Here is a 141,994-nt window from a genome sequence, read left to right on the forward strand (position 1 = left end):
GGTGGCCAGCACTGCAGCCAGAGGGGTCACTCACTATGGGCACCTGTCCAGAGGTCACCTGGAGAGAATCTTCCCGCTTGGCCCTGTCCCCAAGGCAGCCGGAGTCAAACGGAAGAAGAGGGGGTGTGCCTTAATATGAGAAGGGAGGGAAGGGGGAGGAGGGAAGGGAAGGGAAAGGGGAGGAGGGAAGGGAAGGGGAGGAGGGAAGGGAAGGGGAGGAGGGAAGGGAAGGGGAGGAGGGAAGGGAAGGGGAGGAGGGAAGGGAAGGGGAGGAGGGATGGGGAGGAAGGGGGAGAAGGAGGAGAAGGAGGAGGAGGGCAGGAGGGGGCGGGAGGGAAATGAGGGAAGGAGGAGGGGGGAGGCAGGCAGAGGGAGGAGGAGGGAGGCCGGGCCGGAGGCGGAGCAGAGCCTAGACGCGGCCCGAGGCGGCAGCCGACCCGCACCGGTGGCGGTGGCGGCGCCCTGGTTGGCTGGTCCCCGCCGTCCTCCCACCGCCGCCCCCTCCTCCCTCCCACTCCCGCCCTCCCCGCGGCGGCTGGCGTCGAGAAAGTACAGTCAAAAGTCCCAGTGCCGCCGCTGGGCGCAAGATGGGATCCGGCTCCTCCAGCTACCGGCCCAAGGCCATCTACTTGGACATTGATGGGCGCATTCAGAAGGTAGCCCCCTCCCCGTGCTCACCCCTCCCCTGCGGGGACCCCCTCCCTGGGGCAGCGCTGGGGTCCCAGGGTCGGAGTCCAGGCTGCAGCCTCCGAGAACTTGGGCTGGGGGCGGGCGCTGCGGGGCTGCTGTGCACCCCCTTCCGGGTCTCATCGCACTGAGTTTGTAGGTTCAGGGGCTGGTGCAGGAAGCGCGCCCTGTCCCTCCCAAAGACCCCAGAGCGGCCGAGCCCCTGGGCTGCCCTACGGGACACAGTCCGGGTGCAGGGGTGGCGACTGGGGCAGGGAGGGTGACCCAGGACCCGCGACCCCCCCAACCCCACCCCAGGCAGTGGCGGGGAGCAGGTGCGGGGGGGCGGGGCTTGCAGGGACCAGGGGCCGCTCCTGGCCCCCATCCGGACCCGCAGATGGACAGCTCTGACAGCAGAGGGGCTCCTTGAGGCTGGCCCTGCCCCTGGGCCCAGGGAGAGGCCGGGTGCCAGGCTGGACCAACCCTGTGGTCCCTCTGCCCTTCCCCAGAGCCCCGAAGCCCTCCCAGTGTCCAGCGGCCCTAACCGGCTCCACTGTCCAGAGCAGACCCCCTTTGTTCCCGGCGCCTCCCTTTCTAAGCCCCTGGCCTGAGTCCAGAGCCCTGGGCCCCTGCTTCTGATTGGCAGAGAGGAACAATAAGAGAGCTGGCTTGGAGGGGGGATCTTTAGCTCCTCCTGAAGCCCCCCCAACCCCGGGGGTGGGGGGAAGCCAAGTGAGGAATCACTCCCAAACTTCAGCTGGACGTTTCAGGGAAGCCCTGCAGCTGCCACCTCTCACCTTGCTCTTCTCAAGGACCACCCCCCACCCACAACCCCCCCCCCGGGGCAGGGCCCCCCAGCCAGTCGGCCAGGAGGCGTGGGCAGAAGGGGGGGTCTCTCCGGAGGTCTCCGGAGTGCCTCTGCCAGCTGACAGGACTGGCCGGCAAGCCACCCGCACCCTCGCCATCCCCATCTCCATCCCAGGGAAGTGGAACTCCCCTTCCCCCACCACCACCCGCTTTAATAGAATCAGAGAGCCGGGAACAGGAAGCCTCCGCAAGGCCAGGTTGTCAACACTCTCACTTCATCGGTGCTGGGCAGTCGGGCAGTGGCGGGGGCAGGACCGCACCCCGGCCCCCCGGCTTCCAGGACTAGGCCCCTGTGACTGAGCCGGGATTTAACAGCCCCCTCAAAGGAAGATAGGCCCCTCGGCTGAATACTTCTCTGCTTCAGTGTACACACGCACGCACAAGCATGCCCACGCGTGCACATACACATGTGCACATGCGTGTCCACGCACAACACGCACACAGGCATACACGGATATGCACGCCCGAGCACAAACCGCACACATGCCCCTACCCCACCAGATGAGAATTCTCAAAGACTGGCCCTTTTTATCTTTTGTAAGAGGGGAGATGAGATGTTGCCACCAGGTCAGAAGTGGCAGCTTGCTCCCCAGAACTTCCCAAAGGCCTCCCCGAGAAGCTCGATTGGAAGTGGCTAAAAAGTGGGAGCGAGGTGCCGGAGGGTGGGAGGTGAGCGTGGTCTGGCGAGCTCTGCCGGCATCGCGGCCTGGCTGGTTTTCGGAAGTTGACACACCTGAGGTTGGGGTGACCTGCGGGAAGAACAGCCGTGTGGGCGCACCTGCATTCGGGAGGGAGGCCGTGCCTTGGGAGGGGCCGCACCTGCTGCTCAGTGCTCGCCCCACCTCGCCCCGTGGCCCGGAGCAAGTCCCTGGGCAGCTGTGAGCCACCCGCTCCCGTGTCCGCTTGATGGACGGTCGTGAGAAGCACCCCCGAGGGTGCGAGCGGAGAGGCTGGGGCCCTGTGGGAACAGGCGGCCCCGCGCACGAGTCCCTCTCTGTCCACAAGTGGCCTTCACTGATCCAACAGGGGAGGGGGCGGCCCAGGTGGGCTGTGCCCCTTGCACCTCTCCCGTGTCCCCAACGTCCCTTACTGGCTCTTGACCTTGCTCTGCGCCCTCTGCCTTTGCTGTTGACGCCATTGGAGGCTCATCCCTGGGCTTCTGGGCCTGGCTGAGAGCTGAGACCCAAAGCATTTGGGGTTTTCACGTTTGTGCTACAAAATGACACTGGGCCCCTCACCTCACACCCAGCAGCATCGTGGGGACCTCAGACGTCTCCACTAAGAGTGTTTGCAGCAAATGCTCTTTCCTTAAGGCCCCAAGCATTGGATTCGGGGGTGCTCTGTCTCCCTTTTATCCTTCAGAGCTCTTCCCCCGGCCCGCAGAAGGTCATGGACACAGACACTTACCCCCACCGGTGAGTCCTCTGGGAGGGCGTGCTGGGGGGGGGTTGCTCGCTGGGTCTGCACTGCTGTGCGCCCCCCAGTCCTGTGGCCCCGCCTCATTTCTGCCCTCTGCTGCTCCAGTCACCCAGCTCTTGGGCACCTCACGCTCCCCGCCGAGAGGGCACAAACATGGGGGGAGAGCCGTCACAGCAGTGACTCCTGCCGGTGCAACCTGCCCCAGCAAAGCTGAGGGGGATCGGTCCCCAGTTGTCTGAGGGGAGGCCACCTGCCTTGTCTGAGGACGCACCTGGGGTGATGACACTGCAGGCGTCTCGGGTGCTTGAAGAAACCCTGCAGCCCTCGCTCAGACAGCTGGTTCAGAGCTTTCTGACATGTAGAGAATTCTAGATGCACAGCTCCCCCACCAGCCCGGGGTGATACAGCATGAGACCAGCAGTGGGAATCTGGGGGTCCCGGGTGGCGTTGGGGGGACCGATCTTCCATCTGCGGCCCTTCCTCAGCGGCTGTGCGGAGGGGGCTCGGAGGGCAGGGGTGGCTGGTGAGGGTGGCAGGGAGCTGTGCAGGCTGCTCCCAGGGCCTCGCCTCCCTCCCCGCGGCCGGGCGAGATCAACCTCTGCGTCAGGTGGGGATACCCGTCGTGGAATTGGCCTGACGAGGCCAGTCCCTTAGCCCGCTCTGCAGACGAGCTATCAATCAGCCACCCTGAGCCGAGGCCTGGGTCCTGTGTGAACGTGACGCCCGCGACTCGGTTCCACCAGGCCATGGCCTCACAGAGAGTAAACCACAGCTGTTGCAGGGCGCCCAGGGACGGACGGGAGGACACAGCGGGCCCTCCCAGTGGGGCAGGGCTGTGGTGCCAGCAGTGGGGGGGCCTGATGAACAGGCTCCCTCCCTTGGTGAAGACTGGCTTGGGGGGGCCCTGCAGGTGGGGTGGTTTGCAGACTGGGAAGACTTAGGGGGACCCAGGTTAGGAACAGCTAGATGGCCGAGGGAACAGCCTCACTCCGTGCACCTGTCCCCTACATCCCTCCTCCTCTGCTCCTGTTGGAGGCGAGAGCTGGGAGCCAGGGTCCCCAGACCTGCATAGCTGGGGACCCCATCTCCAGAGGACTCTTCTCTAGAAGCTGCTGCTTCTCTGCTTTGCTCAGAGGGTTTGCTTTTTTCTTTCGTCTGCTGCCCCTGGCCGCAGTACCTGTTCCTTTCTTGCCCACGGTACATCCAGAGAGAGGGCGTGCTCAGCTGGGACGTCCTGGGGGTGCCAGGATGATGCCCTTGGCATTGTGGAGGGGGAGGGGCCCCCGCCTGGTAGCAGGTCCAGGCATGAGTTCCATGATCTTATGCATGAAGAGGAGTGAGGCGTCCGTGCGACCCTAGGGCCTGGCTTTGGGCTGCGGCTGCTGAGAACCCTCATCTGGGCCTGAATGGCCATTCCGGAGCTCCTACCGCCTCTGGAAGGGACACCTCCGTTGGTGCATTGCCCTGGCCTGGTGGCTCCCTCGGGGACAGTGCCCCGGTCATGGCACTCTGCCCGGACCACCCTCGGCCACTCGGAGCCCTTGCGTCCTCGTCCCGGCCCCACTGCAGCGGGGACCCCAGCCTCACTCTGCAGCTGGAACCCATGTCGGAAAAAAAAACAAACAGCCACTTGACTTTGGTAAGTGGTTTCTGCTCTGAAACAAGGAAACAAATGAGAAAAAAACCAAAAGGAAGAGCAGCCTTGGAAGGTTGTTAAAATATCTACAGAAGAGGGTTCCCGGCTCACCGTTTGCGGGTGGGCCCCGCGGCGGACTGCTGTCCCCTCCCCGGGCCCAGTGCGCTCGGCCGTCCCGCCTCCTCCCAGGGAGCCAGCGTCCACTCAGCCCAGGGCCTGCTGTGCGGGGGTTCCGGGATCCCAGGCGGTGCACGGTTCCTCCCCGGGCGCCTGCAGGGCCCTGACCCGGTTTTCCTCGTGGCCAGGCCCTCCTCCCTGCCCTTGGAGTTGAGGCCTCCGCAGCCCGGCCAGCCACCCCCCTCCCTGCGCCCCCCAAGGGGCTTCAGGCTCCTCCACTCTTGTTTCTGGCCTTGGTGCAAACGCAGGCTGGCCTCGCTCCTTCAGAGCAGTCCCGTCTTCTCTTCTTTGAAGGGTGCAGCTGAGCCGCCCCCGCCTAGTCCCGTGTGGTCAGCACGGCAGGGCCCTCCGGGCCCCGGGCTCCTGGGCACCTTTCCCCCTCCTGGAAAACACGTCTGTCCTGCCACCTGGCAAAGCCCAGCGAACACTTCCTTTCGCTTTAAGACGTGCGCACCGGCTCTGCCCTCGCTCAGGGCCAGCGGAGCCCCGGCCGCGGAGGGGCCCGCTCGCTCTCGGTTCGCGCGGGGCTGGGTGCACCGGCCGGGCAGGCGGGCGACGAGTCCTCCGGGCGCGGGCGCTGCTCTTAGTTCGCCCCGCACCCCCGCCGGGTGTCGGGGACTCCCCTCGGCCACCCTCGGTGGCTCGAGCACCGTCTGTGTACCTTCCGTCGAGTGTTTATGGCTCAGGATATTTCCGCGGACACTGAAATGGTGGCAGAAGCGAATTGCAACGCTGGGATGTGTGGAGACTCCAAGCTGGGAGATGGGAGTCGTCCCACACCGTCTTGGTTTGCAGCGTAGAACTGGAGATGGTCGGGCAGCGATGGGGGCCGCGTTTTGCCTCCAGGCCCGCCCCCCAGCTGGCGATGACCCCTCTGTCTCCAGCTGCGTCACAACTGGGAGGCGAGACTGAACAAGAACACCGTGTGGGTGTCGAGCCTCTTCCTCAACGAGTAGATGGGCCTGCCGGCCCGCGGTGCCCCCACGGGCACTGTGCAAACGGAAACTCTTAGAAACGCAGCCTCTCTGAATTCTATCCAGCCAGGGGATGGGGGGACCGAGGGCAGTCACCTTCTTGGAAAATTGGGCACAGCAGTGGTGGCCCCGTTGGGTGGCCACAGATGGCGCTAAGCAGTAAGCCAAGGGCCTAGGGTGAGCCGGCCACGCGGGGAGGCTCAGTGAGCACGTCCTGCATGAAGACCCAGGCTCCCGCCTCCCCCAGGACGCTCCTGTCACTGGTTTGTATCCCCACGAGCCCTCTGTGAGCCTGAGCCAAGGCCCCGGGCCCTCTGCGTCCCCCTGTCCAGGACACCTTCATCTCCAACTTGCTGGAAACAGAGCCGGGAGGGCCGGCAGCCTGGGCTCAGGGCCGCCTGGCCTCAGAAACGTGCAGAGCACAGCTCCGGCCGTCAGGGAGGAGAAGCAAGAGCAGACGAAGGACATGGTGTCCCCGTCAGCAGCTCACGTGAACTGACGTGCAGATGAAAGATGAAACAGGGACTGGGCCGAGCAGCTGATGGCAGAGCCAGCCACGGGGAGCCCAGGACACGGCCCCGCGGTCAGACGGCGGGACCGGGTGCACAGGTAGCCTTGGTCACGGGAGCCCCTGTCCTGGCTCTGCAGGCTGGGGGGGATGGGCATGCCCCCGACGCCCTTCCCACGGCGGAGGGCACAGGCTGAGCCATCCACACCCAGTCACCTGCCCCCAGGCCTCTGATGACCGAGCAGACCTCGCTTACTGGGAGCTGACGGAGGTCTTTGGCTGGAAGGATTAAGAGGGGACCCGGCAGACACAAGGGACCCCCAGGTATCCTCCTCGACAAGACAGCAGCAGCCCACCAGCTGGCCCCACCCCAGGGAAGGAGACCCCCGCGTCTGAACTTCCCCGTCGGCCACTAGGACGCTGAGGTGAGAGGTGACCACCGGGCTGGCACGTGCCGGCCCAGCATTACCTGCCATCCTCCCCGGAAGCACGAGCCCCAGCCTGGGGACCCGGCTCCAAGCCCGGTGCAGTTTGCAAGCTCGTGGCCCCGCTTCGAATGGCTCGAGAGGGAACCACAGCCTCTTGCTCAGCTCGTGGGGCTGTTTCCTCCCCATTTTGAGTTGAGCATGTGCATTTCCAGCGTTCTGAATCCTTATTAGAAAAAAATCTTCTGGGACGCCCGGGTGGCTCGGCGGTTGGGCGCCTGCCTTCGGCCCAGGACGTGATCCTGGAGACCCGGGATCGAGTCCCGCATCAGGCTCTGTGCAGGGAGCCTGCTTCTCCCTCTGCCTGTGTCTCTGCCTCTCTCTGTGTGTCTCTCATGAATAAATAAATAAAATCTTCAAAAAAAAAATCTTCTAAGAATGCACGCGTAAAAATGCAGCTGCAGGAATAAAAGAGGCTCATGCGCTACCCCGCAAGCGCCCTGTCCCCGGCACATTCGCTGTGTGGTCACCTGGGGGGCCCACTGCACAAACGGCGCTCAGCTCTTTGGAGATGGCCCCAGACATTTGCAACCTCAAAAAAAATCTCTATAGTTGACAGTGGTTTATTTGCCTTGACTGCACCCACCCCGTCCACCCGTCCCCCCTCAGCTCCAGCACGGCGCCACATCTGCTCCCCAGGTCCCCGAGCTGATACCCTGGTGGGACCTTTTGCCGGAAGAGAAGCTCACGGCACCCCTGAAAGCCCGGTCTAGAAGGTTAACCGAGAGCCGGGTCGTCTCAGCGAGCGCGTTTGCTTTACATGCCCTGCAGGACGTCTTTTCTTTTTTTTAAGTGATAGCAAACTACGGATCTAAAATTTGCCATCCTAACCGTTGCCGGGTGCACAGCTCTGTGGCGTGGTGCACACTCACGTCCTTGTGCGGCTGTGCCCGCCACCCGTCGTGAACTTTTCCATCTTCCCGGACTGGAGCTCCGTCCCCCACTAACTCTCCGGCTTCCCCCCTTCCCCCGATCCACTGGCGCCCACCTTCTGCCCCTGGATCCCACTGCTCCGGGTCCCCCGGGACCATCCCTCCATGCCTGGCTCATTTCCCTGAGCGCGGCGTCCTCCAGGCCCGTCCACGTCGTGGCACTGGTCAGCTCTCCTCCCTTCCTAAGACTGTGTGTCCCGTCCGCGTTCCGCTTATCGGTTCCACCCCCAGTGAACCCGCCTGGTGACCGTCAACAGTCTCATTTCCTCAGTGTGCAAAGCCTAGGTCTATTGCAATGGGCGTATTATTGCGTTTTCTGGAAAATGCCATTTTCCCGAAAGCCCCCCCCAACCCAGTCGTGTTCATCGGTGTTGCGTGTGGCGTGGTCCGTGAGGGGTGACATGTAAGAGGCGGGGAAGGAAACCACTCGGGGAAGGTGGGTGCCTCCCAGATGCAGGGACACCCCGTCCGTCTACTGGCCGCGTGGTGTCGGGGTCGAGAGCGCGGGTTCCGGGGCGAGTGCGCCTGCCTTGGACCCGGCTCCTGCCAGGAGCCCTGGGCACGCGAGTGACTTCCATGCCTCGGTGACTCCACCCGTGAAGTGGGGTGAAGGGAGCATCTGCCGCACGCGGTCACTCTGATGAAAGGCGTAAATGCGTGTCCGGCGCTAAAGCATGGCCGGTATGTGGCAAGCGCCACAGAAAAGGCCTTGTCCTTTGTATCTATTTGTTCTATTTATTCGCGTTGTGGATGGAAGGCAGTCAGATCTCCGTGTCTAGTTGGGAGAGTCTAACCGAGACCCCCGGCTTCGGGCTCCAGGGTTGGCAGATGGCCCCCGTCCCTGCGCACATGGGGCCCGTGTCCAGGTGCCCTCGGTGACATGCGGGCCCGTCCAGCCCCGAGGTCCTTCCAGCTCGGTGGTACCATGCTTCCTGACCACAGATGCCTTTGGTTTGCCCTCCCACCATGTCGGAGGTGGAGCTGGGGGCCTGCAGTGAGGGGGCCGGGCGGGCGGGGTGAGCTCTCAGGCAGGCGGGCCCAGATGAACTAGGACAACCAGCCCCGAGTGCACGCCAGCTCTCCGGTTGCATTAGGGTTCCAGGCTTCAGCTGCATTTATTTTGCTGGAGGGGGTGGTTGTGATGCCCACAGCACTTAACAGTAAGTAATTCTGCTGCTGAAAGGAGCTGTGCTGGCGGAGTGTGTGGCTGGACGCTGGCTGTGGTGGCCCCGGGGGTGGGGTGGGGAGGCCTCCGCCAGCTTTACCACCACTGGGCTGCTGGCCTCGCCTCCCCCACAGGCCCTCGGCCCCCCACCCCGCACCGTGTGCAGCCTGGGGCAGCTGCTCAGCCCTGGGGGAGACGAGGCGCAGGTGCTTTGGGGAAACAAAGTCAGAGCCCCCCGTGGAATGGCAGGAGTTGGCAGGATTTGGCACGACGTCTCTCCGTTTAGCCCAGAACACGACCATAAGGAAAAGCCGCCACCCTGTCCCGCAATCAGCCCCACCAAAGAGCGGCGGAGGGTGGCCGGGAGGGCGTCCAGATGGCGTCCGGGCATTCTGGGGGTCAGCTGCACACCGGGTTGATTTATTTTGTAAACAGAACAGTTAACGGAGCCCAGTGATTCAGGCTCTTTATCCTCACAGCTTCTGCCTTTAGAGAATTGTTGTGGTTTTGGTTTTGGTTTTTGTTTTTTTTTTAACTTTTATAGCCTTACAAATAACAGAAAAAGAGGCAGTGCGGTTGACATTATCATCTAGAGATCTTTAATAATGTTGAATTTGCATCTGCCAGAGCAGATGGGAGAGCTGGCGGTGGATGGAAGCCGCAGGGCGAGGCGGGCAAGCCAGGCTGTCACCGGGCCATCCCCAGAGCGCGTGGGGAGCGGCCCCCAAAGTGATTCTGCTCAGAGTGGAGCTCTGTAAACTTCACGCAGGGCAAAGTTGAGATGTGAGCAGTGGTTCGAGGCTCATGCACACCCTGAAATCTCTCGGTGAAGCCCCTCAAGCCCCCCGTCCTCATCTTGCCGGCGCCGCGGATCACAGAGCATCCGGGGCTCGGAACAGACCCCAGAAGGGCTGGAAAATGTGACCCCAGGGATGGCCAATGAGGCCTGGCCATTTGGAGTCCCTAGGGCTGAAGACTCCCCCCCCCCCAAACCTCCTGGAGCCGCCCAGATGCATGGCTGTGGTCCCAGCACACATTTGAACTCATTTTGCATGTGTTGTTTGGAAAGCTGTGCCCCAAATAGCAGAGGTGGGAGATGGCATCCGTGCCCCCCTGGCAAAGCCAGCCCCAGGTATTCCAAGGAGCCCGGGGTCCAGAGAGGAGCTCGCCGTAGCAAAGGAGTGCATGGGGGAAGTGTAGGAGCGATGGATTTCCCCCCACAGATGTTTCTGGAAGCTGTGCTGGTGGCACCGTGCAAAACAGGTGAAGAAAAAGGGTGCCAGGCTCAGGGAGCTGCGTGGATGCAGGTGCATGTAGTGTCTGGAGACCGGCGGGACGGGTGGCCCTTGCAAGGGAGGCGCTGAGAAGTGACGGGTCTCCAGGGATGGGGGACCCTGGGTCCCCCCGGGTATTAGTGCAGGAGCAGCTGAGGTCACAGGCTGGATGCCAGGCCTCCTGGGACACTCGGCCCCTCCCGGCCCCCCCGCCCCGCCCCACAGGTCTGGATTTCTGATTCGGCCTCAGTCCCTGCAGCGAGCCCTCTGCATGTCCTCCAGAGGGAGAGAGCAGACAGCCTGAGAGGCCACCCCGGAGCCGATGGGGGTCCGGCCACCAACGGGGCCCCTCGAGGCGCCTCCACCCCCCACCTGCCCCTCCTAAGGGCCGAGGCTTGGCTTCCAGAAGAAAGAGCCGGGGGGCTGGTGGCTCGCAGCCACTGGGAGCTCCAGGCATCAAACGGAAGAGGGATCCCGCACGCAGGTCTTTGGCTCACATGGCTGGGGAGACACAGGCCCCAGCTGAGGTCACATCACGGTGACATGCCACCCCCAGAAGTCCAGCGGCACTGAGCAGAACCCCTGACCTTGGAGCGACGTGTGGCAGCTCCGCAGGAGGCCAGCAGCCTCTGAAGGACGAGGGGGGCAGGGAAGCCCGAGACCCCTTCGCCCACACACTCAGACACGCTTCCCTTCGGGCAGCAAAGCCGTGTGCAGTTTTTCTAATGAAATTTCAAGGCCATATAAAGAAAAGGGGACCGAGGAGGCCCAGAGGCAGGCAGGAAAGACTTCTCTTCCACGTCCCGAGGCCGCTGAGCTGCCCACTTTGCCCCACGTCTCGGATTTCCATGCCCCTGGCCTCGGCTCGCGCCCGTCCCCAGCTCACGCGACGACTGTTGCAGGATGAGGTGTCCCCGCCCTCACCGCCCTCACCGCCCCGCCGTCCTTCTGGGGGGTTTATAATTATTTCAAAGGCAATGTAAAATTATGTTTTATTTGAGGAGCGTCACGAAAAGGAACTTTGAATAAAAACAGACGCCTCCTTCCGTGCGCCTGCCTCGTGCACTTGAAACAACGTGGCCTTGTAACGGGAGGAGGGTCCCCGTGGTTCCCGTGGTTCCCGTGGGGTCTCTAACTGGAGGGACTGGGCTTTGCTTCCCAGGCCAGCCAAGCGGGGGTGAACGGAAGGACGTGAGAACTTGACCCGCTTCTGCCTCTCGTCCTGGGCTGTCTCTGCTCTGGATTCCGGGTTTCAAGCAAGTGCAGAGCCCAGCATGGGTCTCGGGAAGGTCGGGGGTGGTGAATGATTACTGGAGAATACTTGGGTGAGGTCGTGGTTCCCCGTGTACCTCCCGGGAAAGAGGCTGGAGCAGGAAGATGCGTCAGCTCTCCTCCCAAAGCCTTCACAGGTTCCCCTGAAAGGGCCACAAGGCCTGGGCCGCCTGGAGTTCTTGGGGTTTGCGCCCCGCTCCTAACAGTGGCCAAGGCTCTGCGGCCACCTGTCACCCGCCCCAAGGATACCCAGGCAGGACCAGCTCCCACGCCAGCAGCCCCTCCACCACACACTCCTGGCGCCCCTATGTCCTCTCTGCTGGGAAAGAGGGTGGGAGCCGGGGTGCTCACCCTCCCAAGTGCCCGAGCTCAGGGTCCCAGGTGGGGAGGGTTTTCCTGCCTCCCAGGCTAGGTCTGCCCCGCCGTCACTGCCACCCCCTTAGCCCCGACCGACGCAGCTGAGGGCTGCATGCTGGGGGTGTCCCGTGGGTGATCCTCCCCAGCGCCCCGGAGCATGAAGGAGCCCGGACCCTGGAGTGGGTCGCACCGCCCCACACTCGGCACCCTGAGACAGCAGGGCTGGACAGAGACCCTGGAAGGAGGGGTGCAGATTAGACGGGCGAGCGGGTGGGGGCCCAGTGCAGGGGGGTGTGGGGAATGCAAGGGTCAGGCCCCAAGAGCCACCTCCTATTCGAACGGGAACTCAGGAAGTAAAGCAAACTGAATGCAGAGAGAACCTTCCGAAACGTCCTGGCGGAAAGCAGTCCTTGGGAGGGCGCGCCATCTCCGCACAGCTCTTGGCCTTTGGGCTCTCTGCTTTTTGCACCTCCAGTCCCCTGTGATCCATTATTTATAACCGGGGAGACTGACCTCAGATGCCAGAAGTAGAAAAGCAGGAGAGCGACCCAGAAGAGTGACAGAAGCCATGAACGGATGGGCCGTGACACACGAGTTCAGTGCAGAGGGGGCCTCGGCCCCTGGTGGACGCAGGCGCGGGGACACGGGCCCTGAGACGCCCCGGGAGCCCGAGCTGGAGGGGTGTTCAGACGGCCTGCCAGCTGCGTCCTGCTCATGGACATCACCAGCCTGGGCAGACCGTTCCTCTCCCTCCCGCCCCTGCTCCAGCCCGAGCCCACAGCAGCTCTTCTGGGCGGCAAGGGGACGGGCCTCCCCCTGGAACCCGCACCCCACCCCCGGGCTCTCCAGGGGTTTGCTCCCACTCGTCATAGGCAGGCTCCGCGCCTCCCACAGCTGCAGGGGCTCCTGTCCCGAGTGCAGCCCGAGAGCAGAGGCCGGGGGCCGGGGGCACCAGCTCCTGGGGCTGCTGCGGCCCCCTCCCACTCATCGGCACAACCGAGACAGCACAGATTTATGGTCTCGCGGTTCTGGAGGCCAGAGTCCCGACTCCGCATCCCCGGCCCCGAAATCAGGGCCCTGCGGGGCTCTCGTTGCCCTGCGGGCTCCAGCGGGAAGCCGGTCCTTGCTTCCCCCACCTCCGGGGGCTGTCAGCACACCCCCGGCCCCAGCGTCCTCGGGACTCTTATCCCGTCTTCACACCACCCATCCTCTTGTGTGTCACCTCCCCCTCTGCTGCCTGCCAGTTTGTGACTTCATTTAAGCCCCCGCTCCCCCCTCCATAATCTGGGCTAATCTCCTCCCGGGATCCTTCATCTGATCCTGTCTGCAAAGACTTTGCCACGTAAGGTGGGGAAGGGGGCTACAGGGCCTGAGGCACGCAGATCTGTGGGTTTCTGGCCTCTGGGCCTCACTCCCTGTCCCCAAGTCTCCTCACGTAGTGGCTGTCCCCTCGCGGTGTCATGGGTCTGGAGGCGGCGAGGGGTGCAGAGAGCCCATCGCGCCGTCCCTTCACCTGCAGCCCCGTGCACCTTGCTGCTGGCCTCCGGTGGCCCAGTGCGTGTTGACGTCACGGCGTCCCCTGCCTGCCGGCTGGCTGCACACAAACCAGGGCTTCCATGTCTCTCGACTCCCACACCAAGTTTTGCTTCATCTTGTTGCCGTGCTGAGCAACGGTGCCCCCCAAGGCCTTTCCCCTCATAGACGTTTCCTGAGGGCCTCCCACGTGCCCGAGCGGAGAGAGGATGCTTGATAAAGGGACGGGTCTTGGGAGGCCGTGGCGTGCCGCAGGTCACTAGCCGAACCCCCCGCCCCACTCCCTCCTCTGCCATCACCCTGTTTGCTTACCCAGCAGCCCTGGGCCGGGCAGACCAGGGTTTGCATCTGCACTGCTGTAGGGCCAGCTGCATGATCCTGACGCCCAGATTCCACATCTGTAAAATGGGGACGCCACCTGCTAGCAGACACCTGTACAGCGCCCACGACATAGCACACACCTTTGTAAGGACTGTAGAGCCACCTGGCGTCTGCCGCACGTTGCAGATGCGGGGAGTGTGCAATACAGAATTGCCCGCGGCCCCAGGGTGCGCGAGTACCAGAGCTGGGGGTGGGGCCAGGAAGGCTGGCTTTGGGTTCCGTGCCCCACAGCGCAGACTTCAGGGGAAGGGGGGTGTGATGGTCACTCCAGCGGCTCGGGCTCAGTGCAGACACCGCCCCGTGCAGGCTCACAGTGCCTCCAAGCAGGTGGGGCTGATATTACCCCCAGCTTGAGGAGGGATGGGCTCTGCAAGGGCCTCCCCCCGCCTTGTGTTTGCCCCCAAACTAACTCTCCTACAATTCCAGGAGGCTTTGTACACGTGCTGCATCCGAGCTCCGCCCGGTGGCCTCCACGTCCCACGGCAGTCACCCCCCCGCCGTCAGTTCCTCCCTGCTCCCTCGCTGACCATCAATCACCTCCCTGCTGGATACTCACGCGCACGCTCCCTGCTCATCGCCGCTCACTTGCTGTGTGACTTTGGAAACCCTCTGAGCCTTAACATCTGCAGAATGGGAAGAATGATACCCACCTTCACGGCATGCTTTGACGTTCAAAGATCATGTGCGTCCTTCACCAAATGATGGCCAAGAAAGGAAAGGGGAACATATCACACACACACACACACACACACACACACACGTGCGTGCGTTTTCAAGTCAGGATCCAAAGCAGGCCCAGGCACCGTGTGTGAGACACCGTGAGTTGTCTCCTAAAGTCTCTTTCTACCCACGTGTTTCGTCCCCTTTCCATTCCTTCCATTTATTTGGTGAAGCATACATACTATTTCTGATCCTCAAAGCATGCCACGAAGACCCCGATGCAGACATACAGAGATAGAGAGATGATCCAGGGATAGAGAGGTGTGGGTGTACACGTAGAAGGGTGGGGGAGCTGGGATGCAGACCCGCTTCTGGCTGGGCAGGTGGGAGGTGTGGCTCTGCTGTTGCTGACGCTCGAGCATTTCCAACATATGGGACTTCTCTTCTTGAAGATTCTGTTTATTTATCTATTTGAGAGAGAGTGAGAACGAGAGAGATTGCATGCACCTGCTGTGGGGAGGGGCAGAGTGAGAGAGAGAGAGAGAGACTCCTCAAGCAGGCTCCACGCCCAGTGTGGAGCCCAACGTGGGGCTCGGTGTTACAACCCTGACATCATGACCTGAGCCAGAGTCATGAGTCAGGCGCTTAACAGCCTGAGCCACCCAGGCGCCCCTGGCACCTCTCTTCTTTAGAAGAATGTATGCAGTGAGTCTGGCCCATGGTAAGAAAGGGTACTTTCTGCTATTATTTCATATTCTTTGCAAACGCAGTGACCAGAAAAATACCTCCTGACTCGGAAAGGGAAATGAGGCCTAACGCAGAGTTTATTTTAGCCATTGCCTGCCTGGCGATTAACTGTGATCCATTCTGACTGTGATGTTTTCCTTAAGTGTTCCTAAAACAAGGAGCAAAACAGGGTGATTAATGTGCTCAAGTTTGTGTGTCTCTGAAATTTATAATTAGAGGTGAATTGCGGATGGATTGCAGTTGCACGTAGACGGAGAGGTAGATAGCCTACAATCTTTTCCTCAGTGTCACGCATTTATTTCTTGAGTATTTAAAAACATAAAATGTGGGATGTTGGTCTTGGTCTCTTTTTAGCCTGTCTTCTATATTAAACACTTGTGATTCTTGGGCACTAATAAGCCAATGGAAATTTCCCTTTTAACTTCCCCTAAGATAGAAAAGTTGCAATTCCACAGATGGGTTGTAATTTGACTGTTCTCTGGGCTGGTCGGGTGGAGTTCTAACTCCTGGAGCTGGGGCGTGAGATCCAGACTGAAATGCTCTGGTTTGCTTCGAGGGCAGACAAAGCCTTATAAGAGTTTATAGAAGCGTATGTAAAACCCTGGTAGATTATAAAAGCCAGAGAAAATGAATCACGGCTTGATAGACGAAAGATAAGGAATTTGAATTGGCTTATTTTCCTCTGGGAGGGGAGCCTAAGTCAATATTTGTTCCAAGCATGCCATCGGAAATACCAGCGATTGGAAAACAAGGCAAACAGAGAATGCACATGCCATTACGGGCCAGTGACGGCAGCAGAGAGGCCTAGAGACCACCCCTGCTGCCCTTGCACACCTCCACCAGGGCTCTCCCGCCAGCCCGTCTCTGGGCTTAGACCGGGGGGCGAGGGTCTGAGTTTGCATATGCGGGACCACACTGGCCAGGCCAGCTTCTTCTCTCTATGGCTTAGAGTCCTCATCCATGACAGGGTGATGATGACACCAAGCTTATGCGGTTCTTATGAGGAACCGGGCTCACAGGGCTTATAAGGCACTTGGCTTAGGTTCTGGCCCAGGCATAGGCCCAATCCTATTAGGTGGTGGTGACGGCGGAAGTGGTGGTGCTGTGGTGATGTTGGTGATGGTGGAGATGGTGGTGGAGGTGGTGGTGGTGTATTGGTGTTGATGATGGTAGAGGTGATGCTGGTGGTGGAGGAGGTCATGGTGGAGGTGGTGGTGGAGGTGGTGGTGGTATATTGGTGTTGATGATGGTAGAGGTGATGGTGGTGGTGGAGGAGGTCATGGTGGAGGTTGTGGTGGAGGTGGTGGCAGTGTATTGTGTTGATGATGGCAGAGGTGATGCTGGTGGTGGAGGAGGTTGTGGTGGAGGTGGTGGTGGAGATGGTGGTGATGTGTTGATGCTGGTGATGGTAGAGGCCATGGTGGGTGTGGTAGTAGATGTGATGACAGAGGTGACAGTGGTGTGGTGATGCTGTAGTGGAGGACATCATGGTGGAGGCGGTGGTGGTGGCCCTGGCATCAGTAGTGGTGTAATATAAACCAGCAGATGCAAATTTCAGCCTCAGCTCCTCTGGACAGGAGGATGGTTGGGCACTGGTGCTCCCCTGATGGACACATCCTGTGCCCAGTGGGATGAGAAGGTTCTGCCCATGGGGACTTCATCTTCCAGAGACCACCTTCCATGTTCACTGGAAGAGAAAATGAACACTAAACAAGAGCGAGGTCCAGTTGATCATTGAACCTAACAAAGTTTTGGGGTTTTTTGTTTTTTTTTTAATTTTTATTTATTTATGATAGTCACACAGAGAGAGAGAGAGAGAGGCAGAGACACAGGCAGAGGGAGAAGCAGGCTCCATGCACCGGGAGCCCGACGTGGGATTCGATCCCGGGTCTCCAGGATCGCACCCTGGGCCAAAGGCAGGCGCTAAACCGCTGCGCCACCCAGGGATCCCCCAAAGTTTTGTTTTGTTTTGAACTCCTACCTGGTGATTCTATTAACGAATCAACACATACTTGAGTTGATGTGGCCCCAGTTTGTGTCGCAGCTTGGATAGAGTTGAATGTGATTGACAATGGATACGGGGCTAGCGGAGCAATAGAGTGTGCTTTGTGACAGATTCCCAAGATAACTCGTCCTTCTGGCTCACGCTCTACTGAAACGGGAATGCGGACACGTGGACGTCAAAGCTGGTGCCCTCGATGCACCACTCTGGTTAGTGAAAACGGCCTTAGAGGGGGTCGAGAGAAGCCTCCCCATCCCCAGCCCAGGAAGGGGCGTCAGGGGGCCCCTCCTGTAATCACAGGAGCCACAGGACTTAGCACTTAGCGTGTGTCCTGATGACCCCTCCTAACATTCCGTAGGCAAAGGAGAGTTGTCCTCATCCTGCAGGAGAGTCAGAGCCTCGGAGCGGCTAAGAAATGGGCTCTGAGTTGAGCTGGTAAGGGGAGAGGCTGGAACTGAACTCACATCTCTGACTCCCCCCGTCCTGCATGCGCCTAGAGCAGTGCACAACACCAGCGGCCGCCCAGGGGTGATCCAGGGGGTGTGAGACAGCTGGAGCGGCACAGGCTCCGGACAGACTGGGACCTGCTGGTTCAGACAGAGCCAGCCCAGAGCAGCGGCTCACTCAGCTGACGGTCCTCGTTGCCAGCCCTCCTCTGCCCTCATGGCCGAAGAGGCAGTGCTGCGATTTGCACAATGTTGGCAGCCAAACGCCTCCCCGCCTCACCCAAATCTCACACGCAGCCCTAACTGTGAAGGTTATATGAAGAGTTCAGCGACGTGTGTCAGTACCCGTTTGTTCTACAGGTTCAAATCCATAGCGCCCACTGCAGAATTAATGGGAACAGAATAGGGTCCTTGCGTGGACACCACAGTTGGAACCTGGGAGCTCGGGGTGGCTCCTGCGGGCTCCCAGCCTGAGCCTCAGTTAGGTGCACTGCGTTTTGTTGGTCCCCAAAAACGCTGCCTGAGGGCGCGGCCTGCGTGGACAGGCCCGAATGCCTGGGCTGTGGGGCCCTACAAATCGGGGGCCAGGACTGGGTCTTAGGACAGTGGTCCTGGGCAGCCTCTCTGGTACCAACCGAGTGGGCCTGACCCCAAAGATAACGTGTCCCCCCTCAAATCATTGATATTTAGGTCATTAGAGCCGAGGGTTTGCTCTGTAATTATGTCTAAAGGAATTTAAGCCGATCTACTCACAGAAAGGAAATCTGAGCTCAGGGGCTGCACCCCCAGGTCCCAGCGCAGCTCTGGTCGACCAGGACGCCCCCCTTCGGAAGTCGGCTGTGGCTCCCCCACCTGAGCAGCGCTCAGCCGGCCTGCTGGCCCCGACCCCCCGGGGCCCCTGCCCAGCCTCCTGACAAACAGGCCCGGGCCCCCACACCCTTCCTGGTCCTCAGAAACCCCACATCAGCAGGGTACTGAGGGGTGCTCAGATAAGCTCTGGAGCTGAGAAACTCTTCACCTAGAAAGACTGGCCTGTGGGAGCAAGGCCTGGCTTGGTCTCAGGCTGCTCAGAACACCTGCTGAGGGCAGGAGCACCTCCCGGCCAGTCCCCCCCAGCCCCGGGGATGGGGAGCCGCATGGGGTTGCTCCAGGCCCTGAGTTTCTTTCATTTGCTGGGCCCGTGTACCCGTGGCCAGCTCAGAGGCACGGACCCCCTCCTTGCTCCATCCCCGGAGGCACCTGGCCTCGTTCTCTGCTCTGGATTCCTTGTCTGCCACCCCCTGGCTGTCTCTGCGACCCCCCACTTCTCCTATGCTCTACTGAGGCCACCCCCCCCACCACCCTGTCCCCCCTCCCCTTGCTGGAAGCTATTTAAATCCTGGGTTTTGTCCTCTGGTTAATTTCCTCATCTGCTTGGCTTGATGCCAAAGAATACTCTTTCCAAATAAAAAAACGGCGAAGACTGTTTTCTCCCTCATAAGAATTCCATGGACATGCCGTGCAGCGTGCTACCGGGAGGGGAGGTTCGGAAGCGAGTTCTGTTATCAATTATGAACCTCGGCTTCTAGATCTGGATCACTCTCTTCTTGCTTATAAAAGTCCTGCATATTCATCATCGAATATTTGAGAAATGCGGAACGTATAAAAAGAAAAGAATCCATCATCACGCCCGCAGACGTTTCGGGACCTCTCCTGGTTTCTCGTGTGTGTGTGTGTGTGTGTGTGTGTGTGTGTGTGTGTGTGTGTTTTACATAATTTATTTTATCCTGATCACTTCACTCAGCATCACATCAGCAGTACTTTCCCATGTAGCATTAGGGAGTCTTCAAAAAACACGATTTTAGTGCCAGGATAATGTTCCGTCATGGAGACGTCCTAAAATGTAACCGTTCTATCGGCGATGGGATGTTTAGCTTAATTTTATTTCTGGGCGAGCAGTCGTGCAAGGGGACCCGTCCCCCCCGGCCATGCATCTTTGCTTACGGAGCGGCGACGCGGCCCAGGGGTTTGGCTCGCTGCAGACACGAGCTCACTGGAGGAAAGTGCCCGAATGGAGCCTGGCACTTCGTAAATGCTCTTATTATTATGTTTGCTGTTATTATTTCCTGAAGAGCGATTCCTGGAAAAGGCATTCTGGTTCAGAGGCCTTGCACCGGGGCCGTGCGGACAAGCATTCTGGGCAGAGCACCCCTCGCCTCCCCCACCCCGCCACCCAGAGCTATACCACGTAAACGCTTGGAGATAATTATAGATTCCCGTGGGGTTGTAAGAAATAACGGAGACAGAACAACGTACCCTTTGCTCAGTGTCCCCTATGGTAACGTCTTGCAAAATTATGGTATCTTGACAGCGAGACAAGCCACCAGCTTACTCAGACCTCACCCGTTGGACTGTGCGTGTCCGAGCGTGGATATCATCACACGTACGGGTCCCCGCAGCCCCCACCACAGTCACAGGATGGAACAGTCCAGTCCTTCCCCATCTAGAACCCTTCCACCTGCTTCCCCCACCCTCCTGCCCTCACTCACCCCGTCCCTGACCCCCGGCTAGCGCTAATCTCCATTTCTCCAGTTTTGTCATTTCAGGAATGTCATTATAAACGGCATTGCCCGGTATGGAACGTTTTGGGGTCGGTCAGCGTTTATTCACTCGGCGTCGATCCCTTGAGAGCCATCCGGTTGTCGTGCGGCTCGATCATTTCTTTCCCCTTCCCTTGCTGAGTGGTGTTCTGGGACGTGCACAGACCCCCGCGTGTTTGACACTCGGGGTTGCTTCCAGATTTGGGCCGCCCATCACTTTTCCTCTACTGTCCGTTTGCTTTCCTCCTCCCGTCTTCTGAGAGGTCCGAATGGCTGTTTGCAGAAGTCGTACCCTGGTTTTGGTTGGGCGGAGATTTCCGACGTCAGCGTGACATTCGTAACTAATAGCATCATCATCCATGACAAGAGCAAACACACGCATGGTGAAGCGTTCACGCCGAGGTGGGAGACGTTGGGGGAGGGGGGCTGAGATCAGGAGCCGGGGAGGACAGAGCAAGGAAGGGGTCGGCAGGGAACGTCCCGGAAGCGTCCGGTTCTGATGGGCCAGAGGAAGGAGCACGGGGCGGGGTCCCCGCGTGGCGGAGCAGAGCTCGCCGGTCGCCCTGCGGGAAGGGCAGCTTGATGCCCGGGGCAGCACCCTCTTCCCTTCTTCCCTTCCGTCCCCAGCAGTGTGGTGTCTACAGACCTGGCTCCGCTTCTTCAGCGGGAGCCACGTAAAATCACTCGGTGGGGGCCACGCTACGGAAGAATTATAACGAGGACAATTTTGCTTGAGATTCGTCACTCCGAGTTCCAAGCAGCCCTGTGAAAATTGTTGCTAAGGCAATTGAGTGAGGAGCTCGCAGGCGGCGAGCGCAGTAACAGCGAGACAATGAACGTGAGTGCTTGTTTTACAACAGCCGGCCCCAAACGCGCCACACGTCTGACACAGCTAGTTTCCTGATGATTTTGAGAGCTGCGGCAGACGAGCTCTGTGATTTCCGAAGATAACCGGTGCCATCCCGGGCCGCCGGCTTCGTGAGATGGTCCCCGTGGTGGTGAAGGTGGTGGCCGGCCTCGCGGAGGAGGTGCCCGGGACGCCTGCACGGAGCCCCCCACCCCCTGCCCGGTCCCTAGTCCCCTCCCGGCATTTTCGTCTTCCTCAGCTTGCACAACTCGACCCGAACCTCAATTGCCACTTGGTTATTCGTCCAGGGGGCAGCGGGTGTCTTTCCCCCTGGGGCTGCAAGGTGGCCCTTCCCAGCAGAGTCGCGGGCTGGCCCATAGCTGGTGTCAGAGGCTTCGGGCAGGTGTCCGGGGGCGAACAGAGCCCTCTGTCCCCGTTCCTGCCTGTTCCACAGAAGAGCAGCTTGAAACAGAAAGAAGCTTGCCTGGGGTCGTGGAGGCGAGAGGCAGAGCATCAGGGGCCCCCAGGCCCCGGGTCCCACACTGTCACCCCAACTGCTACAGCTGAGAGCCCGTGCCCTGGAGCGGGCCTCCTGCCATCAGGCCTCCCAGAGCCGCGGGGAAGCCGTGGTGCCCGAAGACGCTGGAGAGAAGTAACCTCAGAGGTGACCGCCCCCCACGGCCACCGCAAGCTGGAACAGGACCCCAACTAGCCGTGGGGAGCCGCTGGGCACTGCGAGACCCTCAGGAGCAGCGACCTCTATAAGCCGGGGCGCTCCCTCTCCTGGTGCAAGGGGGCCCACCCGGGGGCAGGACCGAGAGGGACCTTCTGCAGCCAGGCAGGGAGGAGCTCGGTGCTCACCACAGCCACCCCGCTCTGCCGGGGGGACCCCACACCTCTCAGTGCCGGCTGCTAACCAGGGAGCCTGGGAAACACCAGATGCAGGTTCCCAGGCCCCAGCCCAGGCTCTCGGCATCCCCGAGCCGGGTCCGGAAGTCGGCCTTCTTGCACCCAGACCCACACTCCAGCCTTCTTGCACCCAGACCCACACTCCGAGGAGCGTCCTCTAAGCAGGGCTCCGGGAGACTCCACTCCCCCCTGCAAACCCTCTGCCTCCGCCCGCTGCCGCCCTTCCCTGGGGTCGGCAAGGAGCCCAGTCAACCTGCACCACGAGGAAATGAGCTTCCCAGAGGCTCACGAGGAGAAAGTCCGAAGCAGAGCCGTGCGGGGGGGTGAACGGCCAGGACCCCAGACCCAGCCCGCCCGCCCCTCCCTCCCCTCCCCCGGCGCAGCCAGAGAAGCCAAGGCACCAACTACGGCGCTCAGGCCTGCGCCGGGCCCCTGGGGAGGCGCCGTCCTCGGTACGCGGGCCAGGCACATGGTTAGGTGGGAAAGCAGGGCTCTGGGCGCCCACCCTCCCCAGGCCTGCTGCTCGCCCACGCAGGGACGAGGTGGGGCAGTCAGCCAGGGAAACGTGAAAGGCAGCCGTCTCCCAGGGTGGAAACAGGGGGTCCTTGGTGTAGGACTGCCCAGGCCCCGTCAAAGGGGAGATCAGATCTCTCACTGTACGTGAGGCCCCTCCCAGGGAGGGATCCCGAGCAGAGACGCACGGTCAGGACCCCTGGACGGAAGACGCTGATGTAGTCGCATTTCTCTTGCGTCCCCAGCGCGGGATCCCCAGGCGCCGTGCACCTGCCCGCTCAAGGTTGCTTTACTGTGGACACCGCGGGCCGCTTCGGGCTTTCCCATTGTGATGCGTCCCGGATTTAGTCCTACAGCCTCAGCCCCGGCCCCGAAGCTTTCCTCTTAAACCAATGATCTTTGAAGAGATTTGGGTGGGGGGAGGGGCCTGGGCGGCTCAATCAGTCCAACTCTGGATTTCGGCTCAGGTCATGATCTCGGGGTCGTGGGGCTCTGCGCTCATGGGGAGTCTGCTTGGGATTCTTCTCTCTCTCCCTCTGCCCCTCGCCCCACTTGCACACTCCCTCTCTGGCTCTCTCTCTAAAGTAAATAAAGGTACACCTTTAAAATAAATAAACAAAAAGATTTTGTTTGTTTTTTCACATAACGGCCCCCAAGAGTCATTAGAGACTCTCCGTGATGGGGGGTCATGAAACCAAGGGTGTCGATCTATGCGTCAGACGCCTCCGATGGTGGCTCTGCGGCAGCACCGTCACGGGCAGGTGTGTTTCCTGGAGTCTTCACGGATGGACTAAATGAAAAGATGGACATAAAATTAAAAAAAAAAAAGATGGACATGTGGCATTCCTGTGCCCACAGCTACGTCGTCTCCTTTTTATGATAAACCTACAGGTTGGGCTGGAGAGAAAGCTCGCAGACCCTGACATCCCCCCTATGTGGGGGAAACCACATACCCCCTCTTGCCGGCCCCTCACCGCCCTGTCGCTCATGTCTTGCAGGTGGTCTTCAGCAAGTACTGCAACTCCAGTGACATCATGGACCTATTCTGCATCGCCACCGGCCTGCCTCGGTGAGTGGGCCAGCAGGGGCGCCTTGTCCCCACCCCCACCGCCACCGAGCCTCCAGGCCCGGTTCCCCTGGAGAGGAAGGTGCCAGGGAAGGTAGGGGAAGCCCAGGGTCGGAGGGATGACAGGTGTGCCAGGGCGCGGTGGGCTCCCCACGCACGTGGGAGCCCTTTCCCATCAGTGAACGAGAGCCCTGCAGGTTTGTGCCCCAGCCGTCCCCCTACCTGCCGACAGGTACCGCTCTGTGTGCGCAGGAATCCCAGGGGCGGAATTAGGCAGAAACCACCGTCTTAAAAGCATTTTCCCCCCCTTGTATTTATTTTTTTTGCTTTTGAAGAAAAGGCCAAAGGAGGGTGGTTGTGTTTTGGCTTTGGCCCCCCCAGGCCCAAACGATCCAGCAGGTGAGATTTTCTATCTCAGGGGCGTGGTGGGGGAGGGGGTCCCGCAGAGCAACGTCTGGGAAGACGGACATTCAGAAAGTAGTCGAAAAGGCCCGTAACCCCCTCATAGAATCGTCACGATTCCAGAAGAGTTATTTCCCCAGATCAGTAGCCCGTTCGAGTGCGGGATTCGGGGGTCACCCCCAGTGCACGCCGCCTGAGACCAGACAGGCTTCAGTGATGTGGCCAAGGCCACCCTGCTCAGCGGAGGCCCTGGGGACGAGAGGCCGGGGGGAGACTCAGTTTCCCTGCTGGAAACTGCTTCCTAGGAGACGTCCCCTGCTTCCCAGGCTCCCATGGGCAGCAAGCCCAGGGCAAGCCCAGCTCACCGTTGGCCGTTGGCCGACATCAGCCCTCCTCCGTCCATCCCAACTCCGCAGCTTGACTTCCTCCAATTCCCATTTTAAATTACTTAAAAATGGACAAAGCAAAAAAAAAAAAATGGACAAAGCCTTGGCATGACGCACGGCCACCTGTGTGCGTGCGCATGCAGTGCCGGGTCCTGGGGCGGGCGGGCCCGGTACCCGTGCTGTGGTCCCCTCGGGCGCAGGGACGCTGACGCCGTGTGTCTTCCAGGAACACAACCATCTCCCTGCTGACCGCGGACGACGCCATGGTGTCCATCGACCCCACCATGCCCGCCAATTCCGAGCGGTAAGCAGGGGCCTCGCCGACACCTTTCTGCACACGCGGGATGGGCTCCCCTTGGTTTACTGCTGTAGGGAAATCTGAATTTAAACCAAAGGTGGGGTGAGGGTGGGAGAGGCCGTGAGGGAGGCTTGTTCCTTCGTGACCAGTCACTTCCCAAGAGAATCACAAGTGCAGGCGTGCTCGGGGGCCCTTCTGAGGGCTCACTCTCAACAAGAGTCTCTGGGGAGGGACGGAGGGGAAACTGAGGCCCAGGAGGCCAGTGAGGAGCAGTGGAGCAAGGCCCCAGGGCCGCACACTGACTGCCCTGCTGCCCTCGCCGGGAGGCCCCCTGACCACAGCCCAGGGGTGGTGTGCTGAGCACTGGGCCAGGGCCCCCTCCCCAGCTCACGTCCTAGCGGCCCCCAGCAAGGCCTCATCTGCTCTGTCCTCTCCAATCCTACTGCCTGAGGTTGTCCGTTCCAGTACAATCAGTCCCTCTAACCCAGCGACTTCCAGCGCCACCTCGGATTAAAACCACCAGTTCAAGGAGTTTCCGGGAGCGTTTAGAGCTCACCAGGTGATGATTCCAGTGTGTAGCCCGGGCGAGGGCCACTGATGGGAGGTGTAGAAACTATAAGGAAATGCTCTTGCCCCCGGGCTGGTGCTCACCAGAAGGTCGTGTCCACCAAACATGGGGTATTTCCCTCTTGGGAGGTGCCGGATAAATCTTGTTTCTTCCCAGCAAACAGTAGCCAAGTCACCACCCGTGCGTGTGGTCAGCCTCCACTTCTGGAGGAGACGATCGTGGCCTCAGCGGGGCCTCGTCCCCTGCTCGTCTCCCTGGCCACAGACTCGGAAGCCAGCCCACGGGAAGGGGGTGGTGCTGGTATCCCCCGCCACACGCTCACAGGAGAGGCTCTCGGGGTCCCTGCTCCAAATTCCAAGGGCTCATGCCTGAGCCCCTGGGTGCTGATCGGAGGCGGGGTCCCAGGGGCCCATCTCTGAGGCCTGTACTTCTGGGCTCATTTCAAACCAAGTGTCATGACCTCCTGATTCTCCCTTCAAAACACTTCTCCCCTACCCCCGTTTTTTTTTTTTTTTTAAGATTTCATTTATCTACTCATGAGAGACACAGAGAGAGGCAGAGACACAGGCAGAGGGAGAAGCAGGCTCCCTGCAGGGATCTGGATGCGGGACTCGATCCCGGGGATCACGACCTGAGCTGAAGACAGATGCTCAACCCCTGAGTCACCCAGGTGTCCCAAAACACTTCTCCCCTTCACGCCTTCTCAGATGGTCCGAGCCAGCGTCTAGTTCAGACCGTATCTTCTTGTCCGGGCTTCTCGGTGCCCTCCTGGTTTGACTCTGGGTGCCCCCTGGCCTCCAGCACAGCTTCAGCCCAGGCCTCCCCGACAGGGTGTTCTTCGGGGAGACCACTGCCACGAGATGTTGTCCAGACCCCCACCCCCGGAACACCTGGCCCCAATCCACCTTAACACACGTCTCCAAGTCCCCACACCAGTCCGAGCACTCCCCACTGCCACGCACCATCTGAATTTCTATCCTTTTCCATCAGAGAGGCTCTCGTCAGGCCACCTGCCAGATGGCTTCTGCTCTTTCGGAGCTGGTAGGAAAGATCACTGTGATTGCTGTCCAACCCTAAGCCCTCATGACTGACAGATCACGGCCCACCCGTGTTCAGGGAATGCCAGCTGGAACCCTGAGCTGCTGGTCCCAGTGCCTCTTTCTGGGCAGGGGAACATTCCGGATCCCACGGTGTCCATCCTGTGACAGTCCTATCCCTTCCATTTCCACCACCACTGCATCAAAACCCTCCTCTAAGGAGACAAACAGACGCTTCAAGGAGACAAACAGATGCTTCAACAGCGTGAGGAAGTGTCAGGGGAGCTCAGCAAGTCGATGAGGCTGACGTGCTGGGAGGACTTCCCTGCTCGGCGCTCAGCACTGCGCTTGGGGCTGTGAGAACTGCTGCTCGCTGACTGCCTTCCCTCAACCCCCTCAGGCCCTCTGCTCCAGCCCAGGCCGGTGACGCCACCGTGCATCCCCAGCTCTCCACGTAGGGCCACACTTCAAACCCATACAGATTCGAAATAAGGTGTCGCTGGATCTGCCAGTGTGACAAAGTCTCCAGAGGAAGGAACCCCTACTTCCAAATAACCAACTTCCAGGAGATCTTTGGAAGCAGGGCCTTTTTCCTGAGGGGCAGCAGGGTCCTCACAGGTGTGGACTCACTGCTGGGCACTATGCCAGGGGGAAATCCCTGGGGAGACTTGTGTACCCATCACCCAGGATCACCAGGTCATCACCCGGGATCACCAGGCCATCACCCAGGATCACTAGGCCATCACACAGAATCACCAAGCCATCACCCAGGATCACCAGGCCATCACCCAAGATCACCAGGCCATCATACAGATCACCAAGCCATCACCCAGGATCACCAAGCTATCACCCGGGATCACCAAGCCATCACTCAGGATCACCAAGCCATCACCCAGGATCACCAGGCCATCACCCAGGATCACCAGGCCATCACCCGGGATCACCAAGCCATCACTCGGGATCACCAGGCCATCACCCGGGATCACCAGGCCATCACCCAGATCACCAAGCCATCACCCAGGATCACCAGGCCATCACCCAGGATCACCAGGCCATCACCTGGATCACCAAGCCATCACCCGGATCACCAAGCCATCACCCAGGATCACCAAGCTATCACCCGGGATCACCAAGCCATCACCTGGATCACCAAGCCTTCACCCAGGATCACCAGACCATCACCCAGGATCACCAGACCATCACCCAGGATCACCGAGCCATCACCCAGGATCACCAGGCCATCACCCAGGATCACCGGGCTGTGTGTTTCTTACTCTACACTTTCCTAGTGTTTGCAGCTGTCAGAGTTTTCCCCGTGCCCAAGCCTGTTACAGCACAGGTATCCCATGGATCCCTGTGAACAGTCTGGTACGTACCAGCCTCTCCGGACTTTCTGTGCTCGTCCTCTCGGTGTCACTTAGACTGTAACTTGCGCTGTCTGCCTCCCGGGGGGGGTCGTGGGCATCGCCTCAGGCCAATTACTTCACGTCGATCTCGTCTTTGACAACCGAGTGACCATCCGTGGCACAACTGATTGATCCACCCAGTTGAGGGGGCCAGGGAAATTCTAGAGCTCAGCTGCTCAACCAGTGCACCTGTACCCGCCCTTTCATTGCGTATTTGAACGTGGAATGTCAGTTCCGTGAGGACAGGAGCACTTTTGTCTTGTTTGATCACCTGAACCTAGTTCCGCTCAGTGACCAATTTATTGAATGAAGGAACAAATGGATGACGAGGACACATGACAGCGTGAGGGCATCTCCGTGTGCAAGCGTTTCATCCGATACCTTGGTTCGTAAATTCACGTGCTGAATCAAAGGACTATGTGTCTTCATTTTTTTCAACTACTTTTTTTAAAGATTTTATTTATTTATTTGAGAGAGAGAGATGGTGAGAGAGAAGACATGAGTGGGGGCAGAAGGAGAAGCAGGCTCCCCGCTGAGCAGGGAGCCCCACGTGGGGCTGGGTCCCAGGACCCTGAGCCGAAGGCAGACGCTTCACCTACGGAGTCCCCCCTCCCCAGGCGCCCCGGATTATGCATCTTCACGTTAAGTAGTCCTGCCAAGATGACTTTCCCCAAGACCGATGCCGTAGCATCGCAGTCTCCCTGTGAGCAGTCTTCGAAATTTGGCTGAACTGCTTGGGGGAATAAAAGGGATTTCTCTTGAGGCACCTTTCTTTGAACCTGTCACCAACAATTGCGTATTCTGTTCTTTGCCCACTTGCCGTGGGCCCCGCTGTCTCTCCCCCACCTCTGGTCCCCAGTGTGCCGGGGGCGGGGGGGGGGGCAGACATTCCCTCCCCATCCCCTCCAGGCCTCGGGATTCCTGTGATGACATCACCAAGATGCCAGTGCGTCCTCAGCTGAGCAGCCCCCTCTTCTCTCGTGCGCTCGGGAGATGCGGTTGCCGTGAGCTCGAACCAGGCCGGGGCAGGAGCCTCGCTCCATCAGTCGGGTGTTGGGTCGGACGTGGGCGGCTCTGGCGCTCTTTGCCATTCCACACCTGAGGGGCCCCAGTACTGATCACAAAATTTGTCCAATTCACCCACTATGAAACATGATAAAGGAAGTTCATCCTTTAAATGATATATTTAAAGTATTTGGAATGCTTCTGAGTGAGGAAGCTCCGAACAGCCAAAGAAACTAATTTCAGGGGGAAAAAAAAAAAACCCTAATCCACTGAATTCTAATTTATCCCGAGCAGCTTATCTCTCGCAGCAGACGCGCCAAGAACACCTTTGACGGCATCTCACGGTGGGACCCTCTTCTCTCTTGCAGCACTCCCTACAAAGTGAGACCCGTGGCCGTCAAGCAACTGTCTGGTAAGGCCCTGCTATCATTTTTAAAATTAAAAGAAAAAAAGAAGGCTCCAGGCTGCCCCTGTGATTGAATATATATTAGGTAAGCATTTGAACCTAAAACCCTGTGCTATTACAGAATCCATGGCCCCGTCTGACACTCTACCCTTGACGATCCCTCGGGGGGCCTCCCCCCGTGCTGTCCCTACCGACGTAGACACTGGGTGACATTGTCCTTATCTTCCCGGACGCGGTGCCTGCACCGCTCACCCAGACCATGAGCCGCAAAGGTGGGCCGTCTGCAGTCCCCCAGCCTCCCTGGATGCTTCATGCAGTCACTGGTGTTGTTTGGGTAAAATCCCATTTCCTTTTGGATCTTCCCTCCCTCTCATTTATGTACAATTCATGCTTCATAAAATATACTCCCATTTTAGTGTATATTCTGATGAGCTTTGAAAAAAATGTATGCCCCCTTGTAGCCGTTAACCAAAATCAAGGCCCAGAACATTTATACTCCCTGAAAAAGTCCTCCCGTGCCCCTTGCCAGTTAACGCCCGCCCTCGACCCCTACTGTCTTATCAGCCACTGACCTGCTTCCTGACACTGTAGATTTGTCTTTTCTAGAGCTTTGTATAAAAGAAAGCACACGGTGTGCACGCTCCTTTCGGACTCAGCCTCACGCATTTGAGGCTCGTCTGTGGGTTGGGTGTCCCCGTGGCTCACTCCTTCTTGTTGCTGGAAGCGTTCACTCCATGGTGTGGCGGGACCTCAGCGTGACTACCCCGTCCACCTGTTGAAGGACACCCGGGTCATTTCCAGTCTGGGGGCTTTTACGAACACAGCTGCTAGGAGCATTCAAGTGCATGGTTTTGTGGGGACACGTGTTCTCATTTCTCATGGACCAAACCAGATTATATTGGTTTCACCGTTTTTTTGTTTTTTTGTTTTTTTTTTGAGAAACCATCAATCCGCTTTTCCAAAGGGGCAGCACCTTTTTGCAGTCCCACCCACAGTGCGCGAACTTCCCCGCCTGCACTTGGAATTGTCGGCACTTTCCATGCTAACCATTCTCCTGGGTGTGCGGCGATACTGCATTAGTTTGAGTTCATGCTTCCCTAGTGGCCCATGACGGGGAAAATATTTACTAACCGGTCATAAATCTTCTTCCGGAATCTGCTGCAGTAGTCGAGACTTGCTTCCCGTAACCGTGGGGTAGTGAGCCCTCCTGATCCGTCAGACGCACCCCGTTAGTCAGATATGTCTTGTGAACAATTTCTCCCCGCCCGCGACTCGCTGTTTCATTTTCTTGTTATGCCTTTCAGTGAGTAGAAGTATTAAATTCTGATGAGGCCTGGATTACCAATTTTGATCTTTTATGGTTTGTGCTTTGGATGCCCTATCTGAGAGACCTTAGCTCATCCCCTATCTGCGGGGTCTTCTGCTGGGCTTCCTTCTCAAATTTTATTTTATTTTATTTTTTGAGCTTCTACGTTGAGGTCTGTGATCCGTGTCTCAGGGTGACTTTCGTGTATGGCCTGAGACAGAAGCTGAGGCTGATTTCCCTTTTTAAACTCTGCAGTTCATTTAATTTTTGATTTTTTTGGTAAGATTGAAGGCTACAGAACAGAATTCTGAAGCCACCTGTCAGGTGCTGGGCGGTGTGTGATGAGACATTGGTGTGTCTGGGCCTTTCCTCCTCTTGGAAGTGACAGCGTTTACACATAGATACTGATTGCTTTAAATCTTCTTTAATGCTTTTGTAGCTCTTCAAAAACCCTTAACTCAATCCTCTTGATGGGAGATGTTAGAATAAAGTAGGAGTTCTAACTTTTTCTAGGATAAAATTCCTTTTTAACATAGAAGATAATTGAGCCCTTGACTTGGTAATAAATGTGTTTTTTTTTTTACACCATTTATTAACTAAACCCCATATTTTATTCCGATTTCACCTGTTTTTCTCCTGATGTCATTTTTCTGCTCCAGCATCCGAGCCGTGGTGCAGTCCATGGTCCATTCATCACGGGGGCTCCTCCTCTGTTGGCCCTGGGGTCTCACAGGTGCTCACACTCTCCGTGCTTGTGACAACCCACCATGGGGGCCTCGGAGCATCTATAGAATGTCCCCCAGGCTGGGTTTGTCTGATGTTTTCCTCAGGGTCAGCCCAGGGGTATGGATTTGGGGAAAGAATGGGGGGGTCCATGATATCCTTTTGACTCACTGGCTTCTCCGCTGGGAAATTACTGTTTTAACCCTTCCTTACTCTGTTCTTTGGAAGGAATAGCTCAGTCTAGCCCATCTTCAAGAGGGAGAGAAAAGGGCTGACATTCATTCTCTCTGTATGGATCTCCACTTGCTCTAGAACGTTTGCTAAAAACGTTTCCCCCAGTAAATTATCATGACATCCCTGTCAAAAATCAGTTGACCAAGTTTGCAATTCGCCGTCCTGTTGCATCAACATACATGCCTGTCCTTCAATCACTGCCGCGCTGTCTTGATTACCGCGCATTTACAGTAATCATGAAGCCGAGAACTACAAGTCCTCTGATTTCTTTTTTTTCAAAAATGTTTTACTTATCCCAGGTCCCTTTTATTTGCAGATAAATTTTAGAATCAGTCTGTCAGTTGCTACCAAAAAAAAAGTCTGCGGAGACACTGAACTTATACTAAGTACATAGAACAACTTGAAAAGAATTACTATCTATAATGTTGACTATAATGTTGAGTCTTCTGATTCGTGAATGTGGTATCTCTCGATTTATTTGGGTTTCTCTTAATATCTTTCAATATATCGTAATTGTCAAGGTAGAGTTGTTGAATAGTTGTTGATAAATTTATCACTAAGTATTTAATATTTGTGATGCTATTGTCAATGGATTTTTTAGGTCAATTTCCAATTATAAAAATATAATCGGTTTTGTGTACTGACTTAGCTAAATTCATTTAGTAGATCTAGTGCCTTTTTGTGGATTTCCTGTGCTTTTCTACATCTACGAATAGAGACTTGCTACTTCCTTTTAGGTCTGGATGTCTTTGGGTTCTTTTATTTCTTTTTCTTGACTGGTCGCACTACCTAGAGTATCTAATACAAGAGAAGTGCAAGATTTTTGTGAGAGTGTGAGAATCCAGATTTTTGCTCTGTTCTCATCTTAGAAAGAACGTGAAGTTCTGCACCATCAGTTATGATGTTACCTGTAGGGTTTTTTTAAATAAATACCCTTTATCCGGTTGAAGGTCTTCTTTTCTTAATTGGTAACTGGTTGAGAGTTTTAATTAAAAATTCGTGTTGGACTTTGTCAAATATGTATCCTGCCTCTATTGAGATGATCATGTTTTTTACTCCTCTGTTCTACTAATGGTGGATTTATTAGTTGGTTTTAAAACTTTAACCTTGAATTCCTAGTGCGTTTAGGGCACTGCTGGCCTCATGGGATGAGTGGGGAGGTACTCTACCCTCCTGCTTTCTGGAAGAGTTTGTATACAGGTGGCACTATTTCTACCTTAAATGTTTCATAGAATTCACCAGTGAATGCTCTGTGTTTGGAGTTTCTTTATGGGAAGTTTTTAAACTATGAGTTCAGTGTCTTTAAGAGATAAGCATGTCAAGGTTTTCTGTGTACTTGCGATTGACCTTGGGAAGGTGCCCATTCCAATGAAGATTCATCTGAGAATTTGCTGGCATGATGGAGTTTGGAAAGTCCTTGCCATCCCTTTTATTTATGTCTCTGGGATTGGAGTGAGACCCCACTCTTTCATTCAAGATACTAGTAATGTGTATCTTCTCCCTTTCTAAGCTAATTAGCCTGATTTATATTTTTTATTGATTTCTTTTTTCTAAGAGCCAGGTTTGAGCTTCATTGGTTTTCTCCATTGTGTGTCTGGTTTCCATTTCGATAATTTCTCCTCTTATCCTTTTATTTCCTTCCTTCTACCCACCCCACCTCTAGTTTGCTCCTCTTTTTCTGGCTCCCGAAGGTGGAAAATTCGATCATTAATTTTAGATCTTTCTCTTTCTTATATAACAATTTAAAGCTAAAGATATCCCTCTAAGTATAATTGAGTTGCATCTGGAAGGTTTTGATGTGTCGTGTTTTCATTTTCATCCAGCTCAAAATATTTTCTGATTTACCTTGTGGTTCCTGCTTGGACCCACTTGTTATTTAGAAGTGTACTGTTTAATTTTCAAATGGTTGCATATTTTCCAGCTATCTTTCAGTTATGGATTTCTAAGTTAGTTCCACTGTGCTTTGAAGTGGACCTCATATGACCTCTGTCTTTTTTAATTTATTAAAAGGCATAGTATATCTTAGAGACTGTTCCAGATACATTTGGAAACAATGTGTATCCTGCTGTTATTGGGTGGACTATTCCACCCATATCAATTAGGTCAAGTTAGTTGATAGTGTAGTATGAGTTTCCTATATCTTTATTTTTCTGTCTACTTGTTCTATCAATTACTAGATGATGCATGTTGAAATTCCCAAGTCCCTTGTGACGTGTTCCTTGCTTCTCAGTTTGTCAGGTTATGCTTTGTGCATTTTCAATTCCTGTTATTGGGTGCATACTTATTTAGGATTGTTGTACCTTCTGATGGATCAATCCCTTTAGCCTTAAGAAAATGTGGCCTTTATCCTTGGTTCCATTCTTTGTTTGAATGTCTTCCTTATCTCTCTCCCATTAATACAGCTACCCAGGCTTTCTTAGGCTTAGTGCTCACATGTTATACTCTTCCCATCCTTTAACTTTTAATGTATCTGTGTCTCTATATTTGAAGCAGGTTTGTCATTGGCAACGTTTATCAATTTTGGCAATTTCAGCCTTTCAACTAGTGCTGTTAAGCCATTTACAATAAACATCATCATAGATACAGTTGGGTTAAATCTACTACTCATTTTGTTTATTTCATTCATTTTTATTTTATTTTTTTTCTCTCCTTTCCTATGTCTTTTGGATACTGAGCATTATTTCTCCACTCTCAGTCTCAGAGCTGTCCTTCTCTGTTTTATTTCTTCTGGGTTGCTCTGGGTTTCACACTCTGTATCATTGACATATCACAAATTATATTATGCTACCTCTTGATGATGTGGGTCTGAGAGCATTTCCCCCATCCTGTGTTCTATGTCATACTTTGTACTTCTATGCTGCATATGTTTTAAGTCCCATAATCCACTGTTAGTCATTTTTTGCTTTCAACAATTGTATTTCCTCTACATTTCGTTGTAAAGATCCATGTGTGCATTTTTTACTATACTGTTGATCATCTGGATTTTGTTTTCTCCCATTAAAGAGTGTGGGCTCTGTGCTGGCAGGTGGTTAAGTTAACTTACAAATCGCTCGACATCTTTGAGACCCTTTTTTAGGCTTTGCTATGACCGTTGTAGAGGACACTAACTCCAGGGATATAGTTCGGTCCTGTTGCTAAGGCGTGATGTGATGCCTCTGGAGTCCCCCTTGACTGGAGATGAGGTTGGGAGCTCTCAGGGGTTCATCACGTGGGAACTTGAAGGCCCACCAGGGAGCTGCTGCTCTAATTCAGGAGGCAAAGGGGAGTGTGGGGGCTGTGGGGGTGGTAAGGAGTGGTCAGATTCTGGCATGTTCTGAGGGAAGAGCCCAGCTTATTTCCTCACTGAGCGGATGTGGCTTATGAAAGAAAGAGGAGTCAGAGCAGAAGCCTCCAGGGTCACTGAGAGGGTGGAACAGCACCTCCCACAAGGGAACAAGCCGAGGGTATCTCAGCTTCTGGAAGGACACAGGAGCTTGCTTTGGGACGTATCAGTGCGAATGGCCGTGGGCACCAATGCTGAGTAGATGTGCTGGAGGAGGCTGAGGCTCCCTCTGAGCTGCAGACGTGCCCTGGAACTGGTGGCGGTGATGGATGACGGGAGTGTTCGCAGCCAGGGCTTGGTGAGCTCCCAGGGGAAGGGCGAAGCCCTGCGACCCAGCGCTCGGGCACAGGATTCCATCAGAAGAAGGCCTCTCATCAGCCTCTGGAACAGAAGGGCCAGAATAACGAAGCCTTTGAGGAGCAGAGAAGCAAAAGCAGGCTGAGTGTGGGACAAACCGGGCAGGACGGAGCTCCAGGAAGGGAGACTGGGCACAGCTGTGTACCAGACCGTCTCTGGGGAAGAACGGGGGGGATTTTGGTGTGACTTTGGGGCCCAACTTGGACCAGCAGAAGTGGGTTTGTGCTGCTCAAGGGAAAGAACGTAGCAAAAGCTAGAGCCGCAGGGAGCGCACCTGGCTGCCTGCAGCACTCGGCCTCCTGCTCCAGAGACTCACGTTCCCTGCAGTGTAAGAAGTGGATCTCCTCCCAAGTGTGCATCCCCCCGCACCTGAACACCGCCACCTGGGGCAGCCCCACTCCGGTCAGCCCAGCCCTGCCTCTCCCTGGCTCTGGTGCACACGGACCCCTGGCATTCTAGGTTTTTCCTTCAAGGACAGACCCCCACGGCCTGAGCCTTCCTGAGACAAGTTAAGAAAATGGAGCTCCGTCTTTCCCCTGGAACTTTTTCTCCACACGTGAACCCCGGGCTCTCTGCGGGGAAAAGCCCCTCCTTCGCCCGTGCATCAGCGCCCAGCCCCACCCAGCCTAGCCCGGGAGCCTCGGAGCCTTTCCCTAGGTGGGTAACCAGCCCGGGCCCTGCAGCCCTGAGTGTGGCAGAAAGAGGCACCCCCGCGGCCCGTGAGTCAACAGGCCACACGTGCCATGGCAGGAAAAAGCAGCTCAGCAGAAGGAAAAGGGAGCAGGTGCCAGGGGTCCAGACTTGCACGCAGCTGCCGAGGTCCCTGGCCCTGGCCTTTCCTGGGGCCCCCGTCCTTCCCGCTGACCCCACATTTCAATAAATGCTCCAGACTCGTCCTGGCAGAGGCCTTCAAGGCAGAGATGCCCAGGGTCTGACTGTCCCGTGACTTAACTATTTGGAAACAGGAAAGTGAAGAGTAGTGTGGAAAACATGACTTTTCATAGAAAATAATGGTCAAGATGTCCTGGCCTGGGCCCCACACCTGTGACAGCTGTGGGGACATGCTTCAGAGGAAGGAACAGCCGCGGCGGACAAGAGCCTCGGAACAGGAATCCTAACGTCCCCGTGAATGGGGAGGTTCTGTGTTTACCAAGCACCTTGTTAGAAAAATACCCTTTGCTGGGACACCTGGGCGGCTCATCGCTTTAGCGCCTGCCTTAGGCTCAGGGCGTGACCCCGGGGTCCCAGGATCGAGTCCCGCCTTGGGCTCCCTGCATGGAGCCTGCTTCTCCCTCTGCCTGTGTCTCTGCCTCTCTCTCTGGGGCTCTCAGGAATAGATAAATTTTTAAAATCTTTAAAAAAGAAAGAAAGAAAAATACTCTTTGCCTCAGCAAGGGAGACAACCACATGGATAGCCTGGTTTCCTCTTTTACGGATGAAAGGAAGTTAACAGCAACTGCGAAGACCACGGGATGGATTTTACGCATCCTCTGAGAAGAGTGGTGCGGAGTGTTGAACACCCAGTTATCGTGTGCCCGCCCGCGTGCCCTCTGCCCGCAGGAGCCCATGGAGGAGAACATGGGAGGAACAGCCTCACCCTCGGTTAACCACCATGACCAGAGCTGGAGGGGAAGGGGGTCCTTGGAGCCGAAGGCGGGCCCCCACCTGGGCTGAGCCTCCCCGAGCCCAGCAGGTGGTGCGAGGCTCCATCTGGGGCACTTTGGTGTCAAGGATCACTTGTGCCGCCTCACCTCGCCGTACTTCGGGGGGTTGTGCAGAAGCGCCCAGGGCCAGCGGGCACCGGCCCCCTCCACGGTTAGGCCCCGCGTCACCCTTCTCCAACGGAGCGAATTCAGCTTTAGGACGGCACAGGCCCTGCTGTAGGGACACAGGTGCTGCCGATTTCCCTCCGTTCCTGCCCGTCCCTGGGACCACGACACGGCACGCTGCCCAGACGCCTCTGCTGGCCGCTCGTCCGGCAGGCCGGTGGGGAGGCCCCGTGGAGGCTGCGGCCCAGCCTGGCTCTGGCTTCCGTCACCCTGGGCAGAGATCATGGGTGACTCGAGGACTTCCTGCCGCCAACAGCATCCTTGTCCTCGTTCCCAAGGACAGAAAATGAAAGTGAGTCATAAACACACCAGGAGCCACTGTGGAGCAGAGACGGGTGGCTGGACGGGAGTGACGGGTGCGCCCCAGGACGGCAGCAGGCCTCAAGCAGCCCCGTCCGTGGGGCACACACCTGCCTCGTTCCCCACGGGGAGGCTCGCAGCTTTAGTGCTGGTGCTTCCATCTCGAGACACGGAGAGGCCAGGCCAGAAGGGCCCGCCTGGAGGGGCCACGCGCGCTTGTCTGCTTGGGTGTCTTAGAGAAACCGAGCCCCCCAAACTGGGTCTCCGGAGCTTACAAAACAGGAGTCACAGTTAATGACCAGGACTCGCCAAGTCTCAATGCTACAGAGCCGGGTGGCCGACGAGGCTCCTTCTGAGCCGTCGCACCAGGAGGGGACCCAGCGTATAGAAGGGTCACCACGTGTGGTGCGTGTGGAATACACACCAGACTGCGAAGACTCTGCACGTATAAAAGGATGCAAAATACCTCGCTAATCGCTTTCAGATTGATTTCGTGTTTTCTTAGTGACATAACTCAAACATAAAATGCACCGTCTTAACGTGACAGTTCCGTGGCTTTCAATATATTCACTATGTTATGCAACCACCACCACCACCGTCTAAATCCAGAGCATTTCCATCACACACACACACACCCCCCAGAAAAAAAATCCCACACCTATTGGCATTTACTCCCCTTGCCTTCCTGCCCTGGTCCTTGGCAACCACTGTCGCTATGGAGATGCCTGCTCTGGATGTCTCCCGTGATGGAGTATGTGGCCTTGTGAGTCTGGCCTCGTTCACGGAGCACAGCGTTTACAGGGCTCCTCTGTGAGGCAGCGCGTTCAGCGCTTCATCTCTGTTTGTGACCGAACTGTGTCCCATCAAGAGGACAAGCCACATTTTGTCTAAGTACACATCAGCTGATGACATTTGGGTGGCTTCCCCTCTGGCCTCTACGAGGGATGCGGTGGTGACCGAGGGTCTGCACATTTTCATGTGATACATATTGAAACGAAGTGTTTGGAGATATATATTTTAAATAAAATTATTTATTTTATTAAAATTAAAATTAAAATTAAAATTATTTATTTTATTAAAATTATTTATTTTAAATAAAATATTAAAATGTTTTCAAAGTCTGGCACGTGCTCGGCAGCGCAGACCAGAGGTTACAGGTGCCACCAGCCGGACAGTCTCCTCTGACCCGAGTCCCGGGCCCTCCCACCCCACAGCCTGCAGACCTCCCGAGTGCAAAGTCACCCAAGATGTTGAGGGTTCACCGCCCTGGGAATAGTCCCAGAGAGAGAGAGAGAGAGAGAAGGAGCACCAAGGGACAAATGCACAGCATCCTTGCCGGGGTTGGGCAGGTGTCTGAGGTCGCCAGCACCCAGCACCGTTGCTCAGGGGACCCCCCACCCCGTGATGGGCTGTCCGCCCCCATGCACTGACCTGCGCTCCATGGGTCCATCTCTTCCCTCGCTCGCTCAGGCCCACAGCACGCACCCCAGAGTCTCCAGGGTCACGGCTGCACGCAGCTCCCCATCCATGGGTCTGCTTTCAAGCACCAGCCTGAGAGCTGCCCCCAGTCACTTGTCAGCTGGCAAAGCAGCTCAGGACAGCTTCCCACCACACTGCCCTTCAACTTCCCTGCAGAACAGGAAGCAGAAAACACACCCACCCGGCAGGGTCCTCACCGAGACAAATGATGCAATTCGTGCAAAATGCTTAGGCCAGAGCCTGCCAAGTGGTAAGAGCTCAGTAAACCGTAGCTGTCATGGGTAACGACCCAGAGCGTGGCTGAGTGGCTGAAGTCATGGCTCTGTGGCACTGCTGGCTTTAACAGGACGGGGACGGCCCTGAGCTGACCATGCGGGGTGCTGCCTGCAGTCACTCGCCGGTCAGGGGTGCACTTGCAATGTGAGCACGAATGCTTCGCTTACAAGAGATAATAATGCTCCTTAATAGTGTTTTCTAGTCTCAGGACAGCTTCCTGGGGAAGAGCTTCATGATCAGCCTCAGTCGTCCCGACTCGCGTGATTTTTGAAACAGAAGGGAGGCGGCGGGGCCGTGAAAATGAACCCTGGCGCTGGGTTGCCTCGAGGGGCTTACCCCTTCCCGCTGTCTTGTCTCTGGGTGGTCCCGCCAACGATGGCTGCGGCGGCACCTCGCTGTGCTGGCGGACACCCTGGTGGTGCACAGTCGTTCGAGGCCTTGGGAATCTGCGTCCTGACCACAGATTTGGGTGACACGGAAATGGTGGTGTCCAAACATGACTGGGGGGACCTCAGCTGGAGCCGCCGTCTGCCTCTGGGCACTTGGAGGGCTGGGCAGAGCCACACGTGCCCGCGACCCCTCCAGCCTCCTGGGACCTGCGCACATTTTGATGAAAGCTCCCGTGCGTGTAACCACCTCCCCATCAAGGTGAAGAGCCGTTGTGTCACCCTGAAACATCCCCCCGGCCCTCCTTCCCCGTGCGTCCCCACATACCCTATGAAGCCACTGCTCCGACTTGACTGTCCTGGAACCTCCCGCAAGAGCAGGGTCTGGATTCCATCAGCATCGTGACTTTAAGATGCACGCATGTAACTTATTCACTTCCGCATGCAGAGTAGAGTTCCATCGCACAAGTACTCGGTGCTGGTTCACCGCTGCGCCTGTCGGGCCTCCGTGGGTGGTCTCAGCGTAAGGCACTGTGAACAGCGCACAGACTGTCTTCCCGTGACAGTATCCGTCGGTTATCTTGGGTCACGACCCTGGGGTGATGTCACTGGTTCATATGATAAATGTAAGCTTAATTCTCTAAGAAACTGCCCGCTGTTTTCCCAAGTGGTTGTGTGGTTTTACAGTCCCACCAGCCGTGTGGGAGTGACCAGGTGCTCCACAAACAACCCAGTGTGACCTTCTCAGTGTTTTAAATTTTTAGAACTCCAGAAGGTGTAAAACTGTATTTCCTTATCACCTTAATTTCTATTTCTTAGATCACATAATGATTGTTGAGCATGTTTTTATGTGCTTGTTGACTATTTGAATGTCTTATTTTGTGAAGTGTCTGTTCTATGTGTTTCGCTCATTTTGTAAGTGGGCGTGGTTTTTTTTTTAAATCACTAGTTTGTAGGAAATTCCATATTATCTGGATATAATTCATCTGCCAGATATATGTATAACAAGTATTTTTTCCTATTTCGTGGCTTATCTTTTTCATTTTCTTTTTTTCTTTTTTCTTTTTTAAAGATTTATTTATTTATTTGTGAGAGACACAGAGAGAGAGGCAGAGACACAGGCAGAGGGGGAAGTAGGCTCCCTGTTGGGGAGCCTGATGTGGGACTCGATCCTGGGACCCCGGGGTCACACCCTAAGCCAAAGGCAGACGCTCAACCACTGAGCCACCCAGGCAACCCCTTTTTTTATTTTCTTAATGAGGGCATTTAATGAACAAAAGTTTCTAACTTGATAAAGTCTAAATTAACAAGTTACTCTTTTATGAATTGTATTTTCTGTGTCTTCTCTAAGAATCCTTTTTCTGCCCCCCAGGTAGAAAGATAACATACATTTTTAGAAGATTTGGAGTTACAGCTGTTATATTTTAGTCTAGGATGCAATTATCCAATTTAAATTGATTTTTGTCTGTGGTGTGAGGTAGGGGTTGACCGTCTTTTTTCTTTTTGATACATATTTTTTCTTATTCGATTGTTATAACACAATGTGTTAAAAAGACTTCCCTTGTTCCATTGAATCACTTAGATGCCTTTCTTGAAAATTACTTGTCTTTCTAAGTGTGGGCCTCTTTGTAGTGTTTCTGTTCTGTTTCTCTGATCTGTGTGTCTGTCTTGACACCAATAATACACTGGCTTAATTGCTAGAACATATTTGTGCTTTTTTTTGCAGTTACATGGATCTTTTCTTTTCCCTATAAATTTCAGAATTAAGAATCAGCACATCAATTTCTTTTTAAAAAGCCACCTATGACTTCAATTGGGAATGCATCCTATTAGAGATTGATTTGGGAACGTTAACATCTTAACTACATTGAGTGTCCCAGCCCATGAACGCGATACATCGCTTCACTTACTCAGATCTTCCTTAACTTCTCTCAACAAAGTTTTATAGCATTCAAGATAAAGGTCCTGCATATCTTTTTTTTTTTTTTTTTAGGTCCTGCATATCTTTTGTTAAATTTATTCCTTGGCATTTTCCATTTTCTGGTGTTATTGTCAAGGGGATCTGAATTTAATTTTCCATTTGTCTGCTGCTAGTTTATAAAAATACAGCAGATTTATGTATATTGACATAGTCTCTTCTGACATTGCTTATTAATTCATTTATTATTTTGGGTAGTTATTTTCTAGATTCCTAGGATTTCCCATAGAGGCAGTCATATCTTCTGATAATAAAGAGACTTTTGCTTCTAGCATTCCAGTCTTTTTGGTTTTTATCTCTTTCACTTGTCTGTTGCCCTGGTTGAAACTCCAATACTGCTAAGTAAAAGTGAGAGCTTATCCCAGGCTCAGGGAGATGCATTCTCTCACTGCTAAGCGTGACATGAGCCACAGGTGTGTTGTACGTGCCCCTTATTGGGTTGAGGGAGTCTTCTCCTAGTTTGCTAAACATTTTTTTTGTCAAATGTTCTTTGACACAATTCTCTGTTGAATTGCATCAGGTGTTTTTCTGCATCTGTTGAGATGGGTTGATGCAATCTCCTTTTATTCCTGGGTTTCTAGTGGCTTTTATCATAAACAGGTGTTGGATGCTGTCACACACTCCACTTCATTTAGAGATGATCATATGATTTTTCTCCTTTTGTCTGCTCAGATAGTGAGTTATGTTGACTGATTTCCAGATGTTAAAAGCACTCTGCTTTTCCAGAATAACCCCACTTGTATTAATAGAAAAATACTTAGGAATGAGTTTTTAAAAGGGGGCACAGGCCCTCTACCCTGATGTAGGATGTATTCTCCTTTATTTTTTTTTGTATTCTCCTTTATAAACTGCTGAATTTTATTTCCTAATAATATTAGGAATTTTTAAGGATTTTTGTATCAGTGTTCAAGTGGGATATTGGTTCATAACCTATTTCTCATAACGTCTTTGTTATATTTGTATGGTGAGATGTTGGTGGCCTTATGGAACATGTTGCGAGGTTTGCTTCCTTCTCTCTATTTTCTGAAAGATTGTATGTGATTTTGCTATTATTTCTTCCTCTGTCCATTTATATGTAATGTATTTATTGATATGGTTGAGGTTAGGTTTGCCATGTTGCTATTTGCCTTTTATTGATCTTGGGCTTCATCTCCTGTTCCTCTTCTTCTGCCTTTTCTTGGCTTAACTGGATTAATTTTTGCATTCCATTTTATTCCTTCTATTGGCTTGTTAGCCAATACTATGCTTTTTAGCATTATTTTCAGTTGATTGTTCTAGGTATTACACTATGCATCCTTAGCTTTTTATTTTTTTTTTTTTTAATTTTTTTTTTTATAATAGTCACAGAGAGAGAGAGAGAGAGAGAGGCAGAGACACAGGCAGAGGGAGAAGCAGGCTCCATGCACCAGGAGCCCGATGTGGGATTCGATCCCGGGTCTCCAGGATTGCGCCCTGAGCCAAAGGCAGGCGCCAAACTGCTGCGCCACCCAGGGATTCCCAGCTTTTTAAATTGTAGACTCTATTTTTTATTTTTTCAAAGGTTTTATTTATTTATTTAAGAGAGAGAAAGAGCTCTCAAGCAGGGGGACTGGCAGAAGAAGAAGGAGAAGTAGACTTCCCTGCCGAGCAGGGAGACTGACACAGGCCTCAATACCACCCCAAGATCATTACCTAAGTGGAAGGCAGATGCTTAACCAACCAAGCCACCTAGGCACCCCTAGACTTTATTTTTTAGAGAAGTTTTAGATTCACAGCAAAATGGAATAAAAGGCATGGAGAGTTCCCGTGTAGTCCTTCTCCACCCACACACTCAGCCTCTCCCGCCACTGACACCCCTGCATTAGAGCTCTAAAGGAGCCAACAATGACATGTCATTACCAGTCAAAGTCCATAGTGTACTTTAGGGTTCACTCTTGGTGTCATACGTAGTGTGGTTTTGACGGAGGCATAATGACATGTACCCCTGTTACAGTATCATGACATTTCTCTGCTTAAAAATCCTCTGTGCTCCACTTGTTCATCCATCCCTCCCCCCAAACTCTTGGCAACCACTGATCTTCTTACTATCTCCACAGATCCACCTTTTCTAGAATGTCCATAGTTGGCACATACACTATGCAACCTTTCCAGGTTGGTTTCTTTCACTTAGTGGTATGCAGGTAAGATACCTCTATGTCTTTAATGGCTTGATAGCTCATTTCTTTTTAATGCTGAATAATATTTCATCGTATGGATGCTCTGGAGTGTATCCATTCATCATCATGGTTGCCTCAAAGTTTTGGTGATTATGAACAGAGTGGCCATAAATATCTGTGTGAAGGTATTGTGTGGAAGTAAGTTTGCAATGCCTTTGGGTAGACTCCCAGGAGCGCAACTGCTGGATCATTTGGTAAGAGTACCTTTACCTTCGTGACCATCAAACTGTCTTCCAAAGTACCTGCACCATCCTTCCTTCCTGCCAGCAGTGAATGGGAGCTCCTGCTGCTCCACATCCTTGCCTAGCATTTGGTGTTGTCTCGGATTTTCACCACTCTAATAGGTGTATGGTGGTATATCTCATTGTTATTTTAGTTTGCAATTCCCTAACATATGATGTTGGGTATCTTTTCATATATTTATTTGCCATCTGTATATCCTCATTTCTTGAAGTGTCTTTTCAGATCTTTTGCCTATTTTTAAATCATCCTTAACTTTTTAGTCTATTTAAAATTAATGTCATACTATTTCACATAAAAAGTAAGAACTCTGTAGCAGTTTAATTCCTCCCCTGCAGTGTTTGCCATATATTTTACATCTATGCTATAGACATTCCTCCAAAATTCATATGTTGAAATTCATCCCAATGTGATGGTGTTAGGAGGTGCAGCTTTTTTTTTTTTAAGATTTTATTTATTTATTCATGAGAGACATGGAGAGAGAGGCAGAGACACAGGCAAAGGGAGAAGCAGGCTCCCTGTGGGGACTCCAATTCAGGACTCGATCCCAGGACCCCAGGATCATGACCTGAGCCAAAGGCAGATGCTCAATCACTGAGCCACCCAGGCATCCCAGAGAAGGTGGGGCCTTTGGGATGTGATTAGGTCATGAGTACAAAACCCTCATGAAGGGGATTAGTGTCCTTATATAAGGGACCCCAGAGAACTCCCTTGCCCCTTCTACCACCTGAGGACACGACAAGGAGACAGCCATCCATGAACAAAGAAGCAGGCCCTCACCAAACACCAAATCTGCTAGCACCTTGATCTTGGAATTCCAGCTTCCAGAGCTATGAGAAATAAATTAAAACCAGTCTGTAGCATTCTGTTCAAGCAGACCAAACAGACTAAGACAATCTATGGAATACAATATTACCATTTTTGTTTTCAAGAGCCAGTTGTCTTTTCAGGAAATTATGAAAAGAAACTTAAAGATCATTTTTTAGAAGTCTTTATTTAGCCACCTGGGTGGCTCAGTCATTTTTGGGTGTCTGCCCTCAGCTCAGGTCATGATCCCAGGGTCCTTGTATCAAGCCCCACTTTGGGCTCCTGCTCAGCAAGGAGCCTGCTTCTCCCTCTCCCTCTGTCTGCCACTCCTCCTGCTTGTGCTCTCTCTCTCTAGTGCTCTATCTCTCTTTCTCAAATAAATAAATAAAATCTTTTTTTAAGTTTTTATTTAAGTAATCTCTACACTCAACATAGGGTTCAAACTCATAACCCTGAGATCAAGAGTCACGTATTCCTCCAACTGAGCCAGCCAGTTGCCCCTAAAGATAATTTTTTATAGTTAAATACATATGTGTCATCCCTGGTGCTTTTACTTACTCCTGTAGATTCCAACTTCTAACTGGTGTTATAGCCCTTCAGCCTGATGAATTTCTTTTTTCTTTTAACATTTCTTGCTATGCAGAACCGCTAATGACTAATTCCCCCAGCTTTTGCTTACCCGAACATGTTTTTTTATTTTGCCTTCATGTTGAAAGATGGTTTCTCAGGGTATAGAATTCTGCATTTGTGGTTTGGTTTGTTTTTATAATTTGAAAGAAGCTTAAAGATGTTGAATCATTTTTTTCTGCCTTCATCATTTCTGATGAGAAATCAGCTTTCACTCTATCATTATTCCCTGTAAAAATTGTGCCTTCCCTCCCCCCTCCCCGCCTCCTCTGGCTGCTTTCAAGGTGCTTGTCTTTTATCTTTGGGTTGCAGCGGTTTGATTATGATGTACCTGGCTCTGGTGTTCTTTTTGTTTGTCCTACCTGGTATTTATTGAGTTTCTGTGATCTATAAACTCTGGTTTTCACCAAATTTGTGAATTTTTCAGCTTTATTTCTTTAAATGTATTTTATGCATCATTCTATCCCAACTTTTCTTCTGAGATCCAATTACATGTATGTTAGAAATTTGCTATTGTCCCTCAAGTGGTTGGCTCTGTTATTTTTTAATCTCTTTTCTTTCTGGTCTACAGATTGCATAATTTCTGTTGATCTGTCCTCAATTTTTCCTGACTCTTCTGTTTACTCAAAACTGCTATAAGCCCATCCATGAATGTTTTGAAGTACAGTTTTAAATTCTACCATTTTTGTTTGATTCTTACTCATAGATTCCCATCTTGTGATCCTCCATCTGCTTACTATTTACTGACATCCTTTCCTTTAGGTCCTTAGACATAACTATAATTGCTTCATTAAGGTTTGGTCTGCTAATTTCACCATCTGAGTCATCTAGGGTTTCTGTTGGGTGACTTTTTTCTTGCTGCATGTCACATTTTCCTGATTCTTTGCATCTCACTTTTTTAGTGTAGACTTATGAATATTACATTGCAGAGATCCTGGATTTTGTTATCTTCCTCTGAAGAGTGTTGATTTTTTGTCGTTCTTATTCTAGCTGCCAATTAAATTACTAAGTGATCACTTTGAACTGTGGAGGCCTGGTTTTATGCTTTGTTACGATACATCTCTAGAAAAAAAAAAAGATACATCTCTAAATGTGGCCCCTCTGGCACTTCAACAGGAAGCCTGAGGTGTTTGTCAAGAGCCCTCTAAGTTAACTGGACTCAGACTCCAAGCTTTGTCTTGCATGTGGTGGGCAACACTGAAATCTGTGCTAAGCTTTCTCGTCCTCCCAGGAGCACATGCATGTGCAATTCAGGGAAGGATTAGGGGAGGAATAGGAAAGTTCTTACAGAACTTCCTCCTTTGGGAATTTCCCCTTTCATTTCTACCCTCTCTGACAACCCTGGACCCTGCCCTCTGAACCCTTGAAACCCAGTGACCTTGTAGCTTTCTGCCTAAGTTCTAGCCAGCTCCCATTGTAAGCTCACGCCACACGAGAACATAGAAATATTCTTCCTTTCTTCTCTAGCAGTACAGCTAGAGAACTATGTACCATAGCTTATCCAATTAGTCCCCCATCAGTGGATATCTATGTTGTTTCTCATCTTTGGTTATTACAAATGATCAGTTAGCCAATTTTTATTCTTCTTACCATAGCCTCTACAGGTGTGTGCAACATGCTAAAAAGTCTGTAGATGGAGTAAAACCTTTAATTTGCAAAAGACTCAATCTTCATTTTCTTTTTAATTTTATTTATTTATTCATGAGAGACACAGAGAGAGAGAGAGAAGCAGAGACACCGGTAGAAGGAAAAGCAGGCTCCATGCAGGGAGCCTAATGTGGGACTTGATCCCATGACCCCAGGATCACACCCTGGGCTGAAGTTGTCGCTAAACCTCTGGGCCCCTGGGGCTGCCCAAAGACTCAGTCTTTAATAGATTTTTGCAAAAGTCCTGTCCCTTGTACCATAACCCATTCATTGATTAGATCAGAGTTTCTCCTCACAGAATTCTTCCAGAAACTAGTCTTATGGCATCATCCTGACATACGCATATAGTGGACAGAGTCCCACCAACAGGTACAATCCACTGCTCATGGTCAAATTCAAATGCGTCCAGGGCATTCTCACTAGAATATCATACCCGCACCCTTTTCCCTCAAAAGTACACCACACCTCATCAACCGTAGGGGGGTTATTTCGGAGAGAGGAGGAGCATGTGCAGAACATTCTTCCTCCGTGGCTAAGTGCCACAGTGCCTGATTTTTGCAGCCCTGAATGGGAACATGACTGGGGTAGAGGGCAGGATGAGTTTGGCCTTGTCATGACTAAACCTCTCTTATATCACACAGCCACATCAGGTCACTAAGAGGGTTAAATGACCAATATGTACAAACCACTTAGAACAGTGCCTAGAACATAGTAAGCGCTCAATAAAGATGGCTATGGTTGCTGCGATCTATAAAACAATAAAGGAAATGTGCATTGCTAGCTGTCCCAGAGGCAACTCCCCTTATAGGCATTTGTCTTGCAAAGCGAACCTAAGGAGAAGGGCCGAGGGAGAAATCGTACCCAGACACCCAGGATCGAATTAAACTCTGCAGAATATGAAATCGCCCTCTCCAAAACCGGAAGAGGTAAACCTCCACCCTATTCCTGCCTCTGAGGTGCCACAAGTCCATAATGATCCTGCTCATCGCCTGGCCAAGACGGTCGCAAGACACACACACCAGAATTTCCGATGTGGTTATCGGGGCCCTGATAACCTTGGTCCACCTTGCTTTCTCTGTTCCATCTGAAGGTTAACAGGAGGCGAAAGCGTTCGCCGAGGTCACCACCAGCCATAGGGAAGCATCCCTTTGGCCGCTGATAAATGTGAGTGATTTCCCGGTAAGCCAGGCCCCAGAAAGGGCACCTGTGCCTTTAAACAACAAGGTGAAGTCACTGTTAATCATATAACTTTATTGTGCTCCTGGGTTATCAGGGAAACATCCTCGTTCTGCACGTCTGTTTTATGACATCCATAAACACTGAATTGCCGATGACTGTGCCCTGGGCCAGAATGTCCTCTGTCAGGCTAGAGGGGCCGGGAGAGCAAAAGTGGGACAGAGGTGAGTTCACCCCTCCTGCTTCCCTGGAGAAGGGTGGCGACACCCTGCGAAGGAGGGTAGACAGGAGGCCCCCTCCCCATCCCCCTAGGCAGAGCCCTGGACAAGAGTGGTAACAAATAAATGCGCCACCCCCCACCCCGCCCAGTCTTCAGGGTCTTGGGGGTGTCCCTTGGGTGCTCGATAATGTGGATTATTTTCCCAAATGCAATGTAAGATGCCCTTCTCTGGAGCCATAGCCGTGTTTGTTCTGTAAATACTTTGGGAGAATGTCTGTCACATAAACGTCTCTGGAAGGATGCTCAGCATCTCACCCCAGGCTTCCGGGTGAGACTGGTAAGGGGAAACCCCACTGGCTCCCCGCCTCAGGTAACAGCCGGAGCTCCACAGTGGGGTTGCGCAACCCTGCCCCCCCAACCCGAGAGGCGGACCAGTCGTGGCTCCCGCAGGGGGTCAAGTGCCCAGCCTGAGTCCCCATGCCCCCTGCCCTCGGAGTGCAGGTTCGGGGCCCAGCGTGTTACAAGGGCCCGGCTTGCGTTCACTGGCTCCGGGGGAGAAGGGTGCATGCCCAGCCCAGCTCAGGTGAGCGGAGAGACGTAAGCGTGGCCGTCACTGTGATCCTCCTGCTCAGCACCCGATGAAGAGATATGCCCGCCAGCTGGCTGGCCAATCGAGTTAGTGCATCATGTCAACTGCTGTTTAGAGTAGCAATTATACGTTAGGCTGTCCTATTGATCAGTTAAACCAGATTTCCATGCCACTCGGTGTGGGGGAGACTTGGGACTTGTCTGAAACGAGTAAACAATTCCTGGAAGGGCCGGGAGAGGCGGAGGCAGGTTCCTTGAAGCGTCTGCGGCGGCCGAGGAGCCCCCAGCAGCGGTGAGTGCGCGGCTCCCCCGTCACTGCGAGAGCAGCTGGGGGAGCACGGAGGGGAGGGCGCCCCACTCCCCCATCCTGCCCCTGAGCCCCGAACTCCCGTGGCTCTGTGCCAGGGGCCGGGGCCGGGGCCTTGCGCGTGCAGCTCTGCAGCCCGCAGCCGGTAGGTTGGTGCAGTGGCGTCCTACCAGCTGGCCAGACTCCGCCAAACTCCGGGATGGCCCTGGAACTAAAGGAACCTCTGTCCTGTGAGTGTCTGCCCCCAGCGGCATACGCACAGGGGCCCATCACCTGAGAAGCCAGCGGACTGGCACCCCTGACACCGGCGTGCAGGCCAGGGCAGGGGTGAGAGGCGGATGACGGGCCTGCTGACGCCTCCGTCCTCAGGCCTGGTCGTGTGGGCGCCCCGATCTTTCACCGGTATTGGAGCCCTGGGTGCTGAGGACTGAGTCCCGGGGAGCTCAGAGCTGCACCCGTGAAGCCCCCCGCCATGCCCAGGTGGGGACCCTCCCAGACAGTCTGGCAGCTGCTCCACTGGAACAGGTGTCTCTGCAGAGCATGTGGGTTGCCCGTGGACACCTGCTGGCTGTCCCCCGCCTCCATCACGTGGGGCAGCGGTGGTCCTTCCCGACTCCCCGTGCCCGCCGGGCCTGCTTCCCACCCTCCCCGTCTCCCGACCCCAAGGACCCAGCATTTCCAGCGCCGAGCCGCTGGCATGCCTTGTCACCGCTGGCTGGTCTCAAAGTGATGAGGAAATTCTCAAAGCAAGATGCAGGAATGTGCATTACTTTTTATTTATTTTTTTTTTGCATTAGTTTTTAAAATGCAATATATGCCACGCTGCATTGAGGGGGAAGAGATGGATTTCCTACTAATGTCACATCTTTCTGGTAGGGTGTACCTGGAAGGCTGGGGAATGACTAACATTGCAATTGGACACTGCTCGTTGCCCCACATCCAGGGCTTCAGGGCCCTCTGAGGGTTCCAGAGGCAGGAGCAGAGTGCAGAGCACACGCTCAGTGGGGCACAAGCAGGACGTAACTCTCAGAGCCCAGCCTGTGCCCCCCGTGGGCCGGGACTCACCGGGACAGGCCCTGCAAGGAGGGAAGGGTGTCCCGAAGGACATGTGGCCGTCCAGGCCAGCCGCAGCAATGGCCAACCGGGGCTGCACTCGTGCACACGGAATCACAATTCATCTCAAGTTCTGAAATCCGCTGGGAGGAAGCGGTGGCGGCCGCAGGAATTCCAGGGAGCCGGGCTGGGGAGGGGGAGGCACCATTTCCTGATCAGGGCTCTGTTTATGGATGTGTGGGTGTGGTTAGCCTTTGTGCACACAGGCATTTTTGCCTCCGTCCCCTTGCAAAAGAATGCAGATTGCGCTGTATCGAAAGCACTCAGGGGCTGCGGCGTTGCTCCGGGTAGGGCATCGGGGACAGCACGGTGACCCAGGTGACAGCGCCCAGGGGCTGATCTCACGGGGAGCCCAGCCTCCCGCCCGGGCCCTTTCTGGGAACCGGGCCCTTTCTGAGAACCTGGAACGTGCTGGCTGGAGTTGGGCTGAGGCGTAGCTGTCCCGTGGACCAGAGCACGAACGGCCACCCGTGGACTGAGCCGGGGGCAGAGGAAGTACAGGGTGAAGGAGGAAAAGCAGTAGGGGTGCACGCGCTGGAAATTAAAAGTGGGCATTAAAATGCTGAGATGCGCAAAGGAACCCACCTCAGGAGTCCAATGGGAAATTGCTCCTTAACTTTTTGAATCCATCCTGTGTATAAAAAGGTTTATTAAGCTCTTCATTTTAAGATAATTGTAGAAGAGCACACGGTTGTAAAGAAAACTACATCGAGAGTCTGCGTGCCCCTTCCCCCCTCCGCCCCCGTGGTAGCATCTTTCCACACATGGTAGGATGTCCTCAACCAGGCTGTGGACGTGAATACAGTCCTGGTACAGAGCGCTCCAGCCCCACGGAGATACTTCCTCCGTGACCCCTGACAATCACTCTGTTCTCTGTTTCTGTCACTTGGCCGTTTCAAGAGCCTTCTATGAATGTGTCTCAGTAGGGAACTGTGGGGACTGGCTTCTTTTACTCACCGTGTGTCCTGGAAATCCTTCCAGGCTGCCGTGTGGCCTAACTAGCTCGGTTCTTTCTGGAAGTGAGTAGCGTTCCCTGCGGTGGATGGACCACAGCCCGTCTAGCCCGTCGCCCATCCAAGGGCGTCTGAGTTGTTTCAGTTTGGGGCTGTCACAAATAAAGGTGCTCTGAGCATCCTGTGCAGGTTTTCGTGTAACCCTAAATTTTCATCTCTCTGCCCTGGGGTGCACTTGCTAAGCCATGCACGTTCCCACCAGCAACGTGTGAGTAGTCAGTCCAGTTTATCCACACCATTACCAGCCTTTAGGGTTGTCATTGTTTTGGGGGGGAGGGGGTTGTCGTTTAATTTTAGCCTTTCTGACAAGTCCGCCGTGATCATTCACTGTGGTTTTAATTTGCGTCTCCTGATGGCCCTCAATGCTCAGCATCTTTTCACGCACTTGCTCTCCCTCTGCGTGTTTTCTTCAAAAAAAATGTCTGCTAGTGTCTCTTGCCCGTTTTCAAATTGGGCTGTTTTGTTTTTTACCACTGAGGGACTTTTTTTGATGTTTGTTTTTTTTCAATCTGCAGAATTTATTTCATGGAGCTTACTGTTGAGTTTTGACAGCTCTTTTCATGCCCTATATTCAAGTCGTCGGATGCAGTTTACGAGTATCTGCTTGCAAAGACCGTAGCTCATCCTCCTATCCTCTCGGCTGGCCTTTCTCAGAGCAAGAGCTTTGCTTCTCATGGAATTCGGTTTATCCATTTTCCCTCTTATGACTTGTATTCATGATGTCAAGCCTAGGAATTCTGCTTAGCCCAAGAACCTGGAGATTTTCTCCTATTTTTTTTTCTAAAAGCTTTATAGTTTTGTATTTTACATCCATGGTCCATTTGGCATTAATTTTCATATGAGTTGTGAGGTTTAGGTCAAGTTTCATTGTCCTGCCAGGAGTATTTGATCCATATTTACTGAAAAGACTCCTGCGTTGAGTTACCTTAACGCGCTGGCCGAAATCAGTCGGGCATATATGTATGGATACAATTCCGGTTCTCTGTTCTGTTCCTTGAGATCCATGTCTACCCCTCCAGTCACATCACACAGGCCTCAATACTGTAGCTGTGTACAAGCCTACCGTGGTGTATTGGGCTTTGCAGGTATTGGGTTTTTTTCACCAATTGAAGATTTGTGCTAAACCCGCACCAAGCAAATCTGTAGGCACTATTTTCCCAACAGCCTTTGCTTACTGCCCGTCTCTGTGTCACACTTTGGTAATTCTTGGAATAGCCCAAACTTTTTCATTATTATTATATTTGAATGGCTGCAATCTCATAACATTTTAACAGATGAGGAGTTGCTTCTTACGAATGAGCAAAGAAAGTGGTTTCTTGAGATGACATCTACTCTCGGTAAAGATGCTGTGAAGATCGTTGCAACGGCAACAAGGGATTTAGAATATGACGTAAACTTCATTGAGAAAGCAGAGGCAGGGTTTGAGAGGATTGACTCCAGTTTTGAAAGTTCTACTTGTGGGCAAAATGGTGCCGAAGTGCATTGTATGCTACAGAGAAATCCTTCATGAAAGGAGGAGCCCGTGGATGTTGCTGACTTCACTGTGGATTTTATTTTAAGAAATTGTCAACCACCCCAGTCTTCAACATCCACAGCCTGACTTGTCCATAGCTATCAGTATGGAGGCAGGACTCTCCACCAGCAAAAAGATCAGGACTCATTGAGAGCTCAGATGACAGTTAGCATTTCTTAGCAATAAAGTATCTTTTTAGAGTATGTAAATTTTTTAGACATTATGTTACTGTACACTTAATGCCCTGCAGTATAGTATAAACATAATTTTTATATACACTGGGAGACCAAACAATTCATTTTGACTCAGTTTTTTGTGATATTCGAATTCATTAAAGTGGTCTGAACTCAAATCTGTGGTATCTCCAAGGCCTGCCTATAAAAGGTCTTAAAATCAGATAGACTGATTCAACCCCCTTTATCTTCTTTTTTAAAATTGTTTTAACTATTCTAATTCCTTTGCATTTCCATATAAACGTTAGAATAATTGTATCTGTTTCCATGAGAATCTTGCTGGAGTTTTACTAGGAATTATGTTAAAACCATATATCACTTTGGGGAGAATTGACATCTTTACTATGTGAAGTCTCCCAAACCATGAACATGGTATGTCTTTTTATTTCTATCTTTTTTTTTCTTCCATCAGTGTTTTGTAGTTCTGTTATGTTCTATTTATATCTTAGTTTTGAGGGTTTTTTTTTTTTTTTTTTTTTTAGTGTTTGTACAGTGGTGTTGTAATTTTAATTTCAGTGTCTGGTCATTGCTAGTATATGTAAATACAATCAATTTTGTATATGTGCCCTGTATCCTGTGGCCTGCTAAACTCGTTTATTAGTTGTAGGAGAGTTTTTTGTAAGTGCCTTGGAATGTTTTGTGTAGAAAATAATGTCATTGACACACAGGGACCATTTTATTTCTTCCTTTATGATCTGCTTTCCTTCTTTCTTTTTTTTTTTTTTTTTTTTTTTTTTTTTGCTTGCTGGCTTTTTCTTGCCTTGTTCCACTGGCTAGAACTTCTAGCACAATGTTTAATGAGAATAGTGAGAGCAGACGTCCCTGCCTCATCACAGTTTAGGCAAGAAGCATTTAGTCTTTCACTATGAAGTATAATGAAGTATACTTCATTATAGTATAATGTGAGCTGCAGGTTTTTGGTAGATGTTCTTTATCTACTTGAAGAAGTTCTCCTCTATTCTTGCTTTTCTGAGAGTTTACCAAATATTTAATAAAAAATATTAAATATTTTTTCAAATGTTTTAATGAATTGATATGATTGTGTGTTTTTTTCTTTAGCTGTTAAAATAGTAGATTACATTCATTGATTTTCAAATATCGAGCCAGCCTCAAATCCTTCAAATTAACCCCACTTAATCTTGATGTATAATCATTTTTATATTTTGCTGAATTCTAATATTGTGTTAAGGATTTTTGCATCTACATTCATGAGGAATAAAGATCTGTCCTTTTTTTATCATCTTTGTCTGGATTTGGTATTAAGTTAATGCTGGCTTCACAAAATGAATTGGAAAGTGTTCCCTCCTCTTCTATTTTCTGGAAGGAATTGTTTAGAAATGTGTTAATTCTTCTTTAAATGTTTGGTGGAGGGATCCCTGGGTGGCGCAGCGGTTTGGCGCCTGCCAATGGCCCAGGGCGCGATCCTGGAGACCCGGGATCGAATCCCACATCGGGCTTCCGGTGCATGGAGCCTGCTTCTCCCTCTGCCTGTGTCTCTGCCTCTCTCTCTCTCTGTGACTATCATTAAAAAAATAAATAAATAAAATAAAATAATAAATAAATAAATAAATAAATAAATAAATAAATAAATGTTTGGTGGAATTCTCCAAATGGTACAGTGAAACCATCTGTACCTGGAAATTTCTTTGGGGAGAGCTTTAAAATGACAAATTCGATTTCCCTAATAGTTTTAGGCTGTTCAAATTACCTATTTCAGGGACTCCTGGGTGGCTTAGTGATTGATCTGCCTTTGGCTCAGGTCATGATCCTGGGGTCCAGAGATCGAGTCCCACAACGGGCTCCCCACAGGGAGCCTGCTTCTCCCTCTGCCTGTGTCTCTGCCTCTCTCTCTCTATGTCTCTAACAAATAAATAAATAAAATATTTTTTAAAAATTACCTATTTCTTATTGGGTGAATGTGGTAGTTCATGCTTTTCCAGAAATTGCTCTATTTTTCCCCAAGATTTCAAATTTATGTGTGTAAAGTTGTGTGCAGTGACCCTTATTATCCTTCAGTGTTTGTAGTCCTATTCCCCCCTTCATTCCAAATATTGCAAAGCTGTGTCTTCTCCCTGTGGTATTTTTGCCAATCTTGCTAGAGATTTATCAATTTATAAATATTTTTAAATAACCAGCTCTTGACTTCATTGATTTTCTGCATTGTTTTACTGTTTTCTTTCTCACTTATTTCTGGTTTTATTACTTCCTCCCCTTCTTTTGCTCTTGTTGTGGATTTACTTTGCTCTTCTTTTTCTAGTCTCTTAGATTATGGAGTTGAATTTCTCCTCCCTTCTAATGTAGGCATTTACTGCTATAAATGTCCCTCTCAGCACTGCATTAGCTATGTCTCACAGCTAAGTTTGGGTGTATTCTATTTTCATTTTCATTCAGTTCAATGTCCATTTTTATTTATTTTGAAACTTCCTCTTTGACCCATGAATTACTCAGAGGTGTATTGTTTAATTTCCAAGATTCTCCTATGATCTGTTACTGATTTCCAATTGGATTCTCTTATGGTCCCAGACCATATTCTGCATGGTTTTCTTTTAAATTTGTTGAGGTTTTCTGTGTGGTCCAGGATATCTCTGTCTTGGTCTATGCTTCCTAGGCATCTGAAAAGAATATGTGTTCTGCTGTTGTTAGGGGGAGTGGTCTGTTGATTGTTTGATGGACTTCTCAATGTATGTCAAGTCTTTAAGATCATTAGCTCTCAACGGTTATGTGATACATTATTTCTCCTAAGATTCAGAATAAGTGATCTAAAATTCTGCTGAATTCACCAAGGAGGACGGTGAAACTTTCTCACTGGTGGCTTTTGTCAGTGGAGTCACTGTTTCTCTTCTCTGGTATGGGTGCAGGTCCCCTTGAACGACAGGGCCTTGGATTGGATCAGCCAGCAGCTCCACAAAGGGCTCTGTGATAGATTTACTCTTATAGTTTCAGGAGATACAAGCCATCATTTTCCTTCTTCTCACCCAGTCCTCAGATGCTAAAGCCAGAGATAACGTTGAGTCATCACTGGTCCATTTGGCAAATGAAAGGATGAGAGGTCTCAAGAAGCTAATTTAGATGGATTGGTTTTTAAATATGTTTCACGAAATTAACATATGTTCATTATGAAAATGTGTTAGATGTAGAGAAACTAAAAAATGTGTATATGATCTTACAACCAAAAAATAATTACTGTCATTATTTTGGAGTGCATCTTCCCAATGTCTTCATAAATAAGATCACGCTGTTATTACGGTTTTACAATCTCTGTCTTTTTTTTTTACTTTAACAAAAGACATGAATATTTTCCAAAATATTATTTCTGATTGCAGAATATATTTCCACAGGCCAAATACACAATCATTTACTTAAGGTCACTTAGGCTGTTGCAGCTTTCACCAGGTTAAATAACACCCTGACCAACATCTTCTATGTGTATGCACAAGTTCCTTCCTAGAAATTGAGGCACTAGATCAGAACGTGAGAACATTTTTTTTTTTTTTTTTTTGCCCTTGAGCCCTATCGCCAAACTGGATAACTGAGATTTCTTGTTTGTTTGGGCAGGTTTGGTTTGGTTTGGATTTCATTTGTTTGAGTTTTCACAGAGGGCTAGGCACACAGCCAGCAGAGATTACGTGACTCAGGAGTAGGTCCTGTGTAGGTTCTCCAGGTTTTGGGGTGTGAACTAACAGCCACCTGGAGCCAGAGCAAGCTCTCTCCCTTCCCAGGAGCAGGGAGTGCTGGAAAGAATAGTGCCGTGAGCGTCTGTACCTTCCTATGAGGCCTCTGGCACCGGGCCCAGTCAGAAAACAGGAAAACTGGCAGGTTATATTCAGCCTGGGACCTGAACCTTGTGAAGCCACCACCCAGCCCAGGTTGACGTGCCAGGCCACAAAGAGACAAATGGGCTTACCCCAGCCTGCTTCCTCTCTCCGGGACCTGCCATGAGAACATTGTGTTTTACATGTGAAATATGCCTTGAACTCGCCTTGTCCTAGTAATTACCCCCATAAAATAGAGCAGGGCACTAAGTGAAAACTTCCCGTATTTAGAGACCCAGTCCTGCCTGCTTTTTATGGCTGGTGCAGACTACGGGAGGACCAGAGTCGGGTCACTCTGCCGAGAGACCACTGAGAGACGGGTTGGTGGGAGCAGGCCAGGAGGGAAAGAGCCTCTGAAGGCGGACAGGAAGCTCCGGGCCCTGGCGAGGCCTTGGCGTGCTGACGGTGGGCCAGAGCATCCCTCCAGGTAACCCGGGCCGCTCCCTGCTGCCCCGTGGGTGCCACCTGCCCACAACATTCCGATTCGGGCCACGGTGATCCACAGACTTTTCCCCTACTGCATCTGTCTTTCTTTTTTTGGTTTATAGAGAAAGAAGAATTAATCCAGAGCGTGCTGACCCAGGTGGCAGAGCAGTTCTCAAGGTACAGAATCTTCTAGACACATAGTCCCAGGAGGGGTGCGTCTCTGTGCGCGGCCATGGTGGGCCCTTGCTGGGAGGCCGTGTTGGCTGGCAGGCTTTGGCGCATCACTCACCTGGAGGAGCGGCCTTCCAGGTGGAGTCTTTTCATGGCTTCAGTAACTAAGCCAGTTCGGACAGGGTCCGGGAAGCAGTTACCTTCTACACTGCGAGTGGGCACTTTTAGGGGGGGAGCTTGTATCGCCCAGATTTTTTTCTCCACTCACTCTTCTGGGATTCAGATTCAATCTGTGAGAATTGACACCATTTTTTCAATGGGCTTTAGAAGAAGTATTGCCGTGGAGATCCTGTGTAGACGTGGGGCTTCTTGCTGTTATGAGTTATCCTGCCAGTTCCAAAATAATGAATTGTACTGTGGCATCTCACTGCCCCGGGGCAGACGGGTGACCCACCCTTAAAGCCCAGGAGTGGCCGCAGTGAAGGAACTAGAGCCCGGAGAGGGCACGCTGGGGCCCCTGTAGGGTCTGTGCCCAGCAGGGCAGGGTGCCGGGACTGGGCCGTCCCTGTGGTGAGCAGAGGCCCCGGGGCGGCCGCCCAGAGCAGGTGCTCAGCGCCCAGGGGTGGAGAGGTAAACACACCCGCCTGCATGGTGCTGCTGTCCCTTCTATGGAAAATAGACCCTGGAGATCATTGGAGGCCGTGAGCTCCTTAAAAGCAACCCCTGGCGTCTGTGCCCCCCACAGGGGTGAGCCCACGGAGGGTGGGGTGCAGGGGGTGAGCCCACTGGGACGCCTCGCCCAGGGCAGGGGTGCCGTAGAGGTTTGCCAAGCCCACTGCACCTTGAGAATTTTAAATCACGACTTGACTTTTTTCCCCACGCCTAGAGCATTTAAAATCAACGAACTGAAAGCTGAAGTCGCAAATCACCTGGCCGTGCTAGAGAAGCGAGTCGAATGTGAGTGAGTTTTCCATTTCCTTCTTGCTTGTCTTTTAACTCCTGTTTAAATGAACCGCTTCGCCTGGTGGTGGGTGGCGAGGGGAGCGAGGGGAGGCTGGGGGGAAGAATGAATGTCTTCTCTTTGTGAAATGCTTGGAAATGACCTTGGATGCTGACGGAGGCGCCAACGGCGAGCATCTGTTTTACTGTGAGAGTCGCTTGGTGACAGGTGACAGGTCAGGAGACCACCACGGCTCGGGCCACCGCACCTGCTCGGTAGGAGCACGTGGAAGCCTTGGGTGCAGGAGCCCCCACCCCCAGACCAGCCCCCTTGGGAGAGGAACTTGTGCTGAACGTCTTCGTGTTTCTTTTCCCATAAGCGAGGCAATCCCAGGCACTCGGTGTCTTCACGATTGGTTTCGGAATACGCCTGCCAAAGCATCGGCTCGTGACCAGTCTCCGCCAAGGCAACTGGAAAAACTTCCAGCAAGGCCGGGAGAGTCAGTTCGGGTCTTGACTCAGGGGCCAAACAGCTAAAACTGGGAGGGGGACAGCCTTAGTGTCTCACCCTCTGTGTCCTCGTCTGTAAAATAAGGAGCAACGCTCGATTCTCACGCCTCGTGATTCCCCATCCGGCTCACACATCTTTGTCAATGCCAAGGCAAAGGGCAGCGAATTTATTAAGCTCAGGGATGACGAGACGAAATCCAAACCCGAGGCCGGCAGAGCCGTGGCATCCCCAGACGCCTCCTGGCTGATTCGTATTCACAGGACGTACCGAATGTCACCTCCCATATCTTGTACGAATTGCCTGGATTTTTTTTTTCAAGAAGAATATTCAGGATCATGCAAAAACCCCATTCACCTTAATAACTGGAAGCATGACTTACATAGTCCTACTTCTCAGTAGGCTGACATTTAGAAAACCCATTTGGTATTCCGTCTTCAAAACCGATTTATTTTCCCCAGTGATGATGAAGAAGCCAGAAAGAGATTAAGTGACCTGCTCAAGCTCATCCAGCAAATTGGAAAAGTAAAGACTGGGACCAGCACTCGAGGTCTGGGTGGCGCCGCTCCAGCTGTGCAGGACCCCGGGCGCCTGGGAGGGCAGGGTAGAGGCCCACACGTGGCGGCTGTGGCTGCATTCAGCAGACAAGGGGCTTCTTCCTAAGGGATTTTGGGGAGCCCCCAGGGGGCTGGGAGGTCTCAGGAGCAGGGCTTGCTCACTGGCTATGCAGCAGGGGCAAGGTCCCAAATCCCATGGAAAGCCGATGCCTTGAAGATACTGTACCTGAGCCCCAGGTGCCTGCTGTCTCCCCAGTACCCAGAGCTCTGTGCTCGGGCCCCCCAGCCCTCATGCTGTGGACATCGGGCTGCTCCCCTTAAACTGGCCACAGACCCAAAGTCTGGATGGAGCTTGGCCATGTGCCCACACCCTGGCTGCAGGGGAGGGCGGTAGTTGCCCGTGGCCGTCGTGACGGAGTACCACAATCTGGAGGGGTGTAAAGTAACAGAAGAGGATTGTCTCGCAGCACTAGAGGCCAGAAGTCCCAGACCAGGAGGTTGGGGGACAGGGGGGTGGGGGGGCGGGTCCTTCTGGAGGCTCTGAGGGAGCATCTGCTCCTGCGTCTTCCAGCTGCCGGCGGCTCAGCATCCTTGGCTTGTGGCCACATGCCCCGGACCACCCCATCCTCACACGGCCCCTCCTCACGTCTCCATGTCTCCAGACCCCTCTGCCTGTCTCCTGGAAGGACCGTCTCATCCGGAGAGCCATAATCTGTTGTATCCACAGGAACCTTGCTCTAAGTAAGGTCACACTCACGGGTTCTGGGGGTCGGGATGTGAGCATATCCTTTTGGGGGACACAAGTCAACCCACCATAGAGCATGTTTGCAGTGGAAGCAAGCTCAGCTTCCCACCGAGCCCCAGAAAGTCAGGGATTGTCCAGACGCCGTGGGAAGGGGTCGGCGAAAGGACACAAAGGGCATTTGCTGCTGATTCCCCATCTCCGTTACAGAAGCGCAGAGGCGCCCAGACGCACCCGGAGGCGGCAGGTGGCCGCCAGTCCAGCGCGCCAGCCTCTCCCCACCCCGCTTCTCCCCCAGAAGCCAGCCCCGGCTCCTGCGGCCACTTGCAAACAGGAGAGTCCAAGAGGCCATTAATGAATTTTCGAAACTCCTCCCGAATGTTGTGTGGACCTCAGCTGGCGAGGTTCCCAGCATCCGGCCACCAAGACGCTGCTCAGCGCAGGAGGGTTTTGACTTTGCCTTCGGGCGGTGTGTGCACTGAGGACTGCAGGGCCAGGCGCCCGTGACCTTCTCCCCTGCCAGGGCCCGCCCCGAATCCTCCTGAGCTCGCTCGCTCCTCGGAGGGACAGCATCTCCCTGCACGCCCACGTGCACATCACAGGTCACGCGAACACACACGGGTCACCTGGAGAGTGCATTAGGCCCCTCCCCCGGGGCGCAGGTTCGGCCGCCTCTGCTGGGATCAGCTTGTTACTAACTGTGCTGGCCTCTGGCACCAGACACCCAGGCACAGCAGGAACGGGATCGGTGGGGCGTCCCACAGCCGGCATCCCCACCTCCTGGCTGCCCCGTCCTCGCGGGAGCACACCCACCAGGACTTGCGCATGATTCCGACAGGCTCTCGGCCATCCACCAGGCTTCCGGCCACCCCTCCCCAGTCTCCAAGGCCCCTGCGCCCCAGCACAGAGGGGCAGGCAGCCTCACCTGAGCCGAGCCCCAGCGGCGCGAGCTCCAAAAAGCCGCCCCAACACAGCGGTTCCTTAACCCCAAACGTGTGAGTGTCCAGGACACGGCAGGGACCTCGGATGGGGAAGCGAAGTCCAGAGGCCTGGACTCTCACACGCACACTCACATGCATGCACACACATTACACTGGCATGCTCGCACACGTAAGCGCGTGTGTGAACATGCAGAGACATGGGCATGCAGCTGCTTGCACATGTGTAAACACACACATGAAGATGTAGAGGCAGGCACACACATACGTGCACACCTCCCAGGCATGTGTGTGTAAGCACAGTGACTCATGCACATACGTGCGCACCCTTGCTTTAGCTGGTATACGTGAGCTGTTGTACGTGTCCTTGAGTTCCAGGAGGCGCGGCTAACCTGGTCGTCTGTACCCCACATTACGCTGGCTTGACTTGTTTTGAGTGGAATCTCCTGGGTTGTTTGTTTTGTTTTGTTTTTTTAACCTTCTCAAGCCTAATTCCTCTGAATCAGATATAAGCATCTGAATTTCTCTTAATTCACTTTAGAAGCTTTCCTTCCTTCTTACGTAAGCCGTTTTCCTTCATTAAAGGGAGTCTGAGGTCCTGCTTAGGTTAGAAATGATGTCATGGGCACGGGACACCCAGGTCCTCAGCCGCCTCCCAGCTGGAGATGAAACCCCAGGTTGGGGGGAGGGACTCCCTCCCTTGTTTGTGGGACGCGCCCAGGCCTGGACCAGAACCGAAAGGCCGGGACAGCTGGCCGGCGGGGCAGGGTTCAATGCCAGGACACACAAACAATCCGGGAGACTCGAGGCCAAAACCCAAGCTTTCCTCTGTGCCGCTCGGGACGTGTGGTTTATGCACATGCTTTGCCGGAGCCCTTGGAGGAAGTGTTGAGGTTGCGCGCTAGCCATGCGGGACTTGAACCGACTTCCTTAGCTCCGCCGCTGAAGGGGGGTCTTGGCAGCTGAGGCGGCCTCTCGGGAGAGCCCTGCGAGCCGGTGGGCAGGACGAGGGCAGAGCGGCCTCCCTGGCTGCGCTGTGGCCTCTGCCCCCTGAGGCCCCTTCCCCAGAGCCGGCACCCCTCCTCGAGAATCATCCCCAGAGGTTCTCCTTCAGGGTGACTTGCAGAGCCCTCCTGCGCCCCCATGACTCCTGAAGTCCTGGAGGGGACCCCCCAGGCTCACGGGGGGTGCTCCTCGTGGGTGGTCTCCAGCAGCCCTCCAGCGCTCTAGTTCGGGGTTCTGCGCTGCACCCACCTGTTTAAAGCTTGCGGGTGGACGGTAGGGACCTGACACTCAGCCTCACTCGGGGCCGTTGCTGGGGTCTATGCAGGACTTCCCCGGGGTGGGCCCCGCTCCTGGGCCGGACCCTCTCCCTCCTGGGGGACGGGGGGCAGAGCGGGGCTGGCGCAGGCCAAAGGCGAGCCGTGGAACCTTCCGGAGGCGGCCTGGACAGGACGGGAGCGGCGGCCACCGGTGTGGGGTGCTCTGGCTCCTGCCCCCGGGCTCCCCCGCCTCAGGCCCGCCTCTAATCCTGTGACCGGCTTTTTCTCTCCACTGATTAATGCGCAACTTTGCGTCTCGTTACTCGCTATCAATTTCCTTGGCAACCAGGCTCTTCAGAAGCGTAGTCGTCATAGACCCTGAATCCCTGGGATCCGAACTAGCGATATTGTACTGTGTCGCCCAAAAGGTTTACTTTGAACGTCAACCCCAGTAGACAGCCTGGAAATCTGACCTACGTGAACCAATATCGAATAATCGAACATGACGCCCCCACCGCAAGCCGTGAGCCAGGGGGCGGCTGCTAACCGGGGCGTGTCCCTAATGTCATGATAACGGTAAAAAAGCCACTAAGGAAACCCAGCAAGCAGCAGGATCCCCATTTTGTCTTTTAAAACCCCGGATGGACAGACGGCTGTTTGGCGTGCATGGAGGGCGGGGCGGCGGGAGAGAAACACCTGGAAAGATCCACACCGGTACATACGGAATAAATGGGTTGTTCTCTGGGCCGCTGGGACCACAGATAAATGTTAAAACATTCTTCTTTGAGGCGTTCTGTGTCTCCTCCATTGTCTACAACGATCAGATGTATTCGGGAGAAACGATGTTTAAAACGCAGTAAAGGCAACCGTGGACTTTGGCCGCCAGGACGCGGCCACCCTGTTTGGACTCTACGCTGCGTGTCTCTTGGCTTTGGGGATCAAAGTCTATCCCACGTATCCGGACTCCTCCAGAGCCGCCCGCTTTCCGGACGTTTCTGCCGTTCGCGTGTCAACAAAGCTGAGCTCCTTCCCAGGGACGCGGCCCCTGCCCCGCGCTGAGGACAGAGGACAGTGTCCCCGCGGCCGACAGCCGCCTGCGGAGTGGCCCGGGCTCGGCGCCCCGGGAGGTCCAGATGCAAACCAGACGGGGTGCGAGCCGCTGCGCTCTTCTCGGAGGAGGACCCGTGCCTTCCAGCCGCCTCCTAATGGGGTCTGCGAGGCAAGGAAGTGCAGAGAGCGTGTCGCCCCCAAAGGAGGCTGTGGGCTCTTGGTGAGGGAGCAGGCGTCCCCAACATCAGATTCCCTGCGCTGCTGCACCTGGCTGGTCCCAGCCCCTTGCACCGACGGCCCCACGCTCCGGTCCCGTGTCCTGGTGGAGGGGCCCCACACAACATCCCCCAGGGGGTCCAGAACCGAGTTGCCAGGACCACATCAGAGCTATCAGACCCTCCAGATTCCCATCACTTTGGGCAGAAAGAAGCAGTCTCTTCACGGAGCCCTGTCCCTGCCTGGGCCCTGGCCCTGGAGACGCTTACAGAACTGCCCTGGGGGCTCAGGGTTCAGGCAAGCACCTGCGGGGTGTTTCTCTCTCCCGACACTTGCCGTGGGAGGGGACTGTTTTTCCTTGAGAAAGCAAGCGTTCACGTTGTATTTTTAGGTATTCAGGCCATACTTGAGGGAAAGGGGAAGAGAGGAGCATCGTGGGTAGCATCTTTTTGCATAAAAATTGAGGTGTGGTTCCAGAGCATCAACAACAACAAAAAAAAAAAAAAAACAAAAAAAAAAACAAAAAACCGACTCTAACCTAAAAGCTTTTCCAAAGCCACTTGCTTCGTGGCCCTATTTCTCAGGCTCCGTGTGCACCTGCCAGAGTGAACGCCTTGAAGGTGAACACTCGCTGGGAGGCATGAGCTCCGGTGCGTTTTTTGGTCAACAGTAGCGTCTGGGGCTGCAGGAAGGTGAGCAAGCCCGGGCTCTGCTCCCCGTTGACCTGGCCAGTTTGCATTTCCCCGAAGTCCACAGCTTCCCCTGGTTAGGTGCTCCAGCGGGACCTTAACATTTTGAAGGGTTTATATTAACGTGAGTTCGTCGTTGCCAGGAAGGCTGGGGTTTTGCCCACTGAGCTTCTCATCGTGTTTTAACACACGGCGGCCACATTTCCTCCTTTTCTTCCTGGGATAAGAGATTTCTTTGTCCTCTGTCCTCCGCCGGTGCTTAGGGGCCTGGAGAGAGAGAGCGGGAAGTGGGTACAGGAAGCCTCAGCAGTGTGGGGAGGGAAGCAGGGGCTCGGCCCTGCAGAAACCGCACGGAGGGGTGCGGTGCTGCGTCTGGGCCCAGGACATGCCGGGGCCCTCGTCCCTGAGCCGCGAGCAGCCCTCGGCAGCGGGCACCGTGGCTGGAGCCAGAGCCAGGGTTTCTCGCAGGGCCGCCCCCGGTGACCAGCCTGGAGAGGGCTTCTGTGTGTTTCCATGGTAACCCCCTTGTTTCTCTTTGTCCCAGTGGAAGGCCTGAAAGTGGTGGAAATTGAGAAATGCAAGAGTGACATCAAGAAGATGCGAGAGGAGCTGGCAGCCAGAAGCAGCAGGTAAGGCCGGGCCTGGGAAGAGCTCCCCCGGACACAGGGCCCCGGGAGGGGGCTCTGGGCTCTGTTTTGGGACCCAGCCCTGGCTGGGGGGAGCATGGCACGGAGGCAGCCTGGCCCCGGGCTAGGATGTGCTTGTCAACGACACGGCCTTCCTAGCATAAGAGGGAGTGTCCGGCAGGTAGAGGCGAGGAGGATGGCTTCATGTCACGGGGGAACAATCCTCCCGCAGATCGAAGTGTTAGGATCAACTTATCCAGCTTGAGAGAAGTTGGCATCGATGCGTAAAGAAGGGGCCCCATAAGAGGGAAAGGGCTTTGGCTTGCGGTGTCCGGAGGCCGAGCTCCTGCGTGGACGTCCCCACAGCACGGAGCAGCAGGTCACGGGAGAGATGCCACAGGGCTCTGGCCATCTCGATGCCGAGATCACTTACTGTGCAGAACGAGGGGTGCTCCCCAGGGGAGCCGAAATCAGGGAAAAAGACTGGGGGCTTCGTTATGTGTCCCCTTCCCCACCAAAAGCAAGTGCTTGTACGAGCAGGCCCCTCCACCGGAACGGTGGTCACGGCACGCATTCGGGTTGACGGCGGAGAGGATGAGGGAGGAGCACGTGCATCGAGCGCTTGCAGGGGGAGGGGCTGACACCTGCTGCTGGCCGGATTCCCACCCCACCCCCAACCACCGCTACCCACCCAGGAGGACCCACGGGACAACGTGGCTCCTCCCTCCCAGGACGGGGCACCGCCAGGCACCACTGAAGGCCCAGCCGGGTCTCAGCGGGGTTTGCTGGGGACCAACCTAGGAAGAGCCCTGCACATGCCCAGCAGGTGGTCTCTGAAAGCTCACCTGCCAGTGAGATCATCCCCTGACTTAAAGCGTTGAGGGCAAGCAGCTCGGGGGGTGGGGGGAGGCTGGCTGCACCTGCAGGAGGTGAGGGGGGAGCTGTGGAGCTGCCCCTGCTGGGCTCAGAGGGCAGCCTGATTAGTAGGGCCTTACAGGGACCGCGCCACGTTTATGTCACACCCACTTGGCACCTGACGAGGATCTGGGAATGTCTCATCCCATTTGACTTGAGGACATCGGGGTGAAGGGGTCTGTGGAAACTCGCAGAAAACTGGGAGTGAGTGGTTCACCCCGGACATCCCCTGAGTGAGAGGCTTTTTAGGGGCTGGAGGCAGAGTCACTCGCAGGACCAGGGAAGAGCCCTGGGGTTGGCTGGAGCAGGCGGCTGGCAAGGAGGTCAGGCTGTGGTCACGGAGGCACCCCCGGGCGCCTCCCTCCTGTGGCCAGTCCCCACGCCCGAGTACGAGGAGCCAGCGAGCCAGGCCCGGCGCTTAGCCCGAGCCCATGGCCAGGGACCGCCCGTGGCCGCTGCTCTGAGGGCCTGGTGGCCCTGTGCCCGGGAGCCACCCTCTCCCCAGGGCCTGGCATGGGCAGACCGCTGGGTGGAGGATGGGCCTCCAGCCTCGCCAGCGTGACCGGCCTCCTCGGGCAGCTTCGGGGCAGGGGCTCCAACTGGAGCTTGTCTTCAGCCTGAGACAAAAGGCTCCGTGCACAGGCCTCAGTTCCCCCGTCTGCACAACGGGCCGAGGGGGTGTCTCTGGAGCGGGATGGTGCCCCCGAGGTCCCCTCCCGCCTCTGTGGGCATCACCTCCATCAGAAACGTGCTGCGCCCACAGAGCCCACGGAGCACCTGCAGGAGGCATTTCTAGAAAGCGGCCTTTGGTCCCTCCTCAGATGGCCAAGTCCTGCCGCCCACCCAGAGCAGCGGGGGGCGGGGGTGAGTCGCAGGCCCTGCCCTGGCCGGTCCCCACCTGGCGGCGTCCCAGGCTCCCTGTGGCTCCCCCGTGGAAGGGGGCGTGTGCCGTCCCTGCTGCCACCTCTCGGGCCACAGGCGGAGAGAACTCGCTTGGTCCAGGTCGTACTGGTTTCCTGCCGCCGCCCCAACAGCACCACGTTCCGGGCGCCTGAACCACCACCAACGTGCTCCGTCTCGGTTCTGATGGCCAGAGGTCAGAGGCCACGCTGTCCACAAGGCCACGCTCCCCCCGACGGCTCCAGGGAGGGTCTATCATCCCAGCCTCACTCCGAAGCTTCTGGAGGTTGTCGGCAGGCCCTGGGGCTCCCGGCCGGCCCCGGCACGACTACAGCCCCCGGCTTCACGCGGCCCGCTCCCCGTGAAGCCTCACCCCGTTGAAGGAGCCCAACGTCCGCCTGTAAAAGGACACCAGTCCTCTTGGATGCGGGCCCACGCCCCCGCAGGATGGCCACATCTGAAGTAACGACGCCCGTGATGACCCTGTTTCCAAAGGTCCCAGGGGCTAGGACTCCCCTTCTCACCTTTGGGGGGCGTAAGTCGAACAGCCCACGTGGACGCACCCGATTTTAGAGCGCACGGGGAGAGGCCCACCCGGCGAGCCGAGCGGCGACGCGTGACCCGCGGGCGCCCACCTGGCCGCGTGGGCTGAGCCGAGGCGCCCGGGCTCCGCCGAGGACTGGGGAGCCCTTCCTCGCCGCCCAGAAAGTACATTTTTAGAGCTCACAATGCCATGATCCAAAGCGAAGACTTCCCGGTGCCCTAACTGCTTGCAGAGGCGATATTCTCAGCAGACGGTTTTCACAGCATCCCACGTAGGTGAGAGACGGGTAAATGTGACTCTTCAGTCAAAACCAGAGTGGGGTAAAAATTTCGAACGTTGCTGATACATTTAGGAGAAAGAAACCCGGCGGCCTGGGCTCGGGTCTAACCCACAGCCACGCCGGCCACCCCGGAGCCTGGTGCAGGAGCCCGGCGGCCCTTCCGTGACCCCCACAAACAGCCCTTCGCTTCGCTTTACGCAGAAATGTACTCCGATGGCCAAGGATACGCCGCGTGCGCGCCCCAACACAGACGTGTTGTCCGGAGGGGTCCACCAGAGTCCTTTCGGCGTCCCTGGCCCACGGGGACACACGGGCACCCCTGGCAGCCCCATCGAGCCGCTGGGTGGTGCTGAGCCTCTCCGGGAGGACGCACGGAACCAGGGCGGCAGCCCCGTACCCACCCGGAAGGCCGACGAGCCTGAAGTCCTGCCCCACGTGGGCCCCCACGCGAGACCACCCCACAGGGCCTCCTGGCAGTGGGAGCAGCAGCCGAGGGGGGGTCGCAGGCAGCCTCCCAGCGCCCCCCGAACAGGCTGCGCTCCTCTGAGACACACGCCCAGGGGTTCTCCGCCGCCCTCCTGCTCCCCCCAGGGCCGGGCCTCGCTGGGCGCACCGGGAGCTGGCCACCGTCCCCGGCGGGGAGGGCTCGGGGTCTGTGGTCTCCACGTTCATCCCAAATGGCCTTGTCCACCGGATGAGCCACAGGGAAGGGGGGGGCTGGGAGCCCAGGAAATGAAAGCAAACATAAGCCCCAAATAGAATGAAAAGAAAAGGCGCCGTGCCAGCTGCTCTGTCGCTGGAAGATGCCGTTCCCGTGGCAACGGGGCACGGAGGGAGCTGTCAGGGCCGCCCGGCCCAGGTAGGGGGGTGGGGGTGCTGACGAGGGTCACAGGGCACCCGGCGGACGCCCCGGACCCTGCGATTCCAGCAGGTGAACCGTCTAGCTTTGTGCCCGCGTCCCCGGGCAATGCGCACGGCTCTGCACGCAGCTCTGCACGCGACGCGGCGGGTGTGCGTGTCTGCAGGGGAGGGGCTGAGCGCAGGGAGGGGGCGAGGGCGACCGTGGGGTCTCCTCTCTCAAGCGCGCGACACTGCTCACGAACGTGCGGGGCACGACTCCTCCTTTACAGGGCGGCAGTGGGGGTCACCCGGCTGGTCCCCGTCCACGGCACGTTGGTCGCCGTTTTGCTGGACCCGCATTAAAAATCCCCCCACCCCCGCCCACGGAGCCCGATGCGGCACCTCGTTGAGGGGAGGGAGAGCGGGACCCCGAAGGCTAAGCGGGAGGCTCCTTTTCTCAGGAAGGAAACAGACTTGGTATTACTCCGAGTTTGCCAGCGGCCTGGCGCCTGCCCGGGGAAAACCTCCAGACGGGCCGGACGCCGGGGCGCCCCCCACCTGAGATCTGGACACCAAGGTGCCGGTGTGCTGCTGGGCGTGGAGCCCTCCTTTTGGAAAGAAGCACTGTGCTGCGACCTTTCTTCGCTTGCAACACTGTGAGCAACAAACGAATCAAGATCTGGACCAACATCCAGCTGCTGTGCTTTCCCGGGAGGCCACGGTCCACGCTCACCTCAACCCACCCGATGCCTTCCTTTCTCCTCGAACCTTGGTAGATTTTTCTTGGTCCATGCAGCGTGCAGCGCATCTTTCCCCCCTTTCCCCTGAAACTCCTTACTCTGCGTGACACCCATCATCATCTTACAACGATCGGCCGTCCCCTTGATACCACAATGGTTTAGAGGATGTCCCGTCCTGCAACATTTAGGCGGCTTCGGTTCGACGTGTTCTGATAACAGCAGATGACGTTGCAGCAAATGGACCGATTTGCTCGCATCTGATTCTTTTCTTGAAATAAATTCCCCGGCGTAGACGCCACAGGCTTAGAGGATATGGATTTCTCCTTGGCTCCCGAGAGGTGGGACTTGACCCGCAAAGTTGGTAACGTGTGAGGATAGGGAGCTCGTCCACTTCCGGGGAGGTAGGGTCCCATGCGCATCAGCCCCCCGCATGCCGCCAGGTCAGCAGCCCCCCCACCCCCGGATGCTGGAAGGCGCGTTCCCTCCAAAGCACCCCTGGCGCCGTTGGTTCTGTCCTTATGGGGCAATTCCTCGAGACTAACAAGGGAAGGAAAACAGAGTCAGGAGTCAGGTAGCAACGTTCATCCCTCAAAGGTAGGTACCGGGGGAAACTGGAAAGGTCCTAGGAGTCCGCGGTGGGAGCCTGGATCAGCCACCCCGGGAGCACCGCCGAGGGACGTGCCTTGTACCGAAGCTGCAGGCAGGAGTGTTCGCCGTATGCTAGGTTGGGGGGGGGAGGGTAGCAAAAGAGTAAGTTTGGTACAATTCCATTTTTGTCCAAAAAAAAAAGCACAAGGCACTGTCCCTGGGTGTCCGCGCCTAGGAACGTTCTGGAAGGATACCCCACACTTAACAGAAGGTATTTCCAGGGTGTGAGATTGAAAGAAGTAGGTAACGTGGGGGCTTGCTTTCTTCTTTTTTAACTTTGCCCACTTCCTTCTTGTTTGAATTTTTTTTTTAGCAGTGTTTTACTTGCATCCTGGAAAGGTTTTTAGGAATGAGAGCCCCACCGTCACCGTCACAGGCGCAGGCAGGGTCCCTGGGGGGTGAGCAATGAGAGGTCACCGGCTTGACGACTTATTCTCCCGTAACAAATAAGAGAGGTGGCCCGTGGGGCGGGGGTTTGGTTTGGGCGTCTGGGGTGCTGCTCGGAGGAGGGGCCCCCGCGGGCACCACGTCCGACGCGGCCGAACCAGAACTAATCCCGACTGTTCCCCTTCAGGACCAGCTGTCCCTGCAAGTACAGTTTAGTGGATAACAACAGGAGGTTGACGCCTCGGCGTGATGTCCCCACGTATCCCAAGGTAAGAGCGAGTTCTGGCCAGCGGGGCGGCGGGGAGGGGGGTGCGGAGAGAGCAGGGCTGTGCGCCCCCAGCCCAGCCGACGTCCAGAATGAAAGGTGTCCATCGTCCACTGCAGTTGCTTATAGGAAACCAAACAGGGGCGCCTGGGTGAGCGTCCGACTCTCGATCTCAGCTCAGGTCTCGATCTCAGGGATTGAGCCCCGCGTGGGGCTCTGCGCTCAGCTCGGAATCTGCTTGAGACTCTCTCCCTCCGCTCCTCCTCCTGCTCTCTCGCTCGCTCTAAAATAATAATAATAATAATAAGTAAATGTAAAACCAAACAAACCAAAAGACCCCAGGGAAGATGACCTCTCATCCCGGAGCACCGTGCGGGTCTTACATGTGGGACCACAGCCCATGTCCTATGACACTTTGACCATCCCCCCATCCACACATACCCCCATCCACACCCCGACTTTGACCGTCCCCCCATCCACACCCCGACTTTGACCATCCCCCCATCCACACCCCGACTTTGACCATCCCCCCATCCACACCCCGACTTTGACCATCCCCCCATCCACACCCTCACTTTGACCATCCCCCCATCCACACACCTGCTTTGACCATCCCCCCATCCACACCCCAACTTTGACCGTCCCCCCCATCCACACCCCCACTTTGACCGTCCCCCCATTCACACCCCAACTTTGACCGTCCCCCCATCCACACCCTGACTTTGACCGTCCCCCCATCCACACACCCGCTTTGACCATCCCCCCATCCACACCCCGACTTTGACCGTCCCCCCATCCACACACCTGCTTTGACCATCCCCCCATCCACACCCCGACTTTGACCGTCCCCCCATCCACACCCCCACTTTGACCGTCCCCCCATCCACACCCCAACTTTGACCGTCCCCCCATCCACACCCCCACTTTGACCGTCCCCCATCCACACCCCCACTTAGACCGTCCCCCCATCCACACCCTGACTTTGACCATCCCCCATCCACACCCCGACTTTGACCATCCCCCCATCCACACCCCCACTTTGACCATCCCCCATCCACACACCCGCTTTGACCGTCCCCCATCCACACCCCGACTTTGACCATCCCCCCATCCACACCCCCACTTTGACCATCCCCCCATCCACACACCCGCTTTGACCATCGCCCCATCCACACCCCGACTTTGACCGTCCCCCCATCCACACACCCGCTTTGACCATCCCCCCATCCACACCCCCATTTTGACCGTCCCCCCATCTACACACCCACTTTGACCGTCCCCCCTGTCCACACCCCAGCAAGCTGCACCGCGTTAGCCTGGGCCCAAGACAGAAGCGCCGAGAGCTCTGGGCCGGTGTGGGCCTTCAGGCCAGGTTACTTCTCTTCCCTTGACTTCGCTGACACTAGTGCTCCCCCCCCCCCCCCCCCCCCGTCGGGGCGGGAGGTGGCTCGCAGGCCGGTGGAGCCCCGCGGAGCACAGCGCTGTGGGCGGGAGCGAGTCAGGCTCCACGAGCCCCGGGACCCCACCGGCCACTGTGGGCTGTCAGCGCCCGAGGTCAGCCCGGCGCAGAACCCGTGGCGTGGTGGCCCTGGAGTGTGAGCGCGGGTGTCCTTGACACGGGGGCCCGAGGACGTGCGGCAGCCTTGCCCCGGCGCCCCTGACCAGCCTCTGTGCTTTCAGTACCTGCTCTCTCCAGAGACCATAGACGCCCTCCGGAAGCCCACCTTTGACGTCTGGCTCTGGGAGCCCAACGAGGTGAGTGAGGAGACCCGGAGCCAGCGTACACGGGGACCTGCCGGGGCCTTGCCTCCGCTCTGGCCCGGAGACAGGGCCCGGGAAGGGGGAGTCGGGGCGGAGGCACGGGCGGTCAAGGGCAGGGAGGCCGGCCCCCCACACCCCTCCACACACCCTCTGGGGCCAGCGAAAGGAGAGAGCCCGGGGGGTGCTGTCCGCAGCCAGGGGACTGGGGGCGCAGGACCCCCACCACAAGACCGTCCTTCCAGTTTCCCCTTTGGCTGAGAAAACACTAAAATGGACATTTTTGGGTTCGTTCAGTATAATCTAGTAATACCAGTTGTACCTCTCCCTTCCTGAACCCCAAGAAAGCAAAAGTCCCTCATCACGGCCCTGAGACCCACCAAATCCACGACTTCTCCAGCTTTCCAGTAGCACAGACGTGCAGCAAGGGCACCTGGCCCCCAGGAAGCTCCCCGCAGGTTGCAGCCACTGGCTGGCACGCTGGGGCCTGGGGTCTCTGAAGTCCCCGACTCTCCTGCTTCCGCTCCGGCACAGGAGAAGCCCCAGCCCCACCTCCGCCCCCCTGTGTGCTCTGTGTGACCATCCCAGGGGCGGTCCCATAGCAAACGCCAGGCCAGACGACACGTGTGCCCCAAATCCTCCAGCGCCCCAGGAGCGTGCAGGACGGGAGCGTGGGTTCGGCCGGGCAGGAGGCCAGTGCGCAGCGGCCGTGACCCGGGGGGTGGGAGGCCGCGTGGCCAGGAGAAACACCGGTTAGGTCCTTGAAGACAACTATTAGGACCAGGTGTGAACGGGGGGCCCAGGCTGGGCAAGGCCCGTCCACCGGCGAGTGGACGCAGCGGCCCGGCTCAGCACGCAGGCTCCTGCTTCTGGAAGGTGGACGGACGCCTCTCGGAGAGCCGCCCTCCTGGAAATCGTTCTGGCTTCAGCGCGGCGGGAATAGGAGCAAAGCCGGAGCCCCGACAGCAAAGCACCTTCGTGGAGATGGACACCCGCTGCCAGCGATCCCGCCGGGCCTGGGCTCCTGGTGGCCCGGGAGGGCGCCGGGGACAGGTCGGGGGGGTCCCGCAGCCCCGAGGGGAGGGCCGGCTGCCCGCTGCGTCAGGGCCGGGGCAAAAGAGCCAGCAGCTCCCGGCGGTGGGCTCGGCCTCTGGGTGGGCTCCCAGCACATCTCAGGGCAGCGCATTCTGCTCGGCGGTTCCGGGGTTTCCAGAAACATCCCACCTGCAGGCGGCCAGAAACCAGAGATGCCCAAAGACGGGAGCCCTCACCTCTGGCAAATCTGGAGACGCCATGGATCTTGACTGTGGGCCATGAAGGCCCCGCAAAACTGCGTCTGGCCGCCTGGAATGTCAGGCCCCGGCAGGGGGTTCTCGTCTCGTCCTGCAAAGGGGGGCTCTCACTGCGCCCGGCACCCCCCAGCCCGACCAGCGTCCTCCAGGTCACAGCGTGGACGAGGAAACGCCTTCCCAGCCCTTGTCCCCTCCGGCCGACGTGTGGCAGCAGCAGGGCCAGCACAGCCCCCCTGAGCGCAAGGCTGCGAGCCATGGGGCCCCTGCTGTCCCGTGAGCACCCACAGCGCCCCACGCAGCCGCCCAGCCGCACCCCCCAGCGTCCGGGGCTGCCAGCGCGGGAACAGAGGCACAGACACCGCCCTCCCGCCGCGCACCTGCCGTTAGCGGCACCAGATCGTCTCGCCTGCCCATCACCCCCAACTAGGACTCCCGATTTCACCAGCAGCCTCCCGGCTCACTGGGATCCCCGGAGCTGTGCGCGCGGGTGGGGGGGCAAGGGGCGTCGGGGCTGCAGGCCTCGGGGCACTCGCACCCCAGCCCCACGCCAGCGCCCGGGACTCCGACCACTCCCTGACCTCCAGAGCCTGGCGCCCGCCCGTTATCCAGTCCGCAGAGCCCGCGTTGTCAGACTCTCAGCGTTGAACGATCCCTCACTCTCTTCCCTGGCTCACTCAGCTCCGCGGCTCCGAGCTGTAAATAGACCGCGCCAGTGACAATCAATCCTCTTTGGGACTGAAAACAAAATCTATTTTAACCGGAGCAATATTTCCGTAGAAGACAGCTCGGTGACGGGAAGCTCACCCGGCACGCGGCCTACCTTCCAGACCCCACGATGAACGATGAACGATGAACGCATTACAGTGGGTGTCTGGTCCCAGCGGGCCCCACGGGGTGAACGACGACGCGTGCTGGGGACACGGGCCATCGGGTCTCAGCGAGCACAGGGCGCTCACCTGTGTCGGCGACAGCACCTGCTCTCGGGCGCGTCCCGTGGCGCCGTGTCCCAGCACCTCAGCCTGGCTTCTCGTGTGTCCGTGTTCGCCGAGGCTGACGTGGTCTTTGCGGGCGCTGCCTCTCACCAATCGCTGTCCCTTCTCCATGGAACTCTCTTGACTTCTGACCTCAACTGCTCTTTCAAGCACCCCATCCCTTCTAGGGGTCCCAAGGCCCCCGGGGGGGGGGCTAGGCTCACCCGCCAGGGAGCGGCCTGGTGAAGCTGCCGGCTGGCTCTGCAGGCATCTCCCGGATGCCCCTGCCACCGACCACCCTCTGCTCCTCTGCCCGCAGATGCTGAGCTGCTTGGAGCACATGTACCACGACCTGGGCCTGGTCAGAGATTTCTCCATCAACCCCATCACGCTCAGGAGATGGCTGGTAAGTGCAGGCCCCTCAGGTCCCTCTGCAGCGTTCCTGGGGAACGGACCAGCCGGGCCCTTCCTGGTGGCCCGGGCCTTCCTGCAGCCAGGGGTGACGTTCCCTCGAGCGTTCTGGGAGGACATGAGGCCTGCTTCTGTCCGTCTCCCACGGAAACACTCGGTGCCCCGAAGCACCTGTGCGAGAAAATAGGAAGAACCGGGTCGGGGCCAGGGTTGCAGTCTGGGAGTGTGTGTGCGGGTGTGTGCACGCTTATGGGTGTGTGTGGATTTGTGTGCACGTGTGCAGGCGTGTGCGTGAGTTTGTGTGGGTGTGAGCGTGGGGGGGAGGGGACACGTGTAGGGGTATGTGCGTGTGAGGGTGTGTTTAGCGACAAATTATTTTAAGTAAAATAATGCTCAGAACCAAGGAGTAAAAGCCTACATGTTAAATATTAAAGTATGGAAAGGTGTGGTGATGACCGGGAGCCTCTCCGACGGCCCCCCGCCCACCTCAGTCCATGAGCCCAGGTGGAGGCCTGTCCCCCACCTGCCCTCGGGGCTCAGGGTAGCCAGTGGGACGTCCTCGGGCCGCCTGGGCCACCTGGCCCGCCCCTCCAGCAAGCACAGGCCCGCAGTTGGCCTCTGGCTCAGCGGAGGGTCATGCACAGCACCCGCAGCGCTGGCGGCCCGGCTGGCACGGTGGGGAGGGAGGAGGGCCCGGGCGGCCTGGCAGGGAGGGCGGGCGGCGGACGTGGCAGCTGGGACCCTCTGCCCCTCGCAGCTCTGCGTCCACGACAACTACAGAAACAACCCTTTTCACAACTTCCGGCACTGCTTCTGCGTGACCCAGATGATGTACAGCATGATCTGGCTCTGCAGGCTCCAGGTGGGTCTCTGGGGGGCTCCGCCGGGGGGGGGGGCGGCGGGCAGTGCCTCACCCAGAGACGCAGCCCCCAGTACAGGCTCCCCCACCCTCCTGGGAAGACAGCCCACCCCGCCCTGCGGGGGGCACCCACCCTGCTGACGCTGCCCCAGAGAGTGGGCAGGTCCCCCCCACCCCCCGTACCCGCCCCAGGCCTGCTGCTGGGGGGCTTCCTCCTGCCGGCATCACTTCTCTCCCGCCGCGCTCCGACCCCTCCTCACCCCCTCCTCACCCCCTCCTCACCCCCTCCCACCCTCTGTCTCATCCAGGAGAAATTTTCCCAAATGGACATCCTGATTCTAATGACGGCGGCCATCTGCCATGACCTGGACCATCCAGGCTACAACAACACGTACGTTCATGATTTGTCTCTCTCATTTCCCCTTCCTTTTTTTTTTTTTTTTAAGATTTTATTTATTCATGAAAGACACACAGAGAGAGGCAGAGACACAGGCAGAGGGAGAAGCAGGCTCCACGCGGGGAGCCCGATGCGGGACTCGATCCCAGGACCCCGGGGTCACGCCCTGGGCCAGGGGCAGGTGCTCAACCGCTGAGCCCCCCGGGCGCCCCTCGCTTCCCCTTCCAAGGGCTCGCTGGTTACCAGAGGTGACCTTCAGCCTAACACGGAGACCAGTTCTGAGTTGGGGCTGTCAGCCAGGGCCTCGCCAGCCCCCAGCTTGCCCCCGTGGGACACAGCTCCCACTCTGGGCCTTGGGCCTCCCGGGGCAGAGCCTTCTGGGTTACCTTTGGGGTCCTGGCTCCAGACCCGCATCTGCGATCTGCACAGACAGAGCAGAGCCCGGTGGTGGCCAGAACCTCCCCTCGGCCTGAAGCAGGAGCGATGCCGCACAAGATGCCCCGTCCTCTGGATCCCACTCCCAGCCTGGGCCCGACAGGAGCAAGGCAGGGGGCCGGGACCAAGGGAGAGAAGGAGCGCAGACGGGCAGGGAGGGAGGGGTGCACAGCCCGCGGGGGGACAGGCCAGGCTTCCCCGGAACAGCAACAATCTCCCGCATCTGCGGGGGCAAGGCCCAGATCCACCCCGCATAACCAGGTCCAGGCCGTGCAGCCCTGGTTTGCGTCCCCAGTGATGCGCCTGTTCTAGCAGATGTCTTTGTGCGGCAACATCCGACGTGGCCGAGAGCTCACCGTCGTGTTTGGTGGCGGGCCTCCATCCGGACGGGAGTGGATCCCAAGGTGTGGCCGCCCACGCTCCTCTGAGGAGGCGGGTGCCACAGGCCTCTCTCCCCCCGTTTCACGCCGAGGGGTGGCAGCCACAGCTCTCACGGGAAACACACCTGGTGCTCCTCCCACGTGCCTGCCTTGTGCACATGCTGATGTTTGCAAGGGGACACAACGGGAGGCCTGGTCACCTTCGGGGCGCCGTCCCCGGGAGAAGCTGAGGTGTACTGGTGGTGTCTAGCCGGTGGGATTAAAGAACCTCGAGGGCATCTAGTTAAAGGGGCAGCAGAGAGTCAGGAGACTGCAGGGGGGTCAGGCTGGCCTCCCCGGCAGGCACCCGAGGCTCCGTGTGCTCTCTCCGTCCATGCCAGGTACCAGATCAACGCGCGCACAGAGCTGGCCGTCCGGTACAACGACATCTCGCCCCTGGAGAACCACCACTGTGCCGTGGCCTTCCAGATTCTCGCCCAGCCCGAGTGCAACATCTTCGCCAACGTGCAGCCGGACGGGTTCAAGCAGATCAGACAGGTGTGCAGGGGCAAGGGCCCTCTGACGGCGCAGAGGGGGGCGATGAGCACGCCGCGGGGTAGAGCCCTGCTCTCCAGGGACTGAGGCCCCCGGTCACCCCTCCGTCACCAAGGCCAGTGGCGCCCCAAGGGGAGGCGTGCCCTCGGCACAGGTCCAGGGGACCCCACGGGTCTGCACTTCTCGTCCAGCATCTCACCGGATCCCTTGAGACCCGTCCCTCCTCCAGCGCGTGTTCTGGGGGTGGGTCGTTCACCAGAGGCGCGCGGTGAGCGTATGCAGGCCCCGGGCAGATGCACCTGCCGCATCCACCCTAGCAGACCCCGGCTGTTCCCCGGCCCCACCGCCCACCTCACGTAAGGGCCGCTGGGGAGGTGGGGACAGAGCCCTCATGTCCTGAGACACACACCGCCAACTCACCGGCAGCAGGGCCGCTTCCAGGCAGGACGGCTGAGCTCTGGGTGCCACCCTCCGGGGTTTTCAGGGGAGGGGAGAGACCAGGGTGACCTCTCGGAGGAGTCGCTGGGTTGAATGGTAGCCCCCTCTGCCAAAGAAATTGTGTGTTTCCTTTCTCCTGACCCCAGAAGCTGTGGGTGTGACTTCACCCGCCGGTACTTGGGGTCTCTGGGTGAGATCAGCTTGGATTGTCCAGGTGGGCCCTAAACCCAACGACAAGTGTCCTTAGAAGACACAGAAGGGGAGACAGATACACGGAGGAGAAAGCCGTGTAAAGGGGAGGCAGAGGCGGGAGCGACGGGGACAGGAGTCCAGGAGCGCCTGGGGTGGCCGGGAGCCCGAGCAGCCGGGAAGGACGCGTCCCCGGAGCCTTGGGAGGGAGCGCGGCCCTGCCCACACCTTCCCTCCAGGCCCCTAGAGGCGTCCTGACCGTGAGAGGGTGGCTTTCTGGGCTTCCCCGTCACCCCGCGTGTGGCACTTGTCCGGCAGCCTGGGGACCCGTGTGCGTGCGTGCAGGGGAGCCACACTCCACCGCGCCACGGACAACCCCGTGTCCTCGCTGCCTGCCTCGGGCGCACCTGGTAAGCACGCGGGATTCCGGGGCCTCCGTCCTGGAGGTCTGATAAGCTTCACTTTATCAGAGGACAACAGCCTCATAAACCGTGTCACCCATCACCTGCCGTGCTTCCAGGAAGCTCAGAGCCCAGGGCAGGCTGAAGGTCGGTCGCCACCGAGTCATGAATCCTGGCACAACCACGTCCTCCCGTCTGTGGGCTTTCCCGCCGCTCTTCCACGCTGCGGAGCCGCCCTGGCCGGGGCGCCCCGTGCTGTCAGGGAGGAGGTGGGACAGGGCGCGAGTCACGAAGAGCCCCCGGCGGCCGCCCTGGGAGAGGTTCCTGGGGGGGGGGGTCCACCTAGAGGAGCAGAGCAGCAGGGTCCCCTTGGTGCGTGACCCGTCCCCGCCTGCCACGGAGACACACGAGGCTTGTCCTGCCTCGAACACTTGCTGAGGCTAAAATGAGACTTTCTGAGCATAAAACCAGTTGTCCCAATTTTTTTTTAAGATTTTATTTATTTATTTTAGCGATAGAGAGGAACCATGAGCAGGGGGAGGAGCAGAGGGAGAGGGAGAAGCAGACTCTGCACCAAGCACGGAGCCTGACGCGGGACTCGATCCCAGGACCCCGAGACCGTGGCCTGAGCCCAAGGCGGACGCTTCACCGACGGGGGCCCCCAGGCGTCCTTGCTGCCCCACTTTTTAATGATATTTCGTCACCAAGGATCACTCCTCACACGGGAGGATCCTTCACCAATAACACAATTAAACCTTTACGGAGAAACCGCATAATTCGAAATGCCAGTGACGCTCCCCTCCCCCGAAACACGTGGGACGTGGAACGTGCTGTGAATCGACTGACTTCAGTCCTGTACCCGAGGCTGTCGTGCTGTTTTCTTGGAAAGGACCACACTCTGCAGCAGAGCTGTGTTCTCATAAATGCGTTCGGGGTGGACGGACGGATGCTCACGGTTTCGAATTATGTTGCTTCTCCTGACCCGATGTTTGGTGAACGAGGTAATAATGTGTATTTTAAAAACCACTGCATCCTCAGGGCGCCTGGGGGGCTCCATCAGTTGAGTGTCCGACTCTCGATCTCAGCTCAGGCCATGATCCCAGAGTCGTGAGTTCAGGGTCCTGAGTCCAAGCCCCGCGTTGGGCTCCACACTGAGTCTACTTGAAAAAAAAAAAAGAAATTTTTTTTTTAAATCACGGCCTTCTCATTTACAAACGTGTTAGTAGGACAGTGCTGTCCAGTGTAACCTGACTTTGGTTGCTCCCAAGCATTATACGCACAGAGTCACGTACAGATGAGATAATGGGGGGGGTAGGGGACAGTCTCCTGGAAAATCGGTGATTGACCTCCAACAACGTGACGTGAAAGATCAGCCATATCCCTGGATTGCTGGATTCGGGGGAAGCATCTGTCCGTGGCCGAAGCCAGCCGTCACCAGGAAGCGCGGTGCTGCGCCTGTCGTCAGCACGCGAGTGGGCCTGGCGGGCCTGGCAGGGCGGCCTCCTGCTGGACTCGGCATTCGAGGCTTGCTCCCAGCGCATGCGTGGGCTTGAAAGTCCAGCCTCCACTCGCCAGCGGGGGCCTGGGAGGCTCCCGGCCTCCTCCTTGGTCCTGAAGATGAGGCCAGGGATCCTCAGACACACGCAGAGCTGGCGCCAGGAGCGAGCGGAGTCCGCCGTGCGCGGTGGGGGTGCTGGGCACACAGCTGGCGCTCGCTGCGTAATGCGGGGGCTGTGCCCGGGGTCAACGCTTTGCTTTCACCTTTCAGGGGATGATCACATTGATCTTAGCCACCGACATGGCAAGACACGCAGAAATTATGGATTCTTTCAAAGAAACGATGGAGAATTTTGACTACAGCAATGAGGAGCACGTGACCCTTGTAAGTAGCTTGTTCCTCGTCGTTTGGGGGCTGGTGCTTGGGCCCCCACCCCCAGCCCCACACTCAGCCCAGACTGGAAGCCGCTGGATCGGCCCAAACCCTCAGCCTGGCCTGGGAGCGAGGCCTGGTTCAGGCGGGTGCAGTCACAGCACCTACCTGGAGAGCCCCCAGCGGGCGCATCTCCCATCCCCCCGTTGGAGACGGCCCCTCTCACTCCTCGCTTGACCTGGAGGTGGGGAGTGGGTGAGGCAGCCCATCTTGCTCTGGTTTCCTGAGAACAAAGCTGGCCCTCCCGGGGAGGCACTGCCCCAGAAAACACTCTGAACACCAGCTCCGGGGCGGGCACGTCAGGGGGCCGCAGGGCCGCTCCCGGGCTCGCCCCTCTAGGAACAGGGGGGACACAGAACCCCACCAGCGAGGAGAGCCCGCCCCACCCAGGGCTGCACCGGGCCTGCCCTTTAAAGAGGAAGATGCAAGGGAACGTCCTCCCGGGTCTGTGGCCAAAGGGGTGACGCTGAGCCTGGTCTGGGTGTTAGGCCTGCTTTCTGGCATTTCTCTCTCTCTCTCTCTCTCTCTCTCTCTCTTTAATTTATGAGAGGCACAGAGAGAGAGGCAGAGACACAGGCAGTGCCCAATTCGAGACTCGATCCCAGGACCCCGGGATCACGCCCTGAGCCAAAGGCAGACGCTCAATCGCTGAGCCACCCAGGGGCCCCTCTCTCTTTTTTTTTTTTTTAAGATTTTATTTATTTATTCATAGAGATGCAGACAGAGAGAAAGAGAGAGAGGCAGAGACACAGGCAGAGGGAGAAGCAGGCTCCCTGCAGGGAACCCGATGTGGGACTCGATCCCAGGACTTAGGACCACACCCTGGGCCAAAGGCAGATGCTCAACCACTGAGCCACCCAGGTGTCCCCCTTCTCTCTCTCTTTAAAACTGCTGGTCACCTTCCCTCCCTAGAAGCTGATTAACAAGGACAGCCCTCTGAGATCCGGTTGACCTTGTGACCATCCCGTCCCCAATAGCTAACACGCTATGCAGGGAAGGACCTGGCGTTTTCCCTAAGTGATCATCAGGAGAAAACATCCCCGCGAGCCAGGCCTCCCGAGCCCTCCCTTCATGGGCCAGGACACGGGGAGATGGGGTCATGTTGGAGGGACGGGTCTGGCTCCTGAAAAGCCAGCGGGGTGTGGGACGCGCCGCTGCCCCCCCACGGCAGGACGAGGAGGACGGACAAGTGGACTGTGCCCCCTCAGAGCGTCCGTGTTCCCTCTGACACATAAGGAGAGGCCCTTGGGGGCAGGAGGCCTGGGCTGCCGGGACTCGAGCGGTCAGGAAGATGAGCCACACAGAGTGACCATCACACCGTTACCCCCTCCTTCCAACTGTCCAAGCAAGTGGGAAAAAGAGTCGCCGGGTCCCCAGGGTTCCGTCCACCCCCAACACAGGGCGAGGGTCAGTGGCCTGCAGCACAGACCAGAGGATCATGCCTCGGCCAGAGGCTCCCACGTCTCTGTGGACACGGGCTGGAGGAGGTAGAGGGGAAAGCCCGCACACGTGAAGGTTCTGGGTCAAGATGGATTCTAGGGCCTCCGCCGAGGCCCCCAGCAGGAGACCTGGATGCTGTGCCCCGCGTGGCCAGGGCCTGAGATCCCGGCACAACTCCCGCAGCACGGCCCTGCCCAGGCTGTACCCCAGGCCGTGTCGGGACAGCCTCCCCCAGAGGCCTGCCGGGCGGACCCACTGCTGACCTGTGTTCTGGAGCCAAGTCCCAGAGCAGACAAAGGAGGCCTGGATGGCCTCCCGGGCACTGATAAGGAAGGGTGGTGACCAGGGACAGGGACAGTGCAGCCGAGGCACCCCGAGGTCCAGCTGGGGCTGTGCCAGATGCTGGGCTGAAAGCAGATGTGCCAAGTCACGCCGCCCACCCCCGTCCTGGAAGACCCGGTGCAAACAGCCCAGGCCCCTTCAGGGCCCACGGCCCGCGTTGGGGTGCCCAGATGGACTCTCGTGGGGTCACCTCCAGACCCTGAGCGGTGGCCCACACATTGACCCAGGATGCCAGTGGCTCCCAGGGACAGTGGTGTGCTGGAGGGAGGCCAGGCCACACGGGGCCGACCTTCCAGCTGGTCCTGAAAGCACGCACCTTCAGCCCAGGTGGGAACGCTCCGGCTGGGGGGTCGGCCCACTTCGGGCCCACAGCCCAGCAGGCTCGGAGGCTAGTCTCCTGGGGCCGCCGCCTGGCGCTGAGGTGGCCAGGAAGGCTGGACGGAGGGGCCAGAGCAGAAGGAGGCGAGGCGTCTGCAGGTGGTGGCTTGAGCAGAAGGTGCCCAGGCCCCGGGGGCAGAGAGCCTTGGTTCACAGGCGAGTCGCGGGTCCCGGGCACAGGGCAGGAGCCCACACCGCCTTCCACCTCCGTGTGGTCCGCCTGACTCCAGGCTGGAGGGGCAGGCGGGATTGGGTCTCTCCCATCACCCCCCCTTTTTTTTTAAAGATGTTATGTATTCATTCATGAGAGACACAGAGAGAGGCAGAGACACAGGCAGAGGGAGAAGCAGGCTCCACGCAGGGAGCCTGACGTGGGACTCGATCCTGGGACCCCAGGATCACAACCTGGGCCGAAAGCAGGCTCTAAACCGCTGAGCCACCCAGGCGTCCCTCTCCCATCACCCTTTTAACCTCCACGTGCTAACGGTGACTTCTTTCTGTATTTGGCTGTGTGTCCTCAACAGGATACTTTTAAACTTTACAATTTAAGTTTTATGAAACTCATCTGTGTCAAACGGACTCTCGTATACTGAAGCCCCCCAAACATATTCGGGCCGCTCGGGGGTGCAGTGGTGGCCCCGTGCTCGGGGTGGAGCTGGGGGTCAGATGCAGACTGCCAGCGGCACCGCCCTCCGTCCCCCGGGACGGCAAGCGCACACCCAGACGCGGCAGCGGGACGCGCCCTGTGCCCCAGGCCTGATCCCAAATCTCTCTTCCAGCTGAAGATGATTTTGATAAAATGCTGTGACATCTCCAATGAGGTCCGTCCAATGGAAGTCGCGGAGCCTTGGGTGGACTGCCTGTTAGAAGAGTATTTCATGCAGGTAAGAGTGTCCCAAAGCCACCAGCCCCTGCTGCTCGCCTCAGCCCCTTTACGGGCTCCGTGTTGGAAAGGTGATGGGTGTGCCCAGGGTGCTGGTGGCCTGGGTCACTGGCCTCCGGCCTCCGGAAAGCTCTCGCAGCAGGTGCACATCCACGATGAGCGGGTACAAGGTGCCGTAGGAGAGCCAGTGACAGCCTGGGAAAGCCAATGTTGAAAACTGCTGCCTCGACCATTAGTTGAGCAGCTGGGGGGGTGGACGCGTCGGGCAAAGGGCCTGAAAGAGAAGTGACAGAGGCAGGAGGGGTCCCCGGGGGCGGGGGAGACCAAGCAGGTTGGCCGGCACGTCCAGCCCCCGGTGGGGGGGGCCCTAGATGGAAACCGGCTGGCCTGTGTGCAAAAATGCTGGGCCGGCCAGCAAGGGACTCACGACAGCAGCGTGGGGGACCCCGGGCAGGCCGCCTGCCCCTGCGCCCCGGCTTCACGGCTCGGCCGCGCACACCCACTGCACGCTCCAGTGGCCACGTGACATGTCCCTATGTCCGAGCAGCCTGGTTGGCACATGAACGCGCCTTCTGCCCTCAGACCCTCAGGGGTCCCCAGGGGTATTTCTGACATTGTGGCCCCCTGCATCCCCGCAGAGCGACCGCGAGAAGTCGGAGGGCCTCCCTGTGGCCCCCTTCATGGACCGGGACAAAGTGACCAAAGCCACGGCCCAAATTGGGTTCATCAAGTTTGTCCTGATCCCGATGTTCGAAACGGTGACCAAGGTGAGTGGCCGTCACCACGAGCCAGAAGACACGACATTGAGCACACCCGTGTGCACACGCACGCCAGCATGCGGTGGCCGCCTGCCAGGCCCCATAAGGTGCCCCTGCACTCGCCCTCTCGCCTCCGGGCCCCCAGGAGCCACCCCAGGCCCTCCAGAAGCACCTCCTAACCTGCCCCTCTCTACCCGGCGCACGGCCACCCCGGGCTGACTCTGCCTGTCTCCTGAACCTTCCATGGCTCCCGTGCCCCCCTCATTGCACCCAGTCCCCCGCCCTCCCCAGCGCTCCTGTCCTGCAGGATGGCCCACAGCCCCTGGTCCTCACCTCTCTTCACGCCCCCGCCTCGGAGTGCGCCCGTTCAGCTGGCCTTGGCCCCGTGCCACCCGCCAGCCTTCCGGAACCCCCTCAGCACGTCCTTCCGTAAACCCCACTGACCGCAGCTCCTCTGGGGACTTGCCTTCCTGTACATTCCTGCCACAGACCTCCGGGCCTTTATCACGGCCAGCGGGGGCAGGGGCGCAGCGGGCCCGGGATGTGACAGGGGAAGCACGGAGGGCGTCACCGGGCGAGGGCTGCGTGCGCAGCGTTCCGGGGGCAGGGGTGGCAGGATGGCGTGAGCGGAGGCGGGTGGGGAACCGTCTGGTTCCTCCGGCCACAGGGGCTGTCAGGAAACTAGAGGCGAGGCTGGCATTTGAACGATGGACATTCGGGGACAGGCAGGTGGGGGACAGGTGCGTGTGCAGTGAGAGGACCCGGAGGCGGGTGGGTGGGTGGCGGGCATGAGGGTGTCCAGGAGCCGCTGACCAGCCAGCCTCAGACCCGGGGTGTCCGTGGACCCCGCCGCGGGTGGCGGCCCAGGGGCTGCGAGAACACTTGCCACGTGCTCCGCGGACGCCTGGGTCTGCTGCTCCCAGAACGATGGGCCGCCTGAGTGAGCCCGCTGTCTCCCCAGCTCTTCCCCGTGGTGGAGGAGATCATGCTGCAGCCCCTTTGGGAATCCAGGGATCGTTACGAGGAGCTGAAGCAAATCGATGATGCCATGAAAGAGGTAATGCGTGCCACGTGGGAAACGTGCTCTTCCCCACCGTGAGGCTCCTCGCTCCAGGCACGGCAGCGGGCACCCCTGCAGCAGGGCCCTCTGGACCAGAGCTCACTTGCGTCGCCCCGAAATCCCAAGAAACCAAACTGCCCGGGGAGGGTGACGCCGTCCCCCGTAGTCGTGGTGTGGTCGGGTGTGCCAGGGTCTCTCTGCAGCTCAGACCCCCTCAGAGCAGCGCCCTGGCCCCACGGGGGTCCCTGTCCTCCTCCCGGGTCAGCTCCAGGCCCAGCCGCACCCCTGAGCCCTCGCGCATGGCAGCTTGGCCCCTCGGGGTCCGGGAGACCGGGCCTGGCTCCAGGTGGCAGTTGGGTCTGGTAGGGTTTCCAGGGAAGGCCCAGCTCACGCTCAGAGCGGCGTAGAGGCTTTGTGCAAAGCCCGTGAGCCGCTCTGGCCTCGCCAGGGCCTCTGTGCGTGCTCATGTCGCTTCGGGATCCTTGCCTCCCAGACCCACGCAGGCCACCCCCGCCTGGTGGCCAGCAGCCCCGGGTGAGCCTTTCTCGGCCACCGCTGCCCTCTGGCAGGGGCCCTGGTGGAGCTAGAGCAGCGTCCCTGCCGCCCACACCTGGTCCTTGTTGGGAGCCACACACCCGCCCCAGGCCGTCCGTTCTCCACCGCTCACTGGAGTCAGGGCTCCCCGGTGATGGGCCCCCCACCCCCGCCTTGCCAGTGGGAACCCCACGCCCTGCTGAGCGCCGAGTGATTTCCCAGGCGCCCCGTGTTCCTACGTCCCCCCAAACTGCTCTGTGTGCAACACAGGCTCGTCGTCAGTGCTCAGGAACCGCCTGCTGGTCGGTGGGATCCCTCTCCCGGGGCACGGAGAGGTCCTGAGACCCCAAAGCCTACAAGCAAATGGTACAGGGAGCAATGTCCGAGCAGGTGTCCTGTGGGGCCCCCAGCAGGATTGCTAAAGCGCCCTGGTGCTCCTGGGCTACCCGAGAGCCACCACTAGAAAGGCCCCAGGCCCGGCCGCCCCGTGGGGGCCCCCCCCAGGATGCTTTCCTCGCCCCCAGGAAGGCCAGACCCGCCAAAGAGAAAGGGCCGCGGGCTCCGTGCTCAGCCCGGCCGGCCCACTGGGCTCTGCAGCCAGGGTGAGCTGGTTGTCCCGGAGCAGGGAAGGGGGCTCACACGCAGCCACGTGGTTCGGCACAGGGCGCGTGGGCAGCTGTCAGCCAACAGCGGCGCTCTAGCAGGCACTCACGGGCTCCGGGCACCTGATTGTCGCCTTCTGTATACCCTGTCCCCGTTACAGAAGACTGAGAGCCTGACGTCCTCCGGGGAAACCGACACGTCGAGAGAGGGGAGCGGAGATGCGACCAAAAGCGAAGATAATGCCATTCTGAATTGACGTCGACTCGTATGGTAATTCAGACGAAAACTGGGGCGACGGGGAAGATCTGTGGGGGCGGCGGGGAGGGTCGGAGGAGGGGAGGGCAGGAGAATCCAAATGACGGCCAGGTTTTAAGTGAGACTTTTATTCCTTGCCGGTGAGTCACACACAGGCTCGGAGGGAAGGGGGACGCGCTTTGGTTGACGGCACGAGATGGATAGTGAGCACGAGGGCGGCCTACAAGGACACGTAGCTTGTAAAAACCTACTTCTGGGAAATGCCGAATCGGTTACGCTGCCGTGAGCATTTCCCGTGCACCTGACACGAGCGGGTCATGTGGTCCGTGTCAAAGGCGAACCAGCCCCTCTGAGCCAAAGCACCACCGGGGAGATTCTCTTAGGAAGCGCGCCAGGCGCAGGGGGTGGGAAGCTGGGCCTGCTTTTGTGCAGAGGGAGCAACGCGCTAGCTGAGGACGCGCTGAGTGAGCCGCACGAGGGTCTCAACCTCTCTGGGCCTCAGAGCCCCAGTCGCTCAACTAGTGGGACTACTACCGTTAATATGACTGCTTTTGTCCCGTTAAGTGAGCGGAACGCTGGGAACCCCAAGAGCTTGTAAACACCAGCCTTTCGTTTTTCAGTTATGGCATATTTTTTTGACAGCTCGGAAGAAGGATCTAAATTGTTGTATTTGGCCCCAGTGTGATCCACGGTGTATGTGGTTTTCCAGCACAGTCTGCGTGTCATCCTGTGACGTCCTGAACGCGCCTGCACGTTTTCAATCCCGACAGAAGCAAACCAGTGGTCTCTTTCCTTTTCCAAGCAGACGGAGCCCGAAGCAGGCAGGACAGTCACAGGCCGCGGTCCTGGACCAGGCGGGCCGAGCCTCGGGGGAGCCATCCACGCAGGGAGGTTGACTCCGCGCCCGACTCCACAAAACCGCGTTTTCTAAGAACTGTTTTGTTCACTGATACAAAAAAAAAAAAAGGAATTCATGATGCTGTACAGAATTTTTATTTTTAAACTGTCTTTTAAATAATATATTCTTATACAGAAACGGGTACTGTACTTCTTCTTTGGTAGTGATGTGTATCCTGGGGCTGCTCCTGAGGGTCCCCAGAGTCCCCCGGAGCTCTCGCGGGGAGACGAGGAACTGTGCTTTGCTCGCAGATGTATCGAGAACGGTTGCCCGGTGTGATGTGATGCCCCATCCCGTGTAAATTCAGAATTAAATCTCAGGCGGTGCCCGGAGCACAAGGACGTGCCCGTGTCCTGTTTGTGAGCAGCGAGGGGAGGTGGTGGCGGTGTGCCGGGAGGTGTGGGGCCGGAGGCGGCTCGCTCAGACGCAGGTGTGAACACAGCACCAGGCTGGCCCCCGTTTGCAGGGAGGTGGGCATTGGCCACCTCAGACAGCAGGCAGACTGTGCTCGGCACACTGGAGGGCGTCTGTCCCAGGGGAGGACAGCTGGCCTTTCTTCCTGCCCTTGTTTTAGGGACAAGGCCCTGTGCCCATAAAGGGAGAGTCAACCCCGGCTGGCGGACATCAAGCTCTGAATGGCAGCACACACCCCAGCCCCCCAGCACCCCGCATGCGTCCAGACCCCAGATCCGGGCAGCACACACCCCAGCCCCCCGGCGCCCCGTGTGCATCCAGACCCCTCCATGCTCCCCAGGGCCGCGCACACTTCCTCTGCCGCCTCTGGGGACGAAAGAGGCTCCGCTCTGAGGAAGCCTGCTGACAAAGGCCGCCGCAAAATCTGCGCTCCGCCGGCCCTTCATCTGGTGCTGATTAGTGTCCTTCCAGCATTCAGTCCGTCTCGGCGAATTCCAGAATTTCCATCCTTGAATAGTTTCCATCCTTGAATAATTCATTTCGTGCTGTGACATTTTCCATCACTTTTTGAATCCATTTCAGTATGAACGCGGGCCTTGGGTTCTACATCCCTCCGTGGTCTTGTTTTTCATTTCAATCCGGCTGAAGCCAGTACGGTGGCAGCTTCAGCTACAGTAACCCCAAACTCAGTCGGGGTCTGGAGGGCGATGTGCTTCAGTCCACACACCGGTCCGCACACCAGCCCACACGCCGGCCCGCACACTCGCCTGCACACCGGCCCACACACCAGCCTGCACAACGCCTGCATAGCAGCCCGCACGCCAGCCCGCACACCGGCCCACACACCTGGCAGGAAAGTTCTGTGACCTGCTCCCCCAGTGGAAGAGCTCTGACCAGCACCTCCCACCTGCTAACTTGGTCCGAATGCCACCCCGTCACACTCCGCCCTGTCAGACTTCACACCGGGCTTACTGAATTCACTGCTGCTGCACCCACACACACATATCCACACAACCACACCTCTGTGCACATATACCACAATGACGGGTACACACGTGTACACACACGCACGTATACACACTCTAACACCCTTCACATTACTGGGTTGAGGTTACATCAAGTCCTGGAACAAGGAAACCAACATCCAGGAGGGGGCTGTGAGGAGAGAACCTCTGTGACAGCCCCCGTGTCATGCGGCAGCCTGGTTTCCATCAGCGGAAACCTTACCAACGGGCGCAAGAGCATCAGATCCCCGAAAAATGCCTCCTCCAACCTTCTGCCCCCAGAATGTTTATGTATTGGGGTAACTTGCACCCTGTTAGCTGAGCCCAAGGGGGTGACGAGGCCCTGGCCTGAGTCCCCTTCCACCTGGGCACATCTCTTCCCTTATAGACCAGCCTCTGTAGCCGTGGACGGGCCCCCCCCCCCCCAGAGCCTGGATCACCCCTGCCCCAGGAGAGGCCACCCAGGTGGGCACAGGGCAGTGACCACATCAGCACTGGAAGCTGGGGGGAAACGTGGCCACCGCACAACCGTCAGTGCTAAGTCAGCATGAAGGGTAGGACGCTTAGGGCCGCCTGCCCATCCAGGGACACACACAATGCGCTGCACGTCCCAGAACACGACGGAGCTGGCCGCTGCTTCCTGCGCACCGGCCACGCCTCCGTCACCTGCTGTTCACACGAGGGGGATGAGAGCATGCTTTACAGACTCCGCACATCTCGGTCCTAAATGCCGTGCGCCCGCTGGGCACGGGAGCAAGGCCACCCTGGGAATGCAGCGCCCAGTCCCCGCTCCTCCCCTTGCCGGGCAGCAGGCCAGCACAGCCTCCGTGGCTCCATCCTGACCTCCGGGTCGGGAGACACAAAGGAGAGACGTCCAGACTCCCACCTGGGAGGTGACCCCAGGCCCAGCGCCCTACGCCGTCCTGGCTCAGACCACGGGCACCGTCTGCGGCTTCCTCCATTCATACTGTCCAAAGCCAACGCGACAGCCTCCGCTGGCTGTGGCCTTCAACCAAGTCACATGGGAAAATCCACTCTGCATGAACAGTAAACACACACAATACTTCATCCCAGACAGCCACTGGCTTCCAGTTGCTCCGCTGGGCCGGGGCCACAGAGCGGCCCCGCCGCGTCCCCCTGCCGCAAGAAATGCCCTGCTGTGTTGTCACCCCAAGGGCAGCTGCGGCCCCCGCCCCAGGGAAGGGCAGAAGAGGGACGCGGCCGGGCAGGTGCGCGGCACGGGAGGCCTTGCTCCGGCCTTCTGCTCCTCCGATACCGCCACAGGAGAGTGTTTAACATTTAAGTCAAAAGAATTGAACCATAGTCTCTGGAAGGGGAGGATAAAATGGTCACTCTGGATTTGGGGGGGAGCTGTTCTCCTTCAGTGGCCAAGAGGAGCTGGGTGAGGGTGCTAGGGACTCACAGTGAATTCCCACAGCGTCCCCTGTGTCCTTGGCGAGTTTTCCCGGCCTCACTACCAGCCTGGGGTCCTGTGGGGCGATGAACGCAGTGAGCCCGGAGACCTGGCGAGGCTGCATCCGTGGCGGGGTGCAGGGTGACCGAGGCCCCGCAGCCAGGATGAGCGGTGGGCTTGTGGACTCGGGGTGTGCGGACGGGGCCACCAGGTGGAGCGGCAAGATGGGGACGAGGTGGGGCCTGGGCTAGGGTGAGGCTGTGCAGAATGACCACACGGAGAGGCCAGAGGCCAGTGAGGGCAACACCCCGGGTCATCCAGGAGGAGAGGGAGTGGGGTCTGAGGGGCCACTGAGGCCGTACGTCCAGCTGGACTTAGGGGTCAGGTGTGAGGACAAGAGGAGGGGAGGTCCACCTGTGGTCACCACCGAATGGGCTTGACCCGTGGTGCCTGGGCCCTGCTGTGCTCTGGCCGTCCCGGCTCGATGCCACGTCACGGCTCCCAGTGAAGCCCCAACAGCCCAAAGGCTGGTTTGGAGTGATTTGAACCGTTTATAAAGACACACACCCTGGTGCCCCCCGGGTGGCTCAGTGGTTGGGCGTCTGTCTGCCTTCAGCTCAGGGCGTGACCCCAGGGTCCTGGATCGAGTCCCGCGTCGGGCTCCCCGCAGGGAGCCTGCTTCTCCCTCTGCCTATGGCTCTGCCTCTCTCTGTGCGTCTCTCATGAATAAATAAATAAAATCTTAAAAAAAAAAAAAAAAGACACACATCTACACAAAACGATCTCCCGGGACCCCACACACCTTAGGGACACTGCTGGTGATCTACGTATTCAGAACTCAGACATTTGCCAACTGAATGAGTGAGTCGGTCTGTGATCACTAATCTAAAGAATCATGCAAGAGGGTAAAAATCGTACTGTAAAACGGGCGCGCGTATGTGTGTGTGTGCGTGTGTGCTCATGATGAAGACAGGGACACTCGTGCAGGCGTGCGTATCCGCAGTAAGGGGCTGTGTGCGTGCACGTCGATAAGGATCTGTGCGCCTATTACTCACCTATTACTCACCTGGCCTCGCTCCCAGCTGAGGGTAGACGGCGAGCTTTCGTGCCCGCTCCGTTTGCAGACCTGATGGCAAACTGGGTGAAAACAAGGAGCATTTGGGCTTCATTAAGGGAAAAGGGGGCTGGCGTGAAGGAGACGGGCGGAGCAGCGACACGGGGCACAGAAGCGTCCGGCGGCACCCAGCAATTATTCATGGCAGTGAGAACTCTGGACTGATTTCTGCTGTTTTCCTTAAAAAGTTATTTTACAGAAAACTCAAAATGCACTGGACGTGCCAACTGGAATGAAACAGAAGGAAATACTAAACAACCGCGCTGGCTGACCGGCCTGCCGTGCTCAGCGCCGTGCTGGATCCCGGAGACGCCGCCAAGTACCGCGTGTGCCCGCTCGGTGCGGGCGGCCGCCTCGGGGGAGCGCCTGCTCGCCTGCCGCCCGGCAGATGCGTGCCCACCGTGCCCACCGCAGTTCTCGGTCGGGAAGGAACTGCACAGAAATGCTCCTTCTGTTTATACATCGCCCGCCCCCTCGGGCCGGCCCATCCCTCCCGACGGGAACCCGGGCGACGCCTGCCAAGCCCGCGTCCCCCACCGCAGCCCAGCCGCCCACATCCCGCCAAGGCAGCGCCTGCCCTCCTGGCCCAGCATCTGCTACCTCCATGGAGGGTCATCCAGAGGCCACCTGTTCTGCCAAGAGTCTGGCCAGAGCGAGCTTGAGCCCTTCTGGATTTCTCTGCCCACCACCCGTGAGCACCACCCGCCTTCCACGTGAGTGTCCTCTGGCGGCCACCACAAAGCACCACAAGCTTGGTGGCCTAACGGGAATTCTTTCACAGTTCAGGAGGCAAAAGATCCAGAACCAAGGTGTGGGCAGGGCTGCACTCTGGGTCCTTCCTCTCCTCTTCCTGATTCTGGTGGCTACCCACGGTCCTTGGCCTGTGGCCACATTGCCTCTGCTGTCACATGTCCCCTCACTGTGTGTCTGTGCATCCAAATGTCCTCTGTGGGGACACCAGTCACTGGATCCGGGTCCAGCCTGCCTGCAGGCGGCCTCATCCTAACTCCATTATATCAGCAAAGACCTGGTTTCCAAACAAGTTCACATTCACAGGTGCAAGTGGTCATGACCCTTTCATGGGTGGGGGGGGGACACAGGTCAACCCCCTACTCCCTCCCAGTCACTGTGTGTCGATCCCTGCCTCTCCCGTCATATAGTCATACACATGTGTGCAAAGCACTTGGCATGATGACTGGCTCTCAGCTCTATCAACAGCAGCCCCCCAGGAGCCTGCCTCTCTCCCCAGGGCTCAAGGTGTCACTGCTCCAGGGCCACTGCTGCCATGCACCTGCTGCCCAGGGCAGGGTCGGGGCTCAGTCTCGGGGGCATGTTTCCATGAGGTGGGAGGACAGCAGACTTAGACCAGCAGGGTGTCTGGGAGGACCAGGCCCCAGGGCGCAGAGGGATTCACAGGGGACAGATGACAGAAGGGAAGGGTGACAGGAAGGTTCAGGTCCTGGAAAACAAGCTGGGACCATGTGCTCGGGCAAACTCAATCCCACAGTGGCTGCCTCCTTCCAGCATCTGCCTCTGAATGCAGAGTGTCTCAGCTCCTGCTGCGTAACAAACCACCCTACAACTTAGCGACTTGGAACAACGTTGCTTACTCTTTCCCATGGGTTTGCAGGTTAGCAGGACAGGATTTCTGGTCTGGCCCAGCTCAGCTGGAGCTGGTTGGCCTAAATGGCCTTGGCCACACTTCTGGAGTGTTTGATGTCAGCTGGAATTTCAGCCAGGTGTCTGTCACCCTCACCATGCAGCAGACTAGCTAACATGGTCCACGCTCATGGTGGCGAATGGTCCCAGCAGCCAGAGAGGGTAAGCCCCAGTGCTCAAGTACTTTCCATGCCTTGGCATGCACTCAGCTCTTACATTATGTCCCATCGGCCACAGCAGGTCACCTGGTCAAGCCCAGATTTAAGGGGGACAGGGACAAACTCCACTTCATGACAGAAGGACATACATCCTGCCATCTACCCGAGTGAGGACACCCACCATCTAAACACACAACTGGCAGCATTGCCCCAGGCCCTCTGGCTGCCCCAGGCCCTCTGGCTGCCCCGTTTTAACCTCCCTCTTCTACCCACGCAATTTCAGGAGTGAAGGCCCACATAGCAAACCCCAGGAGGAGCAGCCAGAGAGTCACTTTGCCATTCTGATGCTGCGAGCCTCCAACTCCCATTGAAGGGGCTCAGCTCTGAAGCTCCTGAAAGCTTCCATGTGGTCCTTGGAGGGCTGCCCAGACGTACCTCGTGGTCTCTGTTATCAGCTCTCCCGCCAGCTCTGAGATGAGTGGCATCAGTCCCAACCTTGGGAAGTCAGGGACAGCATCACACCGGCGCTAGGGGCACCACATTGTTCATCGGGGGTAGGGCAAGGGACTGCGGAGTTGGCATGGCCAGAGTCCTCTGAGGTAAGGTGCCTGCGGAGGTGACAATAGGGCCCCTGGGTGCAGGAGGCCCAAGGGTGTGCTAGCAGGGCCCAAGGTCAAGTTCTGGGTGGAGGCCCCACAGGCTGAGATCACAGGACAGGGCTCACACCCACTTGCCTCGTGGAAGAAGGCCTCTGACTTGGCCCGGTGAGGGTTGGGCACAGCCCCACTTTCGCCCTGGTCGGCCTCCTGGGGCTTGGGTGGGGACAGTGAGGTGGAAGATGCTGGGCTCTGTAGAAGCGCTCCTGGTATCACACCATGAACATGCACATGGGTGCCCATGGTCATCTGGCCAGAGGACCTGTCAGAGATGAAGCGCTCAGTGATCTTAGACTTGGTGGCTACAGCTACTCCCTGACCTTGGGCCCCCCTACCCCTGGCCCGGCCAGCTCTGCAGGGGGGACCCTGCTCTTCAGTCCTTTGCTCTACCCCAGGAGACGCTGACACAGTAACCACCATTGCGGCCCACGGCACAGGAGAGAAGTGTGGGTCTCTCCTTCCTTTTCTTCCCTGATTGCCCTTCGAGAATACCCAAAACCACGCTGAACAACAGTGGTGAGAAAAGACAACCCTGCTTTTCTCTGGATCTTAGGGGGCAAAGCATGAATGTAACTTCTGTAGATGCTCTTTATCGGCTTGAGAGAGTTCCGCTCCTTCCTGTTTCTCTGAGAGCTCTTCTCAAGAACGGCCGCTGTATTTCATCAAATGCTTCCTCTGCGTCAATTAATTTGATCTTATGGTTTTTTTTTTCTTCTTCAGTCTGTTAAAGTAGTGGATTATATTGGTTAGTTTTTGAATATTAAACCAGCCTTGCATCCCTGAAATAAACTCCGCTTGGTCGCAGTAATTCTTTTTATACATAACTCCTGAATTACAGTTGCTAAACTTTGTTCAGAGCTTTTGCATCTATATTCCTAAGGAGTACTGGTCTAGTTTTCCTGTTTTGTGCTGTCTGGTTTTTGTTGTCAGGGTGACACTAACTTCATAAAATGAATTGGGAAGGGCTTCCTTCTTGTCTTTTTTCTACTGGAGATTGTGTAGAACTGGTCGTCGTCCTTCTTTAAAAGCCTGAAAGAAGTCTTCAATGGGAACATCTAGATCTGGAATTTGGGTGCAGGGCAGGGGGGTAGATTTTAATGACTGATTCAATTTCCTTAATAGTTACAGAGTTATTCAAAGTATATATTTCATAATAGGTGAGGTTGCTAGTTTGTGCTTTTCAAAGAAGTGGTCCATCTCATACAAGTCATAAAACTTTTGTGTGGAGGGTTTGTTTAAAGTGTCCCCTTATTACCCGTCTGACGTCCGTGGGGTCTGTGGTGATGTCCCCACTTCTGCTCCTGGTTTTGTTATCTGTCTCTTCTCTCCTTGTGTCTTTGTCAATCCTGCTAGAGGTTCAGTGATCTTTTCAAAGAACCAGCTTTGTTTTGTTGACCTTCTCTATTGTTTCTGTCTTCAGTTTCATTGATTTCATCTCTTATCTTTATTGTCTCCTTCCTTCTGCTTGTTCTGGGTTTATTTTCCTCTTCTTTTTGTTAAGGGCGGAGCCCAGACTGCTGATTTGAGATTTTTCCCTCTTTTCTATTATAAGGATTTAGTGCTAAAAATTTCTCACCCCTGCTTTGATGTGTTGTATTTTCACTTTCATTCAATCCAATGTTTTTTGTTTTTTGTTTTTAATTTTCATTGAGACTTCTTTGATTCATGGGTTCTTTGGCAGTGAGCTCATTAGTTCCAACTGTTTGGAGATTTTCCTGTTGGCTTCCCGTTACTGATACCTAGTTCGACTGTGCTGTGGCCCAAGAACATACTCTGCATGATTTCAATTCTAACCTGTTGAAGTGTGTTTTATGGCTCATGATGTCATCTACCTTGGGGTATGTTCCATGAACATTTGAGAAGCTTGTGTTCTGGGCAGTCCGGGTGGCTCAGTGGTTTAGCGCTGCCTTCAGCCCAGGGCCTGATCCTGGAGACCCAGGATCGAGTCCCACATCGGGCTCCCTGCATGGAGCCTGATTCTCCCTCTGCCTGTGTCTCTGCCTCTCTCTCTTTCTGTGTGTCTCTCATGAATAAATAAATAAAATCTTTAAAAAGAGAGAGAGAGAGAGAGAGAGAAAGCGTGTGTTCTGTGCTGTGGTTGGGGGAAGCAGCCTGTGAATGCTGATTAGGTCCTCTTGGTTGGTAACAGTGTTAAGTTCTCCTATATCCTCCTTTGTTTTATGTCTAGCCACAAACTGGCTGAGACCTTTCACTGATGGACACAGCTGCTGCCAGTCCTCTCCATGTGGCCACCCTCTCTGGACCCCAGAACGTTTCCTCCCTCGCCCTTGCAGACCTTACCCTTCCAGATGCCACAGCACCTGTTCCTGTGAGCCCTAGGACACTGGGTTCTCTGGCCCTGCCTTCCCCTCATTGTCACTTTCCTAGGTGACCCAGTTTTCTGTACCATCTGTTTCCTGCTGTGGCCTCATGATAGGATACATATCTCAGGGGATACTGCTATTACCCTGGACTCCTACAGTGGAAATTCTCACCAAAAGATGAACTCACAGAGTGAAACAGTTAGCTTTGGGTTGCAATAAAATACCTAAGAGACTTGCATTTCCACTCAGAATGCCAAAAGCTGCACAGAACATCCCTCCCACGCTAGCAACGGTGAAAGTCAGATGATGAGTCACAAAGGAACAAAGTAAACTGAATTCCAAAAAGGAATGAGACCCTTCAAGGAGAGAGAGAGAGAGAGAAAGGGCACAAACTGTTTCATCTTTGATGGGGCACAGAAGAAAGATGTGACCACCGCACAAATGGACAGAGAGAGGTTCAGGTAAATCTTAAGTTTTTAAAGGCTGATCAGTATGACAGTTGGGAACAGATGGAGTCCCATACGGAGAGCCCTCTGGGTGACACAGGTGCGCATGGGGTGACCAGTGGTTCCTCAGGATCCACGTGCTTCCTAGACTCTCATAAGCAAAGCCTCTGGCTGAGGGAAAGGCATCAGACAGTCTCACCCCTGGGGCAGAAGCAGACCCAGCAGTGTCAGAAGGCGTAAGGACCTGAAGAGGGACCCCCTCTATGGGGCCGTCCTATAGGGACAGCTGAAGCTGAGAAGGCCCAAGGAAGCCTGAGAAAGACCCTCCCCTCCAGCACGGCACCCCGCTCCACGAGGCCACTGCAGCCTGCAGTCAGAGGGGCTTCACATCTGCATGGAGGTGACCATGGCAACAACAAACCCAAACAGGCCGGGCAGCCAGCTCCTGAGCAGAGACAGCTCAACCCCACATGAAGGCCCGCAGATGAGGCAGGCACGCCACTCCCCAGGCCCAGGGCCTTCCGTTCTCTTGTTCTATTGATTACTGAGAAGGTGGCACAGAAGTCTACAGCCGTGACTGTGGGTGTGTTTGCTTCAAGACTCAGTTTTTTCAGGACTTTCTTTATGTATTTTGAAGTTCTGATGTTAGGACATACGCATTTAGGATTCTGGTATCTCCGATCACTTGACCCCTTCCTCTCTGGCGACAGTCCTCCCGCTGAAATTGGCTTTGATATTTGATCAATATCGCTACTGCCACTCCAGCTACAGTTTTCATTTGTGTCTACACAATGTATCCTTTACACCTTTAACTATGTATGTACGTCTTTGTATTTGAAGAGGCTTCCTTTAAGCATAATGATGAGGGATAGCATTTGATGCATAAACAGGGAATCTTTTTTTTTAAGAAGAACTTTTAAAAAAGAAAACAAAAATGTGAGCTATACCTATTATTCATTAAAATACAACACTTAACATAAGGATTATATAGCAGAGGAAGAGAGAATTAAAGAACCGGACGCCAGATGTGTGGTACAGGGAGATAAAGGCTGAGCAGCATGGAGAGAAAACTTTAGATGAGGAAGATAGAATGAGAGCTTCGGAGGACAGAACAAAGAGGGTGGCAGGGCGCCTGGGTGGCTCAGTGGTTGAGCATCTGCCTTCAGCTCAGGCCATGATCCTGGGGTCCTGGGATGGAGTCCCGCATCGGGCTCCCTACAGGGAGCCTGCTTCTCCCTCTGCCTCTCTCTGTGTGTGTCTCATGAATAAATACATAAAATCTTAAAACAACAACAACAAAGAGAGTGGCAATCAGTATTCAAGATAAGAGAATTGTCCAGACTTGGGGAAAAAAACACTAAACTGTGTTTTCATTGGATACTGTGTTTAGCTACTAATTATTAAAAAAAAAAAAAATCAAGATGAGAGTGGCTTACACATGATAAAGGCTTATTTTCTTTTGTGTTGCGAAGGCTGGAGACAGGCATTGTAGATTGAAAGTGAAACAAGCCTCTTGCAGGCCTCACTCCTCATGGGCCCAGGAGAGTGCCTCTGAAGTATGACCATCAGGGAAGGCAATGCCCCATCTCCCTGACCCAGGGCGGAGAGGGTATGATTTCAGCTGGCACCTGACTCCAAATGCAAACAAACGCCTGCTCATAAAGTTATGAGAAATGCGGTAGTTCCATCTTGGACGCACGACGATAATGGGCCATATCTACATAGCTTCATACAAGAGTAAGAGCCCTTTCTGTCTGCAGTCTCTTTAGCTGATTGCCTATGATGCATGCCACATTCTAGCTAAATGCTTGTTCAGTAATAAAAGTGCTTTCTCTCTCCTCTGCCTCTGTGGAGAAGTGTTCCTGATCGGGAGGACACTTTGCTCTCAACCACACAGTCCTGGGCGAGTAGACCACCTGCCCTTTGATCAGAGTTCCATGTCCTTTCATGGTTCTGCTTCACCATCCTCAACACCTGGCAGCATGGAAATAAATGAAACCCAAATGAGAAAAGCAAAGGCTATGTATTCAGAGCTTGCTACCGCAGGGGGTCATCTGCCTTTGGTGGAAACTCCCAGGCAGGCAGAGGAGTGGGGAAGCCTCCTTGTGGAGAGCAGGAAGGCTCCGGGCATGCCCTGAGTGGAGGTTGTGGCCCGAGGAAGCTGTGGGCAGGTAACTAGAAGTGGGTCATCCTACATGATTCACTAGCAATGTATGTGTGGTTTCCTCTGGTTGGTCCAAGGTTAGGGCAGGGAAAAAAATTAGAGAAGCTGTCAAGTCATAGACATTTGGGGCCAATTGTGACAGGGGTTATCGTTTGGCTTCCTAAACTGGTTATTGGAGATAGTAGTCTGAATTCCTACACATCTGCCTTGTAACATGCTGGCTGGCTTCCTGGGCTGGTTACTGCAGATAATGGGCTGGCTTCCTGGGCTGGAGCCTGTGGGGTTAGAGTTCTACTTTTACACATGGTCTGGCCACTGTCCATTTGCATATTTGGTTTCTGAGCATTCATCACCGGAGTCACCTCATGGTCTCACTGCAGAATCCATCATTGCGAGCACATTCCAGGTAGAGAGGAAGTCAAGCAGACAGGCAAAGAGCATGCCTCCCAGGTGAGACCTTTTACAGGACTTTTAAAATGAGGATCCCATCCAGACACATTTGCTTACATCTCTCTAGACCTCGCAGGGAGATGTGATTTGTTTACTGGGCACAGTGATGCCCCCACAAAAGAAGGGGCTTCTGTTAAAGGCAAAAGGGAGTATAGACATTGGTCAGGCAACCAGCAGCCTCTTTCTCAGATGGAAAGATTCTTCATGTGGAAAAAGTGAAGGAATAAATCCATAAGAATACAGGCTTGAATCCGTTTTTCAGTATAAAGTTGTTTATGATAATTACTTTAATAAAGAACTGGCTGATTAGAACTCTCTGTAGTCAAAGTTATATGCATAAAATGTGCTCCCCGGTGTCTTCTGAGCCCCCTCTCTGTCCATCTGCACAGCACTGAGGCAGAGACAAGAGAGCAATGGGAATATACTGATAGGAACACAAATTGAAAACTGCTCAGCCAAAGCGAATTAGTTCAAAGAGACAATAAATTCCGGGAGTTGGTCACTTGGCAAATTGGCTCTTCGGAGAACTGGCTTTAAGCGAATGCCCAAGTACAAAGAGTGACTGCAGCCGAAGCCCACCTTGATGGGGTGGAGATGTCCATCAGGGACTCCTGGGGGCTTCCGTGCGGGGCTCATGGGTTCTCCACCAAACTCAGGGGAGATCCCCAGGGCTGGAGCACTACCTCTGCTGCAGAATATTCATGCCTTCTGACGTGTAGAGTTTATGTGCTCTGGAAAAGAAGAAATGAAACCCAAGCGAGATCACGAGAGAGCCCGTGTTCTCCAGAAATGCATGGAAACGGGTCCTCTGCACATTGGAGACTGAATGTGCTGTCAGGACAGGGCCCACCGGGAGCTGGGACAGCAGGAGGAGTGCTTCTGGAGAAGACACGCGGCAGGAAGGAGCAAGCCCAGAGGCTTCGAAGCCTCCCCAACAGCCCTCTGGGGCAAAGTTCTCAGGAACTAAGAGTGACCGTTGTGTGCATTTCCTTCCCAGCAAAGGGTCCAGACCCTGCAAACATGCACGTATGCATGCACACGTGCACATTCACGCACATGTGCGGGCACACAGGCACGTGTGCGCACACATGCACATTCTCACTCCACTTGCCTTTCCTCCCCTGGGGCTCTCAATTTTCTCTGCTGTCAACACTGGATGAGAAGGTGCTTTCTAGTTCTGCTCTGGATGATTTGCTCTGCACTTTCCTGCAGCTTCATCTGTGTAGCCTGCCCCCCAGAAACGAAGTGCAACTCCCCCCCGACCTAAGGATCACATGCGGGGTCTGCCTGCCACTAAGTCTCCCCACGGAAAATTATTTTTTTTTTTCATTCCTCCATCAGAAACCCATTTAAGGAAGTGTCCGTTATTCAAATACAAAATGAGAGGAAGGAAGAGGCTTCCAGTGGCAAACCTCAATCTATGAAGAAAAAACTGAAAGCACCTCTAATCCCTTCCAGGAGATGGAAATTAAAAACCCTCGGGAGGGAAAAAGAGCATTATCTGATCCTGCTTTGATTGCACAGTTAGAAGCAAGAGTAATTGAAAGGAAGAATAAGAAATTATCGGATTAGAAACTTTTTCATGGCTAAAAAGAAGTGGAGAGTTGATGCATCATTGACAATTTAATGGGCATTAGTTCTCTGATCACGTCTGACTGCTGCTGACAGAGAGAGGGCTTCTCAGGAGACACAGATCCAATCATCCCACCGCCTCGGGAAGAGCCTGGAAGTGCATTTCTTCACATGCCCTTGAAGTGTCCTCCTTGGGACACTGCGGGCTCTGAGTGGGAGGTGAGGGGGGTGAAGATAGGCTCCCAGGTGCAGCCACAGGGCACTGCCCCGGGGCAGCAGGGACTCTGGGCTTTGCCTCTGAAGCCAAATAGCTGGATCCAAATTTAGGACCTATCCTTTGCTAATAACCTTCTGGGCTTCAGCTGCCAGGCTTGAAAGAGGAGTAAGATTCATATCCTTGAGGACTTAGAGAATTAATTACCGACAGCCAATGATTTAATCAATAGTGCTTATGTACTGAGGCTTCCATTAAAATCCTAGTTGAAAAAAACAAAAATAAAATAAAATAAAATAAATAAAATCCTAGTTCAGAGAGCTTCCAGGTTGGTAAACACACCCACCTGCCAGGAGGGTGGCATACCACAACACCATAGGACATAAGCTCCTGTGCTCGGGGCTTCTGGGCCTGCCCCTGGTACCTCTTCATCTGGCTGCTTATCAGCATCACTTAAAATAAATTGAGTTCTGAGAGCCATTCTAGCAAATGACCAAACACAAGGAGGGAGCTGAGGGAACCCCCAGTTTGTAGCCAAGTCAGACAAAGTGTGGGAACCCGGAACTGACTCCTTGTCCCCAGCATCTGGGGAGGGTGGTTGGTGGGGCTGAGCCTGGCTTAGTGCCGGATTGAACTGAACTGTAGGATGCCCCATGGTATCAGAGGAATGGAGATCTGTTCGGTGTGGAAACCCCACATATTTGGTGCCAGAAGTGAAGAACAGTGAGTCAAACAGAAACTTATCTTCACACAGAAAGCAGACTGGTGGGAGCCTAGGGCTGGGAGAGGGAATGGGGGTGACTGTTTAGTGGGTGTGGGTTTCCTTTTGGGGTGATGGAAATATTCTGGAATTAGCAGTAAGGGCTATACAACAAAATGAATATACTAAAAATTGCCGAATTTATACATTTTAAGATGGTGAGTTTTACATTATGTAAATGGTATCTCGATAAGAAAACATAACATCCATATAAAAATTATTCATGACCATTCACATTCTTTTTTCCAACTAAGTTTTCAAAACCCATTGTGTCCTTTTACACTCACCACACACTTACTGTGCTTGCAAAACAGTGAATACACTAAATGTCACTCAAGGGCATTCTTTGAAGAATGATTTATATAAATACACTTTTTTTAATATATCACAGTCTCTGCCTTCACGACTCAATTTAGCTGAGAAGAAAACACATATGCTCCTGACACACCTTATGTCATTGCAGGAAGCAGAGAGGATAAACGCCACTCCTGCTACATTTCGAGCTACAGCTTCAGTGTCCTCCATGTGGCCAGACACTGGTGGAGAACAGAGCATCCACTGGCCCCCACCCCGACAGACCCCCATCACTAGGACCAAGACAGGAGGTGAACAGAGCATCTGCTGGACCCGGTGCCCACAGACCCCCGTCACTAGTGCTAAGACTGGAGAAGAACATAGTATCCATTGGATCTGGTGCCCATGAACCCCCATCACTAGTCCCAAGCCTGGATGACAACAGAGCAACCACTGGGCCTGGTGCCCATGGACCCCCATCACTAGTCCTGAGTCTACAGAGGAACAGAGTATCCACTGGACCTGGTGCCCATGAACCCTCCTTACTTGTCCTAAGTCTGCAGGAAAACAGACCCTCCACTGGGCCCTGTGGAAACAGACCCCTGTCACTAGTCCTAAGTGTGGAGGAAAACACAGCAGCCACTGGACCCGAAACCCATGGACCCCCATCACTAGTCCTAAGTCTAGATGAGTACAGAGCAACCACTAGCCCCAGCACTGATGGACTCCCATCACTAGTCCTAAGTCTGGATGAGCACAGAATATCCACTACACCTGGTCCCCCAGCAACCCCATCACTAGTCCCAAGTCTGGAGATCGGAGCATCCACTGGGCCTAATGACCAGAGACCTGCATCTCTAGTCCCAAGACTGGATGAGAACAGAGAATCCAATGGACCTGGTGAACACGGACCCCTACCATTAGTCCTAAATCAACAAGAGAATAGAGCATCCACTGGACCTGGTGCCCATGGACACTTGTCACTAGTCCTAAGACTGGATGAGAATAGAGCAACCACTAGCCCCAGCACTGATGGATCCCCATCACTAGTCCTAAATCTAGAGGAGAAGAGAGTATTTGCTGCACCTGCTGCCCATGGACCCTCATCACTTATCCTAAGTCTGCAGGAGAACAGAGCACCCGCTGGGCCCTGTGGAAACAGACCCCTGTCACTAGTCCTAAGTGTGGAGGAGAACAGAGCATCTATTACACCTGATAATCATGGACACCCAACACTAATCCTAAATCTGGAGGAATACAGAATATCCACTGGACCTGGTGCCCCAGGACCCCCACCACCAGTCCCAAGCCTGGAGGAGAGAAGAGCATCTGCTGGATCTGGCACCCAGGGATCCCCATCATCAGTCCCAAGTCTGGAGGAGAGAAGAGCATCTGCTGGATCTGGTGCCCAGGGATCCTCATCACCAGTCCCAAGTCTGGAGGAGAGAAGAGCATCTGCTGGATCTGGTGCCCAGGGATCCCCATCACCAGTCCCAAGTCTGGAGGAGAGAAGAGCATCTGCTGGATCTGGTGCCCAGGGATCCCCATCACCAGTCCCAAGTCTGGAGGAGAGAAGAGCATCTGCTGAATCTGGTGCCCAGGGATCTCCATCACCAGTCCCAAGTCTGGAGGAGAGAAGAGCATCTGCTGGATCTGGTGCCCAGGGATCCCCATCACCAGTCCCAAGTCTGGAGGAGAGAAGAGCATCTGCTGGATCTGGGCACCAGGGATCCCCATCACCAGTCTCAAGCCTGGAGGAGAGAAGAGCATCTGCTGAATCTGGTGCCCAGGGATCTCCATCACCAGTCCCAAGTCTGGAGGAGAGAAGAGCATCTGCTGGATCTGGGCACCCAGGGATCCCCATCACCAGTCCCAAGTCTGGAGGAGAGAAGAGCATCTGCTGGATCTGTGCACCAGGGATCCCCATCACCAGTCCCAAGTCTGGAGGAGAGAAGAGCATCTGCTGGATCTGGTGCCCAGGGAACCCCATCACCAGTCCCAAGCCTGGAGGAGAGAAGAGCATCTGCTGAATCTGGTGCCCAGAGATCTCCATCACCAGTCCCAAGTCTGGAGAAGAGAAGAGCATCTGCTGGATCTGGCGCCCAGGGATCCCCATCACCAGTCCCAAGCCTGGAGGAGAGAAGAGCATCTGCTGGATCTGGTGCCCAGGGACCACCATCACCAGTCCCAAGTCTGGAGGAGAGAAGAGCATCTGCTGGATCTGGTGCCCAGGGATCCCCATCACCAGTCCCAAGTCTGGAGGAGAGAAGAGCATCTGCTGGATCTGGTGCCCAGGGATCCCCATCACCAGTCCCAAGTCTGGAAGAGAGAAGAGCATCTGCTGGATCTGGTGCCCAGGGAACCCCTATCACCAGTCCCAAGCCTGGAGGATAGAAGAGCATCTACTGAATCTGGTGCCCAGAGATCTCCATCACCTAGTCCCAAGTCTGGAGAAGAGAAGAGCATCTGCTGAATCGGGTGCCCAGGGACCCCCATCACCAGTCCCAAGTCTGGAGGATAGAAGAGCATCTGCTGGATCCGGCGCCCAGGGACCCCCATCACCAGTCCCAAGCCTGGAGGACAGAAGACCATCTACTGAATCTGGTGCCCAGGGACCCCCATCACCAGTCCCAAGTCTGGAGGATAGAAGAGCATCTGCTGGATGGGGCACCCAGGGACCCCTATCACCAGTCCCAAGCCTGGAGGAGAGAAGACCATCTACTGAATCTGGTGCCCAGGGATCCCCATCACCAGTCCCAAGTCTGGAGGAGAGAAGAGCATCTGCTGGATCCGGCACCCAGGGACCCCCATCACCAGTCCCAAGTCTGGAGGAGATCAGAGCATCTACTGGGCCCTGTGCCCAAAGATCCCCATCACCAGTCCCAAGACTGGAGGAAATCAGAGCATCTACTGGGCCCTGCACCCAAAGATCCCCATCACTAGTCCCAAGACTGAAGGAGATCAGAGCATCTACTGGGCCCTGCGCCCAAAGATCCCCATCACTAGTCCCAAGACTGAAGGAGATCAGAGCATCTACTGGGCCCTGCGCCCAAAGATCCCCATCACTAGTCCCAAGACTAGAGGAGATCAGAGCATCTGCTAGGCCCTGCACCCAAAGATCCCCATCACTAGTCCCAAGACTGAAGGAGATCAGAGCATCTACTGGGCCCTGCGCCCAAAGATCCCCATCACTAGTCCCAAGACTAGAGGAGATCAGAGCATCTGCTTGGCCCTGCGCCCAAAGATCCCCATCCCTAGTCCCAAGACTGAAGGAGATCAGAGCATCCACTGGGCCCTGGGCCCAAAGATCCCCATCATTAGTCCCAAATCTGGAGGAGAGAAGAGCATCTGCTGGATCTGGTGCCCAGGGACCCCCACCACAAGTCCCAAATCTGGAGGAGAGAAAAGCATCTGCTGGATCTCACACCCAGGGATCCCCATCACCAGTCCCAAGTGTGGAGGAGACAAGAGCATCTGCTGGATTTGGCGCCCAGGGATCCCCATCTCCAGTCCCAAGTCTGGAGGAGATCAGAGCATCCACTTGGCCCTGTGCCCAGGGACCCCCATCACTAGTCCCAAGTCTGGAGGAGAGAAAAGCATCTGCTGGATCTCGCACCCAGGGATCCCCATCACTAGTCCCAAGTCTGGAGGAGACAAGAGCATCTGCTGGATCTGGTGCCCAGGAATCCCCATCACTAGTCCCAAGTCTGGAGGAGAGAAGAACATCTGGTGGATCTGGTGCCCAGGGACCCCCATCACTAGTCTCAAGTCTGGAGGAAAGATCATCCACTGGGCCTGGCAGCCACGGACTTCTGTCACTAGTCCTAAGTCTGCAGGAGAACAGAGAATGCACTGAACCTGGTGCCCACGGACCCATGTCACTAGTGTTAAGTCTGGAGGAGGACAGAGAATCCACTGGACCTGCTGCCCATGGACCCCCGTCACTAGTTCTAAGTCTGCAGGAAAACAGAGCATCCACTGGCCCCAGTGCCCATAGATCCCTGTCACTAGTCTTAAGTCTTCAAGAGAACAGAGCATCAGCTGGCCCGGAGCCCAAGGACCCCCATCACTAGTCCCAAGATGAGCACAGAACATCCACTGGTCCAGCACCCCTGGACCCTCAAACCTCTTCCCACCACCTGCTGGCAGGGGGATTTCTATGTTCTTTCCTCATTTTCTGGATTAAAATTTTTCTCTTCCATTTCTCTACTGTTTGAGAGTCATACACTTATTCTCCTTTCAGTTTTCCAGTGGGGCCACTCGCATTTTTAACTGTCTGCCTAGATCGAGCCCATCTGAAGGTTCCAGCTCTGCTGTCCTACAGCATGCACATCGCTTGGGTCCTTCCCCCGACTGCCCTTGCTGTTTGCCTCACTGTGGCCTGGGTTGCGGGGTCTACCCTTGCTGTTCTAACAACTCACATGAGTCTCCCTCACCTTTATTTTCATTTTACAGCCAACACGTTCCTATTCACCCACATCTCCCACTCTGTAAACCTTCCCCTTGGCATCATAACTTTCTCGCTCTGGCTTTACATCTCCTGTCTTGGGTAAGCCCCCTTTGCCATTGCTTGTTCAAAAATGTCTGTATTTCACTTATGAACAATAACTTAGCCACGTTTACCAGTCCTCAGTGTGCAGCCTGATTATTCCACTACGTTCCAGCTGTCTTGCTGCTATTGAGATGTCAGCTGTTAGCCCATAGCTGCCACAGAGAACATTTAGCTTTTTTCTCTGTGTGCCTTTGAGGTTTTATTTTTGTCTCTCAACTGGTAAATGGAAGAAGTGGGCAAGCTGCAAAGAGGAGCTTCAGGCAGAGATCAGGCAAGAGGAGAAATGTAAGATGAACCTAAGTATCAGTGAACTTAAATTTCACATCTGGAGGTGAGCTGCAGCGGACAAGATGAAGACAGAAGGTGGCAGGGGACAGAACATGTGATGGAGGGCGCGTGCCTGGTGGGAGAGGCTTGTTGAGGCTGAGCCTGGCCACACGTGCCGTCCCGTCTTCCCAGAGCTTCCGGGTGGCTGTTGTGCCTCCTTATCAAGTGCAAGCCCAGGCCCGGGGTGACTAATGATCACTCACTGCCAGGACGAGGTCGTTATCCCGTGACTGTCAATGACAAATGTCCTTAGTTTGATCAGATTATGGCCCTGAGAAGAGAAGCTGAATGTATGAGCAGAGCACGGGGGTGGAGGAGTACCGTCCACCAGAGAGAAGGGGGTGGGAGGAGGCCCCGGAGGCACGGGGTGCGGTAAACTGAAAACACAGGATGGGTCAACTTGGGGCTGATGTATCAGTAATTACAGCTCATAGAATCATATTTGGCTAAATATGGTTCCTAATATATGAATAAATAAAACGGGAGGAGGGCGGGGGGTGGGGGTGAATGGGTGACGGGCACTGAGGGGAGAACTTGACGGGATGAGCACTGGGTGTTATTCTGTATGTTGGCAAATTGAACACCAATAAAAAATAAATGTATTTAAAAATAAATAAATAATAAATCAAACAAAGACTGATTTTTTAAAAATTTTTAAAGATTTTATTTATTTATTTTATTAAAGATGGAGAGCACATGAGCTGGGGGTGGGGGCAGAGGGAGACACGGACGCCCCGCTGAGCAGGGAGCCCGATGCGGGACTCCATCCCAGGACCTGGAGATCACCACCCAAGCCGAAGGCAGACGCTTCACCGACAGTCACCCAGACACCCCCACAAGACAGATTTCTTAGAGAAGAAAAAAATTCAGCCACCTGCTATTTACAGGAAATATAAATATTCCTAAAATGTAAAGAAGCAAAAAGGAGTCGGGAAGGGGGTGGGGCAAGCACACGAGAGGGTGATGCTGCAATCTTGACACTAAGTCAAGCTGCCTTTGAGGCCAAGAGCATGGCCAGGGATAATGAACGTCCCTTGGTCAGTAACAAAAGGAACAGTTCCCTAGGAACCGGGAGACAAAGTTTGAGCCTATGAACCGCTAAATAACACTTTCAAAAAAATATGTAAAACCAAACCACAAGAAGGAATTAACAGACCCTGGCCTTATTTCCTTCCCTTCCTGTAACAGCGCATCCGGAAGCCAGTAGCTGGGCAGGGCTGTGGCTTAGCTCAGGCGTGCTGCTGCAGGACCGCGGATCTCGGAGGACAGGTGGCAGGGGTGCAAAGGCAGCAGGCCCCTCGCGGGATGCAGGGGCTGGGCCCAGGGAGAGCAGGGGTCTGTGCCGGTGAGGCCCCCGTGTCCACTGCCTGGCGCAGCTCAGAAGACGAGGAGGCAGCCACAGGTTCTGGCCCCAGCGCGGCCCGGTGCAGAGTTCCAGGCCCCACAGGGTGGGGAGGGCTCACTAGTGGGGAGAAGGAGCAGCCAGGGTGGTGGCCACCGGGCATCACAGCCAGAGCGAGTGGGCAGGGCCTCCACACTAGCAGTGGTGCCATCCATGGGATTGGTCAGGGCCAGGGGACTGATCCGGTTCTTGCCGTTGGAAAGGGGAATTGCGAATGTGGAAAAGGAGAAAACAGAATGAACTCTGTGGCGTTGCACTGGAGGGCTCGCTCCGTGGGTGCTCCTGGTCTCCAGTGCCTGCAGGTGGACATAGAAATGCATCCACGTGGAAGCCATGTGCTCAGGCCCGTGGGCTCCTGCTGTCCCCTGGGAGGGGCTCAGGCCGCAACAGCCACAAGTGCAACCAGCACCCAGGCCCTGGTTTCCAAATGCCCATCCCCAACCTATAGAACCAGCCTCCCTGGAGAGATGCTGACCCTAGCTAGGGCTTGGGCAGGGAAGGTACCAGATGAACCTGAAATCTCCTTGTTTAGAAACTACGAGAGCACTCGGCGCAATGGGACATGTCAAAAGAAGTGAATCAATAGAGAGCCAAGCTGATCGCCTTCCTAAGGGGCGTGAGATGATAGCTTTTTGTGGGTTTGATTTGCATTCCCCTAATGATGAGTGATAGGGAGCATTTTTTCACATGCTTATGGCCACATGTATGTCTTCTTTGGAGAAATAGCTATTCAAGTCCTTTGTCCAATTTTTAATTGGGTTGTTTTGTATTAATCCCTTATCAGATATATGACTTGCAAATATTTTCTCCCATCCTAGCAGTTGCCTTTTTACTCTTTTGATGGTGTCTTTTGACATGCAATTTTTAAAAATGTTCGTGAGCTGCAATCTGCCTGTTTTTCCTTTTGTTGTCTATGCCTTTGGCAGCATATCCAAGAAACCACTGCCAAGTCCAAGGTCGTGAAATCTTACTCCTAATGTTCTCTTCTAAGAGCATTATTGTTTTAAGTCTAACATCCTGGTCTTTCTTCATTTTGAATGAATTTTTGGACACAGTGTGAGACAGGGGTCCAACTTCATTCTGTTGCATGTGGATGTCCAGTTTTCAGCACCATTTGATAAAAAGACTGTCCTTTACCCCCATCAGATGGTCTCGACACCCTCATCAGAAATCATCTGACCATAAATGCAAAGGTCATTTCTGGCCAAGGTAATTTCTGGGCTCTTCATTCTACTCCATTGGTCTATGTGTCTGTCTTTATGCCAATACCACAGTGTTTTGATTACGGTAGCTTTATAATAAGTTTTGAAATCGGGGAGTGTGAGTCCTCTGGCTCTGTTCTTTCTCAAGAGCGTTTTGGCTATAAAGGGTCCCCTGAGATTCCATTTGAACTTTACAGTTTTTCCACTTCTGCAAAAAATGTCCTTGGGATACTTATGGCACTGAATCTGTAGATGGCTCTGGGTAGTACTGACATGCTAACAATGTTCATGTTCCAACCCATGAGCATGGAAAGTATTCCCATTTGTATCTTTTTTTTTTTTAAGATTTTATTTATTTATGAGAGACACAGAGAGAGAGGGAGGCAGAGACACAGGCAGAGAGAGAAGCAGGCCCCATGCAGGGAGCCGACGCGGGACTCGATCCCGGGTCTCCAGGATCACACCCTGGGCCCAAGGCAGGCACTAAACCACTGAGGCACCCAGGGATCCCCATTTGTGTCTTCTTTAATTTTTTTCAAAAATGTTCAAATCGTGAAAATGTTCTTTTCAAAAATGCTTCATTGTACAAGTGTCTCTCTAGGTTAACTACTAAGTTGTTTTCGTTTTGTTTTTTTTGCTTTTTAAGCTAATGTAAATGGAATTGCTTCTGTGATTTCTTCTTTAAGATTTTATTTATTTATTTGAGAGAGTGAGTGAACTAGAGTGAGGAAGAGAGAGCACAAGCAGGGATAGGAGTAAAGGGAGAGGGAGAAGTGGACTCCCCACTGAACAGGAAGCACGACCTGACCCAGGGCTCCATCCCGGGATTCCAGGATCATGACCTGAGCCAAAGGCAGATGCTTCACCGGCTGAGCCACCCAGGTGCCCCTGTGATTTCCTTTCCAGATTGCTCATTGCTAGTATATAGAAATGCAACTGATTTTTGGGTGTTGACTTTACATCTTGCTACTTTGCTGAATTCATTTTTTTTAGTCCCAACAGTTGTTTTTTGGGGGGCTTTTTTATTTTTTTTTAATTTTTATTTATTTATGATAGTCACAGAGAGAGAGAGAGAGGCAGAGACATAGGCAGAGGGAGAAGCAGGCTCCATGCACCGGGAGCCCGACATGGGACTCGATCCCGGATCTCCAGGATCGCGCCCTGGGCCAAAGGCAGGCGCCAAACCGCTGCGCCACCCAGGGATCCCTTGGGGGCTTTTTTAAAATGGAAACTTAAGGGTTTTCTACATATAAGACCATATATCTGTGAACTGAAATAATTTTACTTCTTTTCCAATGTTTATTCCAATGCTTATTTCTCTTGCCTAACTGCTCCAGCTAGAACTTCCAGTACTAGTTGAATAAAAGTGGCAAAAATGAGTCTTCTTACCTGTTCTTGGTCTTAGAGGGAAAGCTTTAAGTCTTTCCCCATAGAGTATAATGTTCAGTGTGGGTTTTTCACAGATGGCCTTTACTGCATTGAGGGAGGGCCCTTCTATACCTAGTTTGTCAAGTGTTTTATTACAAAAGACTGTTGAATTTTGTCACATGCTTTTTCCACACTTAGTTAATCATGTGGGTTTTTTTTCCCCTTCATTCAATGGTTTATGACATTGATCAATTTTCATGTTAGAGCATCTTGCATCCCAGGAATAAATCACACTTGGTCATGGTGTATTCATCCTTTTACTCTGCTGCTGAATTTGGTTTGCCAGTGTTTTGTTGAAGATTTTTGCATCTATGTTCACAGGGATATTGGTCTGTAGTTTTTTTCTTATAGTGTCTGACTTTGGTATCAGGGGAATACTGGCCTCACAGAATTGCGTTAAGACGTGTACTCACGACAAATACCCACCATTTGCTTCAACGTGGATGGACCTGGAGGGTATTATGCTGAGTGAAGTAAGTCAAACAGAGAAGGACAAACATTATATGGTCTCATTCATTTGGGGGATATAAATAATAGTGAAAGGGAATAGAAGGGAAGGGAGAAGAAATGTGTGGGAAATATCAGAAAAGGGAGACAGAACATGAAAGACTCCTAACTCTGAGAAACGAACTAGAGGTGGTGGAAGGGGAGGAGGGCGGGGGGTGGGGGTGACTGGGTGACGGGCACTTAGGGGGGCACTTGATGGGATGAGCACTGGGTGTTACTCTGTATGTTGGCAAATTGAACACCAATAAAAAATAAATTTATTATAAAAATTAAAAAAATAAAAATAAAATAAAGCCCCCACTTCCATTTCTGATTTTGACAATTTGAGTCTTTTTTTTTTCTTAGTCTGCTCAGCTACAAGTTTATCCATTTTCTTGATCTTTTCTCTACTGTTCTTCTATTCCCTATTTCACTTACCACTGCTCTAATCTTTCTTTCTTCTCTCTGCTAGCTTTGCATCTCACTCGTTCTTCTTCCAGAAACTTAGATTGTTGAGTTGAGATCTTTGGTTTTTAATGTAGGCATTGATAGATATAAACTCTCCCTTTAGCGCCACTCTTGCTGCATCCTGTGAGCTTTGGTATGTTTTCATTTTCATCTGTCCCTAATTATTTTCTAATTTCCCTTGTCATTTCTTTTTTGATCCACTGGTTGATTGGGAGTGTTGTTCTGTGAGTCTTCCAGCTCTTGTGTTAGGAACTTCTATCTTCATCCCACTGCAGGGAAAAGCCCTTGCATCACATCTATCTTTTTACATCTACTGAGACTTGTGTCCTGACAGGTGTTTCATCCTGGAGAAGGTCCATGTCCACTGGAGAAGCTCATGTGCGTGGCTGCAGGTGGAGCGTCCTGCACACGTTGGCTGGAATAGTCACTTTATTGTGTCTCACGAGTCCTTCTGCCCGGGGTCGTATCCATCACTGCAAGCGCGTACTGAGTCTCCTACCTCCTTCAGTTCTCTCAGTTTTTGCTTTATGTATTTTGATTCTTTATCATTTGGTGGGTAAATGTTTACAATTGCTTACATCTTTTTGCTGTACTGAACTTTTCATTAATATATAACATCCTTCTCATGTCTTATGGCCTTTTATTTTGTCTGATATTAGCAGCCACTCCTGCTCTCTTTTGAATACTATAGAATCAAAAAAATATCTTGGAATATCTTTGTGTCTTTGGAGGTAAGTCTCTTATGGACAGCATGTTGTTGGGTCATGTGTTTTTTCTTCGTTTTTAAAGATTTTATTTATTTATTTATTTGAGAGAGAGCAAGAGAATGGGGGGGAGCAAGGGAGAGGGAGAAGCAGACTCCCCACTGAGCAGGGAGCCCAACATGAGGCTCGAGGCTCGATCCCAGGACCCCAAGATCGTGATCTGAGCAGAGTGGAGGGCCAACGCTTCACTAAGCCACCCAGGCGCCCCTCGGTCATGTGTTTTTATCTGTTCTGCCAATCTCTGTCTTTTGGAGAGTTTAATCCATTTACATTTAAAGCATTTACTGATAAGGAGGGACTTCTGTCATTCTGCTACTATTTTCCATATGCCTTACAGCTTTTTGCTCATTTCCTGCAATACTTTCTTCTCTTGTGTTTGACTTTTTTTTTTTTTTTTTTAATCATGACATGTTTAAATTCCTCTCTCATTTTCTTTTGGTGTATTCTATAGCTATTTTCTTTGTGGTTATCATGGAGATCACACTTCCCATCCTAAAGTTATAGCCTGGGATCCCTGGGTGGCGCAGCGGTTTGGCACCTGCCTTTGGCCCAGGGCGCGATCCTGGAGACCCGGGATCGAATCCCACATCGGGCTCCCGGTGCATGGAGCCTGCTTCTCCCTCAGCCTATGTCTCTGCCTCTCTCTCTCTCTCTGTGACTATCATAAATAAATAAAAATTGAAAAAAAATTTTTTTTCTAAAGTTATAGCCCTCTAATCTGAATGCATAACAGGTTAACTTCCAGTCACATACAAAAATGGCTCTGTCACTGCCCAGATGTCACAAAACTGTATTTGATACCTTCCGTGGCCCACGGCCCACAGGCTCCATTCACTTTTCTTCATTCTTCTTTCCTTCTGTTCCTCAGACTGGATCATTTCAATGGTCTTATCTATAAGTGTGCTGATTCTTTCTTCTGCCCCCAATCTGCCTCCGATTCCATTTGGTGCATTTTTTCACTTCAGTTTTTTTTTTTTTTTTTCTTTTTTTTCTTTTTTTTTTTCTTTTTTTTTCTCACTTCAGTTTTTAATGTGAAGTCCCAGAATTTCTTTTTGGTTTCTAGTTCTCTTTGCTGGTATTTCTGTTTTGTTCGCAATTCATTTTCTTGACTCTCTCTCTCCATCTCCTTTCAATTTTTTAAGCATGTTTAAGACCCTTGTTTAAAAGTCTTCCTCTAATAGATCTGCCATCAAGTCTTTTCTTCAGGGAGAGTTTCTATTGATTTATTTTTTCCCTTTGAATAGACCACACTTTATTGTTTGTGATTTTTTTGTTGAAAACTGGATGTCTGAATCTAATCACACAGTTAACTGTGAAAATCAGATTATCCCCCCTTCCCCAAGGTTTGCTCTATTGATTTTGTTAGGGTTTCATTATTGTCTATCGGTTTGTTTTCTGATTGATGTAGGCTGTCTCTGTGCCAAGGATCAACCTGAGGTATAAACTTAAAACCTCAGTTCTTTTCTGACCCTTACCTTGACGTACACAGTCACTTTCTAATTTCCCCCACGTGTGCAGTTGTTTTTGAATGTCAGAATCCTGGACACCTAGGTGGCTCAGCAGTTGAGCCTCTGCCTCTGCCCTAGGGCGTGATCCTGGAGACCCGGGATTAAGTCCCACATCGGGCTCCCTGAATGGAGCCTGCTTCTCCCTCTGCCTGTGTCTCTGCCTCTTTCTCTCTCTCTCTCTCTCCTCTCTCTCCTCTCTCTCATCTCTCATGAATGAATAAATAAAATATTTAAGGGGATCCCTGGGTGGCGCAGTGGTTTGGCGCCTGCCTTTGGCCCAGGGCGCAATCCTGGAGACCCGGGATCGAATCCCACATCGGGCTCCCGGTGCATGGAGCCTGCTTCTCTCTCTGCCTATGTCTCTGCCTCTCTCTCTCTCTCTCTCTCTCTCTCTCTGTGTGTGACTATCATAAATAAATAAAAATTTTTAAAAAATCTTTAAAAAAAAAAAAGTCCGAGTCCTTAATTTCTGGCTTCTGAAATGGGCAAAACAAAGTGAAAAATGAAGGGGAAAAAAAGGGCTACAAGCTGAAAGTCATCAAAATTAACCACAGTTTACAATCCAAGCCCTCTCCTGGAAGGTGCAAGTCTTCAGTGACTCCAGAGTTCCAAAATGGTCACATCAGATTGTGCCAGGGCAATAGTTGTCCAGATGGGGAGACTGATTCCTGGTGCTTCCTGCTCCACCATCTTCCCAGGATCCTCCCATGTAATTCTGAGTGCCTCTTATGTGTTGGGGAGAGCTGCACGAGGCTCAGGTATATAAAGACAAAGAAAACAGTGTCTTATTTCAAGGGGACCATGACTCATCACATAGGCAAGGCTGGACTTTGGAGGTGGTCAAACCAGTTCAGCCCCTGGCTCTGGCACCTGCGGCTGTGTGCACTCCTGAGCAGCAACAGCCTGGCCTCCCCCAACTCCTCTGTGGGGCCCCTCACTCGGAGACATGCACTGGCAATCGTGATGCACAGGAGGTCAGTCAGTGCAGCACAAGGGAACGAGGGAAACTGTAAGGCAAGGCCTACTCCCAACAATGAGGGTGATTCTCACACCTCGATGTAAAACAGAAAAGCCAGACATAGAAAGGAACATAGTGATTCTACCAATATCAAGTTCAAACACAGGCAAAACCAGGGGCGCCTGGGTGGCTCAGTCAGCTAAGTGTCTGACTTTGATTTCAGCTCAGGTCATGATCTCAGGGTAGTGAGACTGAGCCCTACAACAGGCTCCATGCCCAGCGGGGCGTCTGCTTGTGATTCTCTCTCTGCCCTTTCCCTCTGCTCCTCCCTTCCACTTACGCTCACTCTAAATAAATAAATAAAATCTCTGAATTAAAAAAAAAAATCAAACACAGGCAAAACCAATATGCAGTGATAGCAATCAGAGTATGGCTACCAGGGAGCACAAGAAGGCTCCAGAGGAAGGGGCTTTCACAGGCTGCTGCTGCTGCTCTGTCCCCTGACTTGAGAGCAGCAGACACAAGCAGTCGGGACAGGGAGAAACCCAGCTGTGGTGTCCACACACAAAGGCATGTGCTGTGCACTTACAATCTGTGCACGCTGGCTGACAGTCTCCCTAACAGGCTGGTAAACTAACATGTTCAGGTTAGAAAATAAAAATAGAAAATGTTGGTGAGCAGGGTTTGATCGGCACAAGCTGTTCTGAACCAGAAGCCAAGAGCATTTTGCCTGCACGCCGTGCCTGAATCGTAGCTCGGCATATCCTGATGAACGCCCACCGAGGTGTGGAGGGCGAGCCTCGCTGCCCACGGCCTCGGTGGGTCCAGGAGGGGGTGTCCTTGGATGCCGGCTGCCTCTGCAATTAAAGGTGGACAGCCAGATGGTGCATGGGATGTGGAAAGTACCAAGGGCTCAGGTGGCTGATCTGGATACGAATGGCACAGGCGTGGTAAGCTTTAGAACAGACACAGAGCAACCCGGCCTTGGGCGAGCGATCCCATCCATTCTGCTGCACGGTCTACATAAAATAAGATGACCTCCTGAGCTCTCATCACCAGCCTCCCCCACTCCTTTGCAGCCTACCTGCAGTTACCTGGGCGTCCCTCCACCCAGCTCCCCATCCTGCGTGGTCTATAAAAGGTCAGAGGAAACAGCAGAGCAAGGATAAACAGTCTGTCCAAATAGGGTCCGCTTGTTGCATATTCCTGGCACCTCTGGATTGTCTACTGAATCTAAACTTCCCTTCCCTCAATATATGTAGATTAAGAGCTGGTATAAAAGAACTGCAATAATAGTAATTCTTAGGGATGCCTGGGGGGCTCAGTGGTTGAGCATCTGCCTTTGACTCAGGGCGGTCCTGGGATCGAGTCCCGCATCAGGCTCCCCGCAGAGAGCCTGCTTCTCCCTCTGCCTGTGTCTCTCATGAATAAATAAATAAAATCTTTTAAAATAGTAATTCTTAAAAGTTTATATTCCTGGTCAGCTTTGTATCCCCAGAGGCTGACACATAGAGCTTAATAATTATTTCTTCAATGATTTAATACAGTGTCCTACAGCTTACAATTCTAAATATGGCAATATATAAAACATACGTATTTCTCACTCTGTATCTAACGAGCTAACATTTAGTAAGGGCTTATCATGTGCCACACATGTGCTCCAAGCAAGACACAGATGAATACATGTGGATTCCTCTTCAACCCCAGGGAGTGAGCATTCTTATTACCCCCGCTGTGCAGAGGAGACTGCAGGAGAGCAAGCTACATGACTTCCCATGATCACAGTCAACTATCTTGTCCGAGCCTTCTGTTATAGACTGAATGTTTGCATCCCACCCCCCCGAAATTCATATATTGAAACCTAACCCCCAAGGTGATGGCATGAGGAGGCGGGGCCTTTGGAGGTGATTAGGTCATGAGATGGGAGCCCCATGCTGGGACCAGTGCCCTTATGAAAGAGACCCCAGGAGTGCCCTCTCCTTTTCCCGACCTGAGGACTCAGCAAGAAGCTGCCAGCTGTGAAGCAGGAAGGGGCCTCCCCAACACCAAATCTGCCAGCATCTTGGTCTTGGACTCCTGGCCTCCAGAAGTGTGGGAAATACATGTGTGTTGTTGATGAACTGCCCGGTCTGTGGGATTCTGTTAGAGGAGACTAAACAGACTAGTATCTTCCAACAGGTCTGTATTTTCTCATTCTCCCACTATGAACATACATCTCTAATCAAACCATGCTTTAAAATGATGGTTTAAAAAAGCAGAAACAGGGATCCCTGGGTGGCGCAGAGGTTTGGCGCCTGCCTTTGGCCCAGGGCGCGATCCTGGAGACCCGGGATCGAATCCCACATCGGGCTCCCTGCATGGAGCCTGCTTCTCCCTCTGCCTGTGTCTCTGCCTCTCTCTCTCTCTCTGTGTGACTATCATGAATAAATAAATAAAATCTTTAAAAAAATAAAATAAAAATAAAAATAAAATAAATAAAAAAGCAGAAACAAACAAACAAAAAAGCAGAAACAAAACGATACCACATTGGCAAGGGTGTGGAGTGGATGAAACCATCACGCGCCACCTGCAGGGGCGTAAAATGATATAACCGTTTTTGGAAAACTGGCCGTTCTTAATAGTTACAGAGGCACCAAGGACCCAGCAATCCTATCCCAAGACACTCAACCCAAACACACACATATGTCCGCAAAAAGGCTTGTGCAGAAGTGCTCGCAGCAGTTTTATTCACAATGGCCAAAAACTGAAAACCAACCACCAAGTCCGTGAAAAATCAAACGGTGGCACATTCATCCGGAGGGAGACACACAATTAAAATGAACAAGGCGCTAACACACACAATAGCAGATGAGTCTTGAAACACCATGCAGAGCCAAAGAAGCCAGACCAAGACCCCATATTGCCTGATTCCGCTTACATGAAGTTCTAGAAGCAGCACACTAACCCGTGGTGATAGAAATACCCACAAGAGTTGCCGATGGGGGTGTGCAGGGCCTCAGGCATGTACATGTGAATTCTTAAATACATACACATATGTAGGTATATGTATATTTATTTCCTCTCTTTTTTTGCAGGGGATCCTGACTGTATATAGAATTTGTTCTTTTAAGATTTTGTTTATTTATTCATGAGAGACCCAGAGAGAGAGAGAGAGGCAGAGACACAGGCAGAGGGAGAAGCAGGCTCCATGCAGGGAGCCCGACGTGGGACTCGATCCCAGGACTCCAGGATCACGGCCTGGGCCGAAGGCGGCGCTAAACCGCTAAGCCACCTGGGCTGCCCTAGAATTTGGTTTAAAAAATATTACAGGGATCCCTGGGTGGCTCAGAGGTTTGGCGCCTGCCTTTGGCCCAGGGCGCGATCCCGAAGTCCTGGGATTGAGTCCTGTGTCGGGCTCCTTGCCTGGAGCCTGCTTCTCCCTCCTCCTGTGTCTCTGCCTCTCTCTCTCTCTCTCTCTCTCTCTCTGTCTATCATAAATAAATAAGTAAATCTTTAAAAAAATAAAAAATAAAAAGATATTACATTGTGGCTTATAGTAGGAAAGACCTGGAACATGGGGCAGAGAGGGTCGCTGTCCCTCGCCGTTACCTGCGGATGTGCGGTCCCTGCTAATCTCCCGTCTCCCGCTGCAAGGGGAGCTGTCACCCCCAGTGCAGTGGCTCCCCGGGACATGCTGGGTCTTCCCGCCTCTGAGCTCCCTACGCCCCGTCACCCGCCGGCCCGCCAGGACTCGGATGCTGCACCATCCATCACGCTGCCCTGAATACTGGCTTCCAGGGGCTCTCACACGCTCAGCGGATGGTGACCACAAAGGCAGGTGTGAGTGATCATTCGTCTCCTGGCTGGGTTGGATTTACTGCTGAGAATTCTCCGGATGACGGTGTCCTCCAGCCACGCCCGCTCCTGGACTCCTCGGGTGATCACTGCAATCCCAGGCCTCTCCAGGCCCGGCCTTCCACACTGCCGGTCGGGGTCAAGAGTGGGGACAGCAGAGGGCTGGGTGTGGAACAAGGAGGTCTGTCCCCTTCCCCACAGGGTGAGTGTGACATCACCACCTTGAGCAGAGGCCAGAAAGGACAAAGGTCTTCGGTGCAGGCAGCAAGGGCGCGGCCACTCCCAGGAATGCCTGGCACGCGGTGTGGAGTCTGCAAAGCAGATGAGGCAACTGTCCTGGAGACAGCCACGGGGGCACCCGGAGGGCACAGGGGCACCTGGGGCAAAGGCCAGCTGCCACTGCCCCATCACCTCTGGGTGCTTTCCAGGGGAGGTGGGGCAGCGTCAGGACACAGAAGGGCGGGCAGCAGCGAGGCACACACACTTGCACACATGTGCGCGTGCGTGCACACACACACACACACAGGTCCCTGCAGTGGAGAGCCAGACAGCCTGGTTGATCCCGGGAGGTGGGGGGACAGAGGGCCGGTGGACCCTGAAAGAAGACGACAGAGAGCAGCCCTTGTCAAGCAAGTACCAAGGAAGGCGACCCAACGTGTGGGATCCCCAAGGCGGGCTGCCAAGGTCTTTTTGTTCGCTAAACCTGTCGACTTGCCCCAAGGCCCGGGGTCCCTCTCACACTGGGTCCCAAGTGTGGGGTGGGGGAGGCATCAGGAGGAGCCCAGGAAAGCTGCTGGGGGGACAGAAGCGCTCTCTGTCCTCAGCTGCCAGCATTTTAGATCTCTCCACCCTGCTGCGCATCAGGTAACCCCCACCCCAAAATGCAGCCGATCCCATGGAGGCAGGAAGGGCAGCCTCTCACCCTGCCTGGCCTCCCCCCCTCAATCCTCCTCCCTACCTCATCAACTGCTCCCTCTGCCTATTCCTTCCCACAAATAGGCCAAGCGCGTCCTACATTTAAAAGAGCATCTGCAAATTAATTAATTGATTTAAATAAATAAATAAATAGCATTTGCATTTGGGGTGTGGCCAGCTCAGTTGGTGGAACTGGGCAAGTCTTGATCTTGGGGTCATGAGTTTGAGCCCGTGTACAGATTACTTTAAAAATCTTTAGAAAAAAATTTTTAATAAAAAATTAAAACAGGGACGCCTGGGTGGCTCCGTCAGTGAAACGTCTGCCCTCGGCTCAGGTCATGATCTCAGGGTCCTGGGATCGAGTCCCGGGGTGTATAGGGGGAGTCTGCTCCTACCTCTGTCTCTGCTGCATCCCGCATCACAGGCCCTCACTCCTATTCTCTTTCAAATAAATAAAATCTTTTAAAAATAAGTATATAAATGCCTCGAGGGAGGTACTTGCACCTGTGCATGACTCCTGCCGCTGCTGACGCTCCTGCCCACGGCGCTGGGCAGCCCCCGGGGGTCCCGCAGCAGCGATCACCGCCGCGGTGTTCGGGTGTTCGGGGAGATCCCGGGGCCCCGCTGTCCCACGTTTATTAGCTGGAATTGTGCCATCAGAAAGAGCCACCCCTGCTCCCCGAGGTGTTTGTCTCCAGTGATTTCTTCACGGCAGCAGGCGTTTGCGGGTATTTACGTTCTGCTTGGGTTATAATCCAACTCTATCATCGCTGGTCATCTTCAAAGCGTCCCGGCTTCAACCACCGGGACCCCGTTCGGGTGGCTCTGGGTGCTTCCAACAAGCGCCCGGCTCTTTCCAGCACTTCTTGCCTCTGGTTCCGAGACGCTCCGGCTCGGCCTGTGCGCTTCCCCGCGCCGGTCCTCCGGGGCCCTGCTTCCCGACGCGGGCGAACGGTAATGCGGAGCCAGGGCTCGGTGCTCACTGCCAACGGATGGGAGCGGCGGGCAGCGGGCCGCGCCGAAGCCACAGGCATGTGCGCCCACGTGCGTGAAGACCAGACTCCCGCCCATCCGACTCCAACCCGGCCGCACCCGCCCCTCGCAGCCCCGCTCTTCCCCACTTGTAACTTCTCGCTGGGACAGTGAGGACCCGGCTGGTCCGCGGCACGCTGACAGGTCCCCTCCCCCGGGTGCGCGACTCGGCCTGGCCAGCCCGGCCCCCGGGGACGGTCCACACTCCGCGGCACGGTGTTCCCGCTGGCCCTGTCCGTCAACGTACAGCATCCGGTCAAACCACTGTGCTCCCCGGCGACCCACGATGGCTCTTACCACCCCGCCCCCTTCAGACGGTCCGTGGCCTGCGTGCACATCCCTTCCCCACCAACTACCTGTCACCCCTGCTCGTCACCCCTGGCCCCTGCTTCCCGCCACTCCCTCCAGGGTCTGGTTAACCCTCCTGTGTTGCTACTGCGTACACGCCCTGGCGCTGCACATGTTCTTCGTACACAGAGGCAGCCTGCCATGGCCCGGGACGTCCCGCTAATGGCTCTGCCCGTTGGCGGACACCCACCGCGCCCCCCCGCCACCGCGGGAGCTGCACCTGGTCGCGGCACGGGCGCACCGAGCTCCCTCGCCACCCTCCCGGGGAGGGACGCTTGCACGGTTTCGGACGTGGCGAGGACAGGTCATGCTCGCCACCTCGTGGGGGTGTATTTTCACACCGGTGGACGAGGATCTGCAGGAGCAGGTGTCGCTCCTCAGGTCTTGCCGACTTCCCTCCAGAACAGCGTCCATGTGCGTCCCCATCAGCAACACGGGGAGGGCCTCCCCGTACGCACGCCCCGGGCATCCAGTGAGAAAATGCTCCACTGCCCCTTCACCCGGCCTTTCTCTAGGTAGGAGCCTGTCCAGATTCTTCTCCATGTTTGAAAGTCTTTACTGGATCTTTTTCATGATTATTTCGTGTTGTCCTCCCACTTCACCTGGTTTTAGGTCCTATCTCTCATTTCTTTTAACCACTCGCCAGGTCACAGATACCACAAAGGGACAGAGGCAACTCTTTATGGCATGTGTCCCAAGTATTTTTCCCACTTTTTTTTAAAGATTTTATTTATTCACTAGACACAGGCAGAAGCAGGCTCCATGCAGGGAGCCCGATGTGGGACTCGATCCCGGGTCTCCAGGATCACGCCCTGGGCTGAAGGTGGCGCTAAACCACTGAGCCACCGGGGCTGCCCTATTTTTCCAACTTTGTACTTTGTTTCCAGTCTGTACTGCCATGTAAAACATTTTTATTTGTATGTAGCCAAACCTATCAGACCCTTTCCTTATTGCCTCTGGATTCTGAGGCTTTGTCAGACTTTCCCTACATCAGTTACAAGAAATCCACTGTGTGGTTTCATTTATTTACTTCCTAATCATTTGGATTTCATTCTTGTATATGGAGTGAGACTGAATCTTTAATTTAATCTTTAATTTAAAAAAAAAAAAATTTCCTCCTTACCCAGTGATTGGAGACACCACCTTGTCATACACTCAACGTCCACATACACGGAGACCACTCTGCATGTTCTTCGAAGCCACCCCACTGGTCTGTCCACACACATGCCTGTGCCACAGCTGTGGTTAGAGACCCACTCGCATGCTAAGGCTAGGACAGTCAGTCCCCCTCATCGTTTCTCTTGCTTCCCTGGCTGTTTCTGTATGTGTGACTTTCCACATGAACTTCACTCCCTACTTGCCAACTCCATAAAACAGCTAATATTTTTATGGGGATTACTTTAAATTTAATAAAGTAGGGCAAACAAAGTTTAGTTATCCTACCCAAGTGCAGAGAGGCCTTTTCATTTGTTCAAGTCTTCTTTAGGGTCTTCAAAGACTTAACATTTTCATTATAGGGGCTCCCTGGTGGCTCAGTCAGTTGGGCATCTGCCTTCAGCTCAGGTCATGATCACAGGGTCCTGGGATTGAGTCCGCATCGGGCTCCCTGCTCAGCACAGAGCCTGCTTCTCCCTTCTCCTGTGCTCTCTCAAATAAAATCGTCTAAAAAAAAAAAAAGTGTTCATTACAGGAGTCTGCACATTTCTTAATCTCATTTCTAAGCAAACCCTTCTTTGTTGCTATTTTAAATGGAATTTTTATTATGTCTTCTGTTTATTGTGTATATGGTATATGGAGACTATTTTCTGTTAGTTTTGTATCCAGCGACTTCACCGCATTTTGGTTAGATCACGGATTCTGGGGTTTTCCAGATACACCATGTCATCTGCAAGTAGAGATGGTGTGACTTCTTCACCAGTTGTGATGCCTCTGATCGACGGATTCCTCTCGTGCAGCTGCACGAACACCCCGAGCACCATACTGGAGAGGGGCGGGCACTCTCGCCTTGGTCCTGATCTTAGCGGAAATGCCTCCGGTCTCTTCACACAGTAAGATGTAGGCTTTAGGATGAAGGTATATAATGTTACCAGGCCAAAGATGTATCCTTCGGAAGGTTAACAACATATGTGAATGTGCTTACTACCACTCACCTGCACACTTGAACACGGCTAAAATGCCAGATTACATGTGTCTTCACCAAGATCTGTAAAATATCCCTCAATTCCCATTTTCTTGAGTATTTTTCATCAAGAATATTGAGTTTTGTAAAAGACTGGTATCTATGGAGATAAGCGTGTGAATTTTTTCCTCAGATGTGTTAATATATTATAGGAATAGATCTCCTAATTTTGAACAAACCTTACATTTTGAGGATAAATCCTTCTCAGCCACGGGGTATTATTTTTAAGTGGTGCTAGATGCCGGCTGCTGAAACTTACTATGTTTGCATTGCTACTCATCACTGATACCAGTACATTATTTTTTTCCTTTATGCTGTCTTTACCTGGTTTAAGTATCCAAGTATACTTGCTTCCCAAAAAAGAATTAGGAAGTAGGGGATCCCTGGGTGGCTCAGCGGTTTGGTGCCTGCCTTTGGTCCAGGGCGCGATACTGGAGTCCTGGGATCGAGTCCCGCATCAGGCTCCCGGCATGGAGCCTGCTTCTCCCTCTGCCTGTGTCTCTGCCATTCTCTCTCTCTCTCTCTCTCTGTCTACCATGAATGAATAAATAAAATCTTTAAAAAAGAAAAAAGAAAAAAAGAATTAGGAAGTGTTCCTTCCTTTTCAATCCTGAAATACTCTGACACACTAGGACTATCTGGTCCTTGAAGTTTGGTAAAATTCCCTTGCAATTATCTGGGCCTATGGGGTTTTTCTTGTTTTGTTTTGTTTTTTTAAGATTTTATTTATTTACTCATGAGAGGCAGAGACTCAGGCAGAAGGAGAAGCAGGCTCCATGCCAGGAGCCCGACGTGGGACTCGATCCCAGGACTCCAGGATCATGCCCTGGGCCAAAGGCAGGCACTGAACCGCTGAGCCACCCAGGGATCCCCAGGGCCTATGGTTTTTCAGGGATAGTTTCTTAATACCTCTATTAGTCTGTATACTTATTTTTAAAATCATGCTATTCACATTGTGTGCAGTGACCTGCTTTACAACAAGCACCTGCTTACATCCGTGGTATCAGCTTTACGGACCTCTGGATATTTCACTCTGTTAGGTTCAAGGCAACTTCACACCAGGAATCAACTGCTAAAATACAGGGACCCTGGGCGTGCAGCCCCCAGGACTGTGAGGACAGTGCTGCGTTACAGAAGACTGGGCTCGCTGCGCCATACGGACCATGAGCACGCTGCGTTACAGGGACCAAGGGCATGCTGTGTTATAAGTAAGCCAGACTCGATCTGGCAAGTTTAACTGGGCACGGGTCCAGCACGTGTATATGGTGCTATTTCTGCTCTTGGGGTCAGATTAAAAAAACTGGGGAATGGAGGCAAATAATCACAGGATCTTAAATGAAGGACAGTGCTTCCTTGTTTGCTTTGCAAAACAAGCCCCGTATGCTGAAAGGATAAAGTAGCACTTTGCACTGGACCTAAAAACCACTTCCTTTTCTTTCATTAGAGTATTTCACACAAGGAGCAGAGGCTCTGTGCCGAGCTGCTTGTGAGGCAGGTTTCAGTCTGTTGGCCTCTCCAGCTGATGGTCTGTATGCCATCCCCTCTGGCCCTGGAAGTGCAGGCTCACGAGAGCGTCTTCTCTGTCGTCACTGTCCCTGCGCATGCCGCCCCACGTGAGCCACCCGGCAGGACACATGGACGCAGGTCCCGGTCCCTGCAGACATGCCAGGACCCTGAGCAGGCTCTTTCTCCTTCAGACATCTTCCCTCTCCCAGCATGCCAGCAAAAAAAAAAAAACAAAAATAAAAACAAAAACCAGAGGAGCCATGAAAACAGCTTTATTATTCTAGTTTTTTCATTTCTTTGTCACGAAATTGGAACCAGCAAAGCAGAACACCAAATGTAGGGCTTGCAATTTTCTGCTTCAAAAACTGGCAAACCCCACTGAGAATCCTAGAAAGTGCCACTTTGCTTTCATTTCACAGTAAAAAGCCAGGCTTGGGGGAAAAAAAAAAAAACTGAACAGCCTCTGACATGGAATCTGTTTCTGCCCACGTCTGCCTCCCGTGGGGCACCTGTGTCCTCATAGGGTGGCAGGGGTGCTGGTCTGCCCTCAACCCCACACTTCTGTCTCCCCCTTCCTGAACAGACTCCTTCAAAGCTACACAGAGTGGAGAAAACCTTTCTGAATACAGCATGACACCCAGAAGTCATAAATAAAAAGATAAATTTGGCTACCAAAAAATAGTCTGTACTAAAAAACAAACAACATTTAAAAAGCCAAAAGGAGGGGTACCTGGGTGACTCAGTGGGTAAGCATTTGCCTTCAGCGCAGGGCATGATCCCAGGATCCAGGAATCGAGTCCCCATCAGGCTCCCCACAGGACCCTGCTTCTACCTCTGCCTCTGTCTCTGTTTTTTTTTTTTTTTTTTTTTAATTTTTTTAATTATTTATTTATGATAGTCACAGAGAGAGAGAGGCAGAGACACAGGCAGAGGGAGAAGCAGGCTCCATGCACTGGGAGCCCGATGTGGGATTCGATCCTGGGTCTCCAGGATCGCGCCCTGGGCCAAAGGCAGGCGCTAAACCGCTGCACCACCCAGGGATCCCTGTCTCTGCTTTTGTGTCTCTTGTGAGTAAATAAGTAAAATCTTTTAAGAAATAAAATAAAAAGCCAAAAGGAAAATTGGTATAATTTTGCAATTCATGTTAACAGGCTAGAAAGATCACTTTCAAATCAGTCCCCCACTCTCCCCAAAATACACCAAAGAACAACCCAGCAACATCATTCACAGACAGTTCAAAGACAGATGCTCTATCTCATGTATCACAAGATACGTGTAAATTAACACTGCAATGCAGACTTCTGCCTCTGAGCACGGGGAACATGGTGGCTCTGAATCACCCTCCTGTCACAACCACGTGGAAGAGCATAGGTTAGTGGTCGGTCCCTAAAACAGGCCACATCCTTGACTTGCACCTAGAAGTAACACCCTGACTACAACACTGAAGAACGACGACTTCCCAAGTCAAGGTGGAGACTGGAACTCAGACAAGGCATATCGAATCTGGGCCAGAGTCCAGGGGAAGTTCTGAGAAGGGGGTCCTTGCACGTGGCTGCACCCCCACGAGGCCACAGAAACTGAGTCTTGATGAACAATTCCCAGACCAAGGAATCACAGCGCGTAGACTCCATGAACTCACAGGGTGTCCAGCAGGGACTAGTCCAGACCCACCCTAATGACCTCAAACCCCTGGCTTCATCACAGCTCGCCCACTGCCAGGACAAGTGAACCATTCTCTAAAGGAACATAACAAAATCTCAGCACTCAGTCAACCAGAAACTTTCTGGATGTTCTCAGTTGCTGAAGCATATGTCCAATAAGCAAAAGATAAATAGTCAACAGAAGCAGACCCCCAGGGATCCCTGGGTGGCGCAGTGGTTTAGCGCCTGCCTTTGGCCCAGGGCGCGATCCTGGAGACCCGGGATCAAATCCCACGTCAGGCTCCCGGTGCATGGAGCCTGCTTCTCCCTCTGCCTGTGTCTCTGCCTCTCTCTCTCTGTGTGTGTGACTATCATAAATAAATAAAAATTTAAAAAAATTTAAAAAAAAAAAAAAGAAGCAGACCCCCAAGTGATGAACATGCTGGAAATAGCAGAAAGGGGAAACAGTTATTCTAAACAAGCTCCAAACAATCAAGGATATTTTTTTAATGAGTATAAGAGAAGTGGAAAAACATTTTTTAAAAAGCAAAAACAAAAATTAAATAAAAAGCAAACTTACAAAGATGAACATTATAGTATTTTTTTAAGGACTTTATTTATTTATTCATAAGAGACACAAAAAGAGAGGCAGAGACACAGGCAGAGGGAGAAGTAGGCTACCTGCAGGGAGCCTGATGCGGGACTCGATCCCAGGACCCCAAGATCACATCCTGAGCTGAAGGCAGATGCTCAACCACTGAGCCACCCAGGTGCCCCTTTTTTCTTTTTTTTAAGGATTTTATTTTTAAGTAATTTCTATACCCAACATGGGCTCAAACTCACAACCCCAAGATCAAGAGTCACATGCTCTACTGGCTGAGCCAGCTGTGCGCCTGTAAAAATAATATTATCTGATAGGGAAAATACTTGGCCTTGGACTAACAGCAGCCGAGATGCCACAGCAGAAAAGATCAGGAAACGTGAAGGTGTAGAAAGAGAATATACCTGAGATGAGGCATAAACAGAAAACAGCCTGAAGCAGAGGAGCTGAGGCTTGCCAACTGGGGTGTCCACACAAAACAGTCTGAACAAGAACCTGAAACTGCAGATGGCATGCTATTTGATGAGCAATACCTAGAATTTCCAAATTCAATAAAAACTGCAAATCCACAGGCCTAAGAAAGTCAACAAGCTATAAACGGGATAAACACATGCACCCCCCAAAGCTAATCATGATCAAATGACAGAAAACCAGTGAAGAGAAAAATCTTAAAAGCAGCCAGGAAAAAAGAAAAAGATGCATTTCCATTTACGTTGGAAAATGAAGAATGTATTTCAGTCAAGAGGTAGAAACCACACAAATAATCTGAAGAAAAGAAAATCTAATATAAAGACTTCTTGAATAGTCACAGGGCTATCCAGGAAGTGTAAGCGGACTGCAAAGAAGAGAGGAATGTGAGGTCTGGGAACAGCATCCCAGCAGATCTGAGATTCAAACCTGGTTTGAAGGCGCAGCTATGATGCATCGGAGGCCAGGGTGGGCAAGCAGAAAGCCTCCTGCCAGGGCACCCCAACATGGCTGGGAAGATGCCCGCTGGGACACCAGCGAGATGGGCTAACCAGCAGCTGCAGGTGCCAGGATACCTGCCATGCAGACCCACCGGGAAGCCGCCCAGTGCCTGATGTGATGGAGCGTCACACAGCGCCGGAGCCTGGAAAGAAAGCACTTAACCCCAGAGCCAGCAGCCCATCCTCCTGCAGTGAGCTCCCAGCTCTCTCTACTGACCAAGCTCTCCATCGTGCCAAGACTCGACAAAGGAATGTACAGAGTCCAGCAGCAGGGTCACAAAGCCAGGCACAGGAGGACACATGGGCCCTGAGAGGCAACACAGCAGCAACTAGCACAGACGGAAACAGACCGCAGGCCAGGAGACGAGGCAGGAATGCTGCTAATGCAATGAAAGCATTTTTTTTTTTAACTAATTCCCTTGGGGCACCTGGGCACTCAGTGGTTGAGCCTCTGCCTTCAGCTCAGGTCATGATGCTGGGGTCCTGAAATCGAGTCCCACATCGGGTTCCCTGCAGGAACCCTGCTTCTCCCTCTGTCTATGACTCTGCCGCTCTCTGTATCTGTCATGAACGAATAAATTAAAAATCTCAAATAAATAAATAATAAACTATCCCCCTGAACCATATCCAGTGAAAGTATCTGTCACGGTGAAGGGCACAAAAGCAGTCAATAACCCTCTCAATACATGGCACTGGGCAGATGGATGTCCATAAAAAGGAACTCATAGTGGGTCAGGGACTTAAACGTAAAACGTACAATTATGAAACTTTTAGAAAACTCATAGGAGAAAACTTCTAGATTCCAAGTCTCAGCAGAGTTCTTAGACTTGACACCACAAACATCACACGTCAGAGGTAAAAAAGAGAAACCAGATCCCGGCAAAGTTAAACATGTTTGCTCCACTGAAGACTCTACGTGAAGAGGACGAAAAGACACATCACACAGCAGAGAGGTCTGCAAACCATGCACCAAGCAAGGAACTTGACTAAAGGACTCTCACAGCAGAGAAATAAAACACAGTCCATCAGAAAATGACAGCTGAGGGCATGAAGCAGGGCAGTCGCCAGAATGAGCACTGTGTGCTAGATGCAGCTGATCAATCAATAACGAGCTCCATGTTCACTCAATTGAACTTAAATTAAAAAAAGAAAGAAAATGACATGAGATGCGAACAGACATCTCACTGAGTCGGCCACACACAGGGTGCCTGAGCTTGTCCACAGATGGTCCACACCACCGCCAAGAGGGAAACAAAAATTAGAACCACAAGGAGGTAACATTACACACCTGTCAGACGGCTAAAATTAAAAACAGGGACACACCAAATGCTGGTGAAGATGCAGAGAAACTGGGTCAGCCACACATTGGCGGTAAGGACATAAAATGGTGCATGCAGCCACTCGGGGAAACAGTGGGGCACTTTCTGACAAAGCTACACATGTGCTTTATACAACGCCTCAGGTGTACTTTGGGGCTTCATCCCAGTGACATGAAAACACACTTACACACACACACTCCCATACACAAATAGTCACAGCAGCTTTATAGATAATGATCAAAAAATGGGAAGCAAGGGCATCTGGGTGGCTCAATCAGTGAAGCATCTGCCTTTGCTCGGGTCATGATCTCAGGGTCCTGGGATCGAGCCCCACGTCAGGCTCTCTGTTCAGCGGGGAGTCTGCTTCTGCCTCTTTCTCTCTGCCTGCTGCTCCCCCTGCTTGCATGGGCACTCTGTCAAATAAGTAAAATCTTTAAAAAAAAAAAAAAAAAAAGGTGGGGGGAGGGGTAAAACAGGCAACAGGCCACTGTGAGGCACACAGCCTGGAAGCCAGAACAACAAAGTGGCCCATCCGCATGAGAACGTTCCAGGGCCATCAAGAATAAACTGTGGATGAAACCAGCAACTTGCATGGATCTTCAGAAAACTGTGCCGAAGGAAAGAAGCCAATTTCAAAGGCTTACAGGCTGTATGGCCCTGTCTAGATCGAATTCTTGAAACGAGCGGATTATGGACACAGAGCACAGGTGAGGGGTTGCTGGCAACGGAGCAGGGCAGGAAGGGGCACTACAGCGACAGTGGGCAGCACGGGGGGCCCCGGGGACAGAAATGTCTGTCCTGACTACAGTGTTCATGGGAGTCTGTACATGAAAATACTGCACAGAACCCACACCACACACAGAGGAGCACGTGCAGACTCCAGGAGGTGAGTGGGAAGGACAGGCTGTATCCACCTGGTGTTAACCCAACAACTGTTAATGCACAATAATCGCAAAATAAAAAGATGTTTCAAGTGAAGCTAACATAAAGTTGTGTTGTGTTTTGTTTTTAGAAGGACTCCTCAGCAGGTGAGCTGTGTAACCTGGATCTCACAGGGGAATGAACAGAGCAGGAAATAGCAAACATGTAGGAAAATGTAACTTTTTTCTCCTTTTCAATCTCTTGAGAAGATACAGGACTCTAAACACTGCTGTCCAGCAGAACTTCCTGCAATGGAAGAAGCGTGCCCTCCCCATGCTGCCCAACGCGGCGGGCACTGCCACACATGGAACACGACTAGTGGGGCTGCGGGAGCAAATCTGGACACTCGTTTCATTTTAATGGTTTCCAGTAAATAGCTCCATGTAAGACAGGACAGGTAGAAAGCAGAAATCATTACAAGCGACTGCAGATCTTACAAATGAAGTAAAAGTGACTACAGTCTCGGGGTCCCTGAGACACCTCCTGGTCTGGTGACCCCAGGGCTCGGCACATCACCATATCCCACAACTGGGATTTACTAAATAAAGGACACAAAGCACAGCTGACACAGGGAAAACACGAAAGGATGTCCGGGGACACACGGCATAGTACCGAGAGTCCATTCCCAGTGGACATGTGATGTGCTTCATGCCAACTGTGAATGGTGAAAAGCGTGAAGTGTCGTGGCTAGAGAAGTACATGAGAGCTGGTGCCCTGCGTTTTCAGTGAGAGGCGGCCTCTACCTGCCACATGTGACAACTCCAGTCTGCCGGAGGGAAGCAGGCCCTTTACCCCTGGGCCATCCCAAACCACACGGAGCACACTGTCCGGGCAGCTCGGTTCTGGGAGCCACTCAAGGCAACCACCCACCAGGCCAGTTCCCAGACCCCGGCTGACCACGGCTGACACCGTGCCGAGGGCCACGCTGAGCCGGGCCTGTCACGTTACCCCCTGCCGGGAGGGGAACTTAGCAGACTATTTACTGCAAAGCTCTCCCACTACACTTCCCGTGAACTGTTACGAAGTGAAGTGTTATGAAGGCAGTGAGGGGTGAAAGCTGCGTATTTAAATACTAATCACTGGCTCAGCGATTAAACATCTGCCTTCGGCTCAGGGCATGATCCTGGGGTCCCGGGATCGAGTCCCACATCAGGCTCCACCCAGGAAGCCTGCTTCTCCCTCTGCCTGTGTCTCCGCCTCTCTGTGTCTCTCATGAATAAGTAAAACTTTTATTTTTTTTTCTTTTCTTTTCTTTTATTATTTTTTTAAACTTTTAAATAAATAAATACATGCTGGGACGCCCGGGTGGCTCAGCGGTTTAGCGCCGCATTCAGCCCAGGGCGTGACTCTGGAGACCTGGGATCGAGTCCCCCATCGGGCTCCCTGCGTGGAGCCTGCTTCTCCCTCTGCCTGTGTCTCTGCCCCTCTCTCTCTGTGTCTCTCATAAATAAATAAAATCTTTAAAATTAAATAAATAAATAAATACATGCTAAAAATGAAAAAAAAAAAACCTGTATTTAATAAACCTAAAAGTAGAATAAAATGAGATATTAAAGAACTATTCAATTCATACGGAAGCTGGGAAATAAGGGGAAGGGAGCAAAATGTATAGGACAAGGAAGAAACAAGTGACAAGATGACAGTACACACCATGAGTTAACTGCACATTAACAGCCTACGTCCCCTTGGGACACCACTGGCCATGCGGGGCCACCGAGCACCAACACCTAGCTAATCAAAACTGGAGGGGTGCTAGAGATGAAATACAGACCAGATTTCCAACAATTAGAATTAAAAATAGAAAATAAAAGTTTGAGTAATTGTATAGAGCCCACGTTGAAATATGTTGGCTGTATTCAGTGAAATAAACTGTGTTCTCAAAATTAATTTCACCTTTCTGGAAACTTTTCAAGATGACTACTGGGAAAAATAATTTTTTTAAAGACTGGATTTATTTATTCATGAGAGAGACAGAGAGTCAGAGACACAGGCAGAGGGAGAAGCAGGATCCCAGGTCTCCAGGATCACACACCCTGGGCTGAAGGCGACGCTAAACCACTGAGCCACCCCGGCTGCCTACTACTGGAAATTTCTGAATTACTTATGTGGCTTGGGTGGTGTCTGCACTGAAATCCAGTATTTTGGAAATTAAAATATGTTGTCTGGAAGAAAAAAAAAAAAAACCCTTAAGATTTACTAGAGAGCAAGAGCACAGAGGAAAAGGGAGAAGCAGACTCCCCATTGAGCAGGGAGCCCAATGTGGGGATCCATTCCAGGACCCTGAGATCATGACCTGAAGGCAGATGCTTCACCGAGTGAACCACCCAGGTGCCCCAACAAGTCCACTTTATTTTTTTTTTTAATTTTTATTTATTTATGATAGTCACACAGAGAGAGAGAGAGAGGCAGAGACACAGGCAGAGGGAGAAGCAGGCTCCATGCACCGGGAGCCCGACGTGGGATTCGATCCCGGGTCTCCAGGATCGCGCCCAGGGCCAAAGGCAGGCGCTAAACCACTGCGCCACCCAGGGATCCCACAAGTCCACTTTAAATAATAAATGTACACATCTAAGAAAAGCAGTCAGGTGGGAAAGGACTCAGTGGTCAAGACATTTAAGCTGCGTGGAGATCACATGCTCCCATCCTATTACACTGTAAACATCTCCCCTACCTGGCCAATGGACAGACACATCTAACCATGGAAATAATTTTTTTTTCTGTTACTATGCCTCTACACCAGTAGGTTGGGTTCGGTAATAAATGTGAGGCCTTTCAGCTAGAAAAAAATACACAAATAATAAAATAAATAAAAGGAATGGAATCAAGTATGCTCAGACCACAATGGAATTAAAACAAGAATTCCATAACATAACAAAACAAATCTGAAAAAAAATCCAATGTTTGAATACTAAACCATATTTCCAAATAACCCAGAGATGAAAGAAATCACAAGGGAAATTAGGATTCAGTCAACAGTGCCATAGGAAATTGGACATCGCTCTCCATCCGTGTCGGAGTGGCACCTCCAGAACAGCTTGCTTCAGGCCGGCCAGCCGATGCTGGCTACTGGCAGGAGGCCTGGGCTCCTGGCCACATCAACCCCTTCACAGGCTGCTCGGGCGTCCTCACCACCTTGTGGCTGGCAGCCCCCAGAGTGGATGATCCAAGGGTTTCTTTAAGGCGCCCTCGCTGAGAACAAGATCAACTTTAAGTCTGGACACGAGATGGGCAGCATCACCGGCTCCCACACCCCAGGCTATTAACTTCCAAGTTTATGGCTCTGCAAGATTGAACCCCGTCACAGTCCAGATGCTGAGGGTTGATAGGCCCCAAATTTTTACAGCCTACAGCGGGGGGGGGGCGGGGGGGGGGTTTGAATTAACAGGCCAGGCAGGACCGTCTAAGTGAAACATATGCAGAACTAAGAGCCAGCAGTTCTGAGTGTATACCTAACAGAAATGTTTCCATATGTTCCCAAAGAAAGGACCAGAATGTTCATGCAGCCAAACTTTGGAAATCATCCAAAAGCCCACTGACAGAACGGATATGCTGCTGCAGGATGCTATGTAGCAATGAGAGTGAACCATCTCCAATCCTAAATCAGAAGGGTTGAGCCAAAGTGGCCTGAAGCAACAAAAGGAAAGCTGTCTGCTGGCCACAGGGGGGCTGGGGGTGGGTGGGGCTCTCAGCTCTCTGGTGGGCTCATCACACGTGTGCATTCAGCTGGTGACAGAGTACACGCACCTTCCAGCTGTACTCGAATCAAAACGCACAAAGACCAAGAAAGTGTTGAGAATTAAGAAATGAGAATAACCGGATTTTCTTCAAAGGATTTCATTTAGAGGGAGGGAGGGAGGGAAAGAGAGAGTGGACGAGTGTTCACACATGTGTGCACATGTGGTTGGAGGGGCAGAGGGAGAGACGGGATCCCAAGCAGGCTCTCCACTGAGCACAGAGCTGGACGTGGGGCTCAATCTCACAACCCTGAGATCAAGACCTGAACCGAAATCCAGAGTCAGACACTTAACTGTCTGAGCGAGCCACCCAGGGGCCCCACGACAACCAGATTTTGTAAATCAGTAAATGAGTTGGGAGCACCTGGCTGGCTCAATAGAGCGTGCAACTCAGAGTTGGTTCAAGCACTACGTTGGGCATAGAGATCACTTAAAAATCTTTTAAAATCGGGCAGCCCAGGTGGCTCAGTGGTTTAGCGCCGCCTTCAGCCTGGGGTGTGATCTTGGAGTCCCCGCCTGGAGCCTGCTTCTCCCTCTGCCTGTGTCTGTACTTTTCTGTCTCTCTCATGAATAAATAATTAAAACCTTAAAAAAAAAATACCAAAACCTAAAACACATAAAACTAGAAGAACAGAAAATAGGAGATGAATGAAATAAAAGAGGTGTACAAGGAAGCTAAACCCTGGGCTCCCCTGGCAGCTCAGCAAACCAAACTACAAACACAGGCTCCGCCTTGGGAGCCAGCTGGCGGTGGACCCGCAGTCACAGCAGGTCAGCCAAAGGAGGAGCAGGGCACGAGACCGGACGCCTCCAAACAGCCATGGTCACCATGGGGCAGAGTTCAGACAAATGTCTGGGGCAGCTGGGGGCCTCGGGGCGCGGACTAGTTACCAGTCAGGGTCCCCAAGAATACAGCCCTCACCGTCTGAGAGACCAACTCCAGTGGCGAGGACATGGTTTCGGGACAAGGAGACCACTTCTGCCCCAAAGGGCTGCAGCCCTTCAGGAAGCCTGCTGCAGCAGAAGGGTGCTGCCCTCCCTCCTCCCACCCCCACCAACACCCCACCTCTGCCTGCTGCGGGAGCCGGAGTCCCTGTGCGCCGGGGCGGGCCAGGAGACAAAGGCAGCCGCAGGGCTGACAGAGCACGACCCACCCGACGGCATCCTCACGGCTGTCGGCTGTTGGCAGCAGGCGGCTCTCAGCTCTCTTGAGCACCCAGACTGCAGCAAGAAAGCAGAGGAAAGCAGCAGCTGGCAGGAGTGCGGGATGGGGGGGAAGGGTGCCCGGCGGGTCCCTGCCACAATCAGGGGCCAGGAGCGCTTGGTCTCGGTCATGCGCGCATGTGACTGTGACAAGAATGAAAGTGATTTTTTTTTTAAGATTTTACTTTTAATAGAGAGAGGAGAGCACAAGCAAGGGGAGCAGCAGCAGGAGCAGACTCCCCGCTGAGCAGGGAGCCCGACCTGGGGCTCCATCCACCCCAGGACTCTGGATCATGACCTGAGCTGAAGGCAGGCACTTCACCTGAGCCACCCAGGTGCCCCGGAATGACAGACATCTGAAACCACCACGGGAAAGACAGTGATGGCCATGGCCCCCCTCCAGCTCCGTTCTGATCCTGACCAGCTGCTCGAGATCTGCCTCGCATGGCAGGCACGTCTGAGTCTCCCCCTCAGGCACAAGAGGACCCACCTTACACACCACCCAGCCACCCCAGGGTCCCTCCCCGACCTGACCCTGTTTCAAAGACACCTACCCACAAGGCACACAATGAGTGGCGAGAAAAGGTCTTGTTTTTCATAGAAGACGACGATTTTGTTCTGTCTTTAAAGAAATTAACCAGTTCATTTTAAAACTATGCGGACTTAAAATGAATTTTAAAGAAGGATCGACAAACTTCTCCATCAGAGCTGGGTCGTAAATACCTTGGACTCTGCTGGCCATTTGGTCTCTGTGGCAACTGGCCCAGTCTGCTGCTGAAGCACAGACGGAAACCGTACCTAAACCAACAGGCACAGCTGTGTCCCAGTAAAATTTTATTTAAGGATGCTGGAATTTGAACCACGTATATTTTAATACGACATGAAATAATATCTTTTGATTTGTTTTCAACCATTTAAAAACGTAGAAGCCATTCCTAGCTCACAGGCCATATAAAATCAAGCAGCGACAGGACTTGGCCTGCAGACCACTTCACAAGACACTGGAAAGGCCAATCCTAAATTTCTCCTAAACCAAGAATTTCAAAGCAGGTTGTCAATGAGAACACAGCTAACGAGGTCCCTAGAGGCAGACCCCAGCACCCCCATCCTGTCCCAGGCACACCCCCTCTGCTCCTGGAGCTCTACCCAGCAGTCCCCAAGTGGGGAGGGACCCCGAGCAGTCCACACACAGCAGTACTTTCAGATCAGTGTGTAAAATAAAACAAGGCACTCAGGGAAAAGCTGGAGCTTTCCAGCTCCTGACACACAAAATAATCTGTTGTACATACCCCAAGAAAGCCCGCTCCGAATTCATCACGGACATACACGGGTTTTCCCATGTTTGAGACCGATCACTGGAGAGCGGGTAAAAGCATGGATAAATAAATCAGCAGACACATCTATAAAGCCCAACCACCAAAAAACTCTTTCATCCCAGAAAGTCAACATTTCCGTCATAAACAGTACACTCGTCAAAAATGGTTTTGCTCCATATATTCTGAATCAGTTCCAAATGTTGCCGCTACACATTTCCCGAAGCTGCAAAAAGCTCATCTTTATTGATCAGTGATTAGAATTCAGCCGACAGCCCCAGTCTCTGCCTCGTGTTCACAGAGCTCACGTGGAAATTGCAAACATACATGACGTCCTCAACCATCTCCCTGGAGAACTCAGTTCCAGCCGGGGCTCCTGGGTCCTCATATACCCCGAAATCTGCCCGGTCTGCGCCCTACATCCCCACTAAGGCTGCATCGCGGTGGCGGCAGCTGCATTTCCTGAATGGACACGGCTCGCCATGCAGGGACCCAGCCCTGAGCAGCACCCACGTGGCCAGTGGCCCCCATGCTGGACGGTGCAGTACACCACGTAGAGGGAGACGTGGGGACAAAACGGGTCTATTGCACTGCCATAAACACGTTTGGTGTGTGGGTCTCCCCGGGGAGGAAAACGCATCCAGCGTTAGGGGAACAGTGCAAAACCCACAGCCACCGTGCTGCAGGTTCCAATTTCCTCCAATATGAAGAAAAAGTGCTTCGAGGCACTTGCACTACTCACTTGTAGTATCTCTATTTGAGTCACACGTGGCACAGCTTCCCTTCAGCCAGGGGGTGCCCAAGGTGCCAGGCAGAGGAGCCTCTGCTCAGCGGCAGAAGTTCTAGAGCCCAGGACACCAACCCGTTCTCTGGGACGGCCCAGTGTGCGCTGAGCTGGTGCGGACCTGACTGCCACCAAGCGTGGGTTGGGAACGACATCCCCCTTTTTGCTTCTTCAAGGGAGCCGCCAGCAGGGAGAGGGCACAGCTGGTGTGGCTAGGACCTCACGGATGCCTCCCCCGGCTTCATCTTCTTGGCCTGCCCGTTAGGCCCAGGGGGCGGGTTCTGTCGCCGCTTCTGCAGCCTCTCCTCCTTCTTCCTCAGGTAGGCGGTCACGTTGTCAAAGGTGGCCTTGTAGAGACCACTGAAGCCAACATCCACGCCAGCCATGCCTGCAAGGGAGCAACAAGAACAGAACCAGGTGGGATGGGGACCAGTGTGCCCGTGAAACCCTGCTGCAGGGGGATTAACCCGGGACTTGCAGTGGACGTGCAGCGCCTGTTCCAAGGCACCCACACGATGCCCATCTCCTGGTGGCCATGCCACCTGGACCTAAGATAGCTTCTAACCGAACAAAGCCTGGTCATGGCTGGGAGATGAGGCACAAGGGCTGTGGCTTGTGCACTCGTACTGGTGGAGCTGCCATCATGCTGTGAACCACCCCACGGGGGCCCCTGTGCTGGGGACTAAGGGCGGCCTCCAGCCAAGAGCCAGTGAGGGAGTCAGGCCCGTGGCCCAGAGCCTAAGGGACCAGGTCGATGCCAACCACTCCATGCGCCTGGAATCATATCCACCCTCAGGGAACCAGTCCTCTAGGGACTGCACTAGGACCCACACAAACAGCGAGATAAAAAGTAGTGTTTTCACCAAGTGCAGGCTATTTGTTAACAGCCGGGTAACAGATGCAGGATGACCTAAGTGTCGAGGGCTGAGGGGCATGATGTCCACAGACCAGTCACACGGGGTCCACCTCATCCTGGCCAGAAACTCCTGTGTGCGCCTGTGCCCTGCACGGTGACCTCCCACTCGCTCAGGCTTCCCTACCCCTTCTGTGACTTTCAGGCTCAGCTGGCCTGCCTTCCCCGTGCTCTCCCCCTGCACCTTCCCTCACCCCTGCACCGTGAATAGGTTGTTTCATCTACAGAAGCTCAGAGAAGCTAAGCCCGCCTTGTCCCACAAGCAGGACATGCTGGCCGCTGGCCCCAGGCCCCAGATGGGGGGATGGCACATGCCAGGCGAGGAGCAGGCTCATTAGCAACCCCAACACAGTCCTGCTACACATCAGTCTGACACTGTTGCTAAAGCAAATCCACACAGCGCTAAGGAGAACGAAGGCCTGTCACCCTAAAAGGATGGAAATTAACCCCGGGACCCAGAACCAACAAATCATCACGAGACTGCCTTCCAGGAGACGTTTAGATCACTGCTAGTTGTCAACAGAAATTGAATTTATGGTTGAATCTCTCGAGTTCCAAGGAACTTGGACTTCTCTCTGGGGAATACTTTGAAAGATGTCTTCTGGGCAGTAATTTCTTTACTCAAATGAAGGCGTCTGACTCTCAATGCTGAGTTACCAGTCATCTGTCTGACAGTTGCTTTAAGTCTCTGCCCGAGAAAAGCATCACAGGGTCGCCAGAGGCTGTGTAACTAAGGGATTGCCTTCCTCTACCAATAGAAATAGAGCGAGATCTTGTCATCCTAACATTCTTGAACAGGACTGAGGGTGGCACCCAAAGCTCACCGTGGGCCCTCTGACGTGGCTCCAAAAGCCTGAACACTCCTCACAGACTGTAGCACCATGAAGAGGGGTGTCCCCCATCTCACCAATGCCTCTCCTCTTCCCTCTGTCTGGCTGTTCCTACTGGGACCCGCCCTGGGCCATGGAGACCCTTGGGCATGTCACTGACTGTCCCCATGCCTAACCTTGTGGTCAGGAACCACATGCAGCTGCTGTGGTCACTCAGAGCCAACAGTTCGGAGTCTGTGACTCGCCCGGCCACTCCGTCTGAAAGCCCACCAGCTGCTGGCCCCATCCAGGGACGCTGTAAGGCACAGCCCTGAAGGCAGAGAGGTAGACAGCACTCCAACTCTGACCCGGTTCCCACGCAGCTCAACTGTCCTGACACAGACGGCCCAAGTGTGTGTCAGCTCCTCACCGCCCCGACCAGCCACAGGCCCTCTGGATGGGGACATGGGCACATGCCACACATCCTGGACTCTCGCCCACAAAAGTGGCTTCCTACTATATACAGTATTCTACAATGTGGCCTTGTCTGTGGCCAGTGCTCGACATCATCCTGCAAAGCAGTCCAAAGTCACATTCTCACCTTCCAACATGGCCCAATTCTCCTGAACATGGGCAGAGACCTTCTTTAAAGCGGCATTTTCAGGAACAGCCTGAGAAGACAACGGAAAACACTTACTGGAAAGAGGCAGGAGTGAAGCCCCAGAGCTGCCAGGAAAGGCACAAACAGACCTGCCAGGTGTGGTCCAGGCTGCTGGGCTCGGAGACACCTGCTCACCCCCACCCCCCACCCCACCCCCCCCCCCCCCCCCGTGAACTTCAGGCAAAGCTGTCCTGCCTTGGCACACAGCAGTCACCACCTTACGTCAGGAGAATGACCTGTGACGTGCGGGCTGCCAGCATTCTATGCCTTGGCTTGTCACATGTGACCTTGTCCAAGAAGCCTGGCAGACACGACACATTACCAGCTAGTAGCATCCTGCTTGTCACTATTTTTTTAGACTAAAATACCCAAAAGGTTCAGGGACATCTCCCAAGCCTCGGTCAAGTAAGCACTTATAAAGGATGAGCCAATCTGCACAGAGAGCTGGCGTGCTTTGTCTGATTCTTCCCCCCAGTGTCCTAGGAGATTCGGGACAGGCAGGAGACAGCCCCACTTTACAGATGGAGCTGGCTCAGAAAAGGTGTAAGGTTCGCACGTCACCCAGTGAGGAGGGGCTCACTCAGCCCGCAGCCCACGCACCTTTCTCCACCCCTGATTCCAGTGCCCCAGATACAAGGCCGTGCGAAGCCTGCCAACATCAAGGACACACAGCCAAGCCACACCAGCTGTTGGTTTCTCTGCTAAAAAGATGTGTGACCAAGACAATCACAAGAAAAATATGCCAATGAAGGAGACTACCCTGCAAAAAACACTGCAGGCGTTATGACATTAGATGAGCTGGCTGGGCGCCCTGGCTCCCGCACCCACGTCACATGTCCTCCAGCTCCCCCACACACACACACACACCAAGGATGCAGCCCGCATCACCAAGACATAATCAAGCTTTAAGTGAGCACAGCTGTCACCCCGTGCCACCCCCACCACAGGTTTAGGGGCGGCAGGGGCCCAGCACGTCTCACCTGCCACTGGCCCCCCACAGGCCTGCATAGCACAAGGGGGGCTTCCCGGTAGTCTTGCAGGACCCACAGTCCCTGGCTCTCCTCGAAAGCAATGTCCCACACTCTGTGCTGAAAATCCAGCTGCTGTTTGTAAACCAGCTGCTGTCTAGAGGCATCGAGCTGGAAGATGTAGACCACAGGAATACTTTCCGCAAAGAAAGAGAGAAAAATTATTACAACTACCACAAGGCCCAGGAGGGTATCACCGCATAACATACTGTACCCACATCAGCCCCGAACAGAAGACCCAGCCACTGCCAACACCCTGCGAGCTCATGAGAGACTCGTTCAGAAGCACCCAGCTGAGCCCCCTCCCAACCTGAGAACCACAGGAACAGAGAGATGATGAGTCTAAGTCCCTGAATTGTAGGAAAGTGTGTCCTATGACAGGCCCAGTAGAGGACAAAGGACACCATCTGGAGAAGATGGCTATCCCACCTGCAGAGCAGCAGACAGCACGGGGCGCTGGGCTCAGGCACCTCCGCATCAGCACTCTTACCCAAGCTAAACCTGATCCATATTTTAAAACAAACCAAGATGCCCTGCAGAGGACATCTTGTTATAAGGACACATGACATGTGCAGAAACACCAGGACCCACCTGGCACATAAAAAACACTCAAGAACCCACTGGATGGCATGTGGCCCTGAAATCCTCCTCCTCAGCACCACGGGCCCTCGGGCGGGTCATACTGTGACCTGCCTTGGGTCGGGTGTGAGGGCTCTATCGGGTCTGGCCCTCGGGTGAGGCTGACTAAAGTGGATTCTGCAACTTTTCCTTGACCCTCACATGGGATTTTATCACACACAAATGATGAGCTGGAAGCTAGTGAATTTAAACAGCAAAAGGGCGCCACCCTAAAGAAAGGGAACCCATACCCATCGTGCAACAGCAATTCCTCACAGAGTGAAATTCATTGCGGGGACAGGTTGTATGAACAAGACCACCTGAAGCTCCCAGTGTAGGAGAGCCCACGGGGGCCAGTGGAAAGACCTGCGGATCCCCTCCCTCAGCGCCGGCGTGCAAGACCCCGAAGCAAAGCAGGCAGCATGTGAGCTCACCCACCAGTCACACAGCAGCGCCACACAGCTCTCCTGGCTCCAGTAAGCGATCCTGGATGCAGCAAACCTCTGCAAAGAAAAGCAGCAACTTAACAGCACGTTA

At 54.1% G+C, this 141,994-nt stretch overlaps 2 protein-coding genes across 11 annotated transcripts in view; one reads left to right on the forward strand and one right to left on the reverse strand.

The window, feature by feature from the left end:
• The first annotated feature begins 502 nt into the window (after nt 1-502).
• PDE9A (phosphodiesterase 9A) lies at nt 503-87,731 on the forward strand. 5 transcript variants are annotated; one of them, XM_025462071.3, is made up of 19 exons: nt 503-656; nt 23,348-23,418; nt 24,430-24,507; nt 28,886-28,929; nt 57,153-57,207; nt 58,088-58,158; nt 64,647-64,731; nt 70,170-70,251; nt 71,928-72,002; nt 74,588-74,674; nt 75,437-75,541; nt 75,847-75,929; nt 77,131-77,287; nt 80,081-80,194; nt 83,182-83,286; nt 83,924-84,052; nt 85,005-85,100; nt 86,401-86,510; nt 87,138-87,731. In XM_025462071.3, exons 1-18 carry the CDS (start codon nt 588-590, stop codon nt 86,494-86,496), a joined length of 1,602 nt encoding a protein of 533 aa, XP_025317856.2. In that variant the 5' UTR covers nt 503-587; the 3' UTR covers nt 86,497-86,510; nt 87,138-87,731. The 5 variants fall into 5 exon arrangements, with proteins under 5 accessions (XP_025317856.2, XP_025317857.2, XP_025317859.2 ...); XM_025462072.3 differs by having other exon boundaries at nt 87,205-87,731; XM_025462074.3 differs by having other exon boundaries at nt 87,298-87,731.
• A 49,079-nt stretch (nt 87,732-136,810) lies between these two features.
• Nucleotides 136,811-141,994, reverse strand: part of WDR4 (WD repeat domain 4) — a 21,594-nt gene continuing 16,410 nt past the window's right edge. For all 6 annotated transcript variants that reach the window (XM_025462078.3, XM_025462080.3, XM_049104637.1 and 3 more), the window contains 4 exons: nt 141,896-141,960; nt 140,792-140,975; nt 139,752-139,821; nt 136,811-137,816 (listed from right to left, as the gene is read on the reverse strand). In XM_025462078.3, the coding sequence (XP_025317863.3) occupies nt 137,641-137,816; nt 139,752-139,821; nt 140,792-140,975; nt 141,896-141,960 (495 nt within the window). In that variant the 3' untranslated portion in view covers nt 136,811-137,640. The remainder of the gene's footprint in view (nt 137,817-139,751; nt 139,822-140,791; nt 140,976-141,895; nt 141,961-141,994) is intronic.

This window comes from Canis lupus, chromosome 31, assembly GCF_003254725.2.
Source record: "Canis lupus dingo isolate Sandy chromosome 31, ASM325472v2, whole genome shotgun sequence".
NCBI lineage: Eukaryota > Metazoa > Chordata > Mammalia > Carnivora > Canidae > Canis > Canis lupus.

Excerpts from the sequence above, each read along its gene's own strand:
- PDE9A (XM_025462071.3), top strand. The coding sequence starts at position 588 with ATGGGATCCGGCTCCTCCAGCTACCGGCCCAAGGCCATCTACTTGGAC. Across the intron at positions 58,159-64,646 it reads GCTAGAGAAGCGAGTCGAAT|TGGAAGGCCTGAAAGTGGTG; the intron begins GTGAGTGAGTTT and ends TCTTTGTCCCAG. Across the intron at positions 70,252-71,927 it reads ATGTCCCCACGTATCCCAAG|TACCTGCTCTCTCCAGAGAC; the intron begins GTAAGAGCGAGT and ends CTGTGCTTTCAG.